This window comes from Cebus imitator, unplaced genomic scaffold (genome assembly GCF_001604975.1).
Source record: "Cebus imitator isolate Cc_AM_T3 unplaced genomic scaffold, Cebus_imitator-1.0 Scaffold124, whole genome shotgun sequence".
Classification (NCBI taxonomy): Eukaryota; Metazoa; Chordata; class Mammalia; order Primates; family Cebidae; genus Cebus; species Cebus imitator.
Genome location: NW_016107439.1, coordinates 3,856,000 through 4,000,178, shown reverse-complemented (window position 1 = coordinate 4,000,178; position 144,179 = coordinate 3,856,000). Strand labels below are relative to the sequence as shown.

Sequence of the window (144,179 nt, the reverse complement as noted above, 5' to 3'; positions counted from 1 at the left end):
CTCCACCTGCATCTCTTCCTTTTCTTCTTTCCCCATGTACCGTAATGCAGGGCCTATATCTTCGTCTCAGATGCAGACACCTTTTCCAGCCACCTTTTTGACCTTATTTCTTCCCTTTACTCTCTGAGTTCGGTGTCAGCAGTTCTGTGGAAATTCTACCTGCCCTTGATCTTGTGAGATTCCCTGATTAGATGGAGCCCAATCCCACTCACTCACTTGCTGGCTCACTTGGTCACTAACAGTTTGCCTGGCTGGTTGGTTGGCTTGTTGGGATTCACTCGGAGTGACTGGCAAAATATTAGGGAAATATTAGGGAAAGCTAGAAGATTATGGTCTCAAACCTTTTGGAAGGCTGAAAGTTTGGTTTTAATGGAACGGGCTGAAGGCAGCCAGTTCATTACATTAGATTTTTAAGTCATAGGGTAAAAGGAATGATAAAGCTTCCCCAGTTAATTGACTTAATTCTTCAAATGAGTCACTGCTGGATGGCCCTGTCAGGAGGAGGTCGAAGGGGAATTATCCGTTAATGGTGTTAACTCTGGGCCCCGGAACCAAAAGCTTTTGTCATTCATAAAACCACTCTTTTAACCATGTTAATTATCCACAAGCATGTTGACTTAGTACCTCTGTTATTAAATCTATACTGAATAAATGTGAGGAGGTACAAGGAGTCCTGGTCATTAGCGGCAATCACCCTCTGAAAGCAGTTGACGACCATCCCTAGCCCACTTGACACTGTATTCTGTGTGTCTGTGTGTGTGAGTGCATTCATTCATCCTATCAGTCAGGGTCTGCAGGACAGACCTCTGCAGGTGGTGATCAAGGTCTCATTGGCTATTAGAGTTCATCCCCCTCCCACTTTCCCTCCCTCCTTCATTCCTCCAATTTCATTTCCTTCTCTTTGTTTTTGGTCCCAGTCATGGTATCATTCCCTTTATAAAGAAGCAGGATCTTGCCTTTGCTGAAAGCTAGAAGGACAGAGGCTCAAGATCCCGCTTGTGGCTAAGCTCCTTCTACCCACAACTCAGTTCTCTCTTTGAAGTCAAGATCTGCCTCCGCCCTTGCTCCAGGTGCAGTGACTTATTTGAATAATTAAGTCAATGGTTTCCACACATTTTGATGTGTGCAGCCCTATTCATGTAAAAAAAGGTATATACTCTCATATAACTCTCTTATAGCTGACACACAAGTACTATTATAAATCCATGTGTATTAAATATAAGTAAAGCTTAATTTCTCTCCAACGTTTTTTTGATAAAAAGAAATACAACTAGAAGTTGTAATAGTTTCCCTTTGCACTTACTCCCACCCCGGGCACTCCCCAAAATTGCTGATTTAGTCGGTGGATTCTTTGGGAGCTACACACAGGATACGGCTAGGTTTAGTAATAGGTTACTGGCGGTAACCTATTAGTTATAGTTGCTGGCAGTTTTGAGCACCTAGAGTGTGCCAGGTATGGTGCCAATCCTTTCCACACGATGTTCTGTTGAATTTTCACAGGAGCTCTGTGTGGTAGGCGCTATTGATTTTCATTCTATTGTTGAAGAAGTCAAGGCTTAGAGATGCTGACCTTTGCCCACTCCTGCTGCTAGCAAGAGGCAGAGCAGAATTAAGGTTAGGGCTCTCCGATTTGAAGCATGTCTTAGTCACTGTGCTGTGCTGCTTCAGGGTTCAACAGCAAACCTTGAGTGCTTCCTTGTTAAGCTTGAGGTATACTCACAGAACAAGACAGGTGGAGCCTCTGCCCTCTTCAAGCTGCCATTCTACTGGGCTCATCAGTTGTCAATCTTGGATGTCAATCCTGAGGGCTCCCTAGAGTTGACTGAAAAGGGATTGAATGAGTTCAATATATTTTATGAGACTTAAAAAAAATAGATGCATGAAATTGGTTGTGGGATTTTTTTAACCTCAAAATGTGATATTATGCAATATGACAGCACATTTGGAATTGCATTAGCTTTGTGTCTTCGAATCTTATCACTTAGAGCATTATTTCAATGGGAAAATGCATTTTAAGTTTCAAGCACTCAACTTAAAGGTTAGCTTTTGAAATAAAGTGTTGTTAAGAGTTTGCATTTCCTGAACTCTTTACTAAGGCGAGAAAATAACACATTTTGGAAAGATTTTTTAACAAGAAGCACTGATGAGATTTTCAGATAATCAGAATACCCATTCTCTGAATATTCTTTTTTTTTTTTAAATTGCATTTTAGGTTTTGGGGTATATGTGAAGAACATGCAAGATTGTTGCATAGGTACACACATGGCAGTGTGATTTGCTGCCTTCCTCCCGTTCCTCTGAATATTCTTAATGGAGATTATTTCTTCAAAATACTCTAAAGTGAATACAGTAATAGAAAAGAAAAAAATTATTGTTCCAAATTCCTAAGCCAAGTAAATAACTTAGTCGTATGATATATTTTTTACTCAGCTGGAGTTTGCCTTAGTATTCCTTATACACAAAGCCCTTACACTCATGAAAGTCAACAAAAGGTTGAATGTATTTCTCTTCATCTCCACCACTGTTACCTGATGGCAATTGAACTTTTATTTGTTTGTTTTTAGAGACAGGGTCTCTCTATGTTTCAGACTGGAGTGCAGTGGCTATTCTCAGTGATCATAGCTCACTGTAGTCTCAAATTCTTGGCTTCAAGTTATCCTTCTGCCTCAGCCTCCTCAGTAGCTGGAACTACAGGCATGCACCACTGTGTGTGGCTTCCCTTTGCATCCCTGAACCATACTAAAAACAGATGCCACAGACATTAATAGTTGTAAACTCCTGTGTTCAGTGACTACATTTATTCTTTTGTTTAATATTGATATTGCATGTTGCATTGCAGTCTACAAAGTCCTCTTCCATATTCAATTTCCTTTTGATCTTCACAGTCATCTTTCTAGCTAATGTACAGGTTATCTATTGTTGCATAACAAACTCTGTGTCACAATTCTGTGTGTCAGGAATTTGGGTAGAACCTAGTTAGACAAACCTTCTGCTCTGCATGGCATTGAGAGGGGTCACTTGTTGGCACTTGCATGGTGGCTGGGCTGGACTGGAGGGTCCAAGCTGATTCATTTACATGACTGTGCTGTGATGAGGAAGGCTGGAAGACTGGATACCACTGGGGCCCTCAGTTGCTTTCTTTATGTAGTTGGACTTTATATGTAGTGGCTCAGGGCTCCCAAAGCAAGTATTCCAGAGGATAGAAAGTTAAAGCTTCCAGAATGGTAAGGGCTGCTCTCAAAAACTGGAGCAATGTTCACTTGTGCTATATCCTATTCATGAAAGTAATCGCTAAATTCTAGGAGAGGGGACCAGGATCTCATATCTGGATAGAAGAGGTGTCAAAAAGTGTGTAGCCATCTTTAACCTGCCACAGCTGGATGTCAGATGGTAGTATTTGCATTTTCTACATGAGGGAACTAAGACTACGGAGGCTATTGAGCGACTAGTGCAGAAAAATACATCTAGCAAGGGGGGAAGGTGAGACACTACTATTTCAAGGCCAGTGAATTTTTCACCCCACAGTTGGGCATATATCACTGGAAATCTTGTTGGGCTCAAATGAATGCTTTCCGAAGAACATAATATGCTGATACTTCTTTTGCTCTTCCTCTTCTTCTTTTTTTTTTGAGATGGAATCTCGCTCTGTAGCCCAGGCTGGAGTGCAGTGGCGTGATCTCTGCTCACTGCAACCTCTGCCTCCTGGGTCCTGGTTCAAGCAATTCTCCTACCTCAGTGTCCCAAGTAGCTGGGATTACAGGCACGAGCCACCATGCCCAGCTAATTTTTGTATTTTTTAGTAGAGGCGGGGTTTCATCATGTTGGCCAGTCTGGTCTTGAACTCCTGACCTCATGATCTGCCTGCCTCGGCCTCCCAAAATACTGGGATTACAGGTGTGAGCCACTGTACCTGGCCTTGCTCTTCTTCTTTTAAAAGTTATTGGGGGAGTCTAGGACATGAGGGCCCAGATGGACTCTTCTGTGCCCGCGTTCCTGTTGCTATATGTCCCCAGTGACCCATTCCCTTTCTTTCTTTTTCCTTTTTCTTTTTTTAGACTGAGTTTTGCTCTGTCACCAGGCTGGAGTGCAGTGGCGTGATCTCAGCTCACTGCAACATCTGCCTCCTGGCTTCAAGAGATTCTCCTGTCTCACTCTCCCAAGTGGCTGGGATTACAGGTGCCTGCCACCATGCCCAGCTAATTTTGTCTTTTTAGTAGAGACAGGGTTTCACCATGTTGGCCAGGCTGGTCTTTAACTCCTGACCTCAAAGATCCCCCTGCCTCTGCCCCCCAAAGTGTTGGGATTACAAGTGTGAGTCACCACTCCAGGCCCCATTCCCTTTCTGAGGTGGGAATGAAATGAAGGGTAAGAGGGGAAAGGTTAAAGGCCTTTCTCTAAGAGCTGGGGGTCCGGACAATTGCAGCAGTTCCAGCTCCTGTCTTCAGTGCATGCTGCTGGGTTACTATTACCTTGAGTTCTGAGCAAGCAACCCATGAAAGAAGCCCTATTTATATGAGATTAATGGGAGTGGGAAACTAGTCAGGAAATAAATAGCCTAGGGCATGAAGAAGTAAGTATGAACCATTTTTTGATCAAAACAAATCTGTCTTTTGGAATCTGGTTTTAAACTGAGACATTATCCAACAAAAGCGACAGCATGTTTCACAGCAGTTTTCCTGTACACTACAAATAGCTTTTGAAAAGCACTTTTCATTAGCTCTATTGCTCAGATTTGGTCGCAGGAAATCCCGGGGTTATCTCTGGCAGAAGGTACTTTGTCTTTACTAATAAGCTTTTTTTTCAGTTTCCTTTATCTCAAAATTTCAAAAATGCTTTCTTTCTCTTCCCCCAAAACAATGGCTAATGCTAAGCCTTTCCTTTTTTCTTATCACAGTGGAGACCATTGCTATCGTATCCTTTAGATTTAAATTTGTGCTCTAAGTCTTTGCAAACACCTTCTCTCTCCTCTTTCAAAGTGCTGGGATTCGTTTTATTTACTGCATATAAACCTGCCTCATATTTCATGAAATGGCAAAAGCACTGAAGAATACCTTGGAAATCTACATCCTATGCAATCAGAGGGAAAATTCTTTTCCAGGTGCTTTTGAATGAGAGTGTGCTGAACAGCATATCGCTTGTGTGGAGCCAGGACTTCAAAGTCACAGCAAAATTAAAGTTCAATCAAAGAATCCTTCACCTGGAATATTTTTGCTTTGTGGATATCAAGTACCCTATGTACTTGCAGTGGCTAGAATTTCCATAACAGGAACAACGGGAGTGTTAGATTGCATTACTTAAAAGTGATGGTAGCTGTTAGCACAAAGAAAAAAATATAAAGGCAGAGGAAAGATGATAGGAGCAGAGTTAGCTGAAAATGAAAGGCAGAGGGCCTGAACACTATGGGGGAATATTAGTGGGACCATGAGCTGTGCCCATCTGATGTGTTCTTCTATTATATCCTTTACTGGCAATGTCTGAGGTTTGGGGAATTTCTCTGGTTCTGAAATGCCACCAGCTTGCCTCTTTGGCAAGGAAAGCCAGTATGGCTCAGTTTAATGCAGTGGATTCCAAAATGGGTCATTTATTTCTAGGTCAGCATAAGACAATTCTCTGGCATACATAAAAATATTAACTAGAACTACTCTTTTATTCCATTGTATTTTAGTATTTTAAATTTCTATTTCTGGGTTATGTTTATAGCAATTTTATTCAAAGATCGATTACAGACAGCATCAACATCACCTAGGGACCTGTTAGAAATGCAAATTACTGGGTCCCATCTCAAACCTACTGAATGTCTAAAACTCCGATGTGGGCTGATGATCTATGCTCTCTAGGTGATTCTGATACACCCTAAAGTCTGAAGAGCAAAGTGGTTTCCAATGTATGCAATATATCTAGATACACATCTATATACACAATAAATACACATCTATAAGAGATGCTTTCAAGAGGTTTTATTGATGAGATGCTCAAACAGAAAAGTTTGAAGATAAAGCTGTAGTAGAAACTTGGTGACTCAAGAGCCACAAATTCCCTTCTTCCTTTTTTCTATCAGTTTACTAAGTAATCCTGGGATGGGCAAAATCATTTAGCCTCTTTTACTTTCCGAATGAGCTTAAAAATGAGAATGAAATGAGATATCACTATCTCATAGGACTATTGTGAAAGTTAAGTGAGCTCGTGTACACCCAAAGCATGTAAAGAAACTTTAGCACCAAAGAGATGCTCGATTCTCCTTTTCCTATCTAGCTATGGGCCCCATAGCATCAACAATTTAAAGCTTTTGCCTGCTAGGGTTGATATATTAGTCTCCACACACATCAATGTGTTATATGCATGGAAGTAAAAAACATCTCTTAAGGTCCATAGATTACAACCTGGTATCTTACATATTGTGTAGCCTTCATAATAAAGTCACATAGGGCAGTGAATAGATTGTTCAACATATATTTATCCTTTGCAAGACCTGCATACAGTTTTCCATTGAAATTCCAAGCTGCAGGAAATAGAGGTAGACCATGACACTGTAATTTGTAGCAGTTCAACATCACATTGTGAGGAACAGATAGCAAAGCCACATTCCTGACTATCTGGATAGAGCAAGTATTTAGAGTTGTGCCTTAGGCTGTGGATGTTTCAGCCTAGCAGCTTGACATAGTTGAGTTAGTTAATGAGAGATGATGAAAGTGTTGGCCAAAGCTTTTCACTAAGAGGCTTCTAAATTTTGGCATTCATAAGAATTACCTAGGGGAACTTATGAGACTGGCATATTTCTGGGCATCCCTCCCTCAAGAGATTTGGACTCAATAGGTATGAAGTAGCCCTAGGAATATGTGTTGTTCACAAGCTTCCCAGGTGATTTTATTGCAAATGGTTAACACAGAAGAGAATCATAGATGCTTCAGAGCTGATAAGCACATTAGTGCTCATATGCTGTAAGATTTCTTAAATTTTTCTATTCATAAGAGCCAAGATGACTGCCATTAAGATACTTTCTCAGTAATATATTCAAATTTGACAAAACCACAAATGGTATAAAGAACTAAAAAATGCCACAATATGAACAGTAGTAATTCACTGCAGATTGAAGCACAGGTAGGATAGTCAATGTGTCTTACACAATTTACTACTGTTGAATTTAACACTACTTCTCAGTAAAAATTATCACATTCAAGGGAGAGAGAATAAGTGTTAACACAGGAATAACCTTGAACCTAGTCATGTTTTTCAAACAGTTTATTAGTAATACTGAACACTTTATTATTAGGGTGGTGCAAAAGCAGTTGTGATTTCTGCCATTAAAAGTAATTTTGTCCTGTGTAAGAATCTTCAAATTTTAGCTGGACACATGGACACTCAGAAGAAAAACTACATTTCCTTGCATCTCTTGCAGCTAGGCATGGTCATGAGACCAAGTTCTTGCCTAGAGGATATGAGAGGAAGTAATATGTGTGACTTCTAGGCATTGTGGTTAAAGGCAGACATGACTTCTTCTACTTTCTGTGGCTGGGATGTGGAGGTAAAGCTGAGGCAGCCATCTTCCCCTGTGAAGGGAAAACTGTGTGTGGAGGGTGGCTGAGGAAAGAACCAGGTAGAGCCTGGGTACCTGAAGATGTTGGAGCTGTCACGGGGGCCTTGGACTGCCTACATTTGTGTTTGAGAGATACTACATTTTCTCTTGCTGCAGCCACTGCTATTTCCGGCTTTTCATCATATATTGCAATCCCAAGGTTAGAGCCTCTAACCTAGCCAGCCCACCCTCTCATGTTGTAGATGAGAACACAGAAATCTGGGAAGGTAAATGACTTGACAAAATTTACAGAGCTAATAAGGCACAGAACTAGACGTAGAATTCAGGTCTCTTGACTTCCGGGTCAGTGTTTTTTGTTGTTGTTGTTGTTGTTGTTTGTTTGTTTTCTTACCACCTTAGGCTTTCTCAAGGTCACTGTGAAAAGCCATGCCTAGAACTGAAATCATTGTCTCACTATTAAATCAAGATGGTACCTACCTGTCCAAAGTCCTATTGAAAAGGCAGAGAAAACTGGAAAATAGTAAACCCATAATTATGTGGGAATATAAGAAAAGCTAATAGCAGCAGATCAGAGATTTTGAGTATTCCTGGGAATATTACTGAGAAATCCATAAAAGGCAGAACATAGATGGGATTGGATTGATGGATGTGGCAGATGGCTACCACATATCCCCTTTGTCCACCTGTAATTCTGATACCATTCAAGTGCATGCTGCATATCTGTACACTTTTCTGCCTCTGAGTTTTCTCAGAAACAGTGGGAGCTTGCTCAGTCCTCCTGAAGGCATTTTCTGGAGATGTAGGAGCAATGACACTCCTGGAGACCCTTTTCCAACTAAGACAGGAGCCAGTGCGTAAGTGCTTCAGCCTCATGTCTTTTGGTCCCAGCAAAGTTAAACTTCTGTTGTCCAAGGTAACCTAGGTATTACCCTTTATGGGCTTTTCCACTTGGCTTGTACCATTTTTGTCTGCTGCTTCTTTCCTGCTTCCTGGGGTTGCCTCCAGAATAAACTACTGACCTCCAAATCCTTGTCTCAGGCTCTGAGGAAACTCAAAATAAAACAACAGAGAATCAAGGGCAGAGAAAACCCCAGCCTGAAACACATGTAGGAGAAAATTACTAAAGAGCTCAGCAGGTTTCCCGGGGTACTACAAGCTTGAAGTCAACAGCTACAAAGAAAAAAAAGAAAGCCTTGTAGAATTTATCAGGGTAATTGATTAAATTTCTTTTTTTATTCAAAATGGATGGGTTGATTTGGATTCTTCCTTATATTGAATTTCTAGTGGTAGTGACTTTCTCCCAGACCAAAGACCCCTCAAACTACTTTCTAAACAAAGTGAATGTCTGCCTGAGGTAAGCTCCTGGGATGGGTACTAGGGGCAGGGAAAGAGAAGCAGGACAGAGCAAAAGCAAAGTCGATGCATCATAAAAGGGCAACAGAGAAGAACAAATGGAAAGGGAGCAACTGACTTGGTCAGCTGGGTCCAAGATAGCTCAGTTTTCAAAAATCCTGGAGTGCCCTTATTCTATCAGGTGGAATTCTACTTACTCCCTGAAGCTCAGAATCTTGCTATCATCAGGAGGTGAGGGTAGCATCCATGCCACAAGAACAGATGGAGACCACAGATACCAAGCATGGCAGGAATAGGGTGGGACAGCAAGCGGCACTGGCATTGTGGGAGTCCACCATGGGGAAACGTATGCTGGACAGGGCTCCTTGAAGGGGAAGCCGCTTTGACCACCAGGCTGCAGAGGGGTAGAATAAAAATCCAGGGAGAGAGACTGATTCGTCCTCACATATATGTGACAAGGCTGTGATAGGCAAGGAGTTAGAGCAAAGAGCTGTAAGGCAGAGAAAAGAAGGTGGAACGAGGAGAATTGACATAGCTGGTTAGTTCTCCTCCACTATTGTTTGCGGTTCTAAGAAATCCAGCCATTGGCCTTGAGACTTATCTCAGAGTGTAGTATTGAAAAAGGGACAAGGTCCAGGTGTCGGCAAAATGACTATGATCTGCAATGATGCTTTAAGTGTGATTTGGGATGAAATCAGTAAGGAATCTTTACCTTCTTAGTTAGCTTGGGCTGCTATAACAAAAGACCATAGTCTGAGCGGCTTAAACAACTATCGTTTATTTCTCACAATTATGGAGCCTGGGAAATCCAAGATCAAGGTACCAGCAGTTTTGGCATCTGGTTCATAGATAGCACCTTACCACTGTGTGTCGTCATATGATGGGGAAGGTAAGGGAGTGTTCAGGGTCTGCTTTTATAAGGACACTAATCCCATTCATGAGCAGGGGGAGGGTGATCCAATCATCTACCAAAGGCCCCACCTTCTAATACCATCACACTGGGGTTAGGATCTCAACATACGAATTTGGGAGGGACACGCTTAGCAGGGCTTGAACATATGAATTTTTGGTGGACACAAACATTCAGTGCATAACAAGTACCCATGCCAGAACTTGACTCAGGGAAATTTGAGATGATATTATATTCATAAAACAAGGTAAGAAAAATCCTCAAAAGTAGGCTATTAAATAAGCACCCAGCTGAAGGCTGAATTACTGAGTGGGAAGAGCAAACTAACAGATTTGTCCAGAACTCAATGGAAAAAGTCAAAGACAATCAATTAGGAAAAAAAAAAAAAGTTAAGACACATGGTGGACAGATCTAGAAGTTTATACATTTGTGCAGAAGTAAATGCTAAGGAGAATGGGTGGGGGGAAGAAATAATCAGAGAACTAATAGAAGAAAAAATTTCAGGGCTCAAGAAAGATAGGAATCTTCTTATTAAACAGAACTTCCAAACCCTGAACATGATGGAGACTGAATTCATGTCAAGAGACGCCCTGACAACATTTCAGCAATCACAGCACTTGTCACCACAGGATCCCGAAAGCTTTCAAGACCGTGGGGTTGTGAGTTATTGCTTCAGTACCTTAGCTGCTGAAATAGCTGCTCCAGCACTTTGTTCTCAAGATATAGAACACGTAGCCAATGGAATGAGTATTGACTAAAGTACCTCAAGAGGAAAATGTCCACGAATATGATAAATTTAGATTCTAGGCATAGCATCACATATAATAAAATACAAAATGTCAGTAAGGGAGATGATTCATAGAAGAAAATAGTTATATTACATCTGTGCCTGCTGTTGAAGCGCCATAGAAAGTACACCAGAAAAACCTGTTGACTACGTAAGCTGAGTTTGTTAAATTTGCTGAGCAAACAAAAACATGACCTTGACAGTATTGCTGTAGCTAGGGAAGAGTACTTAAAGGATTTGAAGAACTGGAGTCAACTGTAGAGTGGTTTTAGAGCAGGGTTGACAGAACTTGCAAATCTAGCAATTTGCTGAAATGTTTCATGGTTTTTGAAACACATCAATCCATGTGGAATTACTGTTACTATGGTCATCGCTTGGAATATAGGGGTCTGAGAGAGCTGGTGTTAAAATAATTTGAGTTTAGGGGGAAAGTAAATTAGTACAGCCGCTACGGAAAACAGTATGAAATTTCCTCAGAAAACTAAAAATAGAGGCCAAGGCAGGAGGATCACTAGAGGCCAGAAGTTTGAGACCAGCCTGGGCAACACAGCAACTACAGTTAATAATAATTTGTATAGTTCAAAATAGCTGAAGGAGAGGAATTGGAATGTTTCCAACATAGAAGAGGGGTGAATGTTTGAAGTTATGGATATCCTAATTGCCGTGGTTTGATCATTATACATTGTATGCATAAAAATATCACATGCACCCCCAAAATGTGTACGACTATTATGTATCAATAAAAAATAATAGTTTAGATAGTGTAGGTTACACACAACTTATGTTGCACATACATAAGTTGCACATACAGTTTGTTTTGCAAATCACAGTTCTCATTGTAATATTTAGCACAGTACCTGTGTGGACAATAAATGTTCGTTTGAATGAATGACTCAGTTAATTATTAAGGGAGACTAAAAGACAAAGTTAATGGTCTCAAATATCTACAAATGAAAGCATATGGCAATGGTACTTAAGAAATGCAGATTCCTGAGGTCACCTTCCAGATAATTTGATTTAGTAGGTATGTATTTGGGGCTAGATGATTCTGATGCAGTTAGCCTACAGATTTCACTTTTGAGAAACACTTCTGAGATAAACAAAATGGGCTTGAGATGTTAAAGACATGGAAGAAAGACCTTATGGATATCTTTGAGACTTGATGAAATAGGATTGATAATTGAACTAAGACAATTGAAAGTGATATCCCTTTCAAAATAAGACAGTTGACAGGAGACAGGATGAATTGTGTATCTAAAAATCACACACATAACAATCCAGGCATTGGTATGTGAAACACAGTGGTGGGCACTTAGTTAAGAATTAAAGGAAAGAGAAACAAGCAATATTTTCATGGGAGGACACTTACAATGTCTTGACACAGTTTGATACAGATTAGTAGGTTGTTTATATCAAAAATGCCTAAATTTGAATGCTTTATGTTTTTATTGAGGTGAAATTCACATAACATCAAATTAACCATTTTAAAGTAAACAATTCAGTGGCCTTTAGTACATTCACAATGTTTTGCAATCATCACCTCTACCTAGTTTCAAAATATTTTCATGACCCTACAATAAAACCCTGTAACTGGTAAGCAGTTAATCCCCACCCCTCCTGGCAACTACAAGTCTACTCTCTGTCTCTATGGATTTACCCATTTTGAATGTATTATTTAAATGGAATCATACAATATGTGACCATTTGTGTCTGGTTTCTTTCACTTAGCAAAACGTTTCCAAGGTTCATCCAGATTGTAGCATGACTTCATTCCTTTTCATAGCTGATAATATTCCACTGCATGTATATATCACAATTTGTTTATTCATTCATCCATCCATGGACATTTGGGTTGTTTCTACCTTTTGGTGATTGTGAAAGTGCTGCTGTTCATGTAAAAGTAATTGCTTGAATGCCAGTTTTTAATTCTTTTGGGTATGTACCTAGGAGTGAAATTGCTGGGTCAAACGGTGATTCTATGTTTAACTTTTTAAAGAAATGCCAAACTATTTCCCACAGTGGCTGAACCATTTTACATTCCCACCAGGAACAGATGAGGGTTTAAATTTCTTTACATCCTTACCAACACTTGTTATTTTCTGTTTTTTGTTTTGCTTTAATTATAACCATCCAAGTGGGTATAGAGTGGTATCTCTTTGTGGTTTTGATTTGCCTCTACCTAATAACTAATGATGTTGGGCATCTTTTCACTTGCTTGTTGGTTATTTGTATATCTTCCTTAGATAAATGTCTATTCAAGTCCTTTGTCCATTATAAAATCTGGTTGTTTGCTTTTTGTTGATGAATTGTAAGAATTCTTTATGTATTCTGGATAATAGATCCTTATCAGATATTATTTACAAAATACTTTCTCTCATTATGTGAATTGTATTTTTTTCTAAATAAATTAGGTAGATTCAAAATTATCTTTATGTTAACATCAATTTCACTCCCTTGTGTTCTCATATTTTTGAGTGGATATTTGGTTAGGGTCCTGTATACATAAAAACATGTACTATATATATTACAACACTCTTAATAAGTCTTTAGGAACAATTTGCTCATGAGAACATAATTTTTTTAGGTGTATTGTGACAGAAAAATGATTGAGAACCACTTTTTTAGATCAACTGTCTAGCTTCAAGAATAGGATTATGTCTTCCTTATTCCTGGGTACCAAAACTGGAACAGAGGTTTGAAATAATAGCTATGATGGATATCAACTAACCTAACATGAATAGGAAGTCTCCTGTAATAAAAAAATATTGTATCTGAATACCTTTCAACACATCCTGCTGACATTTCTATCAGAAGTTAAAAGTATTAAGGGAAACTACTTCTGTAAACATAATGGCTTAAACTGCATTGTTTAAGACTATTATTATTACATTAAAACTCTTAAATCCCAACCTAATGTGCTAAGTTCTCAATTATTTCATTTGGACACAGTTTCCTTATCTCTATATCTTGGCTCTGCCCTCTGCTGGATTGACTCTCTTCTTAGGTTTCCTTTCCTAACTGCAAGATGGCTCAGGTAACTCTTCCAGGTTTAATACAGAAGGAGACAGGAAGACTCCATTACCTCAAACACATGCTGGCTCTGACTGACTTGACTTTAGTCATGTGCCTGTCACTGAACCAATCACAATGGCCAAGGAAATACAATGAGCTCATTGACTTAGGCCCAGGTCTAATGCAACACCCATGGAGGATGGGAGCTCTCCATCCTCTCCAGCATTTGGTATTGTCAGATGTAAATTTTTTGCTTTTTATTTTAGTCATTCCGATAGGCGTGAAGTGATAGCTCATTCAGGTTTTGGTTTGCATTTCCCTAATAACTAATGATGTTGAACATCTTTTCATGTGCTCAGTCATCATTTGTACATCTTTGGAAGGAAGTCTATTCAAAGGCTTTGCCCAGATTTTCATTGGGTTGTTCATATTTTTATAGTTGAATTGCAAGAGTTCTTTATATATTCTGGAAACCAGACTCTTATCAAGTACATGATTTGCAAATATTTTCTCCCATTCTGTGGATAGTATCTTCACTTTCTTGGTAGTGTCTTTGATGTGCAAAAATCTTAATTTTGATGAAGTCCAAGTTATCTATTTCCTTCTGGTTTTTTGTGTTTTTCATGTCATGTGTCAGAGTGTCTATTTCCTGACCAGGGTCCTGATGTTGGCCGGATGCACTTGCCTTGGTTGAGAGTTTAATCTTCTGTGAATCTCTGTCACTGTTATAATTAAGTCCTGATTCTTCTCCTCAGCTTTCTCTGAACTCCAGTTGCAGGATATGCAAGCCTCTTTATGTGTTACCAAGGAGGCCCTCTGACATTCACATTGGGCTTTTAATTACTAATTAATCATACTTGGCCCTTCTTTATCCTTTTCAAAGTGTCAATTAGCCACCTGGTCCCCTTCTTTATAGTTTCTTTCTTCTTCCCACCCTATATTTCCCAAATGCCTGCTATGTATCTCACCAGCTAGTATTTTCCTTTCCACCAATATGTCTTCTGGTTCACCAGTATATAAGTTTTAACTTTTGTGCAAGCTGCTACCTGTGTTTCATCTAGCACAAGTGAGGGGGTCCTCTTTGCCAGCTTGGTAGTGAGCCCTTCAGCTCCAAAGCCCAAGCTCTGTCTGTTTTCTCATACTACCCTTGTTACCAACTGTCTTGAGTTGGGTTCTCCAGGAAGCAGATTCTGAGAGGGAGATTGGTGTGCACAGGTTTATAAAGGAGTGCTCATGAGATTTATACCAGGAGAAGGGAGAGGAGGAAGCAGGGCGAAGGAAAGGGAGAAGTTAAGCTACTTGCAGTTTGATGAAGGTCTTGGCTCTGAAATTGTAATGACCCTTCAGAATTGTCCCCCATAGGAAGGAGGGACTTGGCATTTATTGACAAGTCATTCACTGTGGGCTACCTTGGAACATTGACTTTGGGCAAGGCAGCTCTCCTTAGCCACAGCGATCCTTAAAGGCAGCTGACAGCTGAGGGCTATCTGCCACACTAGGGCTCATATCAGGTGGGGAAATAGTCCTATACCTCCGAAGGAGGATCTAGATGATGCATCACAGTGTTCACCGTAACAACAACAACATCACTCATTATCATTATCTGTAAAATTCAATTATCATGTATCTTTTGAGGAACCCTTTATATAACAGCTTTTAAATGGAATTTTATCTCCCCCACTAAACCACTTGCCTTGGCCTCACAAAGTGCTAGGATTACAGGTGTAAGCCACTGTGTGCCTGGCCAAAAAACCCTATTGCTATTAGCCATCACTTCTCTCCATCCTCGGAGGCAATGAGTAATCTACTTTCTTTCTCTGTAGCTTTGCCTATTATGGGCATTTCATAAAGTCTGAATTATAGAATATGTGGTCTTTTATGACTGGCTCCTTTTAGCATAATCTTCTCAAGGTCCATGTTGTAGCAAGTATCAACACTTCATTTTTTTTTTTTTTACTATTAACATTTCATTATGTGGATAGATCACATTTTATTTATTTATTCATCAATTAATGGATATGAATAATGTTGCCATGAACATTCATGAAAGTTTTTATGTAGACATATGTTTTCATATCTCTTGGATATAGACATAGAAGAGGAATTACGGGGCATATGATAACTATGTTTAACCTTTTGAAAACTGTTTTTTAAAATTTAACTTTTATTTAAGTTCAGAGGTACATGCGCAGGTTTGTTTTATAGGTAGGTAAACTTGTGTCATGGAGGTTTGCTGTATAGATTATTTCATCACCCTGGTATTAAGTCTAGTACCCATTAGCCATTTTTCCTAGTCCTTTCCCACCTCCTACCCTCTACCTTTTGATAGACCCCAATATGTGTCGCTCCCCTCTATGTGCCCATGTGTTCTCATCACTTGGCTTCTACTTATAAGTGGGAAGATGCGGTCCTGTATTTGGTTTTCTGTTCCTATGTTGGTTTGCTAAGGATAATGGCCTCCAGCTCCAACCATGTTCCTGCGAAGGACATGATCTCATTCTTCTTTTCATGGCTGCACGGTATTCCGTGTGTATATGTACCACATTTTCTTTATCCAGTCTATCATTGATGGGCATTTATGCTTGATTCCATGTCTTTGGTCTTGTGAATAGTGCTGCAATAACTGTACAAACACATGTGCCTTTATGATAAAACAATTTACATTCCTTTGGGTATATTCCCAGTAATGGGATTGCGGGGTTGAATGATATTTCTGTTTCTAGGTATTTGAGGAATCGCCACACTGTCTTCCGCAATGGTTGAACTAATTTACACTCCCACAAACAGTGTATTAGCACTCTTTTTTCTCCACAACCTTGCCAGAATCTGTTATTTTTTGACTTTTAGTAGTAACCATTCTGACTGGTGTGAGTTGGTTTCTCATCATGGTTTTGATTTGCCTTTCTCCAGTTGTAGGGTCCAGCCCTACAGTGTCCTGTGAGTCCCTCTCTGCTGGTGTGGAGATGAGAAACTGTGGAAATGAAAGACACAAGACACCAAGAAAGACAAAACAGAGCTTGGGCCCCGAGTGCCTGGATGCTCTTTTATTGAGTACAAAGCAGAGGGAAGGGCAGGTAGGATGAGGTCATGGTGGTTAGTGTTAGGGTCAGGTAAATCACGTGTCTTGGAGACAGGGGCCCAAGACTCTGAAGAAGCCAAGGTGAGGAGAAAACCTAAGGCATCAGCACTTTTTCCATACTTTTAAGAAATAACAAGATCACTAAGATTTATGTCACTATTACTAATTCTTATCTTCTAAGGAAAAGAGGAACCAGGTGCAGAAGCAGAACTTGAAAGTAGACATGGAGTGTGACCGCTGAAGCACAGCACCACATAGAGACAGTTAAGTCCCTGGATGTCGGTGGGCCTCCCTGACAGCTGCCAGGCCTACCACAAGAGCCTGGAAGAGCGGAGTTTTCGCCTCACTCCCCCGAGGAGGGAAACATCTCGGCCATCTTGGACATCTCCTTCCCTAGTTGGCTAAACAGCAGGCGCTTTTATAGCGCTGACACTGTCGCACAGCCAAGGCGTCCCCCAGCAGCCCTTCTGTGGGCGTGACAGAGAACTTAAGAGTATCTTGCCTTAGGGTCACCTCTTTTTCAATGCCACTTCAGTCCCATACTTCTTGATCTGAGACTTATTAGTAAGATTAAAGATTATATGATTATATGTGTATATATTTATGATGACATTTGAATAGCTATGTGATTATTTATGATTATATATACAAGAATAACTATGTAACTATATCTGTAATTCTTTTCTAATTCTATGTTTATATGAGAACATGCTGAGGCTTCAGACCCTTGCCTTGGCTCTTACTGTGTTCCCCCCCGCCACATCCAATGATCAGTGATGTTGAGCTTTTTTTCATATTATTATTGGCTTTTTTTCATATTATGTATGCCTCCTTTCAAAGTGTCTATGTCCTCTGCCCCCTTTTAATGAGGTTGTTTGATTTTTCTTGTAAATTTAAGTTCCTCATAGATGCTGGATATTAGACCTTTGTCAGATGCATAGTTTGCAAATGTTTTATCCAATTCTGTAGGTTGTCTGTTCACTCTGTTGATCATTTTCTTTGCTGTGCAGAAGCTGTTTAGTTTAATTAGATCCCACTTGTCAATTTTTGTTTTGTTCCAATTGCTTTTGTTGTCTTTGTCAAGAAATCTTTTCCCATTCCTAGGTCCAGAATAGTATTGCCTAGGTTATCTTCCAGGGTTTTTATAGCTTGGGTTTTACATTTAAGTCTTAAACCATCTTGAGTTAATTTTTGTACATGGTGTAGGGAAGGGGTCCAGTTTCAATCTTCTGCATATGGCTAGCTAGTTACCCCAGCACCATTTATTGAATAGAGAATCCTCCCCTCGTTGCTTATTGTTGAAGATCAGGTAGTTGTATGTGTGCAGCATTATTTCTGGGTTCTCTATTCTGTTCCATTGGTCTATGTGCCTGTTTTTGTACCAGTACCATGAAGTTTTGGTTGCTGTAGCCTTGCAGCATAGTTTGAGGTAAGGTAGCATGATATTTTCAACTTGGTTCTTTTTGTGTAGGATTGCCTTGGCTACTCAGGCTCTTCTTTTGGTTCCATATAAATTTTAAAATGTTATAGTTTTTTTTTTTTGTATTTCTGTGAAGAATGTCAATGGTAGCTTAATAGGAATAGTACTGAATCTATAAATTGCTTTGGGTAGTGTGTCTATTTTAATGATATTGATTCTTCCTATTCATGAGCATGGACTGTTTTTCTACTTGTTTATGTCATCTCTGATTTCTTTGAGTAGTATTTTATAATTCTCCTTGTAGAGATGTTTCACCTCTCTGGTTAGCTGTATTTCTAGGTATTTTACTTTTTGTGTAGCAATTGTGAATGGGACTGCATTTCAGATTTGGCTGTCAGCTTGACTATTGTTGGTGTATAGGAATGCTTGAGATTTTTGCACGTTGATTTTGTATGCTAGGACTTTGCTGAAGTTCTTTGTCAGCTTAAGGAACTTTTGGGCTGAAACTATGGAGTTTTCTAGATATATGATTATATCATTTGCAAACAAGGATAATCTGACCTCCTCTCTTTCTATTTAGATGCCATTTATTTCTTCCACTTGCCTGATTTCCCTGGCCAGGACTTCTGATACTGTGTTGAATAGGAATGGTGAGAGAGGGCATCCCTATCTTGTGCTGGGTTTCAAGAGGAGTGTTTCCAGCTTTTAGTCCATTCAGTATGATGTTGGCTGTGAGTTTGTCATAGATGGCTTTTATTATTATTTTGAGGTATGTTCCTTCAATACCTAGTTAATTGAGAGTTTTTAACCTGAAAGGGTGTTGGATTTTATTAAAAACCTTTTCTGCATCTATTGAGTTAATCATATGGTTTTGTCTTTAGTTCTATTTATGTGATGAATCACATTCACTAATTTGTGTATGTTGAACCAAACTTGCATCTTGGAGATGAAGCCTACTTGATCGTGGTGAATAAGTTTTATGATGTGCTGCTGGATTCAGCTTGCCAGTATTTTGTTGATAATTTTTGCATCAATGTTCATCAAGAATATTGGTCTGAAGTTTTCTTTTTTGTTGTGTTTCAGCCGGGTTTTGGTATCAGGATGATGCTGGCCTCATATAATGCATTAGGGAAGAGTCCTTCCTCTCAATTTTTTGGAATATGTTTAACAGGAATGATACCAGCTCTTCTTTGCAAATCTGGTAGAATTCAGCTGTGAATCTGTCTGGTTCTGGGCTTTTTTTTGGTTGGTAGGCTATTTATTACTGACTCAATTTCAGAGTTCATTACTGGTCTGTCCAGTGACTCATTTTTTTCCTGATTCAGTCTTGGGAGGGTCTATGTACCCAGGAATTTATCCATTTCTTCTAGATTTTCTAGTTTATATGCATAGAGGTGTTCATAATATTATCTAATGGTTGTTGGCATTTCTGTGGATTCAGTGGTAATATCCCTCTTGTTTCTGATTGGGTTTATTTTAATCTCCTCTCTTTTCTTCTTTATTAGTCTAACTAGTGGTTTACCTATTTCATTCATTTGTTTCAAAAAACCTGGATTCATTGATCTTTTGAATGTTTTCCCATTTCTCAATCTTCTTCAGTTCAGCTCTGATTTTGGTTCTTTCTTGTCTTCTGCTAGCTTTGGAATGTGTTTGCTCTTGATTATTTAGTTCTTTTAGTTGTGATGTTAGGCTTTTAGCTAGAGATCTTTCTAACTTTTTGATGTGGACATTTAGTGCTATAAATTTCTCTTGTAACACTGCCTTACCTGTGTCCCAGAGATTCTGGTATGTTGTAGCTTTGTTCTGATTAATTTCGAAGAACTTGATTTCTGCCTTAATTCCATTATTTGGAATTAAGGAGGAAGTTATTCAATTTCCATGTAATTGCATGGTTTTGAGTGAATTTCTTAGTCTTAATTTCTAATTTGATTACACCGTGATCTGAGAGAGTAGTTGTTATGATTTCGGCTCTTTTGTGCGTGCTGAGAAATGTTTTGCATCCAATTATGTGACTAATTTTCTAGCATGTGCCATGTGGCTGTGAAAAGAGTGTATATTCTGTTACTTTTGGGTGGAGAGTTCTGTTGATGTCTGTCAGGTCCATTTGATCCAGTGCTGAGTTCAGGTCCTGAATATCTTTGTTAATTTTCTGTCTTGATGAGTTGTCTAATAAGGTAAGGTTGTCAGTAAGGTATTAAAGTCTTTCACTACTGTTGTGTGGGAGCGCAAGTCTCTTTGTAGGTCTCTAAGAACTTGCTTTATGAATCTTGGTACTCCTGAGTTGGGTGAATATATATTTTGGATAGTTATATCTTCTTGTTGAATTGAACCCATTGTCATCATGTAATGCTCTTTTTTGATCTTTTGAAAAACTGTTTTCTAAAGCTGCTGTATCATTTTACATTTTCACTAGCAGTGTAAGGTTCTACTTTCTCCAAGATTTGTTGTTCTGTAACACTTTTGCTAAGACTTGTTATCATTTGTCTTTTTGATTAGAGCCATCCTAGTAAGTGTGAAAGGGTATCTTATTGAGGTTTTGAATTATATTTTCCTAATAAGTAAGATACTGGAAAACTTTTCATGTGCTTATTGGACATTTGTGTATTACTTGGAGAAGTGTTTATTCAGGTCTTTTGCCAATTTCGAAATTGAGTTATTTGTCTTTTTATAGTTGAGGTGCAAGAGTTCTTTATATAGTCATAATACCAGCACCTTGCAAGATATATGATTTGCAAATATTTTCTCTCGTTCTGTGAGTGGCCTTTTTACTTTCCTCATGATGTCCTTAGAAGCACAAAAGTTTTTAATTTTGATGAAGTCCTGGTTATCTAAATATTGTTTGTCACTTGCACTTTTGGTGTTTTATCTAAGAAACCATTGCCTATTCCAAGTTCACAAAAATATATGCCTATGTTTTCTTATAAGAATTTATTTACAGTTTTAGCTCTTATACTGAAGCCTATGATCCATTTTGAGTTAATTTTTGTATATGGTGTGAGGTAGCAGCCCAACTTTATCTTTTTGCCCATGGATATCCAGCTGTCCCAGCTCTATTTAATGAAAAGACTATTCTTTAGCTGATGAATTGTTTCAGTAGCCTCATCAAAAATCAATTAACCATAAATGCTTACACTTTTATTTCTGTGCTCTGCATCTTATTGATCTACATGTCTATTGTTATACAGTAACACACTCTCTTGATTACTGTACATTTGTCGTAAGATTTAAAATCTGAAAGTGTGAGCTTCCAACTTGGTTGTAATTTCCATAAATGATTTTTTAAAATCTGTTTTGCTAATTGCTGTATCCCTAGAGTCTAGCACAGTGCTTGCTACATAGCAAGGGCTCAAGAAGTATTGTTAGAACAAAATGAATGCATTGTCATAAAATGACAATAATAATTATACAGGAGACATCTTTAAAAACATTTCCTACTTAGCATTTCTTTCCTCTATTCTTCTGGAAACAGCCTCATGCTTTCTTTGGAGTACTGCCCCTTCCTTACTAACTTCACGTTGTTCCTTTGGAGCTCCCAATCATAGTATCTAATGACGCCAGAAGAGGTTATATGATTCAGGCCTGGCCAATTCTAGTCCATCCCCTGCTGTGGCTTAGATATAAGCACATTATTTAAGCCCTGCCAATCAAGATCCTGAGATGACTCATTTTAAAGAATAACCCTAAACTGCAAGATAATGTATCTTTACCAAAATCAGAAGTGTGTGAAGCCACACACACAAAAAACCCTCAAAACCATCACAACCAAAACAAGTCGACACATTCATAGAAGGAGAAACGAGACAATGAGAGGAGTCCCGTTGAGTTCTAGTTCCTGGATCCAGTTAATCCTGGAGCTAGATTATGTCAGCTGAACTTGGCAGCATTCTTGGTTGCACACAACAAAAGTGACTCTGGTTAACTTATAAAGATGAGTCATTTAGTGGGAGAGCATTGGAGAGCTTGTAGAATGCAAGGAAAGGCTGAAAAACCTAGCTCATGCAAGAACCAAGCACTTTAGAGCATAATTTAAATCCTGCCATAGAGACGGGCTGCTTAGGATGCTGCCACTGGCACCAGGCCAGTGCCCCAGGCACTTTCTGCACAAGGCTGGACTCTGCTACTTCTGAATTCTCTGCTTTGCTGTTAGACTCTCAACTTTGCTGCAGTCAAGTGACTATCTCTAATACACCGTGTGCCTTTGCATTGCGCTCTAAAGGCGCAGAGTCCTGGACAGAGTACCTGCTTTTTTTTTTTTTTTAAACACAGTCCCAGGCCAGCCACTGGGGTCCCTCTTTCAGTGTCAGGGCCAGTGCTCAATAAATAAATTTTCTTCTATTCATACATCTTCTTTGTCTTGTTTTGGTTACTCCTTTTTACCTAAGCTATACTGGTTGAACTTTTATCATTTATAACAAAAGTGATCTGACTAAAAAAAAACAAATAATAGTGAAAGCCACAACAATTTATGAAATGTTACCAGGTACCTGAATGAGTGTTTTACAAACCATATTAATTTCTTATGACTGCTATAACACAGTACCACAAATTTTAGTGCTTCAAAACAGCACATATTTATCGTCTTACAGTTCTTGAATTGGAAGTCCAAAATGGCTCTCATGGGACTAAACTCCAGGTGTTGACAGGGCTGTGCACCTTCTGGAGGCTCTAGGAGAAATCTGTTTCCTTGCCCTGTCCAGCTTCTAGAGGTCACCACATTCCTTGGCTCTTGGCTCCTTCCAGCAATCGCCTTGCTCTGACCTTATCACATCTTCTTCTCTGAGTCCTTCTTTCACTTCTAAGGACCCTTATGATTACATGAGGCCCACCGTGAGAATTCAGGATAACCTCCCCCTTTCAGGGTCCTTAACACGTCGACAAAGTCTCTTGCCATTCATTATTCTGTCTACCGTGTTCTGCATTGCCTGTTTCAGTCCTCACAGCGGGCCTGTGAGGTAGGTGGCGCTATTGTGCCATCTTAGAACTAGGAAATCTTGCCTGGAGAAGCCATGTAACAATGTCCTCTGTTGGGTGGAAGAGCCAAGTTCAAACCTTGGCTATTTCATTGCAAAATCTGTGTAGCATCTTTTTGCAATGTCACCACTTGGTTTCAACAGATTTGCTGGGGGAGAAAGTGTGAATAGAATCTAATGGATGCATTGTCTCCATGTGTATCCTTTTAATGGATGAATTGTGAAAAGAATGACAGAGTCTCTTGAAACTCTTAGATCCCAAGATGTAGGGAAGAATAGCAATCTAATTCTATGATTCTTATGTGCAGATGTTGGTTTATTCAGCAGCCTCTGTAGGACAGCCTGGGTCTCAATCAATAGAGTCTGGCTTATTAAAAAGGGACATGAGTCTCAAATACCAGCTCAAACACCAGCTTCTTTAACAAAACTAATAGCAAACAGAGGCGGCAGCAGTAGCAACAGCACGAGGTGAGGCATGAAACTGAAATTCTTCAGGCCCTGGAGTTAGTTGCAGGGGAAGGATATGCCCAGAAGAGTGATTGCCTTTAATTTGGGAATAATACAGAGACCAGTGGGAAAGCAGACTGTTCCCAGATGACAAAACCACAGAGGATTTCAAATTGCCTGACACCTCTAGACAGGGCCCTAGTGGATGTTAAGCACAGAGTGAAAGTCATCTTTAACGTTCAGCGATAGACTTTCAAATCTGGAAAGCACCTTAACTTAAAGGCAGCCCACTGGCACTCAACATGCTGAGACAGAATAAAAGCTGCGAAATCTTTTCCTTGTGAAATCAATCTCTCTGGCTCTCCATAGCCAACTTCTAGACAAATCAGAGTCATCTATTAACGTAAGTATAAGCCTGAGACTGCATGTGGAAATACTACCGGTAGAGAGCTCTGGATGAACTTGGAGAGTGGTGGGAGAAGAACAGAAAAGCCAGGCTAGCCCTCAATACTTCACCCCTCCATCTAGCCACGGTGGATGATATGACTGCTAGGAAAGAATCTGTCAACTCTTGATCTGTGAAATGTTTATTGAGTTTCTATTATCTGCTAGAGACAGTGCTAAATCATCAATGACAGAGCTCTTGCTCTGAAGGAGAGGGAGCCATACAGAGTAGACGTATCTTGCATGGAAGGGTGGGGTCTGGTAGAGATAATGGAGGCTCCCTGGTCTTGGGAGGAAGGAGGGCTGGACAAGCTTTGCTCTATGAGCTGGGACTTTCCTGGTTTCAAGGGACAGAAACCTAACTTGAACTACAGAGGGGGATGGGTTGCCATGAGACCAATGCCTTGGAAGGGCAGAGAATTGGTCTCAGGAGTGACTGAAACTAGGTACTAGAAAGTCATTATCAAGGCAAGGCCATAGAAAGTTATCATCAAGGCAAGGCCGTCGCACGGACTGTTTCCGGTGTCTGCAAAGCTCTTTCCTCCCTCTTAGTTTATGTGTTGCTCATTGTTCATGTGATCCCAGTCACCTCCTCCACGAAGGCTCTCCCTCCTACCACTCATCTCCCTGACTGGATCACACTCAGATTCCTGGCTGTTCCACTCATGGGTTTGGGGCAAATTAGAAAAAGGCGACCCCTTTGGGTAGACAGTGCCAGTATGTGAAAAACAGGGTGCCCGTTTTTCTGGGCAAACACAGCTTCTCACCAACGCTCTTGGCTTGACAAGCAGAGTATAAGTGAGATTTCAACACACCTGGCCTCTTGACTTGTGCTCTTTTGTGCAGTGCGCAAATTGCACAACTGTGTATAGCAGCTGAGCCAGATTCCTCAACTCTCAAAAAAAAAAAAATCTGTGTACTTTTTCATCTCACTACTTGTTAAAATGATAGTTTTACTTTGCTTACGTGATTATTTAAGGAATGTCTCCCCTGCAAGCTCATAAGCCCCATGAAGGCAGCAACTGGGTCCATTCTTGTTCAGTGTGTAATTCCTCGAGCCCAGTACAGTGTCTGACACTTTGAAGGCCCTGGATAAATAACGGTTGCTTCACGAATGAAATGAATACGTAAGGAAATGAGTGTTTCTGCCTATTTCTCTTAGACTGGCTTTTTCGCCATGAACCTGCCGCCAGAGAAGGCTGCTTCTCTTTAATTCTCATTTTTAAAATTCCAGAGAAGGATTTTTTTTTTTTTTTTTGAGATGGAGTCTCGCTCTGTCATCCAGACTGGAGTACAGTGGCTTGATCTCAGCTCACTACAACCTCTTCCTCCCAGGTTCAAGCCATTCTTCTGTCTCAGCATCCAGAGTAACTGGGACTACAGGCGCGCGTCACCACGACCGGCTAACATTTATTTATTTATTTATTTATTTATTTGTATTTTAGTAGAGATGGGGTTTCACTGTGTTGCCCAGGCTGGTCGTGAACTCCTGAGCTCAGGCAATCTGCCCACCTTGGCTTCCCAAAATGCTGTGATGACAGGCGTGAGCCACCACGCCTGGCCCAGGGAAGGATGCTTATTGGTCCAGCTGAGATCACATGATCTCTGGGAGTGGGTATCTCCCTGGCTGCCAACCCCTCTTAAAACTCTGTTGCATAAATGGTGGAGTAAACAGTTTTCCAATAGAAGAAGGAGTCCTTCCCAGCCAAAGACAGGAGGGCTAAACAGAAACAACTCCCGATGTCCCCCAAACAGCCCATTGATGTCCACAGGCTGGCCACTTCTGTGTCTTTATTTCTGCACCTGTGAAAGGAGGGAATGTGCTGAGCCCACTTCTGAGATCATCCAGCCCCAAGATTACATTCCCTTTGGTTCTGGTTCTGGTTCTCCCACAAAATTCTGTCCTAGTGCTGGAGGCAGTAAGTGGAAAAAGGCATGGCTGTGGGCAGCCTCAGTCAAGGAAGGCTTAATGGGGGTGAGCTTTAAGCTGTGGCATCAAGGTGGAGGAGGATTTGTATACCGAGAGGGGAAGGAGGGGAGATTTTGCAGGGTGGGAGACTGGACTGGGGAAGCATGTTAGGTTTTGGTGCTGAGCCATTTGTTTGTTAGGAGTCTTTTTATTTCTCTCTCTCTCTCTCTCTCTCTCTCTCTCTGTTTTCTTCTTTTTTTCCTTCCATCTTTCTTTCCTTCTTTCACCCTCCTTCCTGCCTTCCTTCCTTTCCTTCCTGCCTTCCTTCTTTTCCTCCCTCCCTCCTTCTTTTCTTTTCCTTCCCTCCTTCCCTCCCTCCCACCTTCCCTCTCTTCCTCCTTCCTTCCTTCCTGCCTGCCTGCCTGCCTTTTTTCTCTTTCTCTCCTCTCTTTCTTTCTTTATTCTTTCTTTCTCTTTCTTTCTTTCTTTCCTTCCTTCTTTCTCTTTTCTGTAAATCCATTTGTAAGGGGTAATATCTTAACTCATCTATATTTTTCCCCTAATCAAGAACAGCAAGCCAATCATCCACAAGGATCTGAAGGAATGAGACATTGGAACGATAAGTTTTGATAAGGGCAAATTAATCAAAATACATCCTAAATACAAACATCTCTAGGGTGTCTGAGTGAGGCTGATTCCCTTGGAGTCTATACTTCCTGTGTGTGCTGGGGATCTTAGGGGCTGGTAGTTTGTGCTGCAGTAGCACAGACTGACAGCACTTCAGGGAGGCAGAGAAGAAAGAAGCATCTCCATTTCATGATGCTAAAAGGACATGCGGCTCTTACACATCCAACTGGCCCTACATCCTTCCCTGGATCATTAAAATAGAATAACCTGAACACTCGGCTCTTCCTCTCCTGAGTCTTCAGGCTACTTCTCTGTGGCTTCTCGAGGATGTTGTTCAAGCTCTTTTTCTTGTTCAGCCTATTCACAAGGGAACAAGGAGTGAGGTTTGCCTTTACTCGCTGAGAACAGGCCTTGTCCTGAAAATGGGAGCAGTTTGTCCAGGAGGGCCACTCACCAGGAATCACGGTCGGGGCCCTGGGCACCTGGAACAGGAAGCTGGAAAGGGGAGCAGAGGCTCCCAAAGAGGATGTGGGAGAGTGGGAGCAAAGGGTGCACTTCTGACCCATGCACAATGGCAATCCTTTAAAGTCGCGTTGCCTGTAACTACACTCGGCTACTTAGGTACCTACTCTTACACATGCCAACTTGTGGTCCTGTTTCCAGATCCTCTAATCTGCTTATCAAGGAAGAGAATAAAGGCTCATGCCCTGAAACTGGGGAGACTGTGTTTCATGTTGCCCATAATGGTAGGCAGAGAAAACACAGGGGATTTGCCTTGTACTCCAAGGACTATGCTAGGTGGCTGCCGGTGCTAGAAAAACAGGCACAGCTTCTACATTAAAGTCTGTGTTGGGGATGCAGGTAGCAGTGGGCAAGCAGTCCTCTGTAAAATGTTATACAAAGAGGAAATGTAGCACAGTGAGTAAAAATACGGATCTGAAGCTGGTCTGCTAGGATTTCATTCTATGACTTCTACCATGTATTAGCTGTGTGTCTTTGAGAAAGTTACTTTACCTCTCTGTGCTTCAGTCTTTTCACCCATAAGGTGGGTTTTACAAAAGTATCCACCTCTTGGGATTGCTGGGAAGGTGAATGACTTAACATGAGTACTTGAAACAGTAGCTGGTACAAAGTAAGTGGTACTTAAAATGTTTGCCAATATTCTTATTCCCCAATCTATTATGTGTGGATTGGAAATGGTTCTCAAAGCTAAAGTTACAAAATGTGAATGGAGGTCCAGGGACCACTGAGGTTGTGGTGACGGTGCTTTGAAGCCAGAAAAAGTGCTTGTGAGATGGAAGGATAAAGAATAAGAGAGAAGCCATTGCGGGGTCCCAAGCCTGGACTTTTAGGCTAAGACTAGACTGTGGGGTGGGGACAGGGCAGTTGGGAGGCCTGGGACATTTCTGGGGCTCGAGGAGCTGCTCGGGGCCTGGGGCTGAGGGTGAAGGGATGCCACAATGAGATGAGAGAGATGGCGAAAGGAGACTGTGGGCAAGGGGGCCCAAGTCTGGGTGTGGGCAGCTGTATAAGAAGCAGTTCTAACTAGACCCCCGTTTGGAACTGGAAGCGAGCAACATTTGGAAAGAGATGAAATCTGTTCTTGGCATTTCCTCTCCAAGAACGCTTCTCCTCTTGCTTCATGTCCAGTACTTTCCCACCGCCAAAATGCTGGCCCCCCAGCCAAGCCTTCCCCCTCCCACTGCTCCACGGCCTGAAACTGTTCACTTCACCCCCCAGCCCCCTAACAGAATTCCCATCATTTGAGCGCAGGCTCAGATGTCAGCCAGACTCAGGAGGAAAGCTAACAGAGTGGAACTAATCTCTCACTAACAAAATTACTGATAGCCACCGACTGTTCCCTAAAGCCCCTGGCTTTTCAAAAGAAAATACTCGTTAACTCAAATGAATGTCTAATCTAGGAATTCTTAACTTAGGAGCTGGTGGGGTAGGCATGAGTGGGTTGCACGCTTTGATAATCACCATCTTGAGTGATTATTCAAAGGGGTCTATGACCCCTAAAATGTTAAGGGCATTTGCTTTAACCTGTCTTGGCTGAGGCAATGTAACAAAGTAAAATATAAGCATTCGGGTTAGTTGGAAATAAATATTTTTCAATGGGGTAAGCTAGTGGTTTGCATATGTTTGTGCGTGTGCGTGCCTGCAAATGAACATATGTGTCCGTCTCCAAATTCTTTTCTTTTTCAAATTTGGAACCATAGATTTTTCTTCAATGCTTTGATTCATTGCATTCCTCCCACCAACCCACCATCATAGCTCCTGAAGTAACTTCTAATTGGGGGTTCAGGTGTGAGTGTTGGGCAGAATGGGGTGGCTGAGGCAGCTGTAGGGTCTGGAATCTGCTTAGGCATGTGTTTTTGACATCCTGCATGCTCTTCCCCCCTAGGACAGGAAGTTCTTATTTCCATAACACATTATCATCACCAAGGAAGTGAGCACATATTTTCCACAGCTCCCATCCTCCTCTTCGCCCCCCACCCATTTCCTACTGATGTTTGACTTCCCCATCCACTCTCCCAGAATGCTTCACTTTGCCATAATGAGATGCTGGGCTGCCATACAGCCACCGATGTCTGGAGATGGATAGGGTCTCCTGTACTGCCCTGAGAGGGATGTTAGAAAGACACTGTATTCATGGCAGCAGGCTAGAGAGGGCAAGGAGAAATGAAGGGCCTGACAATACACAGAAGCCATTGTCCAAGTAAAACGATTATTCTTTCTGTCCCTCCCTGGCTAGCTAGAGTAACTGAAGGAATGCTATATTTATGGAAGTCACCATAAAGGTCATGCATTGTTTAGACTCAATTGGAAAATTATACCTTCCAAGATCAAATTTAATGCAGCATCATTAGGACTTGATTAGCTCAGTGCAGAATAAGGTGCAAATACTCAATTCAGAGAAGAACATGTGGTAATGAATGAATACATTTTTATTCAAATACTCTGTTAATTCCCTAGGCAGGTGTGATTTCCATAAAATAAAAGGCCCTGAGTAAAAAGGAAAAGAGTCAGTTTAAGCATTCTATGGCTGTACTGGAATAAAAGATTAGCAAAAAGACTCACTAATGCTACCCTGTTAGTGATGTGTTAAGAAACTTAGAAGTTAGAAATAATTTGACAAATAAATGATATTTTCTCTGTTATCTAGGAAAGGCAAAAAAATTCATTGCTAAATGAAATTAAAATTGAAACATAGATGTCAAATCTAAGTATAATTGGAAAATTCTTAGCTTTTCTGAGAGATTTCTAAGATGGCTGCTTCATAAAGAAACCAGGATTTTCTAGAAATCTTAAAAGCATAAGGCTCTTGCCTGTAACCCCAGCACTTTGAGAGGCTTGAGGCAGGTAGATCACTTGAGGTCTGGAGTTCGAGACCAGCCTGGCCAACATGGTGAAATCTTGTCTCCATTAAAAATACAGAATTAGCCAGGCATGGTGGCACACACCTGTAGTCCCAGCTGCAGGCTGAGCCACTTGAACCCAGGACGTGGGGATTGCAGTGAGCCGAGATTGCATCACTGCACTCCAGCCTAGGTAACAGGGTAAGAGTCTGTATTAAAAAAAAAATGGACTCATTTTCATTTGAAATTGTCCCTAAACATAAAAATTAGCCAACTCTACCTTACAGGATTACATTCAGCTCACAGGAAACATATGAAGATATCACATAATTGGTGCTCATGTTCATTCCTGCCTTCCTCTCCTACTTTTATAAATACCTCAACATATTTTATCTGGTCTAACCCTTATTCATCCTTGAAGATATTATCCCCATTTTTATAGATGAAGGATCTGAGGCCCAGACAAGTTTAATGCCTTATTCAAGGGTTGTAAGTGGTCGGGTCTGGGTCTTAACTCCAAAGCCAGAGAGGAAGGAAGCCAAGTCATAAAACACAGTGACTATAGAGTCAGGTACTAGCTTAGAGGAAAAGAAGCATTTGGCTGACAAGCTGGATGTGATGGGGAATGGTTTATTCGGGAATGTGTTGTTACTGCAAAGTGCCGTAATAATTACAACCACATTGTTTCTTGGGTATTACTATATGCCAGGTACTTTTAAGTGCATTGCTTATATATTCATTCACTTAATCCTCACAACATCCCTATGAGGTAGAGCCCATTATTTTCACTGTTTTGCAGATGAGGAAAACTGAGGCACAGAGAAGTGAAATAATTTCTTTGTAAATGGAGGAGTCAATGGGATTTTAACCCATGACATCTGGCTTCAGAGAGACTATGTCCTGCTTCTGAAAAAATGACAAAAGTGCTCCCAAGGCTAACATGCCCAGTGAAGAGTTGGTTCTCCAAGGATCTTGTCAATTCTATCTGTTATTCTGGGGGATATGTTTTAGCCCCAGTGGAGGCTGATTAAAAAATGGAAGTCCCTTTCATGCATAATAAGCCCGCGTAACAGGAGCATATCCGTTCTATAAAGTAACCTGTACTGGTTATAAAGAGATGACTTGCTAGTGTTTAAAATTCAGTTTTCTGACATTTAAGGTAAGATAGACAGGGGAAAGGAAGCTAATGGAAAAAAAAAAGGTATAGTAAAGGAAGCTAGATAGCAAACAATGGCATCGTTTTGGCGTGTCAGTCAATATCAAAGTGAGGAGAGGATGTCCTTCTTAGTACAATGAGGAAAATGTGTGCTGTGTGCTCTGCCCATTAACCTGATCATTGGGTCCTGACTATATGCAGGCGTCAAAAAATGAAACCCACATTTTTTCTGTCCTAGTAGGATCTGGCAAGTGGCTATTTGCAAAACCATTCTATGTATTTATGTGAAAAGCAAAATCTGTTACAGTGACACTTTTTGTCAGGAAAAGCTTAAGAGGTGAAAGTGGTTCCCAGTAACACAGGCCTCATTGGTTCAAAAGTTAATTCCAATAAGACTAAAGAAGCTTCCTGTTCTCAGTGATATATCAGAGAATTTATAACATTCAGCAGAGCTTCATTAGACACTCTGAATAAATCATCTCATTTTGCTGTGGGAATAAGGTCAAAAGGGTAAAATAGATAAGAATTATCTTAAGTAATTTAATTATCATTCAATAATTTCTTTACTGAAAGTAATCCTTCTGATCCATACTTTTTATTATATATATTTTCATTATATATATTATATATATTTCATTATACACATTATATACATCACATATATATTAATATATATACATTTATATATACATATATATGTGTGCGTGTATATATATATAAAGGGAGAAAGAGAGAGAGAGAGCACCTGAGTGGCTAGATGTTCATTTCTAGGAAAAGCCCTGGTTTCACTTTTTTTTTTTGAGTCAGGGTCTCATTCTGTCACCCTGGCTGGAATGCAGTGGTGTGATCTCAGCTCACTGCAGCTCCTGCCCCGAGGGCTCAAGGGATCCTCCCACCTCGGCTGCCTGAGTAGCTGGGATTACAGGCACCTGCCACCACACCTGGCTAATTTTGCATTTTTTGTAGAGACTGGGTTTCCCTGTGTTGCCCAGTCTGGTCTCGAACTCTTGGGCTCAAGAGATCAGCCCACCTCAGCCTCCCAAAGTGCTGGGATTACAGGGGAGAGCCACTGCGCCCAGCCTGGTTTCACTATCTTTTGAGAACACATTAACATCCACATTATGGATGCTTATAAATAATCTCTGAGGTATGTAGGGGCATTTATTAACCTGATTAAAAAGAGAAGGAACTGGCTAGGTGTGGTGGCTCACACCTGTAATCTCAGCACTTTGGGAGCTGAGGCGGGCAGATCACCTGAGGTCAAGAGTTTGAGACCAGCCTGGCTAACAGGGTGAAACCCTGTCTCTACTAAAAATACAAAAATTAGTCGAGTGTGGTGGCATGCACCTGTAATCCCACTACTCGGGAGGCTGAGGCAGGAGAATCACTTGAACCCAGGAGGCAGAGTTTTCAGTGAGCCGAGATCCCACCACTGCATTCCAGCCTGGGCAACAGAGACTGCGTCTCAAAAAATAAATGAAGAAAGAAATAAAGAGAGAAGAAACTGAAGACCAACATAAGAATATTAGAAACAGGGAGTCTGGCTACTTAGAGGCACTTTCATTTATTAGCTGGGTGGCAAGTTACTGAAGCTCTTGAATCCTCAGTTAGCTTACCTGTAAATTGGGGATACTCTTAGCTATTAGCAGTCCATTGGGTTACTAATGATTTAAGTAGGATGTTTTAAGGTTAAGTAGGATGATATACTAGTACAGCACTATTAGAGTAGTGTCTGTCACATAGGAAGCATTAAGAAAGAAGCTGTTATCACTTGGTACAGCAAATTCAGTTGGTTATATTTGGAGAAAGAAAATTATCCTGCCCTCTATGGATAAATTCTCCTTTTTGAGGGGGTTTATTTTCATTTCAAAATCCTAGAAACCCACTTAGGCTGACTTTTTATTACTAAAGGAGTTCCACCAGCTCTCTCACTGTAATCTAAGGCCAAATTAATTCCTCCCTGTCCTGTATTCTTTCTTATTCTGTCTAAATCTTACCAGGAACACATTTATTTGCCTGTGCTAGCTTGACTTATTTTCAGTCTTGAGGACTATGCTATTCTCCTACCCCCAATCCCAACACATGCAGGAAGATCATGCTACAGCAGGATTAATGGAATTTAGGGGAAAGCTTAACATTTGATTGAAGAGCTCTGCTGTTTTTTTCTCTTACTAGACTTTTCCATATCAAATTCAAATCTAGGAGTAGGGCATTTCAAAATATATCTGATTAAAATTAGTATTGTACAACTAATAAAATAGAACAATTCCAATTAAATTAGGTATCATTCACATGAAGCAACTTGCTTCAGTATTACCTTAAAGCAGTAACTGGGTGAAATGAAATGGCATAAAGACTGCATCCACAAATATCTCTACCTATCACAGTCCCAAGATACTCAATTATTAATTTTTTTCTCCAGAGATTCAAATATAGATGTACAGAAGTATGGCATTATTATCTCAGTAAACTTCTCCACAGGGATCATGCTTTTTGGGAATGCTACTGATGAGAAAAAAATTAAAGTGTTGAATTATATAGTGAAACAATTCCTGACTGAATTTCATAAAAAAAGAAGGCGACATTTCCACTCTGAGGCAGACTTTGTATTAGATTGGCATAGTAACTTTCAGATGGGAAGGGAGAGTAGTTTACCTATCTTTGGAATTCGAATCTTTGATATTAGACAGTGTGGTACAGGGGAAACCTGAATTTAAGTACTGCTTTGTTATCAACTAGCCGAGTGACTCAGATTAGACATTTAACTCCTTTGGACCTCAAGTCTCATGTTTTTATTTTATTCTTTTTCTAAATTTTTTTCTTCTTTTTGAGGTGGAGTCTCGCTCTGTCACCAGGCTAGAATGCAGTGGCATGATCAAGGTTCACTGCAACCTCTGCCTCCTGGGTTCAAGCAATTCTCCTGCCTCAGCCTCCCAAATAGCTGGGACTACAGGCGCATGCCACCATGCCCGGCTAATTTTTGTATTTTTAGTAGAGACGGGGTTCCACCATGTTGGCCAGGATGGTCTTGATCTCTTGACCTTGTGATCCACCTGCCATGGCCTCCCAGAGTGCTGGGATTACAGGTGTGTACCACCACACCTGGCCCACCTCATATTTTTAAAATGAGGAAGTTGGATTTGATAATCACCAAGGTTCCTTACAGAGTTAAAATTTCACATTATAGTAAACATTCATTTTAAGGAGTATGGTTAACCACTGCCTATTACAATATTTGAAAGCATTGTACTAGGTGCTATGTAAATAAAAAAATAAATGTAACAAGTTTCCTGATCTCAAAGGTTTATATGGTGTGGATTATTTAAATAACCAGGTAATATTTGCAGTGCGTTATGTAGTCATTTTATTATACGTTGTAAAACGTGGGACAGTGAGGCTCAGCCGACTAGGAATGAGCTTTGCCTCTCAATCCTTAGGTTGTAGCTGACTCTCTATAAAGGTCTGGGTAAATTACCTCTAAGTCTGTTTTTTACTTGAAAATAAGCATACTGACTCAAATGAAAGCAGTGTTGAGAAATAACATAAGATGTACATTCTACAAATTTTTATGGACACCATACAAATGGCAGGCCACTGTTGGGAGCTGGGGCAAAGCAGCTAATCCATCCTTCATTTAGCTTAACGCTTTTACACGTTAGTATAAAGCATGCTGCAAATAAATTAATAGAGCAAATGACTAGCTATAACTAAGCAATTGTGGGCTTATTTTAATTTTGAGGTGTCAAGAAGGAAGCCGGTTTCTGTGCAAAATCTTGTGTCTCAGCCTTTGAATACCACAGTAAACAGTTAAAAAAAAAACAAACCCACAAATACGACATGTACAAAAGATTTGAAACTTGTATAAAATGACATATAATTTATTATTTCCTAGTTGTAGATTAAGCTGCAACAGAAATGGCATAAAGAATGCAGGAGTGCCTTCCCTGCTCAGAGGAAGGGCAGATATTCTTACTAGTAGATTTGCCCAACAAAGAACCCCCTGTCTCAGAGTCCAGAGGTATCTACCCATCACTGTGGGGGCCGGCTGAGGTTCTGTCATGATAAAGGTGATCAATAGGGATAGTCTATGAGAGATTCTTGTCTTGAGAAGGAACCTGAAGTAAGTAATAAGTAACTTCAGGTATAGTTCTGAGATTCCATAAAGTGATTCATAAATGTTTGAATGATAAAAATATGATATAAATAAAATTATAAGGATGTAATTTATTAAAGAGAAATTAGACATTAAGAGGGAGGGAGCATATTACCATGGGAGCGCTGTGGAACATGGAAACTGGTTTGTCTGAGCCCCTTCCAAATATTTCGTTTTTGGCATAACGTTTATGTCCTGATTTGAAATCTAAATTTCAGAGCCCAGAAACCCAAAAGCCTTGGCCGTAGAACTCTAAAACCAAAAAGACTGCGAAGACGGTGCGTTCTGTCACCTGTGATTTGTGGTGTTACCTACTCTTTGAGGCTCCCAGAAAGGGCACGGCCTTGGGATAGGAGGATGCGTTGTATACGTGTTGTGGGGGTTGGTGGCGGGGATGGGGGTGGAGGTGAGATAGGGTTGTGGTGGGGGGAATCCTCCGTTAATGTCTCGAAATACTATTCTGTTACCATAATGTAGTGAGTGTGGTAAGTTTGTTTCAAGTATTGAAAAACCAGGGCAGAACTCATAAAAATGGTGCAAATTCTTGACTTAGGGTCAGAAGAATTCACTAAAATTAACGTCCCCGTCTGCCAAATAACAGCCAGTTTCTGTTTCTGGTCTACCTCTCCGCCTGAGTGACAGGTTTTCTTAGATGCCGCCGGGGGTCTTTCGCGGGCTGGTGGCTGCCCTCGGACTTGTCCCTGTGCCAGGCTGAGTCCGCAGCTCAGAGCGCGGCCCTATTATTTTCGTCTGCTGTCTGGGGAATACAGATGTGTATGACGGACAACGCCTGTGGCATTCGAAGCCTCTTTAACAGGCATTTGTGACCAGGGGAAAGAAGTATGCGGACTCTGGAAAAGAGGTGCATTTCGAAAGTGGGGAGAAGATGGATCTTCGTACGAGAAATAGGAATTTGCTCCCCACCAGAGATTTGCTGGAAATGAAGACGCGGCAATTCTTGATCCAGTTTCCTACAGTAGGAAACAGCTGGCAAGAGAGGTCCCAGTCCAAGTTCGGTGTGAACTGGGCTCCTGCAGGGAGGCATGGGACTAGTGATGGGAGACCCGGCCGCGTCGCGCTGGGCGCTAGGGACGGGCGCACTTCCACACTTCCAGCAGCCGGTACAAACAGCCCCAACTGCGCTGCCCTTCTGGATTCTTGGGGGAACACGCCGCGTGCTTTGTTTCAGACGCCGACCCAGCTTTCCCGATGGGTCTCCAGTTCCACCAATCCCGCCCGCCACTGGGCGGGGTTTCAGGGTCAAGGTGGACCAATTCCCCAGCTTCTGTCCTACACGCGCTCTCGGACCCCTGGGGGTGACTGACAGCAGCCGGGCCCAACCCTCTGCTTCGGAGCGTGGCCTCCGCCAGAGGCGTTACGGAGACAAGGCCCCAGGACCAATCGTATTGGCCCATGGGGGGCGGGGCCTCGTTGCCAGCTTCAGACCGGCGCTATCTGCACTCCTTTTGTCAAATGAGAAACGCGGCGGGGCGGCCCCTCAGCCGCGGTTCAGCCAATGGAGAAGACGAGATGGGCGGGCTGGGAGTGCCCGGCGGCGGGTCCTCAGCTCCTAGCTGAGGTGCAGTGAGCCGGTGGGGGGACCGCGAGGCGAGCGCGGGAGCCTGGGCGGCGAGCGCGGTGTGAGCTGCCTGAAAATGCACTCGGATGCCGCCGCTGTCAGTGAGTAGCGGAGAGCCAGCCAGCGGACCGGGGCTGGGCGACTGCTAGCACTCGCCACTCGGCTCCCGCAGCCCCCGCCCCACGCCTCCGGTCCTGAAACGTGCGGGGAGCCCCTGCCCGAGAGCCACCCCTTCCCCTCCCGGGGCCGGGGCGGGTGGTGACGCTGCGGGCGGCGTGGGGCGGGGGCAGGCGCGGGAGCGGGGGGAAGGGGCCGGCCTGAGGGGAGGGCGGAGGTGAGGGGGGTGGGGACTGGCTCTATTTCAGTGTTGGGGGAAGGGGGGGCGGGACGTGCGATGAAGGGCCGGGACCGGAGTGTCCGGGGTGAATGGAGGTGGAGGCGGCGTTGGGCTCTAGCGGGCTGGGCCGGGGGGTGGCACCGACGAAGAGAGGGAGGGAGCGCGCCAGCGGGGCGCAGGGGTGAAGATTTCCAAGGGGTTGAACGGTGCGGGCGGCTCTGTGAGAAAGGCGGGTGAGTGCGAGGGGGGCGCGGGGGCGGGGACAATGGGAAGAAGGGCTGGATGGCGGGGGTGGGGGGAACAATGGGGTGGGGAAATGGTGGCAGTGGCCGAGCGGGGCTGGAGGGCAGGCGAGGGGATGAGGGCTGATGTAACGGGAGAGCGAGGCGGTGGGAGGGATTGGGGTGTAATGGAGTAGTTGGGGAGTCCGGAGGGCTGGAGGGGCGTTGGAAGGGTGGTGGGTAACGGAGAGTGGTGGGAGAGGAAGCTGTTGGGGTAGTGGGATGGGGCAGGTGTGGGACGGTAGGGCGATTGGGAGGAAGAGAAAAAGGTAGGGAGGATTTGGGATGGCAGAGTGGGGGCAGGGGTAGAGAAAATGAAGTGGGGGTGAGGAGCTAGTTGGGAAGGAAGGGGAGGTGGGGTGGAGTTGAGCAGAAAGAGGACTGTCATGTTCAGATTCGGTCCGGCGCCAGGTTAAGTGGGTATCAGACTGTGCTTGGGGGAGGTGCGTCTTCTCCCTGTCTTGGCAGGGTCCCCTGAGGGGGGAGCTCAGGCTTCGGGGTGCGGGAGAGGAGGGGGGCGGGGCTGAGGTGGAGGGGACGGGGTAAGTGCCCCAAGGTTGGAACTGGCCCCGGTTCTCTCCGGGCAGCGGGAAGCGAGGTTAGCGCTGGCGCCGGCTCCGGCTGCGGGTCTAGGAGGCGGGGCAGGGGTGCGGGCTGCGGGTTTTCCGTGGCAGGAGCCGGATGGGTCGGGCCCTGAAGGCCGGGTGGGGGGCTTGGCGCAAGGGAGGTGTCGGGGTCCCCGGCAGTCTGTGGGTTTGGTAGTCTGTGACGCAGTTGCCTAATTTCTGGCCACCAGGTGTGGGGGTTGGTGCCATGGAACCCGCTTCCCTGGAGAGAGGGCCGGGCCCGAGGCCGCGCGCAACGCCCAGGGGGCGCGACTTTTCCCAGGCTTGCTGGGAGGGCGCTTGAGGGGTTTCCTTTAGGGTTTGTCTCCAGTCAACGGGTGTGAAGGGGAAAGGCGGTCCCGCGGAATTCTGGGACTTGTAGTTGCGTCCGCACCGGGCCGCGGTTGGGTTGAGTGCACGTGGGTAACTGTGGAAACGAGTCCCAGCATGCAGCGCGCCCTCGGAGCCTCCCTGCTTGGCCAACTCGTGCTTTATTCCCTGGCCAGACCCTGAGCGCTCTCAGGAGGCGCTCTAGTCCCATGGGACGGAGCGGTTCCCCAGACCTTCTCCCTTGGGAGAGGGAGAGCCAAGCCAGGTGCAGCGCTTTCACACTTGGGTTCTTGATCCTCAAGTGAATTTTCCTCCTATGTTTGGTGGCCTTACTTGTAGAATAAATGCTTGGTCTTGAACCATCATGCGCGCAGGTTGTGGGAAAACATTCAGGAAGCAATACAGTCTGAAGCAGCCTTTAGGATGGTGTATTTAATTGTGGAATCCAGTGTATGTAAGCACTGGGTTCAAACATGGTCTTACATAAATATGGGATCACTGGAGGCACATGTAACCCTTGTAAAGATAATATATGTGATGATATTTCTTGGGCTGTTTGAAAAAAATACCGGCTTGAAATGAATTGAGTGATGGAGGTGGCTTAATGGAGTTGAGGGTGAAAATGTGAAGGTGAGCAAAGGGAATTTGTGACATCCTCAATTTTCAAAGAAGCTTGGAAAGCAAATGAGAAAAGAGGAAGATAAACTATATAAAAAGTGGAGAACCTTAAGACTTTTGTTTGCCTGTTTTGTTTTTAGCCACAGACTGCAATTTCTTCTCTCCTTAATATTAGAAACCTTCTTCTCCATAAGTAGACTCCCTAAACATCACATCCTTCGCCAGTTCCTTTTACTGTTTACAGCGAAGGGACTAAAGAATCTGTAATGTAGAAGACTAAGATTAATGCAAAGATGATAGATTATTTTATGTGATGTATAAGGTATTATGAAACTATTGGTAACATAGTCACTAAAGAAGAGTATTGTAATTACTCTGATAATAAAAAAAATTACCAAGAAATCCTAAGATTTGGAAACCTTTTGGTGTGGTTACAAATATACTAAACTTGCATACTTGATTGATGGTTCTTTTCATGATGTATGAAAAATTGGGCAATGTGTGTGGTGTTCTTGTGTAAATCATTTATATCTGTCTGTCGTATTTTACTTAATCGTGTGGCGAAATATCCTGGAAACTCTTGGTAATATATAAATATGTACAAAAATATGCATTTAATTATGGAATTTTTTCTTGCAGAGGATAAAGTGATGAGGCTGAAAAACATGGAAGACCTATAATTGTCTTCAAGATGGCGTTTTTAAAGAAAATATGAAGCTAGTCATAGCTTTCCCTTTTTCTTTTGTTCTATTATACCCCAAAGGGCAGGTGCTTTTTATACCCATACAGCCCACTTCCCTCCATTCCCCAGAGCCCTAGGCTCCTACACAGTATCACCTTACGTTTTCTGCTTTGGTTTTTAGGTTCTTTTTTGATTTTTGGCCCTTGGGGAGGTCCTTTATTTTCTTGTGAACCTAGCTGTGCATTTAAACAGATGTTTCCTACACTTTACCCAGAATTTTTGAGTGTTTTATATTAGGAAGGAGTTTTAGGTAGTCTTCTCTGTAGCATTGCCAGAAAAGAAAGCCTGTCTCATTTTCTCTATCTTAGTGGACTTCTATTCATTCACTCTCTCCTTCCTCTGTTCTTAACCTCTGTGTACCCCTACTGCTGCTTGATTATATTTTTTCAAACTTCTTCGTGTTCTTTTCTGTTTTTATGTTAAGCTGCTCCCAGAAGCTCTTCTTAGCTTATTGCCTTCTTCCTGGCTACATGTTTGCATTATTATCTCAATCATCATCGTCTGCTAATTATAAGTAATAATTAACAGCCAATAATCCTGCTAACTCAGCAGTGTAAAAATCAACCTGTGAGAAACTGACCTCATGATGATCTCTATTATATCAGTTAGGATGCCTTTGCCAAGCTTCCGTGCTCAAAATAATGGCTTAAATAATAGGGCTTATTATTGTTCGGTAGCAAGAAACCTAGAAATGGTTCCAAAGCTGGCAGTGGCTTAATAATGTCATTAAGGATCTAGGCTCTTTGCGTCTTTTTCTTCTTCTATTCTTAGTATTTTAGCTTTTATTTGGCATGGTTGATTTGCCGCATGTTTGCAGTATGGTTGCTGTAGCACCAGACATCATGCCTGGGTTGGAAAGCAGGGAAGGAAGGAGCATATTTCCTTACAACTCCTTGTTAGCAGAGAGGTCTTTTGCAGAAACTCACTTCGAAGAGTTCCATTTCAGTGTCATTGGATCGAACTGATCTCACACCACTGCTCGTTGTAAGGAAGGCTGAGGCAGTGAACGTCTGGCATTTTCCAGCATCTCTTGTAGGATATGCCCTTTCCTAGTGTGGAAGAAGGGTGAGGAGATGCGCTGGGTTGGCAACTTGGAGGTTATATCCCTGAACCTGCTAGTTTGGCTAACTGTCTCTGGCTTGGTCTCAACCTTTATGTTGATTTATTTTCTGCCTTATTCTGAAAGAACTAGGGGTGACTTACTAAATATAAATAAAATCCTGTCAAGAGAAGGAAAATGTATATATAGACTTATAAGGTACACAGAAACACTTGCCATATGTTAGAAATATTTGGCTCTGAGCTTAATAGTCAAAACGAGGAGAACAAAACTAATAAATTTTACTCATTTGTTTAATGAAACTGCAGTAATTTTAATAACCCACACTGAAATCCTGGACATTTCTTATCCTCTTCTTCCCTGGTCAGTGGTAAGGAGAGATTACATCTCTTCTCATGCCCCGCCTCTCTTTCCCATACCCATTGCCATGGCCTTATGCCTTTCTTACACTGTTGTAATTACCAGCAATCCATTTTTTTCTCCTTTTTTTCTTTCTTTTTTTTTTTTTTTTTTTTTTTTTTTTTTTTTTTTTTTTTTTTTTTTTTTGAGGTGGGGTCTTGCTATGTTGCCTAGGCTGGACTCACACTCCTGGACTCCAGGGGTCCTTCCACCGCAGTCTTGAGTAGCTGGGACTATAGCTGCGCACCACTGCACCCAGCTCCAGCTGCCCTCAGTGCTGCTGTTGTAGAATTTTTCTTTACTGTGCTTCCTCTCTAGCAGAATCTCTCTGTCCATGGAATCTCTGAAGCAGTGCTTCCTTCTGTTACTCAGTTTTATGTTATATAACAATAGCTGCTTGTTTATTTCTGTTTCCCCTCCCCAATTAGTTTATTACCTTTTTGAGATCTGGGACCGTGTCTTACCTAGTATCCACTTTAGCATCTAGCATGATGTCTTGTGTGGGTCCCCAAACATATATTGAATTGAACTTAAATGGTCAACTATTGAATAATTTGTGTATTTTCTAGAAAAATTAATTCTTCCTGTTGCTGTCGTTTTTCGTTATCTTTAGATTTTTCTTCATCTTTAGATTTTTCTTCAAGGAACACAAGCTATCACCTATTCATTCTTTGCCTTTTTTAGACAAAGTCAGTTGTATGCAAACTAATATTTCTTTTTCAAATACATGCAGATAATCAGTTGTAGAGAAAGCAGCATGGAGAAATTCTCAAGGAGAGAGTAAAATGCTGGTGACGTGCTGAGGGAACAGGAGTGTTTGTGAGTGTGCACACGTCCATTGCTGGTCTCTCTCTCGTGTCAGCATCCTACCTGCAGAATGTTAAGGCAGCATTAATAGGCCTGATGTTAAGGGGCCTAGATTGTTTGTCCTTTTCCTTTCTTTTTGTTTTATATCCATAGTCTGGTCCTAAGAATTTATTTCTTAAGTTAACAATATAGTAAGATTGCTGAAAGTCTTTCTTCATTTAGAGTGTCAGTTGAAGTTAAAATTTACAGAGAGTAAAATTTTCTGTGATGAATCTGACATAAATGCTAGTAACTTTTTATAGTTGGACAACTTGAATTGATGTTAATTCATCTCATAGCTTGCTTTTTTTTTTGAAATTCACATTAGGAAAAGTACTTCTTGGGAAGTATTCTAAGCAGAACATACATTTAAAAATGTGTTTTAAGAAGGAAAACATTGAAATGCATTTTAAATAGAATTAGGTATTTTAACAATTTGCATGACAGGTTTAGAGGTAGCAAAGTATCTGCTACTTCAGGTTTGAATTGCTTTTAATCAGAAAATGCTGTTAATGAGTTATGTTCAATCTAGGAAGATAGGCTTGTCGTTTGTAACTAATGTACTGAATAAAACACTAGATATAAAAAAGGCCCTGCCCTCCTCCACTAGCATTACCTGTGGTATGATTTATTTTAATTCTGCCTTCGAAGATTTTTTTTTTTTCTTGTGAATGCTTTTTGTTGGCCGGTATCAGTAGGATTTGCAGAGATGGGGAGTAATCCATTTGTGTCTGTAATGGACATTGTCAGTCTTGTGGGGCCCTGACTCTTGGTCTGATTGGGGAATTCTTACCCTGGCAGGCAGATCTTCTCAGACACACTCACCTGACACCGTGAACCTGAGGCTGGAGGCAAAGGAAGAAGAGGAGCCTATGTGACCATTTTCTGGGGGATGCATGGTGGTGGCTGTCATGATGCTTCTAGAGGCGAAGTCTAGTTGTTGCTGCAATGTGGTGCAGTCTGCTGTGTGCCCTTACGCATTTACGGCCAGTGGGCCCAGTTCTCTGGAGATTCTGTGAACTGTCTAAAAGCACCCCCCGCCACCACTCTTTTGTTTAAATTAGCTAGAATTGGTTGCTGATGCTCTCAACTAAGAATTCTGATACTTCAGCATCCAGACGTGTCACTGTCACTGGTCGGATACGTGGTATAAGCCCTTGTGAAGGGCAGTGATGTATCTTTTTCATACTGGCTGCTTGTGCGCTCTATCAGAGGTGACCTAGAGGACTGGAGGAGGACACAGGCGATAGCCACTGTGGGTGGTGGGAGCTGTCTTTGCTGGTGGTCAGGCAGGGTTCAGAACCACACACTAGCCAGCCCACTGGGTCTCACGTGCCACCCTTTACTGCTGCTTTTTGCTGATTACTTCTTTGTCCCCCAAAAGTTGGGATGCCTAGGAGCAAATACGTAACTCCTTGTGCATTTGTTTTGGCCCTGATATGGGAATATTAGCTATGGAAGAGAGAGTGTGTGTGTGTGTGTGTGTGTGTGTGTGTGTGTGTTTTAGTGGAATGTTTATTTTGTTTAGCCAAAATTTTGATGTACCAAATACCTTTCTAGACAACTTCATTGAGGTATACTTTCACTTATTATAAAATTGTACATTTCAAGTGTTGTTTGGTGAATTTACCACTACTAAATTAAGATATAGAGCATTTTCATCATCCCAGAAGTTCCCTTGTGACCCCTTGTAGTCAGTGCTTCTCCCCCTGCCCCACCACCACAGTTGTTGGCTTTGAACATATATCGTCTTATGCCGCTCTATATTAGTTGATGATTTGTCACTTTGCTGTTCCTGAGGATATTACAGTATAATAAAAGCATGATAAATCTCTCTTTTTTACTGAACTATTAAATCCAAAGAAAAACTATCAGTGCTATATAAGTTACAAATCTGATAAATAATACTTTGCTACACAGAAGTGTTTTGAGTTAGATGACTTGTTCTGGTGAAAGTCGTTCCAGTGGATGGCTATTCTGGCTTCTCTGTGGCCTGCAGACATGCAGTGCTAGGGTTTTCTCTGTGGATGTCATGATGTCTTTTAACTGTTATCTGGGTCAGGTTGGGAGGCAGGAAAGCCAAAATGGCTGGATTCAAATCCTTGCTTTGTCATCTCCTGGTGGAGGGACTGGAGGGAAGTTACCCAGCTGCTCTGTGTGCACTTCAGAGCCCTCACTTGTAAAAATTACCTATTGCAGGCTGTGGAGTTGTTGAGTCACCAAATGTTTATTGGGCATCTACTGTGTGCCAGACCCTGCTCTTCATCTTTCATGAAGTTTTCATTCTAGCATAGGGAAGGGGGCAGATAATAACAAGTAAATTATGTAGTATGTCTGATGGTGAGAGAAAAACAGAATAGGGTAGGGGTGCATGCAGGCACTCCTGTGTGTGGGCATGGGGTGGGGTGGAGGGTATTAATAGGGGAGTCAGGAAAGGCTTCACTAAGGAGGTTTTTAAGCTAAGCCCTGTTGGAGGTGAGGGGCTGTTCCAGGCAGAGAGAACACAAATGCAGAGGCTCGGAGTGGGAGCAGGCCTGTATTTGAGGAACAGCAGAGGCTGGGGTGCTTGGAGTAGAGTTGCGGGAGTGGGTGGGGGCAAGAAAGTAGGAGGCGTGATCATAAATGGTCCCAAGGATTAAATGAGATGAAACACATAAAATGTTTTTGTTGCTTGTAATTACTGCGTGATGACAGTCTCTTAGGTAGGCTTTAAAAAAGAACCCTTGAGAGAAAAGAGGTTATAAAAACAGAAGCAAGTGAGGCATTCCCTCAGCCATTCAACAAACATTCAAGGGGTTTCTTGCTGCCAGGTGCCGCTGTCACAGACAGGACTGTGTGTTTGGGGGCGTGGCACCTGGGCTTCAGGAGCTTCCTTCAGTGGGTTCAGTGTGGAGACAGAAGGAATGTATGCATTGGACAATGCCTGCTAGGTTAGAATGGATGTGCCTAAGGGGCTTTGAGAACATGTGTGGAAGGGTTAGCAGTTGTCATGTTAGTAGCCTTTGAAGTTGGATCACATGAAGAACAGGATCTGTGTGCTTGTGCAGGTGGCACATGGGGTCAGGTGGAGGTGCTTTCCAAGCCCAGCGACAGCATGGTGGGGACAGAGAAATGTGACAGGAGAGTGGGTGTTTGTAGGCTAGAGTGGAGGGGAAAGTGAGGTGCAACGCTAGGCAGGAGCTGGTGGCAGGGGTGGGGTGGAGGTCGGTGGGAAGGCCTTAAAAGAGGCACCAGCGAGAGAGTATGAGTGGAAAGGAAACCAGAGAAGGAAAGAAAAGTCTGAGGTGGGGCATAGGGAGGGAGGAGGAGCAAAGGGGAATGGAGAGGGACTAACATGAATTCAGTGATGATCTTGGATTTGCTTCAACTGCTTTGCTGGCATTAACTCATTTAATCCTCACAGCAATCCTCAGTAGGTTAGGGACTGTTTTGGTCCCCATTTCATATATGAGGAAGCTGAGGTGTAGAAAAGTTAATTCACCTTCTCAAGACCACACAGCTTATAAGTAGTGAATTGAGATTCTAACTCAAGCATTCTGATTCCATGGTCTTGGTGACCCTCTACTGCCATTGAAATCATTCTTAACATTTTATTTGTGCTTTTCGTTGAACCCTGATTGGAACACTGAATGTATATTGGAATTATTATTTTTTTTTGTTCTTGTCACTGGCCTATGAATGATGATGACAAAGTCATTTGATGTGATTATCTCTTGGTTCTTCTTGGAATGAGTCCTGGCAGGATCAGGATCTGGGATTTCTGAATCCCTTCTTTCCTACTCTTCTTCATCACCTTTCATTTCTGCCTGTTTGCTACAATGAGAATAGGCATTTTAAAACTGATTTTAAGTGGGAAACTGAAGAATTGTGGTAAAGTATTTGCATCCTCTTTCTTAACTAATGAAATAGTCATTTTTAGTCTTCTTAGATTTTATTTAAATAGACTTGTTATTTTTAAATATAGGAGATCTCAACGACATTGCAGCAAAACTAGAAAACAACTTAGTGGAGCTACTAACATTTTTGCATAACATTTCTGAAATTATTTTTCTCCTTTTTTTCTGTAGATTAGGGTAAGTTTAATGTCTTGTTCTATATAGGCAATTCCCAAAATTAAAGCACAGATCACTTCTTAATGACTAAACAGGAAACTGGGGATAGTTGTTACTTTCAAGTCCAATGGCTAGTAAATTAGTAGTTTTAAACACCATCACCTTGTGATCTCTTTTGCTCTTTTTGCAGTTCTAGGCAATTCCCAAAATTAAAGCACAGATCACTTGTTAATGACTAATTAAACAGGAAACTGGTGATAGTTGTTACCATCAAGTCCAATGGCTAGTGAATTAGTAGTTTTAAACACCATCACCTTGTGATCTCTTTTGCCCTTTTTGCAGTTCTAGGTTCAGTCTGTCTCAGTCTTTTAGGTTCTAAGTATAACTGGGATAAAAATAATTAACCTTGATTGGTACATAATATGGACCAGCACTGTGCTAAGTGCTTGACATGCACCATCTCATTTAATAATCCTCACAATAGCCTGGCAAAGAGGGTTCTGTTATTTCTGTTTATGGATGAGGACACGGGCACAGTGAAGTTTGGAAGCATACACAGGATCACTCAGTTAGGACTCAGTTGGAGTTAAGACTCCAACCCAGGTCTTTCTGTTGTCAGAGCTGATTGACCAAAATCTGGGCTCGTTTAACATTAGTGAGATGAAAAGAGTTTTACTCTGAGACACCCAGTGATTCTGTGTTCTTCAGTGGATAGTACAGATTATTTGTGCTCACCTTCAATGGGTAGGTGGGGTGAAGAGAATGTATCTAGGGCCCTTTGTACCATATCATATTGGGAGTGCAGCCAGGCTGGGTATCCTGAAGTGACTGAGTCCCTTGGGATAGCACCAGCAGGCACAGGCAGTGTGGTGGGTGATGGGTGATGGGTGGATGCTGCCTCCCTTGGGAGCTGGTTTCTTCTCCCAGCCCCTTTTATGGGTCCTCTGAGAGGAAGAAAAAGCCAGCAGCAGCAGCATGCTTGGATGACTTTAACTTTGGATCTGTGTTCAATGAAAATGCTGAGTCACTTACAATGACCTGCTTCCTTATCAGTTTTCTCCCTTGGCTTTTGTGCCATGTAAATAGCAAATATTTATTGATGAGGAGAATGAAGTTAGTTAACACCTTCCTCACCTGTCAGTTCTCTTGGTTTTAACCCTGCTTTTCAGCTTTGTAGTCTTTTCCCTGGACCTCGGCCTTTTCTTCATGTGCTGATGGGGTATGGTAAATGAGTTAGATTCCTGTCTAGCGGTGCTGAGGTTGTTCCAGGAGTGGATTGGTTACTGGGAGGCCAGGATTGAATTGAGAGTGGGGGATAGAACCTACTTCTCTGGTTGCATGTTAGAATCACCTGGGCTGCTTGAGAAACGTGGTGCCCCACACCCATTTTTATTTAATTGATCTGGATTGGGGCCCTGGTATTGGTGTTTTTCAGACTTCTTAGGTGATTCCACTGTGCAGCCAATGGTTTCATTTAAATATTAATAGCTTAATTAGGAAGCTGGGTTTAGTTTGGGCTGTGGGGATGGGGCTCAGAAGATGCAGCGGCTCCCCCATGGGAGCAGTTGGGCAGATCTGCATTGGGCAGATCACACAGACCCTTCCTGCTTGCCTATGACATAATAGCCAACACCTGGTAGTGCTTCCTCTGTGCCATGCACTGTTTGAAGTACAGTACAGCTTTAACTCATTTAATCCTCACGATATCCTTATGAAGCAGGCACTGTGATTATCCATTTTGTAGAAAAAGAAATTCCTACTTGTAGCCATGAAGGACATGTAGTATGAAACTGACCCATAAACCTAGCTTTTGGTTTTTCCTAGGTTTACAGTATAGAACACATTTCACATCTTTGTGTTTTAATAATTTAGCCTCAAATGTGAATATGTTTGTTTTTACAAATGAAACTGAGACCTGTGCCATGTCATATAGCTAATGACTATCAGTATACAGAGTTGTAAATTGGTATAGTAAATCATTTAAAACACTGCTTTTTAATGGTTTTGACATAGATTTCACTTTATGGTGCATGCTGTATTTCGGGTTATTTCAGTTATAACTCATTTTTAATGTGATCTTTTTTACTTAAAATTACGTTTTGTACTTTTTAAAAACATGTGCTATGACCTTTGAGTGCATATTAGATCTTCACTGACTTGTGATGTGGCCTGCCTCTTCACATTCTGGCTACTGTAACCCTTCAGGATACTAAGCAAAACTAATAGCAGCATTTGAAGCATGCTCAAGTCCTGCCATCATAAAACCCAAAGTCAGCATTCCTTCAAAGCCACATGCATTTCTAGTCTCCCCTTTACTGCCAGCTTATTCAACAAGTTTTCTTTGCTTGACATAGTCTGTGTTTCTTCATCTCTTGTATGATCCTCGGCCCACTTTGTTCTGGTCTCAGTTCTATCACTGCAATCTTCTCTGAGGTCATGGAGTAACCTCCATGTTGATAAATTTAGTGACTATTTTTAAAAGCATTTATTCCCCTATTTATTGGTACCTGCCTTGTGCTAGGCTTGTGCTATTGTAGGTGCAGGTTAAATATCCTTTATCTGAAATTCTGAAACCCCAAATGCTTCAAAATCTGAAACTTTTTGAGTGCTGACATGACACTTAGAGGACATGTTCATTGTAACATTTCAGATTTTTGATTAGGGATTCTCAACTGGTAAGTGTAATACAAACAACACTACCTGAAGAAATCTGAAATCTGAAATGCTCTGGTCCCAAGCATTTCTGATAAGGGATACTCTAAAATGCGTTGGGATAGAGTGGTGAATAAAGCAAAAGGAAGTCCCCCTCCTCATTGAGCTTGGGCTCTAGGAAGAGTGACAAAGACATAAATACATTTATAATTTATAAATTTCAGGGTCATGAAAGGCCTCATATTGTATGACTCCACTGATGTAAAATGTCTAGAATAGGCAAATCTGTAGAGACAGAAAGTAGAATAGTGGTTGCCCAGTGCTGAAGAGGGGTGAAGGGAGAAATAGGGAATGACTGCTAATGAAAAGGTTTTATAATTAGACTGTGGGGATGTTTGCACAACCTTGAATATACTGAAACCATTGAATTGTACACTATAATGAGTGACTTGCATGCTATGTGAATTATATTTCAACAAACCTGTTAATAGTAGGAAGTGGTAAGTGCTATAAAAAAATCCAAATCCACTGGGAGATGTGGGTACTGTTTTAGATAAAGAGTACATCCAAAGAGACATCTCTGATGAGTGTCATTTAAATAGATATTTCAGGAAAGATAGCTGCTGGGCCTGTGAACATCAAGGGTCATAGAGGCCAAGGGTCATGGAGGCTGAGGACACATAAATGCAAAGGCCCTGAGGCAGAAATTCACTTGAATATTCACGAATTCAAGTTGGAATAGAGTGAGCAAAGATAATGGAATAGGATGACTTAGATCAGATCATGTAGAGTCTTGTGAGGACTATAATTTTTTTTCTTTTATCCTGCAGTAACAAATCCAGCATCTCAGTGGTTGAAGTAAAAGGTTGTTACATGTCCTTTGAGGGTTGGGAGTGGTCTCTGCTCCACATCGTTGACACTCTCATCCCCTATTCTATCTGAAACCCATGGGAAAGAGGGCATGTGTTTCTAGAAGGAAGGAAACAAGGCAAATCTAAACAGTGGCTCCCAACCACAGTGCACCCTTGGCTTTCACAATTTCTGTTTTCTTATATCACGTGGTAAAATTGACTTTTCAGGAGGCTGAGCCACGTGACCCATGGCTTGGAACACCCTTAGGCATACCCTGGTAAATCCCAGTTAGAGAGACAGATCCCTGTACTTCAGTCGTGTTCTTGTTCTGTCCCAGAGACATTTAGATGAGTGCTGAGGATAGATGGTAACCTTTAATTTTGCCCAATTTTATTTTGCTTTTTTGGCAATAACATGGTCATTATTTTGCCCTTTCCTTCTGCCACCTTTACAGGTTTATTTCATCATCTTTGTCATCAAAAAGTATTTATTAAGATCATAATATTATTTAAAACTTTTATGCTTGATCGAATTGCTTACTGATTGGCCAGCTGGAGTTTAATATTAAAATACTTTGATGACTCTTTAGTGACCAGAAGAGTGAATTGTGCTTAAAAATAGAAATTCAACACTGGCGTTAAATCTTTTCTGAACCATTATTTCCCTGGGGAGAAAAATGGCGAATTGTTTTAGATTCAGCCAGTTTTAAAGTATTTTTCTGTAATAGTAGATTATTTTAAGTTTGTGTGCTTGCTTATTGACAGCTTTGGGTTGGAAATGCTGCTGCTTTTTTCTCATTATGGAGTGTGAAGATAGATTGGAATTTTTGCTTTGATTGGAAATAAGCTAGAATAGAAGAAGTAGCTTTGGATTAAGAGTTAGAAGATACAAATTTTGCCCAGCTTGGCCATGACTAGCTCTCTGACTCTGCTCAAGCTAATAAAAAGAGAATGGACAAAAGAACATGAGCCATTGAACACCTTACTCACTCTCATCTCCCATGTGCAAGCCTATTAGTTTTTCCTTACACTGCAGTCACATTTTATATAGAAGTTGATTCTTAAGATTGCATAGTCTCTGATGCCCCAGTCGGAAATACAGATCCTTAGGAGATTAAACCTAAACTCTCAAGCAGGATTCACAAGTTCTACCCTATGTAAGGTGAAGATAATTGGTATTAAAAATACCATTGGAAACACTTGGGGAAGATTCCCCTTTGGAGGCTGTCTCAGAAGAATCCAGCACAGCCCATTCCTACCTCCAGCATTGGAACAGATTGCTGGCTCTCCATTTGAGCACCAGTTGAAGCATCTGGCTTGAATGTGGGGTCCATGTTTTATGAAAAATACATCTTTTTAAATACTATACCGTGTTGTGAGATGCACAAAATCTGATTGGTATGTGGAAACTGAGACCAACAGGTGACTATTCATGTGTCACGTCTCATGTTCATTAAGTAGAAGTGAGGGTGGGCAGTTACTGGGACAGCTGAGATTTCATTTTGTCTCTTGCTTCCTCCTTTTTTTTTTTTTTTTTTTTTTTGGATCAAATGAGAAAAGTTGAATTTGTGTGAGCTAAATGTCTATTTTCTGCAACTCCAGTGTACTCAGGATCTCTCCTCTCCACTTGTACAACTACTGTCTAACTTAGGGCCTTAGTCCTTTCCCACCTTGGTCACTTCTAGTCATCTCCATAAATGGCCACTGTAAATCCAGGTCACCTATCATCCTTGCTGCACACTTGTCCTAGACTGATCTTTCTAAATAACTCTCCTGATCAGAACACTTTCCTGGCACCAAGACTCTCACAGGAGTGCTTCTCAGACTTCCCACCAATGGTTTCCTATGCAGAGTTTGGTGGAATAAGTTGTCCCAGGGTCCTGGGAGCACAGCTTGGTGTGGTGAAATTTCTTTAAAGTCTTTTGTCATAATTATGTTTGTTTCCATGTAAGACTGTCATATTATTGTTGATTAGAATTGATGCTACAGGAATGTGCCATGCTTATCATTATGCTTGCATAGTCTGTGGTATCCCAATTGGAAATACAGATCCTTAGGAGATTAAATCTTAACTCTCAGTCAGGATTCACAAGTTCTTCATTTTCTGATCTTAGCCTTCCTGTTGCGTCTCCTCCTACCATGATGCTTCTCACATTTGAAGATCACTTGAAGTGCCCTGAATGCATTGAATTTAAGCCTTGGTGCCTTTGTATCTGCATCTATTCATTCGCTGAGTATTTATTGAGCACCTAATATGTGCCAGGTACTGTTCTAGGTATTAATATCAAAGGATACAGCAATGGGCAAGATTTAAGTCTTGGCGTTTGTGAAGCATACATTCTAATGCGAGAGGACAATGACAAATATGTAATGTCAGATGGTATTAATGCTGTAAAGAAAAGCAAAGCATGGTAAGATGATAGAGTGAAGAGGGGGCTCGGTTTGTTGGTCTGGCAAGGTTATGTAAGGAGGCAATTTTTAAGAATTATATTCTTAATTGACAAATAATTGTATATATGGAGTACAATGTGATGTTTTGATAATATGTATAATTGTGGAATGATCAAATCAGGCTAATCAACATATCCATCATAAGTGATATTTAAGTGGCAACCTGGTGAAGTATGAGAGCAACCATGTTATTATTAGGGGGAAGAGGGCTCACGGTAAAGAGAACAGCACAGTGCAAAGGCCCTGAGGTGGGAGGGTGCTTGGAGTGTTAATGGAACACTAGAAAGCTCACTGTGGCTGAGTAGAGTGAACAAGGGGAGTCCCGGTGCTGTGGCTCATGCCTGTAATCCCAGCATTTTGGGAGGCCGAGGTGGGCGGATCACTTGAGGTCAGGAGTTCGAGACTAGCCTGGCCAACATGGAGAAACCCCGACTCTACTAATAATACAAAAACTAGCCGGGCGTGGTGGCACATGCCTGTAATTCCAGCTACCCGGGAGGCTGAGGCACGAGGATCTCTTGAATTCGGGAGGTGGAGGTTGGGTTAGCTGAGATCATGCCATTACACTCCAGCCTGGGCAACAAGAGCAAAACTCCATCTCAAAAAAACAAAACAAAACAAAACAAAACAAAAAAACCACAAATGAACAAAGGGAAGATGGGTAGAAGATGAGATTGGAGAGATTAATAGATGCAGAGTGTGCAAGGCCCTGGGCCCGTAATAAGTTTTCTTTTGCTTTGAACAGCTTCCTGTTCCATCTGTAACTGTTGGGTGAGGTGGAATTAATTGTAATTTGTTCTACATGCTAACTAGTTACCCTTCTACTTACTGAATTATCTCTTCCCTATTGAGCTTGAAATGTTGTGTAGGTATATATGTGTGTGTGTGTGTGTGTGTGTATATATATATATATATATGTTTATTAACACTGTCATTGATTTTTCTTCTTGCACACATATTATGACATTTTAATTACTGTACCTGTATACCAGGTCTTGGCAAACTATGGCTCATGGGCCAAGTCCAGCCTACCACCTGGTTTTTATAAATAAAGCTTTATTAGAAAGCAGCCATACTTATGTATTGTTTATGGCTGCTCTTGAGCTATGATGGCAGTGTAGTTGCAACAGAGACTGTATGACCCGGAAATATTTACAATCTGGCCCTTTGCACAGAGTTTACCAGGCTGTGCTTTATACTGTGTATTGATACCTGACAGGGCAAGTTCATCCTTATTCTTCTTTTTCACCAATTTTTTGGCAAGCCTGACATGTTTATTTCTCCAGATGAACTTTAGAATCAATCTGCCAAGCTTGTCTGACTTCCTTTCTTTTCCCCACGTCTTTTACGGATTGGAGAACTGGGGAGCCAACAGAATAGGAATTTGATTGCATTAATTTGTGGTTTAGTGAAAGAAGGGATTGCTTTACAGTATTGCGTCTTTGTATTCCACAAATATCTCTCTACATGTATATCTTTCAGCAAACTTGTCCATTTTGAACAATAAAATCATACATATTAGAGTTTATTCCTATATGTATTATTGCTTTTTGTTGCCATTATATTGAGATTTTGTCCCAGTTACATTTTTCAAGTGACTATGGTATAAAGGGAAGTTTTTGCTTCCTATGTATTTAAATTCTGTTTCTAACCTTCTTATGAGAGGAAACTATTAGGACTGTTAATTTTTAATTTGTTTCTTTTGGTTGACAGTCATTGTCTGAACATACCAATAATTGTTTTATTCCTAATGTTTATGTCTCTGTCTATAATGTGGAGTTCTCTTATCTAAATAGTTTGGGGAAATGGACTTTGACCCCCTCGGTGGCATTTTTGTGTGTGTGTGTGTGTGTGTGTGTGTGTGTGTGTGTAGGTAACAGCAAATGATAGTTAAAACAAGTGCCCCCCCAAAAGAAACCAAAACCAAAACAGACAAGTTTATGTCCAGTCAGCAGTTGTTGGCAGTTTTAAGAAAATCCAGAAGATAATGTAGGCAAGCTATTTATCAAGCAGGCTGTGCCTTTGCAGAGCTGATTGTTGCTTTTAATGCAAAATATAGAGTTGCCATGTTACACAGGAAGAGTCAGACTCAGCACTACTTTACTATGGAGAGCCGTTTGATCATGGAATGTAGTTGACTTAACCTAGTATTTATCCTTTGGAATTGAAATATGAGCAGAAGGAGATTTTTATGAATCAGTGCTTTCCAGAATACGTTCTCGGTAAAGCATTTGATCTTTACCCTTAACATCTATGGCTTAAGGAGGTGAAATCTATTTTACATTTCAAGGTCTATTACTTGCCGTGAGCACTGAACAGATGAACCATAAATCCAGTGTGTGTTAACCTTTGTGAATTAATCTTTTAATGCCATTTTTGTCTTTTTTTCCTCCTGAATTTGGGTCTTCTCCTTAACTTCTCCTTATGTTGGTGAGATGAAAGAAAAATTATCCATGTTATTGGTTTCATTTCTTTGTTTTGCTTTTTCCTTTTTTTGGATGAAGTGATGATGGGGTGGTAGCAATAGGGATTGAATATAGAAATGGATAATTGCTGACATATACTGTGTATTTGTGAAATGACCTGTTTACTCTTATTGGCTTTAGTAAAGTAAAACTTCATATGTAGAACCTGATTTTAAACATAATATCTGTACTTTTATTCCTCTGTGTTATGATCATCTGCAGTCTTCATTATGAACATCAGTTGATGGTGTATGAGTTACTGTAAAGAAATAGCTGAGACTGGGTAATTTATAAAAGAAAAGAGGTTTAATTGATTCCCAGTTCTGCAGGTTTTATAGGAGCTTTATAGGAAGCATAGTGCTAGCATCTGCTTGGCTTCTAGAGAGGATTACAATCATGGAAGAAGGTGAATGGGAAGCAGGCACATCACATGGCAAAAGCAGGAGAGAGACAGACGAAACTGACTTTTAAATGACTAAATCTTGTGAGAACTCACTACCTCAAAGACAGTACTAAGCCTTGAGGGATCCGCCCCCATAATCCAAACATCTCTTACCAGTCCCCACCTCCAGCATTGAGAATTACAATTCAACGTAAGATTTGGGTGGGGACAAATATCTAAACGATATCACCATCATAGCTATAAAGATGTACCAGGACACCTGCCTCAATTGCAGAGGAAACTCTGACCTTGGGGTCATTGATGTGTGGCTAGAATTGGACCTAGGAAAGGTTAGAGACTATTTTAGACACCTGTGTGGTATGGAGAATGGTATAAATAAAAACAGTGGGTATTCGTATCTTTTATTGAGCACTTACTATATTCCAGGCATGTAATGGGAGCCTGACATGTCTAGGCATTGTAATAGGTGTCAACCATACAACAACATTATGAAGGAGAATTTCTTATTCTCATTTTACAGATGAGAAAATTGGGAGTTAGGTTAAATAACTGGTAGACCTGAGATTTGAAGCTGCTGTTAGACTCCAGAATCATATTGTGAAGCAAAGTAGATTTTTGACAGGAATAGTATGTTTGTGTGTGTGTGTGAGCACATGCATACGCACACACATTTGGATTCTGTTGGGTATAGGGAGGTCAGTGGGAAGAATGTGGGGTTGGAAGGAAGAGTTTTGTGGAGTGGGGTGATGAAAGAAATTTGGAATATGAGTTGGGCCCAGCTCATGAAAGTCCTGGAATTCCAAATTGAGGATAACTTGTATTTCTTGTCTTTTCTACTGCCACATTTATATAAAGGAGAGAGAAAGATATAACAGTTTTGGTTTATTTAGATTCTCTTATGGGAATTTTGAGAGTTGAATTAATAGCAGGGTGGTGAAATGACAAAAGCGTAGCCTGGAGAGTTAGAAGAGACCTCATTGCTGGAATGGCTTTTGGCAAGCCCCTCTTTCTCTCCCCTCCCTTGCCTTCGGTGAAAAGAGAATCTAGAGCTTAAAGTTGTCTCAGTTTTTGATTTGTTTTTTTGGGGGGAGGAGGGCCAAAAGTTTGACTTTATATTTTAAGGTGATAATGAAATGTATAATTTGTCTTAGCATGTTTAATCTGAGAGAGTACAAAAAGGGGGCTCTGGCTTGGTAGTAGATGGGGCGGAGGTGCAAGAGTTGGATGTTCAAGCTCCTCAACACCTCTTGCTGGTCCTGAGAGGCCTCTTGCTGGTGAGAGGGCTGTTGCTTCCAGCTTCTACCCCTGTTCATGTTTAGTAAATATAAACATAAATAAATAAGTCATAATACACATACTTTTCTAAACCTCTGTGCAATCATATTAAGATGGAAAAATCCAGATTCTGAGCCACATTATGCCATCATTTATCTTAAGCATGGCTAGGCTGTTCAGATGCTAAACAATTCATGCATGTCTATATTGGAGGGCCATTTAGAGCTTGAGGCCCTGCCCTGGCTGTCTCTTAGCTCAAGATGCTGTTTTTTTGGACCATTCTAGATGGCTGGGACTGTGATGTGAGGTAGGCTGGAACAGTGCATGTGAATGTCAGGGGCTCTGCGTCTGTCAGCCCCTCCGCCCTGCAGACCTATTCAGAACTGGACTCCCAAGAAGCTTTAGAAGAGAAAGTAGAGCTTTCTAGCTGTGGACAGGGAAGCCAGCTTGCTTTCAAGGTTCAGAGTAGCAGCCCAGAGGGTCCAGCCCAAGCACAGATACTTGATACTGTAGCATCTGCTCTTTGGGTCTGTTCTTTGGATCTGATACGTGTCCCAAATAAAATGTTCTAGTAAAGGGTGCTTTTTTCTTTTCTTTCTTTTTATCGGAATGGTATAACTTGGAGAGTTACAGTATCTTTTCATGGTCATTTTCATACTAACGTTTACTAATAGGAAAGAAGGAACTAATGTAAATCCTGATATTTTATGAAAATACTTCCAGTGGTATTTATATATATAATTATTAATAAACTTTCAGCTTACATTTTTGTAGCCTAATATGTATACAAACATACTTTATAAAAACATTTGAAGTTGAGGCTGCGCGTGGTGGTTCACACCTTTAATCCTGACACTTTGGGAGGCTGAGGCAAGAGGATCTGTTGAACCCAGAAGTTTGAGACCAGCCTGGGCAACATAGGAAGACCCTGTCTCTACAAAAAAAAAAAAAAAAAAAAAAATTAGCTAGGCATGATGGTGCACACCAGTAGTCCCAGCTGGTCTGCAGGCTCAGGCAGGAAGATCACTTGAGCCTGGGAGGTTGAGGTTGCAATGAACCATGATTGCACCAGTGCACTTCAGCCTGGGCAACAGAATGAGATCCTGTCCTAAAGAAAAAGAAAATAGAAAAAAAGAAACACTGAATGTTGAGATGCTTTTCTATCATTTTCTTGCCATGAGCTTATCGTACCAGTGATTCTGGGGAAGAGAAGGAGAAAGTGAGCATTTCATTTGAGACTTATCTTCTGTTTTTATGATTTGTTTAATTTGCTAACATTATTGATAGCTTTTATTAAGTTCAAGTTCACTGCTGGCAGGATTTTATAGCTACTGAAGTATTTTTGTTTTACCTTAGAATTCACATGAAAATTTCATGAACTTAAACGTTTGGTTGGGAGTTTAACTTTATTGTCAGACTATTTCTAGGAGGTAGGTCAGTAATTGCATGTTTTAAAAAAATTTTATTAAGTATCAAATTAATTTAGATAGTATTTAATTATATCAAAACATTTGTTTATCATCTGAGTTTTTTTTTTTTTAATAGTCTTTTTGCAGCATTGGAAATAAATGACACTGAAATTTCTCCTTTTTCTTTTAAAGACTTTCAGCTGAACTCCCATCTCTCAACACTGGCAAATATTCATAAGATCTACCACACCCTTAATAAGCTAGTAAGTCATTCTTTTAAAGACAAAATTACCAACTGTTTGAAGTAGTCATTTTGAGAAAGTGTATTTGATAAAAATTTGTATTTTAGATATTAGGATATCAGTTGCTTATGAAAATAGTTAATGGTAAAACTTGCTATATGGTATGTGTTTTCTTGGTAATAACAAACATATTTCTTGCAGAACCTAACAGAAGACGTTGGCCAAGACGATCACCAAACAGGTATCTGTAAATGCTAATACTACTTAATTTTAAATAACTTCTTAATATATAAGTAAAGCTTTCTAGCTGTGGACAGGGAAGCCAGCTTGCTTTCAAGGTTCAGAGTAGCAGCCCAGAGGGTCCAGCCCAAGCACAGATACCTGATACTGTAGCATCTGCTATAGTAGGAAAGAGAAATACTAGCCATGAATGCTCTATGTTGTCATAATATACTCCAGTAACAAGTTGTTCCTTGGCTGAGGTTGTTTTTCAGGGAGTAACGAAGGCAGCCATGTTATAGCTTCTTTCCAGTAGAAAATCTCTTCTGGGGCTCTCATTTATAATAAAGCACTTTTTAATCTCTTTAAAGAGGCTGGGGATTCTTTTGAATAGTTTCAACAAACCATATTTTTTTCTCTACTGCAGTATTTTCATTTATACTAAAAAGGTGCTAAAGTAATGCAGTTTGAAAGGTATTCCACAAATGTTTGTGAAATTGAGCTGAAAAATGATTTAATATGGTGCATGTATGTGCATGCATGTGTGTATGTATATATGTTTATAATTCCTGAGGATTTAGGAATGGGAAAATTGAAACTTGATTATTATAAGTTATTTTCTAACCCTAAGGTTCTCAAAGTTTAGCTGGCATTACAATTACCTGGGGGGAGGCCTTGTTTAAAGTACAAATGCTGGGTTCCACTCCAGAGTTTCTGGTTCTGTAGACTGAGGCTGGGACCCCAGAGTTTGCTTCTACATGATGCTGATGCAGCTGATCTAGAGACCACACTTTGAGAACCACTTCTCTCAACTGTTAGTAATCATAAAGTTCAGAAACTTGCATTTGATCTAAGTTACTAAACTCCCAGCAAAAGTTATTAAAACACATTTTAAATTTTTTGAAAATGGCCATAGTAATAGATGAAATTTGTCTTAGTCTGGGCAACTATAACAGAATACCTTAGACTGGGTAGTTTATAAGCAAAGAACTTGATTGTTCATGGTTCTGGAGTCTGGGAAATTTCAGATCAAGGCACCAGCAGATCCCGTGTCTGGTGAGGGTCTGTTCCTCACTGATTGGTGCCTCATCCTTGCCACATCTTAACATGGCACAAAGGGCAGACAGTTCCCTTAGGCCTCTTTTTAAGGGCACTAATTCCAATTAGGAGGGCTCTACCTTCCTGACCTAATCACCTCCCACCCTCCCTCTTAATACCAACAGATTGGGGATTACATTTCAGCATGTGAATTATGGAGGCACACAAACATTCAGGCCATAGCGGTGCTTGTTGGGGGATTTTGAATAGCACAAAAGTAAATAGAGTGAAAAGTGACAGTTGTCTTTTTTTCTCCTAATCCTATCACTTTCTGCCAGCACGGTTTAACGTTGGTCCTTTCAGACTTTTTTTTTGTTTTCCAAAGCAAAAATTGTTTATTTTTAAGAAAAAGGTATGATTTCTCATTTTCTATTCTTAGCATAAGTTTTAATTATTTCCAATGTAACCCAAACCTCTTGAACCCTTTTCAGTGTCATCCAAAGCTTTAAACTTCTATTTCTGGGTAAGGAATTCATTGACAAATGAACTGCAATTCAATCATCTTTTTTGACTTCAGACTTTTCTTTGCCAAAATTAAACAGTACAGCACCAACATTTCCTCTGTAATCTTCCTCTATGACACCACCTCCTATATCTGTAAAGTGTTTTGCAGCCAAGCCAGTGTGGAGCTATTCTTCCACAACACCTGGTGGAAGTAGGAGCTATCTGAATGTCTGTTTTCACAAGAGATTTCTCCATAGGTGGTATTGTGTCATCATAGGCACTGTACAGGTCACAGCCTGTAGCCTCTGCAGACCCTCAGGTCGGGCTGTGGTGTGCTGGGAGAGCTGGGCAAGGCAGAGCTGCATGCTGACCTCTGCAGGCCAGACAGCTTGCTGGGGAGAATGGCGGGTACCTCTTTAGAGAAGAGCATGGCAGAACAAGAAGGTGAGCGAAGGAGAGAGATGAGGGAATGAGAGGGTGCAGGATCCTTTCTCACATTTTTATGCTTGCATATACATTTTTAGTAGTAGTTTTAAATTTAGTATCAGTGATATACTGTACATGTTATACTGCATTTTTCTTTTTTCATTTAATGGTGCATTCGGGGGGGCTGTTGAGACTTAGGATTCTTTCTACCTTCACCTCTAAATTGGTTCAGAATCAATTGAAAATTAGGTGTAAGGTGGAGATTGAAGTAACAGTGTTTTTGGAAAACACAAGTTAGATGTGCAAATACACAGGCCTTCCAGCGTTTCATCGGAATCACTGCCACAACTAGATAAGCACAGGCTGGCACACATGCTGACCCTTCACACCCTGCACTGTGACAGTGGAAGTGTTCATACTCTTTCTGCCTGCTCTACTGGCAGGCAGATCTGAAAGGGAGTTCAGAGGGGCAGGGCTCTCTGCTCAGTCTCTCAGCCCTTAGATCAGGCACTCCTTCCATTGGGGAAGTGAGACGGGGCAGAGACTGCACTAGGAGTGTTCTAGGAGTTCAGGGGCACCGAGGGTCCCTTCACTTGATCTTTCCTTATCAGCAAATATAGATCAACTCAAGGGAAGTCAAAAATAATTTATTTAGTAATTTTAAAACAGTATATCTGCATGGTTTTTAAAAATATATAAAACAAAAGTGAAGATTTCTGTCCTAGTTTATCACCCCTAGCTTCCATCTTCCACTAGTAGTCCACATTTGACTTTCCAGAGGTAACTTGTTTCTTCTGTTCGTTAACCAAATGATGATGATGATGATGATGATACATTTTTTCCTTAAATACAAGTGTATATTTGTATTTGCTTCTTTTTTAGTCAGTGTATCTTTGAGATCTTTTCATAGTAACACATTTATAAAGCATTTGCCTTTTTAATGACTGTGTAATTTTCTAATCTATGGATATTTTACAGTATGTTTCTTCAGCCTTCTGTTGATTTATGTACATTTGTGTATTTAACTGTTAGCCACCATTAATAATGTGGGAATATAACTTTTGGGCCGGTTTTAATGGTTACTTTTGAATTAGATAAGTATTGTTACTGTAGCAATTTCACAGATAAATATTTAACCAAAAGTGTGGCAGTTGAAAAACTAAGTTAAAATTCAGGAAAGCAAAAGAGGAAAGTATACTTGGCCTTATGTTTCCACTTTTGCCTTGATTACAGTGGATATGTCCAATACTGGGAGTACTTTTCATGGGATTCTTAGGGTGTCGTTTTGCCAGCTGGAAACTTTTGTGGCTGGTGGTGCCTTCTGCCTGAGTATTGCTTGCACCTGTTGGCCTCATTCCACCCACTTGGCCAGGCAGGCGGTGCTCAGCTCACGCTACCAGCCCAGATCCCACACCTGCCAAGTGCAGGTCAGGCACAGAGCAGCAAGGAGTATGTGGTCAAGTGAGCACCTGGTCCAATTACTGCCTACAGCCAGGCATGCTGGCTGCTGTGGTGGGACAGGTAGCTATAGGTGCCTGCTCTGTGCGAGCCTGCAGCTGGACCAGATGTACTGCATGTGGCTTCTGCTGTGGGCACCTGCACCTGGATGAGAGGAATGTGGTAGCATCTGGAATCTTGGAGACACCAGTAACCACAGAACCCCAAAGAAGGTATCACAGCCCTGGCTTGAGGGACTTCTAGGTCTGGACTCCCCAAAGGGCTGCAGCTCTTCTCTCCTCACCACCCACAATGTGGCGAGTGGCAGGGGGTGTGTTTCAGTCCTGTTTGTGTTACAGCTCTTTTAGTCATGTATTCAGAGCGTCCTGAGTTCTTGTCCCACGTCCAGGAAGAATGAGGTATGCAGACAACTGGAGGGTGAGTAAGGTGGAGAGGAGCTTCTTTGAGCCGCAGAACAGTTCCCAGGAGCCCTGAAGTAGGTAGCTCCTTTTTGCAGTCAGGTCCTCCTGACATCTTTGCAGCCCTCAGCAGAGAGGTGACCTGGAGTGAGTAGCTCCTATCTACAGGCAGGTTGTCCTGTTCTCTGCCCTGTCTGGGGTTTTTAATGGGCTTCAGAGGGGAAGAATTGCGTGCTGATTGGTCCATGGATGGCCACGAGCTGTCCTGGAAAAAGCTCCATAAGTTCTTACTCTAGTCCATGGAACTGGCAGCCCAGCCTGCAGGCATCAGGCCATTCCAGCCTTGAAGGTGCAGATTTACTAGGGACCCGCCCCTTTCTGCCCAGAAGCCTATCTGCTTCCTGCTGCCATCAACTTGCAATCAACCTGCCAACTATGGTGCCCACAGCACTCAGGCTGTTTGTCCCAACAGGCACTTGCAGGTCTGCACCAAGCTGCCCTTAGCTCCCCTCGGCCTTCCCCTGATGCTTGTCGGTGCCCAAAGTTTGGAGGGAGCTAAGGTGGCAGGGGGCTGGTATGTCAGTACTATCCCAAGTATGTGTACACCTGGCCAAGTTGTGACAGGGCCTGGGCTTGGCCTCAGCTTTACTCTAAAATCGGAGCAGGCAGCAGGAGCAGGGAGATGGGAGCAGGCACTTCTGAGGCTGTAGGAGTAAGGGGCCTTCCCATCCCTGAGAGTGCAGGGAAGCCTGGGTCTGCAGCCTTGGCTGGGCGGCTGCAGCTGTGCTTGGGAGGGCGAGGGTCCTGCCCCCACAGCTCAGAAGGGGGAGGGACTCCTGCTTGTTCCCGCTTGGTGGTGGAGTGCGCAGCGTTGCTGCTTCTCCCCCACTGCAGCCGGCCTCAGGGCAGCGATTGCTCCAGACGGGCTGCTGCTATCAGTATGACATGCTGGTTTATTGCCTGGTACCTTGTAAGTGCCCGGTCAATGTCAGTTAGTGTTAGTGATTTCTTGGAGTAGCCCATTTCATTAACATTTCCTATCTGGTTATAGCCTCACTTGTGATTCCTATATCCAACAGAGTATACTTTAAAAGCTGAGCAACACAAAATCTATGATGTTTAGACATCTGAAAAAGTTGAGTTGTTGTAGTACTTCTTTGAGTCTCTCAGCCTAACAGTAGTAGTCTGGGCAGTGCCTGTAACTCCTGTGTATTGAAGAGCCAAACCTCAGTTTCAGAGGTCAGGTATCTTCCTGCTCTGCCTCTTCTCACACCTTTCTTGTGTGCTCCCAATCTTCCTCCCACCAAAAGGAAAAAGAATGAATTAATAGTTAATCTTGGAGAAATAGCACAAAATAGAAGGAGTGAATTTTAAAAAGCCGATCAGAGAGGACCAAGAAAAAAAAAAAATAGGAAGATGATGATAGATGTCACAAGTATTTAGAGAGAAAGGAAAAAATTCTTTTGTCTTTAGTTAGGATGAAAATTGTACATTTAAGCACTGATAGTTTCACTCAAGCAAGCAAGTAGTTCAATGATCTGTTTAAAAAAATGAAATAAAAATATTAGTTACTGGTAAGATACCTTAAAAGGCAATCTATCAACTTAAATTACTGTATCTTTGTGACTGTTCAATGAAAAGTGAGGCAAAATAGCTGTATAAAAAGTACTGAAGTGGCAGGATGAACTCTGTAAAATGTTAGTAAGTGAAACAAGGCTGTGATGCAATCAGCTCACTAAAATGAAAAATGAGACAGTGAAAGTTTTGTATTGGAACATCTATTTGTATTAAGTTTGGAGAAATAAAAAATATTCTCTAGTTTTGTAGACCTCTTTGACTTTTTTTTACTTGAGGACCTCAAAGCAGAAAGATTAAAAAAAAAAAAAAAGGCAGTGAAGCACCTACTTAAGGACCATTTAGTAAGAATAATGTGCTACATAGTTAAATTACTATGAAAACAGCAAGCTTGATAGACATTAAAGGGCCATTAGTCTGAACCAGGTGAACTCAAGTTGCCCTTTAAAATGGACTTTCTGTCTGAAATACTAGGTTAGATCTGTTGAAAAAATGTTGACAATATTTCTGATTAATGTGGGAAGAAAAGCTATATTCATTGATAGTCTCATTTATTTGAAATCAGATAGTGTCAGTTAAAAAATATTTAATTTTGTTCTCTTGAAACACTGAACCCAAAAGAAACCTGAATTTAAGTAATAATCTTTGGGCAAAAATTGCACACAATTCTGATTGCTTTCGTAAGTGTCATATAAATACCACAGCATTAAGAAATTGCTTCTAGTGATAGGAGGATTAATTTCAGAGTCACTGAAGTGGAAATGTAGAAACATCTCCCAGATATGTGAACATAAATAACTTTGAAAGTACTTTGTAATTATTGTTAACAATATAATAAAACATCAGCCTTAATATCTTGCTTCTACCTCTAATGCCAGATGTTTGTACCTAAGTACTTTAAAATGGTTAAAATAGCTCATTCTCTGAAGCAGATAAATATTTCATAACATTCTTGTTTATATTATTTGCATTTTTTTGTAAAGATAAACTTTTAAAGTCGAATAATACAAGTGATAGAAGTTCTGAGTCCGGGAAGTCTAAATTTAATGATACAAATAAATGCAAATTTGTAGAAATTATTTATATTTAAGTATTTTTATCATAAAAATATATGACAAGTTATCTTAAAAAGCAAATATTTCTTGAATATGTCTTTAAAAAAAATCCTATCTGCCAGGAAACTTAAAGTCAACTTGTTCTAGTGACAAATGGGAAAAAAATCTGAAATGATGGTGTTTTATCTACTCATAGGTGTTTTAAGTCTCTGGAAATGTATTTTTTTTTTTTTTAGTAGAATCTGATTTATACATGTTTTAGGAATATGTACAAATTATACGTGTTATATAATGTTCCTAAAACATGTATAAATCAACAAATATTCAACAAATATTTACGGACAGTCCAGCATATGACTCAGTAATGGATGTATCTTATTATTACTGTAGTAAGACACTCTATTAGCTGCTGAGTATGTACAAGTGAACCAAACAGGACCCCGCAAAGCAGTATGTGCCAGTGTCTGTGCTCTTGAGAAATCCTAGTGGTTGTTCTTGCTTAGTTAGGATCCCTGCAGCCATTGGAGGAGCAGGTTTGGGGCAAATGGACTTGAATTGGGTGTTATCTGTTTTGTTGATTTAGTTCATTCTGGCAAATTATTATTTCAAATAAAGTTGTTTTCCTCAGCATTAAAATGTTGCTTTTTTGGTAGCCTGAGTGGATTCCAGGGTAACTCTGCCTTGACCAGCTGTGCCATGTAATCCTCAGTCACTTTCCTTCCCTTCCCTGGGTCCAAGTTTACCTCATCCTCCTTGTGAGGCAGCTGTGCAAGAGTCAGCGAGTCAGTGCCTGAACTAGGATGGCTGCCGGGGCAGGTGGATAGACACAGTTTCTTTGTGAAAAATGGCCCCTTAACTGTCACTTGCTTATACTGATTATTAGAGTGGAGAGATGCTTAAAAAAAAAAAAAAGGTCATGCCTCTTAGGAGATAAAAGTTTTAATAAATGACAGAATCATTTGCCAAATCTGGGATGATTTGGGTCTCAGAGATGAGTAAGTTTTCCACAGACATAAGAAAAAATTATTTGTGAAACTTTTAATAGAAAGCATTTATCAATAAGAAGAAAAATAAGAGAAAGTTGAAAATGTTAATTTATGATTATATATTTACCAAAAACATGCTCATGTTGTTGACAAGTAGGATTCAGTTGAAACCAAATGTTGTACCAGTGTGTCTAGGAAGAAGCAGGTGGTAGAGGAGCTAATAAGTGAACTTTTATTGGTGAATGAATGTTGGGGTAGACATTATTTTAAACAGTGTTCCTCTTCTTATGGATTGAGGAGGTAAGTGCATATTCCTCTATGTCTGCACATGTGGAAGGGGAGAGGTTACTGCCAGACCACAAGCTAAGAACCAAACCATGATTGTTGTTGGAAGAAAGAAAATGTCTTTTCTTCCTGCATATACATCTAAGGAGGGAGAAGCCAGCCTTGAGGATCAGGACAGACTCTTCATTTCTGGGCAGTATAACAGGCTTTACAGCTGAGCAAGGCATACCTTTTCATCCTGCAAGCCCCACCCCAGGGCATTAATAGGTATGAATAAATCTTTGTTTTTGTATATTGGCAGTCTGCAGAAGCTTGGGTCACTGCAATTATTTGGACCTTTTAGTGGTGTTTGTGAATGGGGCAGCATTTTACAGAGAAGATGAATGGGGTGTATGGGGTGGTGGACTGCACTCTCCCTCTTTCTCTTCCAGTTCTCATTGCAGTTGTGGGGAGAGAGATATGGGGTTGCCTAGTGTCTTTGAAGAGCTCTCTACTCTCATCCTTGGAAGGACAGAGCTTGGTTGTGCCCCCAGGAATGGTGGCTGAGGGTCATCTGTTTAGACTTGAACTGGTTTTGTGCTGAAGGAGCAGGCAGGATCCTTGAGCCTGTGCACTGTCCAAGACAGGTCTGGTAAGCACCCTCATCTGGGCTAAAGTCCCAATTTATAATAGAAAAGGTGCTTTGGACTGGTATGTTCCTGAAGCATGTCATCTCAGGAATTTAGCACAGTGATAGAAGCCCAGATATGAACTGGGATTTGGGTTTTGGCTCTGATCATCGCTCTTAGCAGAGTTGTGACTTTTGGCTATTGACAGCTTTCTCTGCCTTCAGAGCAGGTGTCTGGAAAGAGCTGTCCACATTAACTGTGTCCACTTCCTCACCTCTCTGCACTTCCACCGATCCGTGGACAGTGTACTTTATTGCTAAATCTCATATGTGCCTTCACTCCTTACCTGAGTTGACCTCTGTGCTTCAGTTGAACACTCCCTTCTCAAAGCATGCTCTCCTTCTTTGGCTTCCAGGACATTACACTCTCCTGGGTTTCCGCCCTGCCTGGGTTTTTACCTTCTTTTTCCCAGGCTCTTGACACTCTCCAGGGCTCTGTCCTTAGTTTTCTGCTTCTCAGTTTTCCGCTTTTATGGCCTTGTAGAGGTGGCAGCAAATGGAGCCTGAGAGCTTGGGCTTTGCTGCTGGGCTGCTTGGTTCATACCTTGGCTTTACGTGCTGCTTTCCAGCTGTCACTTAATCTCTGTCTGCTTTGGTTTCCCTGTTTGTTAAAATATGAGACATGCTGCAAAATTGTGTCCTGAGAGTTAAGTGAATGCTGAAGGCCGCCATGAGCATAGTGCACATGCCTCGTTCTGTGGTGCTGCTAGGAACCGATTTCTTTATATCAGCAACACCTGAACACAGCACTTGGTGCCTAAGCACTTATTGAATGGATATTGTTTTCCTTCATAAAAATTCAGATAAATAGCTGTATAACAATTCTCATTCTTCAAATGGTGAATGAGAGACCCCAAGTAGGTTAGCGACTGATAGAACCACATAGGTGAAGAACTGGAGCTTACTCATTGACTGCAGATTATTCATTCCCCAGCACGCCTGTACGCTCTCCTGTCCTCGTTGCTCCCTGAGAGCCCTGGGCTGTTAACCAAGGGTTAGTGCAAGGAGGAAAGACATGGGGTTCAGAGTTCACCACTTCTCATTCCTGAGACCTCAGGAGGTCACTCGAATGCTTAAGCCTTAGTTTTCCCTGTCTGTTAAATAGAAATAATTATCTTTGCCCTGCCTGTCATTCATGGTTATTGCAGGAACCAAATGACATAATATATTTGAGGGCACTTGTACCAAGATGGGGTATTTTCATCATCTTATAGTTGTCTTGTAATTTATAATGGTTTAAGATGGCCTGAAGCAAGACTGCCTGAGTGTGAATCCTGGCTTTGCCATCTGCCTAACCCCCCCTCTGCCTCAGTTTTCTTATCTGCATAAGGCAATAATAGTTTTTTCTTCATGGGTTTGCTGTGAACATAAATGAATTAGTACATGCAAGTGTTAAGAACAAGGACTGGCTCACAGTAAGACCTCAATAAGTGTTCAGTGGTTATTATTATCTGTTATTACATTTTAATATCAGACAATTACCAAATGAAACTTATGTTTCCTGACTGAAAACCTTGACTGAACGGGGCAAAATCTTTAAGTGGCAGAAACAAACAAAATTGTTGTGGACATTTTGCTCAAGGTAATGTCAGACATCTGCCAAAAAACCCCCAAATCCTGTTTTTCTTTTTCTTTTTCTTTTTTTTTTGAGACGGAGTTTCGCTCTTGTTACCCAGGCTGGAGTGCAATGGCGCAATCTCGGCTCACCGCAACCTCCACCTCCTGGGTTCAGGCAATTCTCCTGCCTCAGCCTCCTGAGTAGTTGGGATTACAGGCACGCACCACCACGCCCAGCTAATTTTTTGTATTTTTAGTAGAGACGGGGTTTCACCATGTTGACTAGGATGGTCTTGATCTCTTGACCTCGTGATCCACCCGCCCCGGCCTCCCAAAGTGCTGGGATTACAGGCGTGAGCCACCGCGTCCGGCCCTCCTGTTTTTCTTTTTTTGTAATCAGATATCTTTTGAAGCTTAAGAGTATTGGGACTGATGTGCTTACATGTATTTTAGAGTCAGGGTTACATGTTGAGCTGACCTTGTTTCATGAAGTATGTACATGAGATAGCACTGCAGTTCGTTTTGAGGGAACATTGACGTACGAGAACAGAAAGATTAGATGATTTAGTATTTTTGGAGAATAAATTGAAATGATGATAACTTCTATTTCTGGTATGATTTGGGTTGGTGAAGTATTAACTTATTTGTGTCATTGCTAGGTTTATTTTTTGACCATAACATGTTTTTTCAATAAGGAACTAAAAGCCCGTGTTTTCTTTACGTAGCATTTATAGATAACATCTAAATTCTTTACAGTACAAGCTGGAAGTGTTTAATTTAGCAGTACTGTTCTTTGGAAGTGTTAGGATTTAGCATACCTTAATTTTGTGTTCTTTGAATTTGTTTTGTAGGAAGTCTGCGGTCTTGCAGTTCTTCAGACTGCTTTAATAAAGTGATGCCACCAAGGAAAAAGAGAAGACCTGCCTCTGGAGATGATTTATCTGCCAAGAAAAGTAGACATGATAGGTACGTTGTAGAGACAGTAGCTCAGAATCAGTTTCACGTATGTCGAAGATGCACATTTCTGCCTGATTTAGTGTGGGTCTTCTATGTGTGCAAATGCCAAGTGGAATATTGTTTGGGCTTTGCCAGCTGATTTTTCAAAGTGTAATTATTTAATCATGTTTATTTTGTATTTTAGTTTAAAAACAAATTAGGTGATTTGAATTCTTAGAAGTTAAAGTTTTATCTTAATCCATTGATCCTCCAAAACTGGTGCAGAGTTCATTTCTTTTTTTTTTTTTAAGCTTTGCTGTCTGTGCCTGCTGAGGACCACAGAATTGGTCCCTTTTTCTTTAGGCGGGTCTCACTCATTCACTTCAACCACAGAGCTGGAGAGATCTGCCTGTACTTAATGGTCTGTGGCTGCCCAGAATATCAGCCAAGCTGAGGTTTATTCTCAGATGGGTGAGAATTTGATAGAACTGTGAAAAACAAGACTCTTTAAACCACTTCTCTTTCATACAAGTGCACTTGTTAATTTTGGTAACTCCAGAGGCCTGTTAGATTCATTCATTTCAAACATCTTTATTGTTTCACCCTGAGTTTAGTAAGTAGTTTTTTTCTTCCTTTGTTTTAGAAACAGTGAATGAACATCATTGTCGAGTTTTTTCTACCTTTCTCCATCTTTCCCCATTCTGGCTTTGTGGGTTACATCATTAATGGGCCTGAATTTCCACATCTCTTAATCCAGGGAATTTAAATGAGATTTTTCTGTTTTCTTCTTGTTGTGATTCTTTGTATACTACAGCTCAGAGGAATAAGAAAGAAAGACTCTGAAAATGTAAAAATAATGTCGCTGTTTATATCTCAAATTAATAGAAACTATTATGTAAAATAAGATGGTAGTGATTTAGAAGATAATCACCAGCAGCCTCTAGGCCAGTGATTTCTGAGCTTTACAAAGGCAGGTTTCTTTGATAGTTTTTTGGTGGTATGGATATTATTATCAGAGAATTGTTTACCAATCACACAACGTTTTGTGTCTTTACAGCACTTAGTATTTTCTCACCATACTCTAATAAAATATAGTATGATAAAGCCAGATTAAAAACTGGCAGTGTAGTTGGAGTTTCTGAGTTTCATTCTTGGCCTTTCTTTTTTAAACAACTATATTTACATACCATAAAGTTCATTCATTTTAAGTGTACAGTTCAGTGATTTTTATTAAGTTAACTGAATTGTGCACACCATCACTACAAACCAGTTATAGAACATTTACATCATCCCAATAAGATCCCTAATGCCCATTCAGTCACTCCTAGCCCCAGACAATCACTAATCTACTCTCTGCAGATTTCCCTTTTATGGATATGGCCTTTGTGTCTTGCTTCTTTCACTAAGCATGATGTTTTTGAGATTCTTGCATGAAATAGCATATATCAATATATCATTTGTTTTATTTGCTGAATGGTATTCCATCGTATGGTCTTGGTTCTTTTTTTATTATTTTTAAATAATTCAAATATTATAGTGTCTCCAAGTTATTGGCCAGTTATAGACTTTGTGCTGAGAAAGGAATGCCTGGGCCCAGAATTAGGATGTATTTATTTGAACCCTTGGCTTCCAGTATCCACTTTTGTTTTCTGGTGGTATGGCTACCTTTTATAGAAGAAATACAAAACTGCTGTTTTGCAGTTTCAGTAACCTGACACCCTATTATAACCATGTTCTTTTTTTTGGTGTTAAAACTCAGAATCTAATCAGCGGTATATACTGATAATCAGGTGAGTGTCTAGGTCATGAATCAGTGTTCAATAAAATAGAATTCTACAGTTGAACCTTGAACAATACAAGTTTAAACTGCCTGAGTGTACTTATGTGGATTTATTTATCCCAGCCAAACAGGGATCGAAAATACGCTTTTGAGGGATGTGAAACTCCACCTGTATGGAGCCCTAACTTTTTGTATACATGGGTCCTACAGGGCTGACTGGGGGACTTGAGTATGTGCAGATCTGGGTATAGGTGGAGGTTGTGGAGCCAATCCCCTGCATATATGGGGAATTACTGAATATAATTTTCATATTCTTATATACTATGTAAATTAAAACTATAAATGCGTATATACACAACTAGGTAATTTATGTATGAATAAGGGATACAAAAATATACATACAAATTATCATTTTAAAGCTATTGCCTCCCCTTCCCTCTCTGTGCAGGGAGTATCACCTTCCTCAGCTCCTGGTTATCATGAAGTAAGTCATTTTTGTGGAAGGTCACAATTGCAACAGGAGGCTGCTGTAGTTCCTGATTCAGTTCTCCAGCTTATGCTGGGCTATCTATAAGACTAGAATTAGAAGAAAAAGGCAGAAACTGGATTCTCTATATTCCTCTCTCCTGAGGTTTCTAAGGTTATACTAATAAAGAAACCACCCAAGGGATATTGTCTTTGTCAGCCTTACATCAAAGTTTATCTTTTTCCTGGAAGCTTGGACATGATTTGATGTTTCTTTTTATTTGCTTAGTGTTCTCTTGAGTTGTCTAATATTGAGAGATTCTTCCTTAGACTGTGTTGTGTTCCCAGCCTAACTTCTAAGACACAGAAATCAGACATGAGTGGTAGGCTCATTAATTGCAGAAAACACCTTAGACATTTCTTGCCATATCTCACCTTCATTTTGTAGTTACTTCTGGCTGGCAAGGTAGAAAGAAGTATATCAAATACCCATTCTGTTCAGTTCTTACTGATTATTGTAATCAGAGAAAAACGTATTATGTGCTCACCATTTACTTTTATATTAGGAGTGACAGTGTTTAAACACTGTAGTTATAAAGCTGAAGCCTGTACATGCGGGAAATAAAATGTTTAAAATATACTTAAAATACTGGGCCAGGCATGGTGGCTCACTGTAATCCCAGCACTTTGGGAGGCCAAGGTGGGCCGATCATGAGGTAAAGAGATTGAGACTATCCTGGGCAACATGGTGAAACCCCATCCCTACTACAAAATACAAAAATTGGCTGGGCATGGTGGTATACGCCTGTAGTCTCAGCTACTTGGGAGGCTGAGGCAGGAGAAAAGCTTGAACCAAGGAGGCAGAGGTTGCAGTGAGCTGAGATTGCACCACTGCAGCCTGGGCGACAGAGTGAAACTCCTTCTCAAAACAAACAAACAAACAAAATATATATATACGCACAACACACACTTAAAATATTGATTGAATAGATGTCTGTTTTGGGTAAAAGAATATAAATTATCTGCTACTTAAAAGAACTCAGTTATCTTTAAATAACTTAAAACTGCTTTTTCAATTTCTAGCATGTATAGAAAATATGATTCAACTAGAATAAAGACTGAAGAAGAAGCCTTTTCAAGTAAAAGGTGCTTAGAATGGTTCTATGAATATGCAGGTAGGTATTCATTTGTATCATCTAAGACTGATTCTCCTTATTATAAGGAGTACCTTAGAGGTCATTAAAGAATTTATAAATGTGTACATTTCAAATTTGGGGGGTGTGTGTGTCCATTAGAGGGAGAGAGGGACATAGTTATAACAACTCACCAAATGTCCTATTTATAGTCAGTAGCTAAGCCAAAGAATTCAGAACACTAGAAGGGAACTGAAAAGATGAAATGACTTGGGAGAAATACTTTGGATTGCTAGGAAACCTATTTAGAATGCTGATAATGGGTGATTATTTGGTTTAAGCAGAGATGCTAAAATAAGTTTTGCTGCTTTGAACTCTTACTAGTGCAATGAAATTTCTTTGTATTAAGTGTTTCTATTTGGAAAGAAAGATCATTTGGCAGAAAATGTTTGGTCCCTTAAAATGTCTTAAATTTAGTCTGTTTTTTTGCAACTTAATATAATTGGTTGGGTAATACAATGTTGCAATCTGAGGCTTATTTGTTATTGTGGCTTTGTGTGGTGTAAAAAAGAAAAAGAAAAAAATTTTAGACAAGCTCAGACTGAAGGCTCTTTTACCTTTCTTCTTTCTCACCTTATTTCAGGCTTTTTTTTTTATAATTTAACCAACTTGGCTATTCCAGCAACCCTCAAACCAGTTTTCCTGTCATCACTCTCTTCTTCAGACACCTGCTATGTGCCCTTGTCTTATTTTTTAAAAACAAAGCTGAGCAGATCATACGTGCATTCCTTAATAACCACAACCACTGCCCCCACCCCAACCCTATCTCCTGGCCAAAAAATCCCTGCTACCTGGAGAATAAAAGACAATTAACTCTCTGTCCCTTTGTCTGGAATGATTTTCTCCCCTTTTCCACCTGACATGCTCTGTATATCTTTAAACCCTTAAGTAGCCTTTTCTGTACTCCCACAGGACAGTGTTTATAACTTGTTTCGGTTCTCTTTTATTGGTATCAAAAGGAGGAACTCTCCCTGTAGCCTCATGTGGCTATTTTTCTCCTATTCCCACCCAGCCCTTTTTCTGATGAGAGTCTTGGACCCTGTTGGCCACAGAGATTGGTCTAGGTGGCTGGCAGGTAACGCAGGCCAGGCCAGTCAGACAAATCTTCCAGGGGTTTTCAGATTGAAACTGGGAGAAGCATGTCTTTCTCTTCTGATGGAGGACTTGAAAGGTTACAGTTCTGATTCCTGTAGTTCTTTGGACTTTTGTGAGCTACCCCAGCATCTTTCTAATGAATTCTCTGTCATTCCGTTAATGAGTTTGATCTGGATTTTGTTCACAGGGAATGGACACTAGTGCAAACACATAGATGCTGTTAGCATTTGTCTGTTTTCATATTTACAGACAAATTAAACATGAATTTGTTTTAATTCATTGAACCTGAATCTCTTGGAAACCTTTTGAATTTCTAGTAAAAGTGATTGACAGTCAGACATGGTGACTCACATTGTAGTGCCAGCACTTTGGGAGGCTGAGGTGGGCAGATTGCCTGAGCTCAGGAGTTCGAGACCAGCCTGGGCAACACAGTGAAACCCTCTCTCTACTAAAATGCAAAAAATTAGCCAGGTGTGGTGGCATGTGCCTGTAATCCCAGCCACTCAGAGGCTGAGGCAGGAGAATCTCTTGAACCTGGGAGGCAGAGGTTGCAGTGAGGCAAGATTGTGCCATTGCACTCCAGCGTGGGCGACAGAGTAAGACTTTGTCTCCAAAAAGCAAAAACAAAAAGCAATTGACACTTTACTAGATATTCCGTAAATGGGTGCTGAATGAAGAGCATTTTTGTATTATCACTTTGATCATGAAGATAGCTTGCTTTCCTATATTGATTCAAATTTATTGTTATGAAAATATTTCATAAGAAGGAAATTTTAAAGAAAGAGCACCCTTAATCCCATCACCATAGGAAAGTTATTCTGATTTTTTGGTATACCTCTCTTTATAAGCAAACACAGACTTTTTCATAATATAAGCTGAGAAAATAGCAAGGTATGATTTTTCTTGTTTGCCTTTCCCTAACTGCAGAAAGGTGACATTTTGGACACAAGGATTAAGCTACATTGTTTAGGTTCCTTGGAATCCCTGCAAAGTCATTCATTTTAACTCATCCTTTCAAGGAATTTGTGTGGAGGTGACTATTCCTATTTTTAGCCTGCTGCCCTTTTTTCCCCTTGTGCTATACCTTATCCATTGGGAAAATACCTGGCATTAGGAATAACTGAAGGCCCCAATTGGCACATATTTTCATTTTGAATATCTCAACCATATGAACTGAAACTGTAGGTCAGTATTAGTCTAGAAAAATGAATCGTGAGAAGAACCAGTATGACTAACAGGTTGTGCTGTAGGATGAGTCTGTGGGAGCAGGCTGTGAGGCCACAGGCCCCCTGGATACCAGCACAAAGAGGACTTGTAAATGAATTTGAGATGTGTTCATTTTCCATAGAAGAGAGCAGGCTGGTTTGGGCTGAGGATAAATGCTGACTCCCTGCCTTTTAGTCTGGAGTAGAGTGGAGTGGAGGGGCAGCAGGGGCCTGGTGGTATAATTATTTTAGATGTATAGACCTTCAGTTCTTTCTAGAATTCTCAATTCCACTTTGCATCTTGCCCTCTGCCTTCCATGGCTCCTGAGGCCTGAGCCCAGCTCCTCCAAGTTTCTGTCTGGCCAGTTAACCCCAGTCCTTCTCTGCACATTCTAGGACACAGCTTTTCACTTTCTATAATCTCCAGCAGCTCAATTTCTGATTTCCAGCAATGTAATAAATAAACCCCCCTTCACTGGTGCTTTTCCTCCTGCTCTTTGTGGTTGTAGGATTACTCCCTTTTGCACTTTGGTACTTTAGCTCTCTGTGGCTTTAGAAAGGATCAGCCGGAAGGTTCAGGGAAAGTGTTTATTTAGACCTTGATCTGAACCAGGAGTCCCATTCTGTTTCATTAGAATGAAGACAACCAGTTTACATAATTTATCGAATAATTCCCACTTTTTGAAATGTATCTAAGAATAAGGAATTAAGCCAAATACACAGGTGCCAACATTGGTTTTACAGTTACAGCAAAGCTGACATACATGGGTCATAATAGTTCTATAAGCCCTGACTGTAGGCCCTTAGTCTATTTTGGATTAAGTTCTATAGCAGAATTGTTTTTTTGGTTTGCCAAAAAATAAGTCAGGCATGGACAGTTGCAAAAAATAATAAACTGATCTGATAGTGAAGAAAGAGACGTTAAAGAGACCATGTGGGCCCCATCTGCCTCCGTGATGTAGCATGCTATAATAATGGGGCCATCATGAAAAGGTCAAGTATCTTTAGTTAGGTACTCCTGCTTAAGATGGCGGGGAAAATGGAAGGACCAGTTCTTTTTGGATTATTGTCAGTATATCAGCCTTACCAGAGGTACCTCCAGTATCTTGTCACCTAAGGCATTTTATACCTTATTATTTTAGATTATAAGTTAAAAAAAAATTTTCTCAGACTTCACTTGTAACGCACTTTGTGTTAGCCAGTGGCGTATTTGTTAGTTTGCTTGACAGAGGTAATTACCTTAATTATACAGGTAAATTTAGTGTAAAATACAACTAGATTCCCAACAAGTCATGTGATTACAACTAGATTTAAATGTGCACATGGGAAAGATGAGAAGAAAAGTGTTAGGGCTGGGCACAGTGGCTCACACCTGTTATCCCAGCACTTTGGGAGGCTGAGGTAGGACCACTTGAGCTAAGGAATTTGAGACCAGCCTAGGCAATATAAGTGAGACCCCATCTCAAAAAAAAATAAAAATAAAAAATAAAAAATAAAGTGTTAGATGGCAGGGATATTGGTAGCATTTAAATAATGTTGATTGGCAAACTATATTTTAACGTATTTTGGATAAGGTATTACTTTTGACAGTCACGCCATTGCAAATTATACTCTAAAATCTTGCTTTTCTAAAGCACACAGACACATGTATATATAAGTAGTACAGCAACACTGTATAAAATTGGAAGAAAAAGAAAAGGCATGAATAACTTACATAACCACTGCAAAGTATATCTCAGCAGACCTTTGTTGAGGTCTGGGGTGCAGTCAGCAGAAGCGCTGTGCTCCTTTTCCCATGTGGCAAACAGGCAAACAAGTAGAGAAACATCATCTTTGTAGTGAAATAATATTGACAGAGAAGGCAGTAGCCAGGTTGGAGAATGCATAGCTAGGAGAGGAAGCCGGGGAACACCCAAGCCTCATGTGCAGAAGCATGGCAAATGCAGGCGGCTTGCTAGACTCAAGAATAAGTTGCACAGAAAGAGCTTTTTTAAATCAGGAAGAATAAAAAACAAGGAGAGAGGAATTTTAAAAGAATTGCGAAGTAGCTCTCCCCCCAGCTCTGTGCAACTACTTCTCAGCAAGTCATATCAGTAGATAGCAAAAAAAGTATCTGTTCCTAAAAACAACACCTCTTCACAAAATAGGAATAGGTGGATATTTTCTTATTAGAATAATTATTCTTTAATCTCACAGCCCAAATACTTGGCAGTAGTAGAATGATGAAAAGAACTTTGATTCATATAAACACACATACGTATACTTACAATGGAGTAACATAAAATGTATTAATATTAACTAACAAGAATGAAGTAGATGCATGGATACTATCACAAGAAAGATTACCAGACACAGTCAGTGAAAAAGGCAAGGTGTGCAATTACAGGCACCTCACAAACTCGTGTGCATAGACGAACAAATTTGAAAACTGCATTTTACTATGTATTTACCCATACATAGCAGAAAGGTCCAGGAGGATACATGTCTATCTGGTAAAGAAAGGGAGAAGGCAGCTTTCTTTTTTAACTGTTTATTTTACTCTGTATCTTCTCTACTTGAATATTCCATCATGTGAATGTATTGAGGGGTAGTGTGTCTAATACACACAAACCAAAGAGAGCTGGTAATATATTGTATGATAAAATGCTAAGTCAAGAATGAGATAAGAATGTCCACTCACTACTCTTATTTGCCATTGTTTGGAAGCTACTACCCACTGCTATTAGACAAGAGAAAGAGACAAGGAATGTAGATATTGGAAAGGAGGAGACGAAAACGATCATTGCAGATGAAATGGTTATTATTTTATACTTGGAAGGCCAAATAGAATTGCCTGGGCAAACTTAGAAACACTAAATAAATATGTATATATTCCATGCATATACAGCTCTATAGATGGCTTATTTGGGGTGGTGTTCTTAAAGAAGCTCTTTAATAAATAGTTGTCTCTGCAGATTAGGGAGGGTTTAGATGGGGAAAACTTTGCTTTTGGAACTTTTTAATTTTCAAATGAAACTTTGTATCATATTTATGTATTAATGTACCAAACTGAAACTTTTATTTGGTTTTCTTATAATCAAGATAAGAAATCAAGATGATAAAACTAGGAATATATAAATATATGTATTTATGTATATTTATATATAAAACTATATGTACATTTTTATGTAAATACAATAAATATATAACAATTTACATAAAAAGGGGATAAAATCCCAGAAAAAAAGGTACAGATTTGAATATATAAAGCAAAATATTGTATAACAAAGTAGGACATTTGTGATTGAAAGGAAAATAATGGCAAGGAGAAAAAAGTATTTGCTTTGGCCAGATTATGAGGAAGGGCCTGAATTTGAACTTTACGGGGAGCCAAGGATTCGAAGCAGAGAAGTGACATAAGACTTTCCAGCAGGAGCTCCAGGTGACTTTAACGTTCCTCCTTTGTTAAGAATAGCCACCTCATACTTTGACTCTGTAGGTGAAAGTCTTGTTACTTTGTATTGAAGTTACTCCTGTGCTTTGTCTCCCTTCATGGAGGGCAGGGACCATACCTTACTCATCTTTGCAACCCAGACAACTGCTGCAGTGCATAGCTCCACGATGTGTCTAATAAATGTTATTGGAGTGAAATGGATATGTACTAAGATGGTGTATTCTGCTGGACTTGGTGACTTGCTAGATTTAGAGGGTATGGGAGGATTGTAGAGCGATTCCTATATTCTGGTATTTAGCCATTCATTTATTCCTTCATTCAATATTTATTGGACCAACTACTCCATGCCAGATGGTATGCTGAGCTTGTAAGAATAAAAGAACTCTGGTTCTTGAGTTTGGAGCGAAAGATATGAGCTAGAACTTTGAATGGAGTGTGCTAAATATGTGAGAACCATTCCTAGCATTGTGAGGGGTCACAGGATTGCCTGACCCAGCCTCTGCAGGTGGGGAGATTGGGAGGACTGCCCCTTTGCTCTTAGTCTTAAAGTTTGAGTGAGTTAGCCATGGAACCTGGGGGAGGGTACAAGAAGGGGATGAGAGGAAGATAGGCAGAGACACAAATAGCAGTATGGTGCTGGATGTGTGGTAAGAGGTGGTACAGAGTGGAGCCACAGGTAAGTAGGTGTTTCTGGACCTTAATTTTCATTCATCCAGCAATACTAATTGATTCATTTATTTCTGAGAAACTTGTTTTGCAGTTAGAGAGATATGGGACTGAAGCGGGAAGAAAGGCACTAGATCATAGAGAACCTTTTTTGATAAGCCAAACACTTTGGATTTTATCTTTAGGCTCTGGGGAGCCATTGAAGGATTTTAAGGCATCGTGGGATTGTGTTTGATGCGGTCCCCTTCAGTGACTATGTGGAGGATGGGTCTGGGAAAACGACTCTGGAATTAGGAGATCATGAGGAGACTGCTGTAGTTGTCGAGAATAAAGCCTTGAAAGAGTGGGGTGCGGGAGAGGCGCAATTAAGGAATAATTAGAAGGTAAAATTGGTAGTACACTTGATAATTGATTGGATGTGGGAGAAAGGAGGAATATAAGATGATTCCCAGGTTTCTATTTCTGGGTGTGCCACCAGCTGGGACAGCATACAGGAGGCTAAGCAGGCTTGATATGAGGAGATGTCGGGCTCTGTTTTAGTAAGGTGGTGTTTGAAAATGTGAAATGCAGGAGGAGTAGATTTGAAGCAGAAGATGAGTGTAATTATGGCAGTTAAACAGGAGGTGGAGCAGCTAGTGATGAAGTGGCAGATAGTTCAAAAGTAAGGGGAAAGTGGTCTAGAAAGAGATTTGTGTTGGACCTGAGACCTTGAGTATTGCTGAAGTTTTCCAGGAAGAATGTATATAGCAGGCACTAGAAGAGGTTTAAGGATGAATCTTTGCACATCAAATTTAGCCATCTGGGAAAAGCAGAAGAATCCACAAAGAAGCCAAAAGAGGAGAGGAAGGAGGAAAGCCAGATGAGAGAGCGTGCTTCCAGAAGCCATGGGAAGAGACGGCTTTGTGAACAAAGAACTGCTTCAGATTTTCAGATATCACACAACTGTCAGATAAAACAAAGACTGAAATTGTCTGTTAGGTTTGACATTTGGGTGATTGTTGGAGACCTTGGCAAAAAGAATTTCAGTGGAGAGCTAGGAGAAGAAGAAGTCAAATTGCAATGCTTGCAAAGTGAAGGGGAGATAAATTAGAGATGGAATGTGTGGACACTTCCTTCGGGAAGAAACAGCTAATGTTAGACTGAAAAAGGAGGCCTTACTGACTTTATCAAGAACAGAGTAATTACTTGATTTTTTTTCTATGTAAAAGAAACATTTATGTTTTTTCTCATTTAATTTTATAGAGACTATTATGTGGTTCTTTGCTATGTTTCCAAAAATAATTTTATGTATTGAAATTATTACCCAAATAAGAGTAGAACATTAAGCTATTTTAAAGAGTAGGAATTGAACTCAGCCTTAACTTTAGACAAATAGTATATACCATATTCTAACCATTGAAAGACATGGTGATAAGTTGATTTAAATGATTGTACAAAGTAGAGTCCTTTAAAGATACAACTGAAATTCCAGAATATTTTTCAACTTATACTTGATTTTTTTTTTCCAAAAGGAGTTATGGCCTTTAAGTCTTACTTGATGACAGTGTAATTCTACTACAGTGGTAATAGTATAGTGTGCATGGTCAGATTTAATTTACATAAGATTGTATTTCGCAGGCACTGATGATGTTGTAGGCCCTGAAGGCATGGAGAAATTTTGTGAAGACATTGGTGTTGAACCAGAAAATGTGAGTCTAACTTACTGAGTTGAGTGAATCAGTTGGTTATTTTTCTTACTTAAATCTTCTTTAGTAAATAAAGAAATAATTAAGAAGTAATGGTATGTTTGTTTTTATGAGGCAATCTAAGAAATAAGTTCCAATTCTAGTTTGATTTATAAGCAGATTTTCCTTTCTTGTAAGTGATATGGTGTAACTACAGTTATTTTTTCTCTCAGTTAATTTCTTGTGTGTAAAAAGTACAGTAATTAAGCTAGACGCTTCAAAACTGATGTGGGCACATGTGCCTACAATGGTGGATCAGCTGGGGGCCACATGGTACTACTCTGTGTACCTTCGTGCCCCTCCGTGGTTGTCAGCCTAATGTAGAGTCAGTCTAGGACTTATAAGTATTTATCATGATTTTGAGTAGATCGTAGTAATCAAGACGTTTTCACAGATCTTTTACTTCCAGTTGAATTTAGCTCAGAAAGTGATTGCTTTTTATAATATAAAAGCCCTAAGTATTTTTTAAAATTAAAGGGATTTTCATAGCCTGATTATCTTTGCCTAATTCTTAGCATGTTATTGTTGAATATTTTTTCTGTTCCCACATCACCTCTCGTATACTAAAATGAAAAATTATGCTTATATACTTGCCCTGCCTCATTAGCTATGCAGTTTAATATTACATTAGCTTCAGTTTAACAAATATGTCCAAGATCCTAAATGAATTTATGATCTGGAAGAGCTCTCAAGAGATCATTCCCTTCATTCAAGCTGTTTCCAAGACATCTAGTGCCCAGGCATGTATGTCATGCTTTTATTTTATTTTTATTTTTATTTTTTTTTTGAGACGGAGTTTCGCTCTTATTACCCAGGCTGGAGTGCAATGGCGCGATCTCGGCTCACCGCAACCTCCGCCTCCTGGGTTCAGGCAATTCTCCTGCCTCAGCCTCCTGAGTCGCTGGGATTACAGGCACGCACCACCATGCCCAGCTAATTTTTTGTAGTTTTTTTAGTAGAGACGGGGTTTCACCATGTTGACCAGGACGGTCTCGATCTCTTGACCTCGTGATCCACCCGCCTCGGCCTCCCAAAGTGCTGGGATTACAGGCTTGAGCCACCGCGCCCGGCCCCTTATATGTCATGCTTTTAAAGAAAACTAGCAAGATTCATATCATTAAAGGTTTTTTTTTTTTTTGCCCTTACCATTTCTGTGTTTCTATCATCTACCTCGTCCCCAGCAATGCTTTAAATTTTCTAAAGAGTCTTTCGAATGTCTTTCACTTATTACATGGATATATATATATCTTTTAATGTATTCCAGTTCAGGTATTTCAATAAATTACTCAACTTGAAGGTTTGGGAAACACCTAGGTCAATAGTATTTTGCCATAGACTAGGCCATAGACACAAAAAAAAGCCATTTCATTGACTTTAAGAAGGAAGTTTTCTATGGGAGCCAGGCCAAGCTTGACGGTGTGTTTTCTGAACAGTGTAGTGAGAGGGCTGAGAGAGAGCTGGGCTTGAGAGGGGCTCTGGAGGTTCCACACAGAGTATGGTAGTCTGCATATGACAGAGGAGTGTCAGGAGGGCCCGGGCTTGCAGTTAGAGGCTGAGAAGATTGGGAGACAAAGGGCTTGCTGGTATGTGAGGGATTACCTGAGCATTTAGTCTCAGAGGCAGAAAAGCCTGTCCAGGATGGGAGAGCACTGATGTTGATTCTAACTGAAAAGAAAGGGAGGCACAGCTCTTTAAGTTTCCTCACCCCTCAATACCAGTACTCAATAAAAGATAGCTATTATTGTCATTCCTTTTTGGCAGTTATGAGTCCTTTAGAACTGTATTTCTGGCCGGGCATAGTGGCTCATGCCTGTAATCCCAGCACTTTGGGAGGCAGAGGCAGGCAGATCACCTGAGGTCAGGAGTTGGAGACCAGCCTGGCCCCTATGGCAAAACTCCGTCTCTACTAAAAATACAAAAATTAGCCAAGTGTAGCCACTCAAGAGGCTGAGGCAGGAGAATTGCTTGAACCCAGGAGGTGGAGGTTGCAATGAGCTGAGCCAAGATCGTGCCACTGCACTCCAGCCTGGGTGATAGAGCAAGACTGTCTCCAAAAAAAAAACAGAACTCCATTTCTGTAGGAATAGAAGTAGCCTCAAAATTTAGAATCATACTGAAGACTAAAAGACCAAATCAGAATATTATCCAAGTATTTAGGCTGGAGGTGGTGGGTCACACTTATAATCCCAGCACTTTGGGAGGCCGAGGCAGGTGGGTGGATCACATGAGGTCAGGAGTTCAAGACCAGCCTGGCCAACATGGTGAAATCACATCTCTACTAAAAATACAAAAATTAGCTGGGCATGGTGATGTGTGCCTGTTACACCAGCTACTGGGGAGGCTGAGGCAGAAGAATTGCTTGAACACAGGAGGCGGAGGTTGCAGTGAGCTGAGATTGCACTACTGCCTGGGCAACAGAGTAAGACACTGTCTCAAAAAAAAAAAAAAAAAAAAAAAAGAACATTATCCAAGTATTTATACTGCATGTACTTCAATTCTGAACTGCCACCATAGAAGTTGTATTGTTTTATATCATCACTAGGAAAGAAAAAATGTTGCTAAATGAACTGACATGCTATCAATTATGGATGCATTCCCATTTCAGAGACATTAACATTTGAAAAACAAGTGGTGAAATATGATGTTTTCAAGCCTTGTCTGCATTGATGGGCAAGCACCTTTAAAGTATTTTAAACTATCACTTTGCCTGATATTTATAGCTTATGAAATTAAGCAAGCTTATAAAATTCAAGTCTACTTTCATTTACCAAGATAACAGCAAAATTCTTTAAGTACTTAGCTTCCTTATTAGTTAACTTATGTGTCTCTTGTAAACTTTCCCATTATGAGTATCTGTTTTGGCTGTTTAGCCATATTTCATTCATACTTGTTTGTGTGTGTGTGTTTGTGTGTGTGTGTGTGTGTTCTTGCACCCTCACCATTTTTTTAAACTTAACAAGTGTTTATGTGGAATTTTAAAATATTTTTAGTAGAGAGTGGAATAGAGATGGTTTGAGAATATACCTAGTTTGCATTAGAAAATGTGAGTTAGTTCACCTAGGTAAATTGATATACAAGAGTCAGAATTCCAAGAAACCTGAAGGATGGGGAGAAAATCCACTAATGTGTGAATAATTTGAGTAATTGTAACCCCATGTTTTTGAGAAATTCTTAGTAGCCCCTTGGTCTCTTAAGTCACTGCTTTCTAACCTATTTAACAATCATATTTTAGCCTTTAAGCAGTAGTTACTAATCAATCCTAGTAATCTACCTAGTAATCTAAATTTTTTTAATCTAAAAAAACCTGATGACTTTCAAAAATTGATAGGTACTAATTTATTTGGTGAAAGATCCTAAAAATTTAGTAGATTCTCAGTGATACTAATTTCCAATGAGGAAAACCATAAAGTTAGCATCAAGAGAAAGCTTTTCCTTACTCCTCTGAATGTAAATTAGATAAAGTTCTAGAGATTTTTAGCCTACAAACTAGCTTATTGGCAGACAGATTAAAAAGAAGAGCTTCTGAATCTCCTAACTACTCTTGTTCTGGAGTGTTTAATGTACATGCTGGCTCTCGGGGGCTTAGAAATCATTAAAAATGATTTCTTGCCTCATGTTTTATGTTTTTAGATCATCCTAGTTCCTTTCACCACAGCCATTATGTGACCCAGTTGGGCACAGGGATGGTGGTTTAATGGTTTTGGATGGTTCTTTCAGTAGCTGAAATGAAGCCTTAGGTTCTATGTAAAGAAATCAAGGTAACTGGAGAAATCCTAGTCCCTGGAGAAACATGTATCTCTCTACCCTTTGCCTTTTTCTGTTTCAACAGAGAGAGAGAGAGCCCATCAACAGTGTATACCTGGTACCCAGTTTAGGACTTGGGTGTTCTTTACCTATGAATGACTCTCCAGAGATAACCAGCTCCGTGGAGTGGCAGGCAGGATGATCCTAAGAAGGCCCTGTCCCTCTTCTTTACCTTTTTAGGAATGACATTCTTTTTTAGTTACTTCTCACTCTTAGGATCTTCGAGGTAGATGAGAAGGAAGACTTCCTCCTCTTGTCCCAATCTTGCATGGCCTCAGCCCTGTAGCGTTCCAGATAGCTTAAAAAGCTGGGTGCACTTTTGACATGTCATTTTGTCTTCACAGCTTCAGGTATTTATTAAAACTCACCATCAGTTCTCTGTGCTATATTTTCTCTAAAATAGCTAAGTGAAAAAGTGGTAAGCAGTGGCATAAACCAGAGTTGTCACAGTTTCTGAAGGCTGCATAGTTTCAGAAGTTTCCCAAAAGCACAGGTGGCACTGGGGGCCTGTCCCTCCTTTACAAGTGATGGGACCATGCCATGGACCCTACGCCCATTCCAGGCATAGTGCTGTCTTAAAGTGGAATGTGGCGCTACTTTAAAATAATTTTCTTCCATTGTATATAGTGAATTCACAAATATTAATTTATGTGTGCTACAACTCCACTGCATGTCTCCTCTTGTACACCTTGTTCTGCTTTAATACACTGTTCTACACCTTGCTGTTTCATTTAATACATCTTGGAGATTATTCTATATTTGTCCAGCTAATTCTACTTTATTCATCTTAGTGGTATAGTATTCCTTTATATAGAATGTATTTAGCAAAGAAGTATTTAACCAGTTCCTTATTAATGGACATGTGTGGTTGTTTTCAGTCTTTAACTGCAACAAATTGTACTGCAGTAAATACTGTTGAATATTCATTTTTGTGTCATTTACAGGTAGAGCTATAAGATAACTTTCCATAGGTGGAACTGCCGAGTCAATAACTGATTTTACATTTGATATTGTCCTCTGGAGAGGGTGATCACCCTATACCTCTAGTATCATGCATCAGGAGAGTACATACTTTTCCAAACTCTTGTCAGGAGACTTTATTGTCAAACTTTTTAAATGTTTGCCAAACTAGAACTCATTTTTGAAGTTAACTCTGCTCATATTTCAGTGACTATGAACAGAAGCATTTGAGAAAACATTAATGTATTAATGACTGAGATTGATTTGTCTATTCTTTTAAAATTTGTCTATTTTTAAATTGTCTATTTTTTTTTAACAGGTAGTTATGCTTGTCCTGGCTTGGAAATTGGATGCACAAAACATGGGCTATTTTACTCTACAGGAGTGGTTAAAGGGAATGACTTCTCTCCAGTAAGTCGTAGGCTGTACTAGTGGGGTCCCTGCCCTTCCCAGGTGGTTACCTCCTTCCTGGGATTTCAGGTGGTCTGGCCAAGCTTCCTCAGTGGCCAAAGATGTAAAGACTAAGACCCATTTTGAGGACTATTCTGGGCGAGTTTTTAAAGTGTCTATATGTGTATGTGGAGAGAGAAAGAGTGTTGCTATTCTTGTAGAGCACCTCTCTCCAGGATAAATGGATCAATGTTTTCTCATAGAAGCAAGCCACCTGTGTAATTTAAGATTTTTTAAATAGCCACGTGTAAAAGTAGAAACAGGTAAAATCAGTTTTAATCTATTGTATTAACCTCAAATAATCCAGTATATTTTCATTTCAACACGTAATCAGTGTTTTTAAGAAATCGATGAGATATTTTAACGTTCTTTTTTCTCATGGTAAGTCGCCAAAATCTGGGGTGTATTTTATGGTCTGTCTCCATTTGTATTAGCCACATTTCAAGCACTGAGTAGTCACATGTGCCCAGTGGCTATTGAGTTGGACAGTGCAGGTTTAGAGCTTAAAAGGCAAAGACTTACTGACACCTCGTTTACAGTTAGTGAGAAAAAGTTGAGTAACGTGTTACTTGCAAGTTAAAATATTTGATATCTATGTATTCTGATTTTAACTTTGGGCAAAATTAAAACTTCATTATTCCAGTGATTTAAAAAATTAATAAATATTTGATTTGCGTAACCTGGCCCAGGATAAGAAAAATCAATGGTTGTATGTATTTGCTTTGCGCATGCGATATGTGTGTGCATGCCTGTGCCTGCGTGTTGTTTGCTGAGTTTCATTCAAGAAAACAAATTGTTATTCTATATTATGCCTTGAAAGATGCAGTTGAAGTGTATGACTAAATGTTTCAAATGGCATTGAAGATGCTAATTCTTGACAGTAATTTTAATCTAAAGTAATTGGGATGGCTTATCTTTTTCTTTTCACTTTAGAAATAATAGATCTTGATTTTTGCTGGATTAAAATTGGAGTTGAAATGGTTTATTTAAATAATTTGGAATTTGTCCACTTTTAATATCACTGTCCATTTGTTATTGTTAAGAATGCTTTAATTGCATTGTGCTTTAGTAGTTTATGAAGACTTTCACTGTTCTCCCATTTGAATGCCTCACAGCTACTTTGTGAGGAAGAAAGATCAGACTTTATCCTGAACATTTTACAAATGAGGAAACTGAGGCATAGAGGGGATCGGTGATGTGTGAATGTGGCGGAGATGGGAAGAACACTTAAGACTTGTGATTCTTAAATCACATTCTTCCTTCTAACAATATTATCTGATGACAAACGAGTTTTAGGTAAAAGCCAAACCATCCTTTTACAAATGTACTTTTCTGTCAGTGTGCTCAAAATTTTAGAGTTAAATTCTCTGAAATCTCTTAAAACGTGTTTGTCCTTTTGGGGGAACATCTTATGATTTTAATCTTGTTTGACTCTTTGTTATTTTTCTCACTTTTCTTCATTGCTTTCTTTTTCTTTTTTGAGACAGAGTATCCCTCAGTTGCCCAGGCTGGAGTGCAGTGGCGTGATCTTGGCTCACTGCAACCTTTGCCTCCCGGGTTCAAGTGATTCTTGTGCCTCAGCCTCCCAAGTAGCTGGGATTACAGGTGGACACCACCACACCTGGCTGATTTTTGCATTTTTAGTAGAGATGGGGTTTCACCATGTTGGCTAGGCTCGAACTCCTGGCCTCAAGTGATCTGCCTATCTCAGCTCCCAAAGTGTTGGAATTACAGGTGTAAGCCACCATGCCTGGTCTTCATTGCTGACTAGAGCATCTGATGGCTGCTTTTTAAAGTGTCCTTGTGATGATGAATGCATGGCCATATCAGGATTTTATTTCAAGCCTTCAGAGGAGGTACCATTAACATTTTCAGACTTATTTTTATTTGTCTTAAGAAGGTATGAGACCCATTTTTGTATAGTACTAAGATATTTACAAAAGAATGTCCTTCTACAAAAGAATATTACCTGATACCAGACCTTGCCCATGTATTTTGAGAGCCGTATCTCCTGGGAAGTGAGAAGCAGTTTCCTGGAAGAGGTCTGCATCCACGTTCTGAATCCAGAGTACTCCTTCAGGCTCTTTGTTGGGAACCTTGCTTGCCACTTTGTATGATGCAGGTGGTGGCAGGTGGGGTTCTCAAGGTGATTGCCACTTATCTTTGCAATTCAGGGTTTAGTGACAAGCCTGATCCACTGTAAAGGCATGGAGGAACCTGCTTGCTTTTCGTGATATGAAACTCTTGAGGTTGGTATCCTCATCAGTGAGGTGGAGAGAATTATTCAGAATAACTTTTAAGGTTCTTTGTAGTTCAAAAATAGTCCAACTTCAAATTTAAGAACCTCTGCCTGCCCTCCCATCCTGACTTTCCGATTAGTCATTTGTTCAGCAACAGTTTGAATGACAGTGATGTGCCACATGTAGTATTCCAGGCCCTGGGGAATCTAAAACCATGAATAAGATAAAGTCCATTAAGAGCAGGGGCGTATAAACAATATTCAGGCAAAAGAGCCCAAAAAAGTGAGGTCACTTCTCTTTATGCAAGTAAATTAACTAAATAAGCGTTGTATTTGTGAGGTGTGTGCACCTAGTGCGTAAGAAAACCCAGAGAGTAATCATTTATATGCTCTAAAGGCAGAAAGTAGTCTATCTTTTAAACTATTTTGTCTTCTATTTTGGATTTCTTTTGCTCATTTTAATTTTATTAAACCTATCTAATGAAATAGTTTGATCTCAAACTGGAATTAACAAATGTAGAACAAAATCTGTAGTGATATATATTCATATATATCTTAGGCCATTTAGGCAGCTATAACAGAATGCTTTAGACTGGGTGGCTTTTAAACAACAGAATTTTATTTCTCTGGAGGCCGAGAAGTTCAAGACTAAGGTGCCATAAATTTGGTGCCTGGTGAGAGCCTGCTTTTTGGTCCATAGATGGTACCTTCTAGCTGGGTCCTCACATGTTGGAAAGGATGAACAAACTCCCTTGGGCCTCTTAACTAATCTCATTCATGAGGATTCTGCCCCCAGGATGTAATAATCTGACAAAAGCACCTCTTTCTGATACCATCACCTTGGGGGTGAGGATTTCAAGGATTTCAACCTACAAATTTAGGGGGGATATAACATTCAGACCATTCATTATAGTCGATTAAATATTTGGTTAAAATGCTGTAAAAAAAAAAAAAGTTACTGTACAGTGGGAGTGTGGTAGAAAGCCCATGGACTGTGGAATCAGAGTTTTTAATCATCTCTGTCATTTCCTAGGTGTCTGTGGTAGCATCCTCAAACTAGAGTGGCGCAGTATGGCTTATGGCTTATGCTTGGGCTCTCAAAAATTAGTCTCCCTGATGCTCTCCAGAGGAATTGTGTGCTCTGCTTCCCTAGGGCATGTGAGCCTGGAACAGGAGTTGGGTAGTATGAGAGTTTGGACTTAGGCCATCAGCTGGTAGACAACATTAATCCTTGCACTCTCGAGATCCTTGCACTCCCCTGCCAGAGGACACAGCTCCTGTTTTGAGCTGATGAATTAAGCTAATCATGGTTCTTAAACTTAAAAAAAAAAAAAAAGTGAGAATTATAATTAACTACATACAATTGCTGATAGACTGGAAAAATACCTTTGGGATGACCAAGTGAAGGAGCAGAGGGCTTTTCCTGAGTAATAGGGGAAAGCTACCTCTGATTTTATAGCCATTGATGATTCTTGTATTGATTTCTGTCACTTATGAATCTGTTACAGCAGCAAACTCAAAAAGAAATGATCTTACATTGTGTGTATTTTTTTGTTTTGGGAATGGTGTTCCTTAGAAGTGTGGCACTGTCACTGTGACTTCTACAAGTTTTATTGTGCATGGTAAACAAAAACATATGGGAAAACTTGAGTTGAAGATGTGGCTGCTTTCTAAAGTGTCTCAGGTTGTTGGCTTACATATCCCAAGCCAGGCTCTGTTAGAACCGAGTTCTCTAAGATGTGCTTGTTGAGTGGCCACTAGATGGCAACCTGTGGTTCTGGACAGGGTGACTCAGCGGCCTGTTTCACTAGTAGGGACTAGTCCAGAGGCTTTGTGGGGTCAAGAACCCCTTTAAAACAGATTAAACTCTATATTGGCAATATTAGCTCCAACCCCAGGTTCTTAATGGGTATGTAAGTTAGAAACATTCCTTGTGCAATTTATGTTTAAAGCACGAGAACTGTTCATTTCCTGCATTTCAGACAGGATCTCTGAGCATCTTTGAAACATAGCGACATCTTTTTGCCAGGGTGTTGGGCTGGCTCCCAGGCATGCCGCAGAACTTCACGTTTCTTCTGGTGCTCTGCCTGGAGACTCACAGCTACTTTATTTTCTTTTAGCTATGGGGTAGTTATCTAAATGAGTGCTTTCTGCCCTTGAATCTGTTAAAACAAACAACTGCTCTTCTTCTTGGACAGGACTAAACTGCCAGCCAAATCTGTGGCTTTGGTCCTTGATCCTCTTTCCAGTGAAGAGCAGGGACCTGGATCTTATGTTTTTGGGTCACCTAGTTTCCCTCCTCTTTGACCCTCCTCCATTATTATTATTAATATTATATTATTATATATATGCCATTAAAAAAAATCTAACCCTGTAGTAGAGCACCCAGTATAAAGTTAGCCCTGCCTCCCAGACTTCTGTTGACTGCTTTCTTGTGTATCTTTCTAGTCTCTGTAATCCGTTCGCTGGGGTTCTGGCACTAGATCTCTAACTGGTTCTTAGTATCTCTTTTCCTTCCTCAAATTCTTCTCCATGGAGAGCAAGAGTGAGCTTCTCAAGATGTAGACCTGATCATGGTCTTTCTCATAGTGGCAGGTGGCCTCCATTGTTCCTAGGATATAATTTTAAAAACCCTCACTGTGGACCACAAAAGGCCTTTATGAGCCCGTCCCTGTGTCTGTCTCAGCATCATCTTATACCTCTTTCCCTCTTCCTCTGTCCACTCCAGCCACAGTGGCTTTCTTTTAGTCTGTTGGACTTGATACTCCCATCTGCTTCTGGACCTTTGCATATGCTGTTCCTAATATACAGAGAGCCTTTCCCACCTCTCCAAAATATCTAGTTCCTGCTTATCTTTCAGTTCTCAGCTTATGTGTTACACTCTTAAAGAGGTCTTTTCCAACTTCTAAAATAGTCTAATTTTAATCTTTTGTATTTTCCACATTAGGAAGAAATAAAGGTCATTCTAAGTTGTTCTGTTTCATAGAAATTAAACATTTAGTCCAATTATGGGCTTTTAGATAGTTTATCAACAAAGAGATCATAAGGACTTACTTGTAGTTAGGTACAAAGAAGGAGCTTTTACAGGCGTGTTGCCACAAAATAGATTAGTGTGGTCTATTATGAACCATTTTAGTTCATACAGTATACAAAATAATATATTGATAATTCTTGGCATGTATATTACCTGTACTTAATAGGTTAAAGCTCTGTAGAGAAACACAATACATGTTCAGCACTGAAAATCTTTAATATTGCTGGTGAAAATGGTGATTTGATTATCATTTTTAAGGGTTAGATATTGCAAACAGAAAATGAGTTTGTAAAAATAACCAGTAAGCCTGCTTCCCTCTGAAAAGCAAACACTGTATCACTTACCGGTAAAAATAGGTTATTATCACCAAGACTCCCTGGAGAAATGGTTGATTTCAAGTCTGGCATAGGACAAGAACAGGGTGAGCTGGAACATCTTGTGCCAGAACTCAAGGAAGTGCTCAGAAACTGGTAGGGATATGTCAGAAGGAAACTAGAGCCAGCTTTAGGGGCTACTGCCCAAATGGGGAAAGTTTGTACAATCAAAAAGAATAATGACAGTAACAGATTATAACACACCAAATTAAAAGCAAAAAAATCTTAAGTCAAGAAAGTAAGAAGATCATTTGTGGAGCGCTTCTTTATAGAAGAATTACCGCCAATAAATATAGAAGGAATGATAGGATTAGAAAATCACCATCTTGGATCTTCAGATGTTACTGACTCAGGCTGATACCACTAGTGGATGCTATAACCATTGTGTGTTGTCAGGAGCATGTCCTCCTAGTGGGGTCTTTCAAGATCATTCCCTCGTGGCCACAGAACTTACACTGGGAGAGGCATAGAAAATGAAAAGATTTATTTTATTCTCAGGTCCCAGAGAGGGAGGCATGGCATGCCACACAGGTTGTTAAATGGGAGAAGCTCCCAGGGAGTGGGTTCTGCTAAGCAGGCGGGGAACTGAGAGAGAGTGAGGATCCATTGGGCATGTGCCTTCCCTGAATGTCAGATTGGTGTGTGTGGATGTCACTCAGTCATACTCAAGGGAGGGCAAGAAGGGGACCTTGTGGCAGGAGCCAGCGTTACTGCAGGTGAACCTGGTCTCCTGGTAGGATGTTCATTGCCTGTTTGTGGGGATATTGAGGCAGGAGGAAAATAGGAAGTTTCAAAAATGTACAATACACATTTGAGTGAAAGTAAGTATCTCAAGGTATTATCCCATGGATATTTACTATTTAAAAGAGGAGGAATTGGTTTAAATGGAAAAAATGGTGGACACCACCATAACCATAGGAATCCACTTAATATCACCAATATTAACAGATAGACATGATGAACCTCCTCCTGGGGTGTGCTGGGAAGGACACACATCTTGTCAGAGTGTTGAATCTAAATATAATAATGGGGAAATTATCTGACAGATTGACATTCTGAAAAAACAAGTGGTCTAGTCTCCAAAAATGACATTGTCAAGAAAGAAAAAGTCAGGGCAATCTTCTAGAGACTAAGGAGATAAGACAGCTAAACAGTGCATGATCCTTGATTGGATCCTGACTGAAAGCAGCTGTAAAGGAAATTGGGGAATAATTGGGAAATCTGCATGTGGATTGTATATTAGCTAAGAATACAGTAGTAAGACTGATGATAGTGTTGAAGTGTTTAGGGATGAAGTTTCATTATGTTTACAACTTTTAAGTGGTATAGAAAAAAAGTATATGTTACAAGGGAGAGTGAAAAAATATTAAAAAAATGTTCATTGCTGGGTCAAGGGGATGGTATGTGGGTGCTTATTTACCATTTGAACTTTTCTGTATATTTAAACTTTTTTTTAAGTGTAGAAAAAATAGGTTATGGATATGTTGCAACTTCAGGGTTTTGTTCTTTCCTTTGGTATTGTGTTTATTAATCACTGCCCCAATTAAAAGAAAAAAAAAAGCTCAGGTCATAATTTGCCTTTATTCTGTTTTTCTAGATGTGATACAACAGAAAAACTCAGAAATACTTTGGATTACTTAAGATCATTATTAAATGATTCTACAAACTTTAAACTTATTTACAGATATGCATTTGACTTTGCACGGGTGAGTTCTCTGGAGCCTATCCAGATGTTTCCCTCTCTTCCCTCCCCTGTTTAAATTGCCTTTTGAGGTTTGTTTTTACATGCCACAGCAAAAAACTTGAGTAAGTTACTCCCAGGATGCTAGTTAGTATTTCTTTCTACATGTATGCTTTTTAAAACTAAGTTTGATTCTGAATGAACATTTTATATGTCAGCAAAAATCTCTAGTAGCAGACGTTTACCAGCTCTTGCAATTGGCCTAGAAGTAACATGGGCATGCAATAGACACTGTCATTTAAATCTCTTAGATAAGGTTGGGAAAACTTTCCTTCTCACAGAAAACAAACCTTCTCCTGTTGAGTTTATTAGAATAAGCTAATCATATCTAATTCAGATTCACTCTGGGTGCTTTTATTGTATTTGGAAATCATGTGAATTTCAGACCCAAGCTAATTTCAGTGAACATTACTCAGATGTATTTTTCTAGTCATCGTTTTGAAAAGCAGTTAGCCTATTTGTCTATTATATAGTGAGTGAGTCAAGTTGGAGTATGTGAAAGTGGTTCTACTGGAGTGAAATAAAAGTTTTACTTTTCAGCCTAGTCACCATAGGCAGTGAATATTGAAGCACCAGCTGGCATCATACTTAATTCAAACAAAATCTATATCCCATACAATTATAGTTTATTCTGAAATGATGTTTTCTGTTAGGTCTCTGTGTTTAGAGGATTCAGGTGAATCCACTAGGCTTTCTTGATCTATTACTTTTTTTAAATGATTTTTTTTTTAAAGCAGAGAACTCAGTGACAAATGATTCTTTTTCCTTACCACCATATAGATTTTTTTTCACTTTTTACTCTCTGGCTCTGCCAGTTCTGCACCAAAGGTTTATTTGATGGTGAATTTTGATGCATCTGCAATAACGCTCTCTGTGGTGCCCTAATTCATGTATTTTCCCATTATTACAACCTTCTAGTAAAATCACAACATGCATGGAAATTTGATGTTAGAAATGACAAGGTGAAATTCAGATACAGTGTTTGATAAAATGACGTTTGTGTAATAATGTATAAAAATTCCATGCCAGGCCAGACACAGTGGCTCATACTTGTAACTCCAGGGCTTTAGGAGGCCAAGGCAGGAATATCACTTAAAGCCAGGAGTTTGAAACCAGCCTGGGTAACATACTGAGACCCTGTCTCTATAAAAAAAAAAAAAAAAAAAAAATTTTTAAAATTAGCCAGATATGGTGCCTGAAATTCTAGCTACTCGGGAGGCTGAGGTAAGAGGATTGCTTAAGAACAGGAGTTTGAAGTTAAAAAAAGAAAAGGGAAGTTATTTGCCAGGTGCTTTTAGAATAGATGATTGGTTTCTAGGATTAAATAGTTTATTACCTGAGATTTTTTTTTTTCTGCCCAAAGTCAGCTATATTTTATAGTATGGGTAGAAATTCATTTAGAAGCATCATACCTTCTCTACCTAAATCAGCTCTGTTTTCTAACTTCCTTGATTGGGGGGTCACAGTTCTCCCACATATCCACTGTGCATTAGATCCAGGTACTGCTTTACTCCTCCCTGGCTTCTGTCCCGTTCTGGGGCAGTCACCCTGGCCTATCTCATGAATACTCCTTTGGCCACCTTTTTCTTGGTGCCTCCACTGCAGCCTCACTGGTGGAGGCCTTGCTTCTCCTTACCAGCACTCTTCCAGTAGCCTCATGCCCACATTCTTTCACTTCTTACCCAGCGCTTGCATCACTAGGGTGTCATTCCTCTTCCTTCAGCCCCTGGGTCGCTCAGCCACCTTCCTGCTTCCCACAGCCTCTAGTACCTCCCTACTGTCTTTATATTGACCCAGCACTTCCCTATGTATACGACACAGTTGTTTTCATGGCAGCTCTGAGGGACAGCCGGGAGTGGTTTCAGTCCACTTCTCAGAGGAAAGTGTGCTTCAGCAAAGGGGAGAAATGGCCACGTTGTTCATAGTAGACCCAGGACTCAAAGTGAGGCCTTCTGTCTCCAAGTCTAGGATGTGGGTTACTCCAGACCCTCGCAACTAAGTCCCAAGCTTCCCCACGCAACACCTGGGTTGTGGTGGTGAAATTGCACTAATGGCTGCTCACTGGCCCTGCTTCCCGGCCTCTCTGCCTTTGGTCGTGCTGGGCCCTTGCCTAGAGCCCTGTTTGGACTGCACAGTTGTATCCATCCAGGCCCTGGACCCGAGCCATGTGCTTCTGCTTCCATGCAGCCTCCCAGTCACTGTCGGGGATCAGCCTGTCAGAGCAGGATTGTTCTGCCTTCAGCTGTGTAGCGCTGGTGTCTCCTCTGCTTGGCTTTGGAGTTTGGATACCGGCCTTAATTTTTCCTGGTAGATTGAGGGACTCTATACTTTCTTGCTTTGTACACCCTTTGTTTTAAACGAGAGTCTCAATTAATATTGGTGAGTTAAGTCCTTTAACAGAACAATAAATAAAAGCAACCATATTTAATCATCGCTTAATTACCAGATTCAGTTCAGCTAAAATAGGCTCTAAGATAAATTTTTTAATGGATTCTGTTCTTTTTTGCTTTGTTTTGTTGAGCTGTATATACACAAGTTTTGAGATGTGATATTTTCATTATCATTCAGTTAAAAAATATTTTCCAGTTCTCCTTATGAATTCTTCTTTGGCCTATTGATTATTTAGAAGTATGTTATTTTCCAGGTATTTAGGATTTTCCAGATAATCTTTCTATTATTGATACTCAGTTTAATTCTGTTGTGGTCAGAAAACATACACTGTATAATTTTAATCTGTTTGATTTATGGTCCAGAATATGGTCTACTGTGGTGAATGTTTTATGTGTACTTGAGAAGGATGAATGTTCTGTTGTTGTCAGTGGAGTGCTCTATAAATGTCAGTTAGGTCAAGTTGGTTGATAGCGTTGTTCAGGTCTTCTGTATTCTTCCTGATTTCTGTCTACTTGTTCATCAATTACTGAAAGAGGAATGTTGAACTCTCCATCTGTATTTCTTCTGTCACCTCTATCACTTTTGAAGCACTGATACTAGGTTTAGACATACTTAGTATTGTTATCCTCTTGATGAATTGACCCTTTACATTATGAAATGTCTCTCTTTATCTCTGGTAGTATTCCTTATTCTGAAGTCTACTTTGTCCATCTTACTTTTGATTAAAGTCTGCATGATATGTCTTTTTTAATCCTTTTGCTTTTAACTTGTTTATTCCTTTATGTTTAAAGTGGGCTTCTTATGGATAGCATACGGTTGGGTCTGACAATGTGTGTTTTAATTGGGATGCTGAAACAATTAGATTTAATGTAATTATTGGTATGGGTAAAATTTATGTCTCCTATCTTGCTGTTTTTTCTCTATGTGTTCCACCTATTTTTTGCTCCTTTTCTGCCTTCTTTTTAGATTTTTAAAAAATTGTTCCATTTTATTTTCACTATTACCTTACTATATTTTTCCTAGTAATTGCTCTAGGCATTCCTATATATATCTTTAAATTTCACAGCCTACCTTCATATAATGTTATGCCATTTCATGTATATAATTCAATAATCTCCACCACAGTATACTTTCATTTTGCTCTCTATACTTTATGCTGTTTTTATTTATTTATTTATTTATTTATTTTTATAAAGACGGGGTTTCACCATGTTGGTCAGGCTGGCCTTGAACTCCCGACCTCAGGTGATCCGCCCACCTTGGCCTCCAAAATGCTTGATTACAGGCGTGAGCCACCACACCCGGCCTACTTTATTCTGTTTTTGTCATACATTTTACTTAGGCTCTAAATCTCACAATGCTGCTATAATTTTTGCCTTAAATAGGCAAAAATGCCTTTTATTGTTACATATACCAAATATACATTTCTATGCTCTTTATTTCTTTTATGTAGATCCACGTTTCTATCTGGTATCATTTTCCTTCTGCCTAAAAAACTTTTCTTGGCCAGGCAAGGTGGCTCACGCCTGTAATCCTAGCACTTTGGGAGGGCTAAGCAGGCAGATCACAAGGTCAAGAGATTGAGACTATCCTGGCCAACATGGTGAAACCCCATCTCCACTAAAAATAGAAAAATTAGCTGGGCGTGGTAGTGCACCCAGCTACTCGGGAAACTGAGGCAGGAGAATCGCTTGAACCCAAAAGGTGGAGGTTGCAGTGAGCCAAGATCACGCCACTGCACTCCAGCCTGGCGACAGAGCGAGACTCCATCTCAAAACACACACACACACACACATACACACACCCCACTTTCTTTAACATTTCTCATAGGACAGAGCTGCTGGTGATTAATTCTGTAAGCTTTTATTTTGTCTTCAACTTAGAGACTTCTTGGGGTAAAAAAAATTCTAGGTTGACAGTTTATTCTTTGCTTCAGTAATATCTCTGTATTGTCTTTAATCATGTGTAATTTTAAGTCTGGTGTCATTCTTATCTTTATTCCTTTAAACATGTCTTTTGTTTTCTGACTTTCCTCTTTCCATTGGTTTTTAGCAAGTTTATTATGATATTCCTTGGAATAATTTTCATTATTTTGGTTGGGGTTTGATGAGATTTTTGGATCTGTGGGTTTATACTTTTTATTAAATTGGGAAATCTTTCTGCTGTTATTTCTCCAAATTTTTTTGGTTCTGTCTCTGCTCTTCTGGGGCTACCGTTATACCTATGTTAGGTTGCTTGATTGTGTCCCACAAGCCACTGATGCTGTGTTCCGTATTATTTTTTGTTTTTTCCGTTTCATTTTTAATAATTTTTATTACTGTCTTCCAATATTAATCTTTTCTTTTGCAGTGTCTAATCTGTTAATCTCAACCAACATATTTTTCATTTCAGATACTATGTTTTTCATCTTTTAAAATTCCATTTAAAAGATGCTTTTGTCTTCAGTTTCTCTCCCTATCATGATAATATTTTCTGTTTCCTCCTATTTCTAGAACATGTTTATAGTAGGTATTTTTATAACCTTGTCTTCTGGTTCCATCATCTGTTATTTCTGCATATCTTTCTGTTGGTTTATTTTTTTCTTGGTTATGTGAGTCACTTGCCCAAATTGTTTGCTTATATATATATATATTTTCAATTGGAGCTGGATATTGTGAATTTTATGTTTTGGTTGCTGTGGGTTTTGTTGTATTGCCTTAGATAGTGTTGGAATTTGTTTGTTTTTTAAGTGTATAAATTACTTGGAATCAGCTTGGTCCTTTAGAAGGGCTGGTCCAAAGCAGTCTTGAAAGGGATGATTTTGGCCCACTGCTAAGGCAATATTTTTTTGAGGATTCTATCTAATGTCTTGTATACTATGAGATCTTCCCATGCTAACTGGTGGGATTACAAACTGCCCCCAGCCCTGAATAAACCCTGGGGACTTCTGCTCACTCATTTGCCATGGTTCTTTTCAGACTCAGGTCATTTCCTCTCACATGTTTATATGGCCAAAGACTGAAGACCACTCTGGAGACCTTCACATCTCTTTGTGTAGTTTCCACCTCACTAGTATTTGGCTGCATAAATTATAGTTATCTTTGCTACCTTGAACTCCAAGCTCTGTCTTCTCCAACTCAGCAAGATTGCTCAGCTCAGTTTTGGGTTCCCCTTCCTTTGCCATGGCCTGGAAACCACCTCCACAGAGTAAGCTGGTATCAACCTAGGGCTTACCTTATTTGTTTTCTTTTTCCTGGGGATCGCAGTCGTGTGTTGCCCGTTTTTCATCATGTGAAGCCATCATTTCATCTTTTTGTCTAGTTTTCTGGTTGTTTTTAAGTAGAAAGGGAAGTCTTGTCTGTTATTCTATCTTGGTTGGAAACAGAACTCAAACCTTCTTTTTTTCCCCGCCAAATCTTTTTGTTCCTACTAGAAAAATGGACTCCTGGAGGTAAAAACTCATAATTAACACAGCAGTGGACCTTTTAAAAATCACACTTTAATGAAAATTGAGCTTTATGATATAATTTTAATACCCTAAATATTATATTGCAACTAACAGTGGTGGTATAATATATTAAATATTCTGAATTCTGCTTAAATATGCCAGGAAAGAAACTACAGTACAACACCAGAAAATAATAAAATAGCCCCTTTAACAGCTTTCTACCAAAATTGCAGCCCCAAGGGGCTGATCATTTCTTTGAACCTTGTAGCCAATTTAAAGTAGTACTTGGCTATAAAGTTGTGTTATTTTTCTCCTAATTTGTCTTTGACTTGAACTTATTTATAGTTTTATGGATGTCTTAGAATCATGACGCTTGAAAGCTGAAAGGATCCTCAGAAGTCATCTGGTCCAGGCCTATCAATGTAGGATGATGAGACTGAGAGCCAGCGAGGAGGGGCAGCAGCAGGGCCCGCGCTCTGCCCTTGACGTCCAGGCCAGTGTCCTTCACAGAGCCACATTGCCTTTTCCTCCACAAAGCTCTCCTCCTCCTGTGGAATCTTGCTAGAGGAAGACGGTGGGATATGCACAAGGGCCAACATGATCGCTTCTCTTCTACAATTGGAATTTTGCCTCAGTATTTTTATGCATAGGGTTTTTTGCCCTCAATGTAAATTTTATTTATTATATAAACAAGTATTGTTATATGGATTCTTTTAAATAAAACAGCCGTTTTTCCTTGCTTCCTTTTAAAAAAGGACCTAGTGAGAACAAGATTTGATAAAGAGAGTAGACTAAAAGACTATGTATAGAATTTTTCATTGATTTGAGACTAGTTAAAAATAACAGTTCATTGGATGTTTTACCTTCTCTGTAGTGGAGGCAAGCTGCTGGTTCAAGGGTTGTGCAGACACTCATGGCATTTGGAGGAGGATGCATGTGGGGTTGAGTGGGGCACTGATTGGCAGCATTGAGATCCGGGTGAGAGCAGAGACCACGGATTTGCACTGCTGTTCTCCACAGAGTAGGATGTGTTTCTAGCATTGCAGTCCTGCCTTGATGCAGGAAGGGACAGATTTAGAGTGAGAAGTTTGAGAGGAGCCCTGGTGGAGTGATTTGAGGTGAACCAGACAGAATCAGGAAGGAAGCACAGTTAGAAGCTGCTAGAGAGGGAGAGAAAGGGAGGCCATTTAGAAGAGGAACTAGTGAAAGGGAAGGTGGGAGGAGGGCACTGGAGAGGTGACTGTTTCACTTCTTGAAATAAAACCTTAAAGAAGTTGAATGGAGAGTCTTGTGGAGGCAGAACACTCCAGTGGGATTGGCTTTTACTGAGAGGTAATCTTGTGGGAGGTTAATTATGAGAGCAAGCCTGTCAGCCCTTCCGTGTACTTGCTTTCATGACAGAAGGTGCCAGCTGGTCTTCTCCAGTGTTGGAGGCTGTGTTTCTGGAAGCTGTAAGCAGCCACACAGATTCAGGCTGGTACACTGTCCTCCTCTCAGTACCACAACAGCCAGACTAGAAATTATTATGGATGTTACTCATATAATTCACCAAAGATAATTTTGCTAGGTCTTGTGCTCAACAACCCCTGTTATCAGAGAAATCCTCTTGAAGCCTAACCTATCCCGTGCGGTCATTTGGATTCACTTCCTCTTATGATTTGAGTCAGCCTTTTATTCATTAGTTGATGTATTCATCCAGTTTCCTTCTCCACACAACCCCCCCACACACACACATATACACATGTCCACATGCACATTCACACACTCTCCTCGCTACTTTCCTTCATACTTTATTGTTAATTACAAAGAAAACAGAAGGTAGGCCTGGGTGACAGTAAGAATAAGAATATGATGGAGTCATCTAAGCCCAGGTCTGTTACACTGAAAATCTTCTTAGTTTTATCCTTAAGATTCCTCTTTAGTTGTTGCAGAGCCATGCAGATTTGCTCAGCAGTTATTGGTAAAGCTCATTGGCGGCCTATATGTTTCTTTATATCGAAATCTGTCTTCCCTCCTTACTTCTCAGGGAAGCAGCCTGGTAGGCAGTGTAGAGCTCCAGCTTGGAATCAACTTCTTAGCTCAAGTTCCAGCTCTACCATTTATTGACTGTACTTAACTCCCTATGCCTCAGTTTTCTTATTTATAAATTGGGGATTATAGTAGTCCCTATTTACTAACAGAGGTGAAATGAGTTAAGTGTAAGGCACTTAGAACAGTTTCTAGCTTGAAGTAAGTTTTTTGAGAGTAGTGCTTATGATAGTAGAATCTGATTGTACCAAATAAAATAATAAAGAAAGCCTGTGCCAGTTGGCAGATGTTTTCCTTTTGTTTTAAAGGAAGTGTCAAAATTGAGCTTAATTGGTGGTCTTGCAACATTGTTATCTCTAAACTAATGTTGGTTAAGTTCTAAGAGCATAATTAAACTCTAGTTAAAAAAAGTTGATTTGCCTTATTTTTGTTTTTATAAACTGAGCCACAGTATTTAAGATATGAGCTCTTTACAGCCCTCTTTTTTTATCTTTTGTTTACTTAGGTAGCTGGGTTAAGGAGCACTGCATTTTTTCTATATCTATTTCTCTTGTGGCCTCAATTGGAAACCATGACACACGTAATAGGTTTTCACCTAAGGCCTTTTGATTTCATGTACCAATTTCTGACTTGGTCTTCACCGTTTATGTTTGGAATTGTGATTTCTTGATTCCAGCTAGTCTATCTTGAAAATCTTCTGTGTTTTTATTTTTCCTGTTGAATTTTTTTCTTTGTAATTTTAATAATTCAATATTCTTCTTTTCATAGGTAAGTCTTAAGCTGTAAAGTTTGGTATATGTTGGAAATAGATCTTTTGAAATAGGGGCCTTTGATTTAGCAGATCTGGATACTTAGATGTTTAAAGGTTCATTTTTGTGATACATTTACATGTTTTACAGTTAACTGTTTTGTTTCAGTTGTTAAGTCATTTGTGCCACCTAAGAAGAAAAATGCTTAATTGTCCCCTCTTACAGAAGGACATTTACTGGAACAGTATTATGTAAACAAAGGCACTGTTGCTTTTTTTCGTACTAGAACTCTAAATCAGATTTTAATAAAATTTCACTATCTCTACATTAGCTGTTATTAATCTTTCACTTACGGAGTATATTTATGCCATATGTAAAACATAATGTAGGATATTTAGAGTAGGATCCTCTGGTTTTGCAGCTTTAGTATATCATTCTATAATTTCTATTTTTAATCTACATTAAGGAAGACCACAAAGTAGAATCTAGTTGTATATTGTGGGAGATTGGTATATCTTTCGTGTATAGAGCCTGTTCAGTTCCTATTATTATTTGAAAAATGACAAAATTCTTTTCCTTTTTATCTTAATAAAGTTTATGAAATACATGCATATACATTTTGGGTCGAGAGGTGGGTAGGGAGAGAGATTTTCATTTCCTTCTCCTTTAACCTTGATGGGCCTTCTGGGGATGCTGGTTGGCTCTTGGCAGGCTCTCAAGGTGCCTTCTGTCTGATTCTGACCTTGGGATGCAGAAATCTATTGGTCTGCCTCCTTGCTCCTCGGTGTTCCATGAGCAGAGGGTCACAGGATTGTTGTTGACAGCGTACAATTTTAATTTCTTACAAAGAGCTTTTGGATGTCTTTACTCCTTAAATTTGTTACGGTGATTATTTTTTTAAAATGCCTATAATGTTGATGGCTGTCTGATAGCATCCTGGGAGATTCATTTCACTTTTAATTGGGAACCCCTTTGCAGAGAATGTCATCAGGATCATTGTTGTCAGAGAACCCGCTGCGAGTGTCTTCACCTTTGATGTTTAGTAGATGTTTGCTGTGGGAGCTCTCGACTGTGTTGTTCCAGGGAATTTTGAGTGTTTCTAGTCATGGTCATTTGCACATGGCCACAAGTTCACTCACAGGCAATGTTGGTTATCAGTGAGATGCCATTGTTCAGATTGTGAGTGCATCCATAATATCTTTCTCTTATTTGCTAGGCCGAAGATGGTGTTAGTGATTGCGAGCTGCTGGCTGGCACCCTTGCAGAGCAGGAGTAAGTGAGTGCTGTTCAGCTTTCCAGTCGTGTGAGTCTAATGCCTTTCCTCCATGTTTTGGCATCACTGCCAAACATATGCATTGAAATCCTTCATGATCATCATTTTGTCAGATGATTATTGTTGCAAAGAGTCTGTCCAGGTCTTTTGTATCTTTTTTTCTTTTTTGTCACCTTAGTGTATGTCCATTGTGATGGGGACATAGGCATTGATGATGATGGAAGAAGGCACAATATATATCACAGCAAGACTAGAGATTTTGGGTTTAGTGAATGATTACAAACTCTGCAAAGGGAAAACTTTTCCAGAGCGCCAGTGTCGTCAGCCCAGTGCTGCATGAGCTGTTGTTCAACAAATGGACTTTGGCCCGGTCCTGTGGTGCCGCGTGTGTTTCTCAACAGTTTACTCGTTTATCTTGTGGATTGCTTCATAGTATGGTGTGCTAGTGCCGTCTGCCACACCTATGTTACAGGGTAAGAGGAAGTTTTCCATTTGCTTGCACAGTGCTCACAGGAGTGTAAGTCCTTGAAACACAACAAACCAATGCAGTTTGACTGGCAAAAGGCAAGCAGTCTCTAGAACACCTCTTCTCCTTTCCTCTTCTCCATTGGGAGTGTGTACTGCAGCCCTGAGCAGGACAATATGTATGGCCAAGGGACAGGCAGAGAACCCTGTGGAAAGGAGGTCCTACCTGTTTGCATAGAACTGTGGAATTGAGATACACCTGCCCTCATCAGACTTACGTGACCTCTAAAAGAAGGGTGATGTGGAGCCATCTGACCTGGTCTATTCATGGACAGTCATTACACTTCACAACTGGGACCAAAAGGCAGATCTACTACACATCTTCCTTAGGCAACAAGTTTCCTTATCTTCGTCTACCTTGATTGTTGTTGTTAAGTGAGACCCTTACATTTGCTATACTAAGTCCCAACTCAGGTCATGGCTAGAAATGGTTTGTGTACTAAAGAGTACCTCACTGTTAAGAATCCTTGCAGTGATGATTTATTTTATCAGGAAGTATATATGGCTGCATATGTGGCTTAGGGTGGTGGTCATAGCATCATCCCTTAATTTGAACATTTAGATTCCACTCCACTGGGCTAGCCAGGCACTTTCTCCCTTTGTAGAAAAGTACTTCTACAAATTTCCATTGCAGTTAAGTTACCACATGGAGGCTAGCTTCGGATATCTAATGTACGCTTATGGTCCCAGGCCCTGTCTTCCTTTCCATGGAAACTGTCCACTTGTAGTTCTGGAATGGAAGCATATAAGAAGGAAGGGAATGAGAAATTAGGATCCTTAATTGCAAATGTATGTGGAATGAGCTTACCCTGCCTATATTTAGGTTTATGCTCTTATCTTTTTTCTGGTGTCCTTATGAAATATTGTCTTTCACTTGGTTACTAGTTAGGAGTATTCTACTAGGAAATGTACTAAGAATCTATCTATCTGTCTATTGAAGGACTGTATTGATACACTTCCTGCTTTTTACCAGAGTGGGTAGATGAATATATCCTCTGATTTAGAGAGACACTCCAGAGCCCCAGCATTTATATGAGCTGAAGTTAATTCCAGCATGTTTAGGTTCAAGAAAAATATTTATCAATGAAATCAGATTGTTGGAAAAACCATTTTTCTTAAGGAAACCTGATTCCTTAGCATAGCCATCAAAACCTTTAAGCTCCATTGAGTTATGTTATAGGCTTTATGGTCAACAATTAGGATTTGATAATTATCATAAATGTCAAACAAGCTTTGAGTTGTTTGAGTTACAAGTTTTTATTAATTCCATGAAATGACTGTAGAAACTGCTACTACATAACTAATTGATTTTGCATTAGGGTGATCAGTTGACATGAATCTTTCTCACAGTAAATTTATTTAATATTGCAATGCCCACGCCTTCCATTGTGTTTGACTGCCTCCCCTCCCCAACCTTAGTCTGGATGCAAGGTCTTTAAGGTGTATGATAAATGAGCTGTTTACTAATTTCCTGTTGAAGTGAATACACAATTGCAATTATTGGAATTTATTGTTTGGGGGCATCTGGCTCATCCTTGTTTTTGTTTGTTAAACAGGAAAAGGACCAGCGCAGCCTAGACATAAACACTGCCAAGTGCATGTTGGGACTGTTATTAGGAAAAATCTGGCCCCTTTTTCCAGTTTTTCACCAATTCTTAGAGGTACCAAATTGTTGTTTTATGAAATGTATGTTTGCTTGCTTAGAACTACCAAATAATTTTATTTACCCATTTTATGTAATTTTTTGTTTGTTGTACTTTTCTGCCTACATAGGAATTATGGTGACATAATTGCTGTCAGTCAGCAACTACCTATCTTCTTGGAGTGCATCTGTATGCGTTTGATGTTGCGTTGCTTCATTCCACATTAAAAATGCATACAAAACAGCCACAGCTCTGTCCTTTTCACTCTTTTCTTGTCCCCATTGCAAAGCTTCACTATTGTTTAGAATTCCTGTTCTTTATCACAATAGAAAAAGAAGATTTACTTTCTTTTGACTTTAGGTGAACTTCCACTTTTATTAAGCAAGGGTTTAAAATACAGCCATCTGCCTTCTTACCAAAATTAGTTTGTAGTCTGTTCTTATCTACTCTTTATCTCCAAGTAACTTGAGGACCTTAGATCAATCGAACTATTAGGCAAACTGACAATATCTCCTTCCGTTTATCTTCAGATCAGTATCAAAACAGTCCAGCACTTCACTCCATCATTGTTTGTGTGCCTTAAGTATTGATGATCAGAAATTCTGAGATACTGGTTTTGTTGAAGTGTCATTCTGTGGGACCTGGAAGTATCTGGGATACAAGTTTGAGTTACTTGGGTTGTCATATATGGCATCCTCCTTTCCCTCCTGCCCCAAGCCCTTTTAAAAAATGTCCTTTGCTTACAAGGATGAGGGTGTTGGGTCTTGGAGAAAATCCTGGGCCATATGATGACTCCGGCTTCACTCTTAAATAATCTTTCTCACAAGTTACTTTATGTAATGGTCCAGAAAATTTTAATATCTGATTCTTTGAGGACTGTTATTAAAAATTTCTTTTAACATTACCAACTGGGACTTCTCAAATTTTTAAAAACGGGTTTTACATAAGCATTTGTTTACCCAGTAGTCCATGTTGACATATGATCTGTTCTAATTTCTCTGACATTCCCTTAAGATAAGTTAGCATTATTTAGAAAATAAATAGATATAGTTGTTTGTTCTCAGAAAGTTTAGCTGGATTTGCACCTGAGTGTAAAGAGTCTTAAGCTGGAAGACCTGGCCAGGAGGAAATCAGACTTTGTGCAATTCCAGGTGTATCATCAACTGTTTCAGGACTGGTTTTTACTTTACTTGCTTAGAAAGTTAAACTTGTAGTCTGTGCTTTGTTCTCTCTCTTATATTAGTTTGCAGTTTTCTTTAAAAATGATAGTATTTCTCTCATTTCAGCTTTTCTTGTGTTTGCATCCTCAAAACCATTGGCTCAACTCTCTTTGCTTTTTATGTACTTGCATTGTTTTACTGTGTTTCTGATTTTAGTGGTGAGCATTTAAAAATCATTGGTCTGGATTTGATTTATGAATCTTTATACAGGGATACTATATTTTTAAATAGATAAATGGCAAATTTCTTGTCTAAGAGAATAGAAAAATTATTTCACAGCTATTCTAGTCTTTTATGATCAGATTTGAGTTTTGAATTATTAGAACAGTATTTTTTTTTTCCATGACAATTAGTTTTGAGACCACTTGCAGCACTTACCAAATCTCATCAAGTGACCTGCTGCTGTATGTGCTTTAAGCTGAAGGCTTGGCCATGGGCAGTGTTGATTATGGCAGGGGTTATATTAATGGGAGCTACTCTTTATTTAGCACTTACTTTGTGCCAAGCAGTGAATGAAGTGCTTCACATAAATTACATAAATGGTCTCTTTTAATTCTTACAACATCTTTATGAAGTAGATATCATTCTCATTTTATATAAAAAGTTTTTTGCAGTTTAGAAGTTTCACTTCTAGGGATATAAAAATCATGTTTCTTTGATGTGGCTGCCATTTTGTGTTTAGCCCCCATAATATTTTTGTAATGCAAATTGTCATCTTAAATTCTACTCTTGCTGTCCCTCAGTCCTCCTAGATTGGTGCTTAACAAACCTCAAATGGAAAGAGTTAACCTTACATGAACCTTATTAAGTTGATTCGTAGAGTAATTGAAACCATCCCATTTGTTCACTTTAAGTGTCAGTAACTCATATTACTTTTCCCTCCATCAGCAATCAAAATATAAAGTTATTAATAAAGACCAGTGGTGCAATGTCCTAGAGTTTAGCAGAACAATTAATCTTGACCTCAGCAACTATGATGAAGATGGAGCATGTAAGTACTGCCTCTGCCCTTCTGCCATTCATGTATATTTGTACATCATCCTCATTGGGAAAAGCCTCAGCTACGTAATTATTATATTACTACTACTACTGTTTCTCTCTTTCTCTCCAGGGCCAGTTTTGTTGGACGAGTTTGTGGAGTGGTATAAAGACAAACAGATGTCCTAGGACTTTATGCATAGCAGCGAGAGAGTCACTGTTACCACAGTTATGTCACCCATTAGCCATAAATTGCTGTTTGTATCAAAGCGCATGCTGCTTTTCTTGCACTGTTTCCCTTTTGCAGGGACGTATTGGTGTTTGCTATTGAATGGGCCAGCTCTGCTTGCTGTGTGGCATTGTTCTCTTGGAAGGCTGCTTTGCAGTTTGTATTTACACTACAGATTGGTGAATTTGCCAACGTCCTCACTGTGATCATGTGTATATTGCTGTTTAAATTTTGTATATGTGTATAAAAGGAAAAAGCTTCACCTAGAGATTATTTCTGAAAAGTGTAAAAATAATTTTGTGGCATATTTCTAGTCCCTTTGTTTGAATGAACCAATTATACTTTATTTGGTCTCTTATGTAGCATTTCAGAAAACAAGACAAAACTGTTACCATGAACAAACATTGCCAGAATTAACCTTACTGTTTAAGAGGCCAACTTCTGGAAGGAGATAGGAGTCATAACTTTTTAGTGGCATATGCCAAATATCATTTGGTTTACTTAACAATATTAGTGTTTTAAAATGATGAAAGTTATAATTATTTGAACATATAGACATGTAACATGCCACAAATCATTTCCACCATGCAAAGTATATCAGTTGTTTATTTTTTAGTGTTAAAACTATAGTAGCTTGAATATAGGTACAAATGAACAAATTCAAATTGCACCTTTTTTTTTTTAAAGAATGGGATTTAAACTTTTGTAAACATTCTTTAACTTTTTGTTTGCTTGCTTATTTTCTTTTTTTTTTTCTTTTCCTTTTGCATTCTTCTAGCCAGTGATTGGTCTGCTAATGCTTTGCCACTTTAAGTAAAATTTATTTTGCCTCCTCAATGAAAACCTCATGGTTTTGCTGGTAATTTTTAACTGCATAGCACTTCTAGTTGTGGCTTGATTTTTTTAGTTAAGCTTTCATGGTGTCTAATTTTCCAGCTTTTTGAGAAAACAAGCATACTACAAGTGAGAGGTGTTTTGTTTTCCTTGTTTGTTTGTTTCATGCTAGGCTTTTCCTGGCAGCATGTCCATTGCAGGCAGTGGACAAGAAACCACCAGCATTGAGCTAACCCAGTACATGCTAGGACCTGTCCTAGAGGGGCCACGTGTCGTTACCTGAGTTATTTGTACAGAGGGGTGATAGCCATTATTTTTGTGGGTGAGGAAACAAGAATAAACAGGATGGTATTTTTAGGTTTGTATTTTATGTCTTTTTGTTTTTTTTTTTTTGCCTTTGTTGAGGAAATATAGAGATGACATGTTTTCACCCCAACTATCTGGTGCTATTGAATGACTAACTCAGTCCTTAAAGTTCTGTGAAAAGACAAAAGTCTAATGATTTGAGCAAGTAAAAGGTAATGGTGCATTTGAACAAGTAAATGCTATCGTGGTCAACAAGATCCATGATTTGAGCATGTGATGATTGGAAAATCAGTTTGGGTTATTTGGAAATCTGGCTAAAAATTCTTTTAGGTGACATGTGAACCTTTAAATGGCATTAAGTGAATAAAGCACACAGACAATGCTACTCTTGACCACTATTTTACCATTTCTTTGCAAACAGTGTTCACATTTTCATATTTTTTCCCTTACTAAACCACCAAAGACAGAAATTTTGTATGTATATACAGTGTGTGTGTGTATACAAAATCATGATATGGTAGAATGCAACTACTTTTTCTACCAAATGAAAGGTTTTATTTGCTGTGAAATAAACCAGAAGTTTAAAAAAAAAAAAAAAAAACCCTGTAGTGATTAAGCATACTTAACCACTCCTTGTTTGTAGACTCACTTTTAACCTTAAAAATTATTACCAGTTTGCATAAACCAGTATCTGAAAATGATAGAAAATGTTGATAGTAGGCAATAGCTATTAAGACTGATGTGATGGATGCGTTTGTTTTGCAGTGGTGGCTGGCCTAGGCAGGTTTGGATCTGTGAAGAATTGATTCATTTTTAAAATTACTCCTTAAAGTTAAAAAATTACACTGTAAAGGCAACAGTTCATACAGTTCTTTAAATTTGATCAATTGTAGCTTTATTTAAAGCCAATATAAATCATAGATGAAATTATTTTAAACATTGTTAGAATCTAGAGAACTTTAAAATGCTAACAAGCACAGTTAATTCTAAAATGAGAGTATTGTTACAGAAGGGTGATGTAACAGTTAATCCACAATCAACATTTTGATGGTAGGGAAAAAACCATGTAGAAACGATTTTATGATGTATGATAAGCAAGTAAGTATTCCAAAGGGATAATCTTGCATATATAGAAAACTCCAAATAATCTTTTAACTGCCTTGAAAAATAAATCTCTGTGACTGCTGAGTGGCAGAGTGCTTACCCTTGGTTTTCTTGATTTTATACAGTTATTTCTAAGGGGAGAGAAATGGGGCAGAGTAATAAGATACACTTTCTTAAAAACCTCTCTAAGTTACACAAAATTGAACAATCATTGATCACTTATTTACTGGCTAATGTTGAATAAATTAGGGTGCCTTCGTCTGGTTTTTTTTTTAGTACCTAGGTCTACAATCCTTTCTCTTTTTCTGTTGTGTTTTGAACTCCACAATACCCTGTTGTCATGGGATACAACCTTTAGATGTTTACTGCTGAAGTAGGTCAGAAATTTTATGATTTGATTTGCCAGAAACATCCACTGTCATGTTCCATGCACCTTTTTTGAAGCATGAACTCTGATTTACATTTTTTTTTTTATAATTCTGACTAGGCAAACCTCTAGATTCTGGTTTCATAATAGATTTTCTTTTGTCTCCATTTTAACAGTGCTTTTGAAGTTTATACAGAAAGCTTTAAAAGTTAGTTTGTGCCCTTGATTTTTATTCTTACAACTGCTAAAATACCTCTGTAAGCCTTATCCTTTATTCTTTCATATGTTGTATAATGTATAGATTTCATTGACCAACTAAAATGTTGGGTGTCTGTAATTGAGACCAAAACGTGGGTTGCTTTTTTCATAAAATAATTTCTATTGGGGGTTACTGTTAAATGACAGCAGCTAACCCATAACTGTGAATGCTTCGTGTCGTCAGTATTTGCATTACATTCATAAAAGTGTGCAAGTCCTGTGACTCCCAGCTTAACTGAAATACTGTTATGCCACCTAACTTGAGTACAGCAAACTGGTTTTAGGTTTCAATGAAATTGATGTAAAATGATATCCCATAAATAAAGAGTATTTGTGTTTGGTTTCAGAACTGATGTGTAAATTTTTTCTTCTCTCTTCTGGCTTTCTCTACAATAAACCATTTTAAGGTAGTCTCTGAAGCATTTTTCATCTTTTTTGTTTGCTTTTTCCACTGAAAATTTCCACAGCTACAATAATACAATGAACACTTGTGCACCTATCACTTAGATTTTCCAGTTGTGAACATTTCCTGCCTTACTCTTGAGCTGTATGTATGTGTACTTCTCGCTTTCTGTTCTGAGAGTAAATTACATTATGACACTTCACGCCTGATATTTTGGAATAAGGGCATTCTCCGATAACCATGATACAGTGATCACACTCAAGAAGTTCACTGGTGGTACACTGCTATCATATACAGTGCAGATTTAAATATCCCCATTTGTACCAATTGTGGTCTTGATAGCTATTTTCTTTTTAATCCAGGGATAAGCATTGTATTTAGTTGTTATGCCTCTTTAGTCTCTTTTAATCTAGAACACTTTCAGACACAGTATTTTAAATGTTTTGATTAAAGATAGTGCAGTCACTCCTCAGCCAAATAGTGAGTTTTTAAAAACCCACTGTGTTTTGTGTATTTCTACACATTGAGCTTAGAAGAATTACATCCATACTGTGGGCCACAAGCCAGTCAGGAATGACCACTTCTAACCTCAAGGCTGCCACTCAATTAGTCTATAAGTATGTATTAGCCCTGGTTACCCCCTTCTAAAATTGTCTTACACTGTACTAGAATGTAAGCTTTCTGAGGGCAGGATCTCTGGAACATAATGGATAGCCAGAAAGTGTATGTGGAAGGAAGTAGGTAACAGAATTCCCTCTTTGGGCAAAGAATTGTCAGGACCTAAGAAACATGTAAAGATTAGAAAATCCAAGAATAAATCGAGGAAGACTTGATTTTTAGAAGCTTGAAAGCAAGAGAGAGGAAGTAGAAAAAGATTTCTTAGAATCCAGGTGCAGTCTGTTTAAACTGTCAGTGTAGATGATTAAACCATGATTTAGGCCAAAAGCTGAGCATCACACCAAGAAAATAACTGTTTCTAGACAACCAAAAAGAGAGATGGAGATAAAGGAAAAAGCTTAATCCCAAATTGATAGAAAGGAGCGAGAGGTGACAAACCTGGGAATGGGAATTCACAACCTGTGGCAGAGCAAACAGTAGAAACTCATGAGGCACATTATCCAGTAACAGAAAATGGGAACATGAGATGTATTCCACTGGACAGTACTAGGACTCTATATATAAATTTGTGGGAATTGAAATAAAGTTCTCCAATATAATCGGAACAAGATAGACTAAGGAGAGAATAAATCACATATGCTGGCTCAAGACAGCCCAGCAGAGGTGCATTGCAGACATACCCATGAAGGAAAAAAGTTACACAGGGTCACTCTAAAGGAAGGACGTCGTTAAGCCTTTTGAAGTAATGGGGTGGAGAGGAAGGTGAATTTAAAAAAAATGAAAAATACCCACAGAAAGAAACTGAAGACCATTGGGTCAACCACAGGACTACAGACAGAAGTGAGGAGGAAAGTTGGCTATTTCCAGAGAGCGACTTTCTTGATTTGTTGAACATACATATAGGAAGTACATGGTTTTTCCATGGTTGCTGGAATGTATTGCATCAAATAGAAATGACTCATTGGAGTGTTACCTCCAAATCCTTGCGTGAAGAGTAACTTTAAGCAAAAGATGAAAGCTTTTATGATTCCTTTAGAAAAGAATTGCCTTTGGGACTTTATTATAGCTAGAAAAAACCAAACAACTTTCACGTGAGGAAATAACACATCAAGCTTTCTGGCCCTATAAGGCAGAAGATAATTGAAAATAGGCATGTTCACCGCTTTTGGCACATTCAGCAGAAAAATGTTTAGTTTTTCCCCTGCCAGAATTTGTTTCTAGTATTTCCAGTTGCCGTAACGAAAAATAAAATCACCCCGTGTATACAAGTACTTGCTTAGAAATCATGGTGAGTTAGTACTTAGGCTATGCTGGGAATAATATTTGGAAACTGAAAAACAAAGATTGACTATAGTAATTAAATGGAAACTTTAAAAACCATTTAAAATGTAAATCTCTTCTTGAATAAATGTATTCGGTCCTTTGAAAGAAATTTCTTTGCAATCACTCTCTGAAGAATATACGTTGTAAAGAATCCTGGCTGTGGGAAAGGAAATGAAAAGGACTTGTTTTACCTCTCACACCTCCCAGCAGAGACATCTCAGAATTGCCTGTGTGAATATCTAAAATTACAAACTAGTGTTCTCTAGAAATCTTAGGATACATGTGTGATGATAAAGAGAGCGACAGCTGTACTCATTACCAGGGAAATAACTAATGAAAAAATTTTGGGTCAACTTTCGATAGTATGTTGAAAGCCACTGCATTTTCTTTGTCTCTACTTGCTTATTGTTCATTTTTGCTTCATTATCCACGGTGGCTTCTGTGCATCCCTTTGTGAGAGTAGGGCTTGGGCAAGTTTGTAATCCTATCACACTTCCAAAACCATTGGGTAAAATAATAGATGCCATCTAGCAACCTGTTCTGTGTGTCTCAAAGTGTTCATAAATCCTTCAAGTCCTTATTTTGCCTATATTGCAGTTGATTTTTAGATTCTCAATATAATCATTGGATCAACAAACTTTAATTGTGCGTTAGGTGAATTCCTATGTGAAATTGGTAACACAGGCATTAAAGTTTACCAGAGTGAATAGAGGAGGCTGGAGTAATAGAAAACAGGTGAAGAATTAGGAAAGACCTATGAATGGGAGGCCTTATGCCCACTAGGTGTCAGTGCCTTCAGCCACTTGAAAATGGTAGACCAGAAACAGACCAACTGGGTTAGAGCTGAGGGTTCCTTTTGGAGAGTATGGTATGATTGATAGGGAGAGATCAGGAATGGGTGTAGGTCTCTCCTTATATGCCACGTGCATACTCATGGATCTGGTTTTGAGAGTTGAGTCAGCAAGCTCTAATGGATTTGAGAGATGTAGTCACGAAAGCCAGTTGGTTGCTTATTGACATCGTTTAGCTCCTTTGAGAAAAGTGTCCAGCCAATGTGCTTTATAATGATCCCCTTGAACACCTTTCAACACTCATGTGAAGTATGTGGAGGAACCTGAAATTGAGAGAATGTAAGTAACTGGTCTAAAGTCACAGAGCTGGAAAGTTGGGAAGCTGAGGTCGAAGCTTAGGTCTGTCTCCACCCCAGCACCTTGGGGAGCCCCAAGAGATAAAAGTCTGACAACAGCTAGGAAGGTTGAGGTAAGTGTGTATGCTGTCTGGCTCATAAGCTAATTCCTTAATAACCCCACCCCCTACCTACATATGGTACACACACATGTACCCTACCTGGTGCCCTGTGCAGGAAATCCCCTCTCTCCACCCCAAAGCCCTGGCATCCACTGAGTTTTTTTTGTTTTTGTTTTTGTTTTTTGTTTGCTGGGCTATGTAAATGGAATCCTATGTTATATAACCTTTTGTTTTTGCTTCTTTCACTTACAATACTTTTCAGATTTAGCCATGCACCATTGTTTCATTACTTTTTATTTCTCAGCAGTGTTCCATTGAATGGCTGTGCTATGAGATGTAGATGGACATTTGTATTATTTCCAGTTCAGGACAATCATGAATATTTTTGTGGACGTATGCTTTTATTTCTCTTGGGCATTTTGGGATGGAGTAGGATTACTGGGTCATACGGTTAAGTGTATGTTCAATTTTGTAAGAAATTGCCAAGCCATTTTCCAAAGTCATAACCATTTGGCATTTCTATCAGTAATGTATAAGAGTTCTAGTGGCTCCCCGTATCCTCATCAGCATTTAGTATTTTCAGTTTTTAAACTTTTAGCCATTCTCATAGGTATTACTGGATGCTTTCTGACTTGCAATGTATAGCAAATATATAATGGTGGGTAATTAGCCCAGGGCTGGTAAGTTCATTTATGGTTTGAGCAAATTCAGTTTTCTATAACAAACATACTCTGCAGATGAACTGAATAAACACAGTATCCTCTAATATGTTTTACAAGGGCTGTGGTAACATTTTCCCAGCTAATGGTTACAGACAGTCTGTTACTTCAGAGGAGTAGTTGAGTATTTTGGAATGCTTCTTGCTCCTTTATAATACTGTGGAGAAGAGCTATAATTTGATAACTAGAGATTGTCCATATAGATTTCAATGAACATAAGATTTTATATTCACTTATCTTGGTCTGCTTGCTCACTGTGTCCCTCTAACCTTGTCTTCCTCATTGGTCCACTCATATATATTTGGAATTCAAAGGCTGCCACTAAAATTCTTTCTAATTTTGGATAACTTACTTCTAACAAAGGATAAATCCATTTTGAGAGGCTTATATTTCGCAGTTGACAAAGTGCTTTTTACGTAGGCTTTCATTTTAGTCACACAACCATCCCATGAAGTAGGGTTTATCATTTTCATTTAGCACATGGAAATAAAAAACAAAGGGGTTACAGAGTTCCAGTGACTTATTGAAATTCACACTTAGTAATTGAAAGGAGTATGCCTAGAACCTACATCTTCTAGTTCTGAATCCTATGTGCTTTCTTCCATGCCATCCTGCCCTGTACTTTAGCAGCTCTCCTCTGTGATTAGTGCTAAAAGCCACAGGCCAAGTCAAATTTTGAAAGCCAGTTGAGGATGGCTGGATCTAGCCCTGACATCCTGAAGGATGCTTTTGGCTCCACGAGGCCCTACCTTGTAAGAGCCTGGAGGATCCCATTGCTGCTCTGAGGAGATGAAGGGGAACAACACTCAAAGGAGCAAAGGAAATGCACAAGGCAGCCTCCAGTGTAGTTTGGCCGATACCATCTGGGAGCCAGCGCAGAAATCTTGACAGCCAAGCACTCAGCAGGCAGGAAAGCAGAAGGTGAGCCCTGGAGGGACTTACTATGTGCCAGCTGCAGGTTAAGGCTAGGAATAATACCTGGCCTACACTCTTAAGCTTAGACCTGTAGAGGAGCTTTGTGAATGATGTACCCTGTTAAGTCAAGCTTAGGCAGAGGATTCAAAGGGTGCTATGAGGCAAGATGGGAAGTTGGGTGGATTATATTAGAATTCTGCAGCGCAATAGAACCAGTAGGGTGCGTGTATGTGTACCATATGTAGGTAGGGGGTGGGGTTATTAAGGAATTAGCTTATGCAGTCATGGAGGCCAAGAAGTCCCCAAATCTGCAGCCACCAGGAAAGTTAATGGAGTAAGTTCCAGTTTGAGTCTGAAAGCCAGAGAACTGGATGTAGTTCCAGTCCAAAAGCCATCAGTCTCAAGACCCAAGAAGAGCCAATATTTTAGTCTAAGTTTGATTACTGAAAAAGATTCACGTTCCAGCTCAAGCAGTCAGGCAGGAAGAGTTTCCCCTTACTCTGCTTTTCTGTTCAAGCCTTCAATTGAATGGATGAGACCCACCCATATCAGAGAGTAAAATCTACCAAAATCTGCTGATTCAAATGTTAATTGTCATTCAGAAACATCCTCACAGACAAACCCAGAATAATGTTTGGGAAAATGTTTGGGCACCCTGTGGCCCAGTCAAGTTGACACACAAAATTAACCATCACAAGTCTACCGCTTGTCAACCTGGAACCCATACACATCTCCTTAAACCATAAACTTCAAATAAAGACAATAACAAGGTCATAATTTCACCTAATGATAACTACCCTGCATACAACTGAAAACACACCAGTTCCTTCCCCAGAAGAGAAGGTGAAGTATTTGAGTGATACTTACTCTTCTTCATAATATCCCATTACTTAAATAATATAAAATTAATACTTAAATTCTATTATATCAGTACATCTATTATAAGAGTAAGAGAACGAAGAAAACAAACATAGAGTATGTTAGGGCTGAATGTTTATGACTCCCCAAAATTCATATGTTGAAATCTTAATCCCCAATGTGATGGTATAAGGGTATTTGGAAGGCATGTCATGAGGGTGGGGTCTGCAGGAATGTGATTAGTGCCCTTACAGAAAGAGACCCCAGAGAGCTCTTCACCTCTTTCTGCTATGTGAGTATATAAGAACAAGTCAGCAGTCTGCAACGTGGAAGAGGACCCTCACCAGAATCCAACCACACTGGTATGATCTCAAACTTTCAGCCTCCAGATCTGAGAGAAATAAATTTCTGTTGTTTATGAGGCACCCAGTCTATGGTACTCTGTTATAGCAGCCTGCACTAAGACTAAAACTGACACAAAGATCCATGACAAAATGAGGAGGAAATACTCATGAGAATTACAGTCGTCATTCCTGTTACTAGGCATATGGTCATAGGTGGTATTTGTGACTACTTCTTTCCACTACCAATGCTTTATTCCCTTTTCCTTAAGCAAGCACCTTAGCTGGTCATGGTTCCTTACCTGGCAGGAGTACCCAGTCTATTTCTGAAGGGTCTCAGCCAAGTTGTCTTTCTTGGATTGGGTTGTTGTATTTTTCCATTGATTTAATCACAGGACATGGTAATATTAAGAGCTGCTTTAGGGGATCTCCTGTATTTCAGACATACTCTTCCTTGCCTCCATCATGAAAGAGAAGTCTGATTTCCCCTTGGTAGTCAGGATCAGTCACCCTAGCTGGCATTGCAACTCCCTTCGCTGCCTGTTGATTTGGAGACATCGGGAATCTAAAATGGTTCAGTGGCAGCTTAACTTTCAGTTCAGTGGAATCATTGTTTTGTCTCCTGGTGGAAGCATTCCTCCCTTTGGCACAAAGATCTCTAATCCAGCAGAGCAAAGGGCACAGGAACAAGAAGCAAAATTTCTGCTAGTGGATCACTAGGTGGTAGTGATTTGTGCCACTCGCATTTCCACCCCTTGATTCCTAGGCCAGTGAATCCTTGTTAATGGGAGAAACGGCATCATATATAGGATGCCGATTCTGAAGATATAACCCTTCTGAAGAACCTTGCCCCAGCCCTGCAAGGTTCTGCCCCACTTCGGATCTTCAAAAGCCTACTCCACAATACTATCGAGACAGTTGCTTCAGAGTGAATTCCATGAGCATGGGCCCATTACTGCACATCCTTTCCTATTAAATGAGTTCCTTGATCAGAAGCAATGCTGTGTGGAATATCATAACAGTGGGTGAAGCAATCTGTAAGTCCACGGTTGATAGTTTTGGTAGAAGCATGCAGGGAAGGACAATATATATGCAAAGTATCTATTCCAATAAGAACAAAATGCTGTCATTTTCTTGATGGAAGTGGTCCAATGTAATCAACCCATCCCAGATAGTTGGCTGACCACCCTGGGAATGGTGCCATATCAGGGACCCTCAGTGTTAGCCTTTGCTGCTGGCAGAGTGGGCACTCAGCAGTGACCATAGCCAGGTCAGCCTTGGTGAGTGGAAGTTCATGTTGCTGGGCCCATGCACAGCCTCCATTCATGCCACCATGGCCACTTCATTCATGAGCCCATTGACAATGATGGGTAGCTGAGGGAAGAGGCTGATCAGTCTCAGAACAGTCATCTATCCACTTATTCATGTCCTCCTCTGCCGAGGCCATCTTTTGGTAATAGCATACAACTTCATGTTTTTCCCCATTCAGAGAGGTCTAACCACATCCTTCTTCCCCGTATTTCCAGGGGCAATATATTTGTGGCCAGTTTTCCAATCATGTTCCTTCCAAGTCCCTGACCAGTGAAGCCATTGGCCACAGTCTATGATTCAGTATATCATTGGCTATTTCTCCTTCCAAGTAAAGTGAAAAATCCAGCACCCTGGGTGATGTTCTGCCCACTGGGAGGACTTCTCGCCACCATTGTCCTTCAGGAATGTCCCAGAGAGGGGCCGTATTGCTGCAGCTGTCCATTTTCATGTGGTGCCTGCATGTTGTGTGGAATCATCTGTAAACCAGGCCTGAATCTTCCTGGGTCAACTGATCATAGGGTACTCCCTGTGAGGCCTTAGGTGGAGGCTGAAGAGAGAAGGCAGTATAGCAGGAGTAGGAACCATGGGCACTTGTTTTGCATGACAACTGCCTCAGGAAAGATCACTGTAGTTTCCTCAGTTATTTCAGGGCTAATCTCCCTGGTTGGAGGTGAAAAGTCCAGTGCAACTGGGGGTGGGGAGACTGCCTCTGCTAGAGATGAAGAGAACTCTTCAACTGGCAGAGAAAACTTATCAGAATTTTGATGAGTCTTCAAACTCACTGATGAAACTCAGTGTTCCCAACTTCATCAGGGTTTTCCCACAGGTCCTCATTCCAATTTAGAGGATCTCATTGTTTCCCAATCCCAATCTACTTTGGCAGCAGACACTCTGCAAGGCTGGGAGTTCAGCTTCAATTGTAATTTAGCCAGTTGCAGGATGAGATTCTGTATGTGATTTAATATTTCAGCCATCTCGGCCTTGTGGCTACATGTATTTCCTTCAGGGAACACACAAAGCCTTCGGGTCATTAAATGGCACTTGAGCTGGAATACAAATCCCTTAGCTTTTTTTTTTCCACCACTTTTTCCAGAGCCATTAGGAGCAATGAGCCAATCTTATCGTATTCATTAATTTTTAAAAAATGTTGGAGAGTATCATATACACAATCACCCAGCTTCTTGCTTCTTATAAGCCATGGATTGCGAGTATCCAATGCAGGTATTTTGCATATCTCTATTGCCAGATTACAGCATGGACACTCAGTGCCTTCTTTACTACTAGAAATATATTCATTAGCATTTTAAAATCTAACCACATTAGAGAGCCAATTCTAGAAACTCCAGAACCAATTCAGAAAACATTCTTAAAATTCTATTCCTGTAGACCCACTCCTGGTGTCAAAATCTGTACTACTCAGGATTCTCCAGAAAAACAGAGCCAATAGGTGACTATATATATATATACACACATATAGTCTAACATTACATACATATATATAGTCTAACATTCCAGCCTCCCATATATATACATATATGCATATATATGTCATCTTCCACATACGTGTGTGTGTATATATATGTATGTGTACACACACATGATCCCTGTATGGGTGAAAAAAACTACAAGTACATATGTATATGTGTATGTCTCTCTCTCTCTCTCTCTTTCTCTCTCTCTCTCTCTCTTTCTCTCTCTCTCTCTCTCTCTCTCTCTCTCTATATATATATATATATATATATATATAATTTCAAGAGATTTACTTTAAGGTATTGGCTTCTGTGATTATTGAGGCTGAGAAGTCTCACAATCTGCTGTCTGTAAGCTAGTGACCCAGGAAAGCTGGTGGTATAGTTTGAAAGCCTGAGTGCCGAAGAGCCAATGGTGTAAATTTTACTCTAGGTCTGAAGACCTGAGATCCAGGAGTGCTGAAGGTAGGAGAAGATCCATGTCCCAGTTCAACTTGTCAGGCAGAAAGAGCAATCCTTCTTCCTCCACCTTTTTCGTCTATTCAAGGCCTCAGTGGATTGCATCATGCTTTCCCACATTGGGGAAGGAAATCTGCTTTACTCAGTCTGCCCATTCAAATCTACACCAGTAGTATTCTAGAATCACCAGGTACTTTCAGAAATAATCTTCTACCAGCCACCTGGGCAACCTGTAGCTCAGTCAACTTGACACATAAAATTTACTATCACAGGTGCCCACCTTTATGACTTCATTTAACCTTAAACCTCCCCAAAGGTCCTGTCTCAAAATACAGTCATATTAGGAGTCTGGGCTTCAATATATGAATTTTGAGTGGACATATTTCGGTCTATAATGGAGGGAGAAAGGAGAAGAGGGTAGAAAGTTCAAGGAGAGAGGTGAAAGTTTGGAAGTGCCCCTGAAGAGGGTAAAAAAAGATAATTAAGGAATAAATCTCATTGCCCACCCAGAAATAAAATGGAGAATTTAGACTAGGTATGTAACTGTGGTACAGAATGAACTTATGAATTCAGAACCTGGGCATTAGGTCCAGGTGACATGAGCTGATAGGCTCTAGCCCCAAACCTAAATTGGATTAAAGGCAGCAGGCTTTGGGCTTTGAACTCCTCTGATTTGGAAAATTTCTCCCTCTGTACAAACTGCTGAGACCACCCAAATTTCAACATGCCTTCTGAGAAAAGAAGGGAGTCACAGTGAAACAATGTTCACCGGCTTAAAGCATCATGTATGTATCCTTGAATACTTGCATATATTTTGCATTGTTTACTAGGTGAAGGGATGGTAAACAAAGTGGAAGTTTTCTTACTTGAATTGAGTTCCTCTTCCTACCAGTCTTCAAACTCATACCAGCCTGGTGTCCAGCACAGTCCGTGTGGAATGGTCAGCAGGCTTGGGCAGAACAACCTCATTTGTAACAGCAGGGAAAGGCTGAGGTCAGTATGAAAAACTTTCTAAGTTACTGGAGTTGTATAGTCTAGTTGGTAACCTGCCACTGCTTTTGAACTGCAGGCCCAGTGGAAGAGGGGCATCTGGGATAACTCTGGGACACTAGAGGGGATAACCTGGTGGATTAAGGAGGAAGAGTAGGACATGGGTCATGCTGCATCTTAGCACTGCAATACTAGGATACAAAACTTCTTACTAAAACCCACCTAGTGGTACCAGGGCTGGATTCTCACTTGGCAATTAGGGGATCTTGAAGGGTAGGATCTGGAGGATAGAAGTACAGGAAACCAAGAGTCTAACCAGGTAGAAGACAACCACTCCTACGGGGAGCCATCTAGAAATGGAACTGATAGAGTTGGGGGAAACTGAAGGATGGGTCCAGTGACTTTTTCCCAGGACTATGACATCAGCATAGGCATGGTAATGTATTTAAGAAAGAAGCAAAGGTTGACCTCTCCCATCATCCAAACCCATACTCCTCCAGACCTTGGAGACTAGCTGGATGGATTCCACAGACCCAGGTTATTCTAACATTAGGAACATCGGAAGATGGGAGGCTGTACATTAAGGTATTATATTAATAAAGGGGGTGGGTGGGAAAGTGTGTTCTAAGGGCTTTCTAGATGTGAGAAGTCAGAAAGTCAGTGACCCTTGTTACTTTCTTCCTTCCTTCCTTTTTTTTTTTTTTTTGAGGCGGAGTTTTGCTCTTGCCCAGGCTGGAGTACAATGGCATGATCTTGGCTCACTGCAACCCCCACCCCTGGGTTCAAGTCATTCTCCTGCCTCAGCCTCCCAAGTAGCTGGGATTATAGGCTTGCACCACCACACCCAGCTAATTTTGTATTTTTAGTAGAGATGGAGTTTCACTCTGTTGGTCAGGCTGGTCTCAAACTCCTGACCTCAGGTGATCCATCTGCTTCAGCCTCCTAAAGTGCTGGGATTACAGGCGTGAGCCACCATGCCTGGTTGACCCTTGTTATTTTGCAGAATGATCTCCTGTTTGGTGAGACATCTCAAAGGACATTTCAGAATACTCAGAGTGTCTATGAGAAGCACAATCACTATCTGATGATTATGACTGTGGGAGACAGACCAGCCAGAATGCACTGTGGGTTGGGTATATAAGGAAACAGCAGGAAGGGCAAGAGTGTTTATTTTTTCCCTTCTTTTCTTTTTAGGTACTTTGTTGCCCAGGCTAGAGTGCAGTGGCATGATCATAGTTCACTGCAGCTTCCAACTTGAGGGCTCAAGATCTCCTGCCTCTGCCTCTAAAATAGCTAGGACTACAGGTATGTACAACCACACCCAGCTAATTCTTTTCTGTAGAGATGGGATCTCTCTTGCTCAGGCTGGTCTCTAACTCCTGGCCTCATGGTGATCCTCCTGCCTCAGCCTCCCAAAGTGCTGTTATTACAGGTATGAGCCATTACGCTGGCTGAGAGTTTCTTAGGTAGAGACCCACACCATGGTGGTGGATAGAGTCCACCCAAAACTTCTCAGTTTGCTCCAGCAATCCCATTAGTTTAACATTTGTTATTGCCCTTACCTCAGGCAGACTGGATGAAGTCGCAGCTGTTATTAAAGATAAAATCAGTGGTTGTGGTGGAGGAAGATGTGTATATCACACCACACAACCCTTTCTCACAATCATGAGCTGCTCAGGCTTTACCTGATTTATGGCAAGAGCAGACAATAAGCCACATTGACCTATGTTTTCAGTAAGCTCTTGAGAAGGACTATCAGATACAATGGTTAATGTAAAAGTTATAAGATCTTCCATAATACGGAGGAACAAATGACCTGGGAAAGAAGACTAATTCTCATTCTAAAATGGTAACATTCTTGGGAATTATGTGGATAACTTCTAGGGATTTACTTCCAAAAGTGGCTACCTTCTCTTGAACAGCCTCCTGATAAGAATAACAAAAAAAGTTAAGCAAAATATTTTAAACGATCTGTTTGAAGGTGTGGAGGCCAAAGCAACTCCATCTTGGATGCTAATCTGCCATTTTGACTTCTGATTAACTCCTTTCTGGGAAGTCCCCTAAGATTTTCAGTTTATCTGTTTTTCCTTATAAGAGCACATGCACTGTAAATCCTGCCCTTACGTCAAAACAACCTTGATGTTATTGTACTTCAATCGTTCTACACACCCCTTCTGAGTTACCTCTCCTCTATAGTATGTAAGCCCTGGGTCTGGGATTAATGGTACAGGGATCCACCATCTTATCTCGTTGCCGCCCAAGACATAGACATGACTTCTATTCATAAGTCCCCCATTAAATGCTTCTAAGAAACTGGATTTGTCAGCCTTTATCTTCTTTCAGTTTCCTCAGACTTTTGGGAGTAGGTTTGCATAATTCTGCCCACTGCAAAACAGAAAGAATCGAAAATCTACTAAGGAAGTAAAAATTTGTTGGATAAAGATCAGGAAGAAGAAAGAATCCAAGAGAGATGAGCCTAGCATTTGAGACCAGTTTCCCCACTTCATGCAGTTGTCAATTCTGAAAGTGAAAGCAGAGGCTGAGGAGCTCAGAAGAACTTCAGAAAGTTTCACCGGAACAGAGTGACAAAACCCAGAGTTCAGAGTCTTCAAAAAAAGGATGGGACCTGGTAAACCCCCAGACATATGGTCAGGGCCCTGAAAAGCTAGTGGGGTCTAGGTTTAAGGATGAAGGAGAAATATTCCAATACTCACAGGGAAAAAACTCAGTTCTAAACCAACTCAGTCCTTGCTGGGATTAGGATGATTGCCTGTAGCCCAACTGTCTACCAGAAACAGAAGTAACTTGTTTCTGGAAAAACATATCACCCATGAGTGATACATATGTGAAGTAAAATTCTGCCTCACTTGTGAAAAATGAATTCAAATTTAAAACAACGAGATTCCATTTACTTTCAGTAAAGCTAACAGTTGAGGGAAATAACAAAATCTAGTGATGCTGACATGAATTTTCTCATACTATATGATTACGTTTGGTTTCTGACAAAAGTGACTTCTAAGCTTGATCTTGCTGCCTTGTTTTGGACAAGTGACCCTCATACCTTATCAGCTATGGACGATTGGACCAGGAGCACCCACCTGTTCCTGAGCCTTTCGTGATCTATTTCTATTTCTCAGGATTCGAATTAAGACACATTGAGTGAGTCAGAAGATAGAAGGTAGGCGTGAGATGCCATGAAGGTTTGGGGTAGACTGACATTTTACCTTGTTTATACGTCAGTAAGTCAGAAGCAAAAGCTGATCAGCAAAGACCAGCGGTATGAGATGTTGCACAGTTCTCTGAGCAATGAATGGGACAGCTTTAGGTGCCAAAGTTCCAGGTCCAGAATCCATTTTCCCAGCTGTTTTTGTCCTGCTTTTTGATATCAGTTTTTGGATATCTATAAGATGGACAGTTGAAGCCTTAAAATAAAACTTCTTTTACTAAATATGTCTCATCCAGAACTTCACATTATATCTACATTTTTTTTTGATTTGTTTTTTGAGGCAGGGTCTTGCTGTGTTGCCCACACTGAGTGCAGTGGCAAGATCACAGCCCATTGCAGTCTCTGCCTCCCTGGGTCAGGCAGTGTTCCCACTTCAGCCTCCCAAGTAGCTGGGACTACAGGTGTGCAACATTACACCCACTTAATATTTGTATTTTTTGTAAAGATGGCATTTCCATTGGTCTCAAACTCCTGGGCTCAAGCAATCTGCCGGCCTCAGACGCCCAAAGTGCTGGAATTACAGGCATGAGCCACCACCCCCAGCCCATGTCGACATTTTCTTGTACATTATGTTAGCAATTAATAAAAAATAATCAGGCCTTCCTAAAAAAGGAAAATAACTTTTTTAAAAGGGGAAAATCAATATTAAAATGACTCCTAGGAGATTCAGATATTAGGGTTGATATGGAATTTAAATTACTATAAATTAATATGAATAAGAATTTATACATCAGAGAATTTCAGCAAAGAAATGGAAAGTATTAAGAAAGAATCAAATGAAAATTCTGGAACTGAAAATTCAGCATATGAAATTCATAACTCAGTAGGTTATATTTAACAGAAGATTAGACACAATATAGATAGAATTAGTGAAAATAAAATAGGATAGAAAAAAATCTAGACTAAAGCACAGAAAGTCTAAGAAAGTAGAAAATATGGAGAAGAGCCAAGAGATTTATGATACTGTGTAAAGATCTAAAATATGTGAAATTAAAGTCCCGCAAAGAGAGGAGTGAATGAGAAAGTGGCAGAAGCAATATTTAAGAGATCATGTTCAAGAATTTTCCAAAACCAATTAAAGACAACAAGCTGCAATTCAAGATTGCTACAAAGCTCCCAACAGGACAAATATAAAGAAATCAAACCTAATCAGATACAAATAAAGCTTCTGAAAAACAAATACAAAAATCCTGAAAAGCTGTCACACTCAGAGATAGAAACTATATAGATAAATTAAAAGCAATCTCTTATGATTTATTTTTCTATTGATTTTCCCCTTTTAAAAAGGTTTTTTTTTTTTTTTTTTTTTTTTTTTTTTTTTTTTTTTTTTTTTTTTTTTTTTTTTTTTTTTTTTTNAATTTAAATTCCATATCAACCCTAATATCTGAATCTCCTAGGAGTCATTTTAATATTGATTTTCCCCTTTTAAAAAAGTTATTTTTTTTTTTAAGGAAGGCCTGATTATTTTTTATTACCTGAAGGGACTGGAGCATAAATAAAGACAGCCAGATGCAAGCAAGCAGGAAGCTGACACTTGGATCAAGAGAATGGCACCAGTGAGTTCCCCATTTTTTTTTTTTTTTAAAGATGGGGTTTCACCATATTGGTCAGGCTGGTCTTGAACTCCTGACCTCAGGTGATCCGCCCACCTCAGCCTCCCAAAGTGCTGGGATTACAGGCGTGAGGCACCGTGCCCAGTGAGTTCCCCATTTTTTACAGTTTATAGCCTAGGTCATGCCACAGTCATCACCATATGCATGACTAAAACTTTTACAGAAATTTCACAGTATTTCAAAGAACCAAAGGACAAATTTCAAGAGAGCTACAGCCTCTAGAAAGTGAGAAGAGAATCCCAGAAACGGCCAGAGAGAATTTCCAAATTCTGTGTATAAACTCTGCCCAAATCTTCAGCTGATTTCTGAACCACACATGTGCAGAGTGAGTTGCAGGCAGCCCAGCTAATGATACAACTACTAAAATAAATTTTTAATTGCCACTCAACAGACAGAGTTTGCAATTTGAATTGAAGCAAATTAATCAACATTCTTTGGGGGAATTTAAAATAATCCAGAGTTTCCACAACAAGACAATCACACTCTTCAGGATAAAATTCAGAATTATTTAATTTTTGAAGAACCATGAAATTATAACCCAATCTCCAAAGAGAAGACTATCAGCAGACTGGTCCTGAGGTGATCCAGATGTTAGAATTTGTAGAAAAGAATTTTAAAGCAGCATTATTACTTGCTCAATAATATAAAGAAAAATGTGGTCATAATAAGTGATGTGATAGGAAATCTCAGCAGAGAAATAGTAACAAGAAAATACAACTATAAGTGGGAATTCTGGCACTCAGGAGACATGGTACCTCAAATAAAAAACTTACAGGGGAAAGATTTCATAGGAATGAAGATAGATCAATGAATGAATCTAATATGAAGAACAGAAAAAACAATTTAAAAAACGACTTAAGAATCTACGGAATAATATCAAAGATTTAACATATATAATTGGAGTTTCAGAAGGAAACAAAAAGAAGGATGAGAAAAAAATAGAATTAAAGGGTAGGATTTCCCCAAATTTGGTGAAATACATATATTTAAACATTTAAGAAGCTCAGAAAACCCAAAGAAGGGTAAATATGAATAAAACCATGCCTAGGCATATCATGTCAAACTGCTGAGAATAAAAGATAAAAATAACAAAAACCAGGATTTTAAAATAACGCATACATACAGGGGAGAAAGAATTTCAGTGGCACTGCCTTCTCATCAAACACAATGAAGGTCAGAAGACATTGGACCGATAACCATAATGTGCTAAAATTAAAAATAAGCTTGTCAACTCAGAATTTCTATGTCCAGTGAAACTATCCTTCAAGAATAAAGGTGAAATTAAGCAATTTCAAACAACTAAAAAGCAAGACAATATGTTCCTAGCAGTCTTGCCATACAAGAAATGCAAAAGAAATTCTTCAGGCTGAAGTAAAATCTTATCAAATATAAATGGTAAGAATATATGTTAATAGAAGGGCAGTAATGTAGTAATGAAAAGTAATCAAACAAAATGAGAATAAAGAAGGAGATGAAGATGAATGTGAACATATGATACAAGTAGAAAGATGGTAGATTTAAGCTAAAATATATAAGTAATCACATTAATTACAAATGGATGATTTATTCTATTAAAAAGACAAAGACCTTCAGAACAACAAAAATAACACCCTGACTATATGTTGCCTTCAAGAGACAAATCTTTTTTTATTTTTATACTTGAAGTTCTGGGTTACATGTGCAGATTGTGCAGGTTTGTTACATATTATACACGTGCCATAGTGGTGGTTTGCTGTATCCATTACTCTGTCATCTACATTAGGAATTTCTCCTAATACTATCCCTCCACAATCCCCCACCCCTTGCTATTCCTCCCGTATCCCCCCCAACCCCCAGACAGGGCCCAGTGTGTGATGTTCCCCTCCCCGTGTCCATGTGTTCTCATTGTGCAACACCCACTTATGAGTGAGAACATGCAGTGTTTGGTTTCCTGTTCTTGTGTCAGTTTGCTGAGAATGATGGTTTGTAGTTTCATCCATATCCCTGCAAAGGACATGAACTCATCCTTTTTTATGGATGCCTAGTATTCCATGGTGTATATGTGCCACATTTTCTTTATCCAGTCTATCAATGATGGGCATTTGGGTTGGTTCCAAGTCTTTGCTGTTGTAAACAGTGCCACAATAAACATACATGTGCATGTGTCTTTATAATAGAATGATTCGTAATCCTTTGGGTATATACCCAGTAATGGGATTGCTGGGTCAAATGGCATTTCTATTTCTAGATCTTTGAGGAATCACCACACTGTCTTCCACAATGGTTGAATTAATTTACACTCCCACCAACAGTGTAGAAGTGTTCCTATTTCTCCACATCCTCTCCAGCATCTGTTGTTTCCTGATTTGTTAATGATCACCATTCTAACTGGTGTGAGATGGTATCTCAATGTGGTTTTGATTTGCATTTCTCTAATGACCAGTGATGATGAACTTTTTTTCATGTTTGTTGGCTGCATAAATGTCTTCTTTTGAAAAGTATCTGTTCATATCCTTTGCCCAGTTTTTGATGGGGTTGTTTTTTTCTTGTAAATTTAAGTTCTCCATATATTCTGGATATTAGCCCTTTGTCAGATGGATAGGTTGCAACATTTTTTCCCATTCTGTTGTTTGCCAGTTCACTCTATCGACAGTTTCTTTTGCTGTGCAGAAACTCTTAAGTTTAATTAGATCCTATTTGTCTATTTTGGCTTTTGTTGCCATTGCTTTTGGTGTTTTAGTCATGAAATCCTTGCCCATGCCTATGTCCTGAATGGTATTGCCTAGGTTTTCTTCTAGAGTTTTTATTGTGCGAGGCCTGATGTTTAAACCATTAATCCATCTAGAGTTAATTTTTGTGTAAAGTATAAGGAAGGGATCCAGTTTCAGCTTTCTGCATATGGCTAGCCAGTTTTCCCAAAACCATTTATAAATAGAGAATCCTTTCCTTATTGCTTGTTTTTGTCAGGTTTGTCAAAGATCAGATGATTGTAGCTGTGTGGTGTTCTTTCTCAGGCCTCTGTTCTGTTCCATTGCTCTATATCTCTGTTTTGGTACCAGTTCCATGCTGTTTTGATTACAGTAGCCTTGTAATATAGTTTGAAGTCAGGTAGTGTGATGCCTCCAGCTTTGTTTTTTTTTTCACCCATTTTCACGATATTGTTTCTTCCTAACCATGAGCATGAAATGTTTTTCCATCTGTTTGTGTCCTCTCTTATTTCCTTGAGCAGTGGTTTGTAGTTCTCCTTGAAGAGGTCCTTTACATCCCTTGTTAGTTGTATTCTTAGGTATTTTATTCTCTTTGTTGCAATTGTGAATGGAAGTTCACTCATGATTTGGCTCTCTGTTTATCTATTGTTGGTGTATAGTAATGCTTGCAATTTTTGCACATTGGTTTTATATCCTGAGACTTTGCTGAAGTTGCTTATCAGCTTAAGGAGATTTGGGGCTGAGATGATGGGATCTTCTAAATATACAGTCATGTTATCTGCAATTTGATGTCCTCTATTCCTAGTCAAATACCCTTTATTTCTTTCTCTTGCCTGATGGCCATAGCCAGAACTTCCAGTACTATGTTGAATAGGAGTGGTGAGAGAGGGCATCCTTGTCTTGTGCCAGTTTTCAAAGGGAAGCTTCTAGATTTTGCCCATTCAGTATAATATTGGCTGCTGGTTTGTCATAAATAGCTCTTATTATTTTGAGATACAATCTATCGACACCTAGTTTATTGAGAGTTTTTAGCATAAAAGGCTGTTGAATTTTGTCGAAGGCCTTCTCTGCATCTATTGAGATAATCATGTGGTTTTTGTCTTTGGTTCTCTTTATGTGATGGATTATGTTTATAGGTTTGTGGATGTTGAACCAGACTTGCATCCCTGGGATGAAGCCAGCTTGATTGTGATGGATAAGCTTTTTGATGTGCTGTTGGATTTGGTTTGCCAGTATTTCATTGACGATTTTTGTATCAATGTTCATCATGGATATTGACCTGAAATTTTCTTTTTTAGTTGCGCCTTTGCCAGGTTTTGGTATCAGGATGATGTTTGTCTCACAAAATGAGTTAGGGAGGATTCCCTCTTTTTATATTGTTTGGAATAGTTTCAAAAGGAATAGTACCAGCTCCTATTTGTAACTCTGGTAGAATTTGGCTGTGGACCTGTCTGGTCCTGGACTTTTTTTGGTTGGTAGGCTTTTAATTGCTCCCTCAACTTCAGACCTCGTTATTGGACTATTCAGGAGTTCAGCTTCTTCCTGGTTTATTCTTAGGAGGGTGTAAGTGTCCAGGAATTTATACATTTCTTCTAGATTTACTGCTTTATTTGCATAGAGGTGTTTGTGGTAACCTCTGATGGTAGTTCGTATTTCTGTGGGATTGGTGGTGATATCCCCTTTATCAGTTTTTATTGCATATGAGTGAATCTCTCTTTTCTTTTTTATTACTCTGGCTAGTGGTCTATCTATTTGTTACTCTTTTCAAACAATCAGTTCCTGGACTTATTGATTTTTTGAAGGTATTTTTTATATCTCTATCTCCTTCAGTTATGCTTTGATCTTAATTATTTCTTGCCTTCTGCTAGCTTTTGAATTTGTTTGATCTTGTTCCTCTAGTTCTTTTAATTGTGACATTAGAGTGTTGATTTTCTATCTTTCCTTGCTTCTCTGGTGGGCATTTAGTGCTATAAATTTCCCTCTAGACACTGCTTTAAATGTGTCCCAGAGATTCTGGTACATTGTGTCTTCATTCTCATTGGTTTCAAAGAACATCTTTATTTCTGCCTTCATTTCATTATTTATCCAGTACAGGTTGTTCAGTTTCCATGTAGTTGTGTAGTTTAGTTGTTGTAGTTTTGAGTGAGTTTGTTAATCCTGAGTTCTAATTTGATTGCACGGTGGTTTGAGATATTGGTTGTTATGATTTCCATCCTTTTACATTTGCTGAGGAGTGTTTTACTTCCTAATGATGTGGTCAATTTTAGAGTAAGTACGATGTGGTGCTGAGAAGAAGGTATATTTTGTGGTTTTGCGGTGGAGAGTTCTGTAGATATCTATCAGGGCCACTTGGTCTAGATCTGAGTTCAAGTCCTGAATATCCTTGCCAATTTTCTGTCTAGTATTGATGTGGGGTGTTAAAGTCTCCCACTATTATTGTGTGGAAGTCTAAGTCTCTTTGTAGGTCATTAAGAACTTGCTTTAAGTATCTGGGTACTTCTGTATTGGGTGCATATACATTTAGGATAGTTAGCTCTTCTTGTTGTTTTAATCCCTTTACTGTTATGTAACAATGCCCTTCTTTGAGAGACAAATCTCAAATACCAAAATAATGAAATAAAAGAGTAGATAAAGATAGATCATTGCAAATGTTAACAAAGAGAAGGCTGGTAAAGCAATTCTAATATAATAGTAGATTTTAAGGCAACTGACATTTCTAAACATAACTGGCATTATTAACTATAAGGATGGACATTTCATAATGGTAAAATGTTCAATCCATGGCTTCAAAATATAGGAAGCAAAAAGTTGTTCAAGCAAAGGACAAATAGACAGGTCTGGAATCACAGTTGAAGATATGAACACATCTCTCTCAATGTCTGATAGAACAAATAGACAATATGGATATTCAACATTTAAATGACACACTTATAAAACTTGACCTAATTGACTTATACAGCACATTAATTTCAACAACTTCAGATTAAGCAATTTGTTCAAGTATACACAAAACAATATCACAACTAACCACATGCTGAGTCAAAAAGCAAGTCCCAAGAGATTTCCAATAAAGTACCAAACAGCAAATTGAAATCATGGTCTTAGATGTTGGGACAGTGATTCCCTTTGGGAAGGGATGCAATGATTGGAAGAGGGCAAGAAATAGGTATCTGATCCAGCCAAACTAAGCTTCATAAATGAAGGAGAAATAAAATCCTTTATGAACAAGCAATTACTCAGAGATTTCATCACCACCAGGCCTGCTTTACAAGAGCTCCTGAAAGAAGCACTAGAGAGAAAGGAACAACCAGTACCAGCCACTCCAAAAATAAATTCAACAGTCCTTTATGCTAAAAACCCTTAATAAACTAGGTATTGATGGAATGCATCTCAAAATAATAAAAGCTATTTATGACAAACCAACAGCCAATATCATACTGAATGGGCAAAAACTGGAAGCATTCCCTTTGAAATCTGGCACTAGACAAGGATGCCCTCTCTCACCACTCCTATTCAATATAGTATTGGAAGTTCTAGCCAGAGCAGGCAAGAAAAAGAAATAAAGGATATTCAATTAGGAAAGGAGGAAGTCAAATTGTCTCTATTTGCAGACGACATGATTGTATATTTAGAAGACCTCATCGTCTCAACCCAAAATCTCCTGAAACTGATAAGCAACTTGAGTAAAGTCTCAGGACACAAAATCACTGTGCAAAAATCACAAGCATTCCTGTACACCAATAACACACTTAAAGAGAGCCAAATCAAGAATGAACTGCCATTCACAATTGCTACAAAGAGAATAAAATACCTAGGAATACAACTAACAAAGAACATAAAGGACCTTTTCAAGGAGAACTATAAACCACCACTCAAGGAAATAAGAGAGGACACAAACGGATGGAGAAATATTCCACGCTCATGGTTAGGAAGAATCAATATCGTGAAAATGGCCATACTACCCAAAGTAATTTACAGATTCAACGCTATCCCCTTCAAGCTACCAATGACCTTCTTCACAGAACTGGAAAAAAACACCTTAAACTTCATATGGAGCCAAAAGAGAGACCACATAGCCAAGTCAATTTTAAGCAAAAAGAATAAAGCTGGAGGCATCACACTACCTGACTTCAAGCTATACTACAAGGCTACAGTAATCAAAACAGCATGGTACTGGTACCAAAACAGAGATATAGACCAATGGAACAGAACAGAGTTCTCGGAAAAAAATTTTTTTTTTATTTATTAAAAAAAAAAAAAAAAAAAAAAAAAAATTTTTTTTTTTTTTATAAAAAAAAAAAAAAAAAAAAAAAGAAATAGGTATCTGAGATTATAATAATATTCTGTTTCTTGTGCAGGGTACTGATCACATGACTGCATTAGGTTTGTGAAAATGTATTGCACCATATAAGTTAGTTTATATGCACTTTTATGTGTGTAAATTTTAGGTGTATAAATTTATGTGCACTTTTCTGCATGTTCTGCTTAAGAAGCAGTTAATAACAGCAAAATCTTCCTAACAAACAAACGAAGCAAAACTTCAAGCCCAGGTGGCTTCACCAATGAATTCTTCCAAACATTTAAGGAAGACATAACAGTACCTTTGGAAACTTGTTTTATAACATCAGTGAACACTAAGAACGTCACAAAAAATGTTGTGGGCCAATTTCTTTTGTAAACATAGGTGCAAAAATCTTAAGCAAAATATGATCAAACTGAGCTGAGCAAAAATATAAACATCATCAAGTTGGGTTTATTCTAGGAATGAAAACTTGGCTAATTTTTGAAAACCGATTAATGTAGTCTACTGTACTTACAAAATAAAGGGAAAAAAAGTCACATAATAATCTCAGCAGACACAGTAAAAAAGATGTTGCATGATTAGGCAGTCAGTCATCTGAGAAATGCAAATGAGTACTCCCAGAGAAACACTTTTACTCTAATCCTAGAATGGCTACAATTAAAAATAAAATGACTGACAATATCCAGTTCTGGTGAGGCCGTGGAGCCACTGGAACTCTTATACATGGCCGACATGAGTGTACTTTGATAGAATTTCTATGCAGAATTGTTTGGGATTATCTACTAAATTTGAATATACATACATCCTATGACTCATTCCCCCCAGGTATATACATACTCATCAGAAACGCTTATTTGAGTGCACCAAATGACATTAAAATGAATGTTCATAGAAAGCTACCCCTACATGCAACAGCATAGATGATTATCACAATTCCAATATCAAATTTAAAAAACCAGACACAATTCATTCCCTATGATTCCATTTATATAAGGTTCAAAAATAGGAAAACCAACTTCTGGTGTTAGAACTCAGGACAGTGGTTTACTCTGAGATGGGGTGAGGAAACAGTAATAGGTGGAAGGTGGATTTCTAAGGTTCTGGTAGTGATTTGTCTTAGGGTGATGGTTGTACAGGTTTCTTCACTTTGTGACAGTTCCTCAATCTGTATATTTAATATTTGTGCCATGTTCTGGTATATGCATTCTACTTCCATAAAAGAGTTTATATTAACATGACAGCATATGAAGTTGTCAATTTTATTAAAGTTCTAAAACCTTTGAATCACTATATAAACACTGGTCATACTTCTTGTTCTATAAGGCAGCAACAAGTTATCCTGCAACTGTATAAACCCTAAAGTAACTCAAGAATCGGGCCAATGAGTACAACATAGAGCTTTAGATGTGGTGTGGGAAGCATCCAGATAGATCCCTGGGCTGTGACAATGGAATCACAGAGCTACCAGGGATCTCAAAGACAGGGGAGAACAATTTTGGAAAATCCATTATGGGGTAGGGGCTTTGATGATGGCTTGGTTCACAAACACCCTACAGAACTCCCTGATGTCCCTCTCCTGATGACTCCAAGAGGGCACCTCCTAGATCACAGGCAATTGAGAGGAAAAGTTTGACACCAAAATAATCATAGGTAACATCTGCTGAGTGCTTTCTATGAGCCAGGCCCTGTTCTAAGCTCTTTGCAGGCAATAACTTGCTTAGTCCTCACTACACTGTGAGGAGGATATTTAGATATTATTATTCTTACACAACAATGTAGACCTTATTAGTCTCATTACACAGATGAAAAAATCAGAGGCACGGACTGGTTAAGCAATTTCCCCAGGATCACACATTAAATAATAAGAGGCGGCAAGATTTGAACCCAGGCAATTGGCACCTTCACAAACTGCTCTTGCATACACACTCAGTAAGGGTATCAAATACAATTTTTTATGCAGTGGAAGAATGTTCTTTCTACCCAAAGAAAACACTTTTTTTTCCCTCCGCTGGTTGTGGTTAGAAACTCATCTGTGGAAAGCCTTCGCTTTGGCAGCTTTGCAATAGCAAACCCTTCCTGCAGCCTAGTCACGGAGGAAATGTGGAATCAAGGGAGGCTGCTGACCAACTAGAAGCTTCTGACTTGAAAGGACCTTGGGCGTGACAATAAGTAACTCTCCCCATCATGGCAGTGGTAGGATCCTTCTCTTGGCAAACTCCGTTTCTGCTCAAGAGTTGGTCCGGTGTCAAACCCTAAGTCCCTTGGGAGAAGGGAGGTCATAGACTGCATGTCGTTAGTAACATCAAACTTTTCTCGCCAAGATCCTGTAAGTTCTAAGCAACTAAATAGAAGGTGTCCAAGGAGTGTACTAACAGTTAAGACGTTACCATTTCATACCATTTGGACCCATTTCTTTCTGTAAATATGTATTTCTGGAAATGCTGGGGGTTTTTTTTGTCTCATCTTTTCCATTTTTCTTTCTTTTTTATTGTACTTTGAGTTCTGGGGTACATGTGCAGAACATGCAGGTTTGTTACACAGGTATACACATGACTTTGTGGTTTGCTGCATCCATTCCCCAGTCATCTACCCTAGGCATTTTTCCTAATACTATCCCTCCACAATCCTCCCACCCCCTACTATCCCTCCCCTATCCCCCTAACCCCCAGACAGGGCCCAGTGTGTGATGTTCCCCTCCCCGTGTCCATGTGTTCAACACCCACTTATGAGTGAGAACAGGCAGTGTTTGGTTTTCTGTTCTTGTGTCAGTTTGCTGAGAATGATAGTTTGCAATTTTATCTATGTCCTTGCAAAGGACATAAACTCATCCTTTTTTATGGCTGCCTAGTATTCCATGGTGTATATGTGCCACATTTTCTTTATCCATTCTATCAATGATGGGCATTTGGGTTGAGTCCAAGTTTTTGCTATTGTAAACGGTGCCACAATCAACATATCTGTGCATGTGTCTTTATAACAGAATGATTTATAGTCCTTTGGGTATATACCCAGTAATGGGATTGCTGGGTCAAACGGTATTTCTATTTCTAGATCCTTGAGGAATCACCACACCATCTTCCACAATGGTTGAATTAATTTACACTCCCACCAACAGTGTAGAAGTGTTCCTATTTCTCCATATCCTCTCCAGCATCTGCTGTCTCCTGATTTGTTAATGATCGCCATTCTAACTGGTGTGAGATGGTATCTCAATGTGGTTTTGATTTGCATTTCTCTAATGACCAGTGATGATGAGCTTTTTTCATATGTTTGTTGGCTACATAAATGTCATTTTTTGAAAAGTGTCTGGTCATATCCTTCGCTCACTTTTTGATGGGGTTGTTTGCTTTTTCTCGTAAATTTGTTTAAGTTATTTGTAGATTCTGGTTATTAGCCCTTTGTCAGATGGGCAGCTTGCAAAATTTTTTTCCCCATTCTGTTGGTTGCTGGTTCACTCTAATGATAAGAGCTTCTGCACAGCAGAATAAACTAAGTTTAATTAGATCCCATTTGTCTATTTTGGCTTTTGTTGCCATGGCTTTTGGTGTTTTAGTCATGAACTGGACAAGACAAGGATGTCCTCTCTCACCACTCTTATTCAACATAGTATTGGAAGTTCTGGCCAGGGCAATCAGGCAAGAAAAAGAAATAAAGATTATTCACTTAGGAAAAGAGGAAGTCAAATTGTCTCTATTTGCAGAAGACATTATTGTATATTGAGAAGACCCCATTGTCTCAGCCTAAAATTTCCTTAAGCTGATAAGCAACTTTAGCAAAGTCTGAGGAAATAAAATCAATGTGCAAAAATCACAAGCATTTCTATACACCAATAACAGACAGAGCCAAATCGTGAGTGAACTCCCATTCACAACGGCTACAAAGAGAATAAAATATCTAGGAATGCAACTAACAAAGGATGTGAAAGACCTATTCAATGAGAACTAGAAACCACTGCTCAAGGAAATAAGAGAGGACACAAACAGATGGAAAAACATTTCATGCTCATGGTTAGGAAGAATCAATAACATGAAAATGGCCATACCACCCAAAGTAATTTGTAGATTCCAATGCTATCCCCATCAAGCTACCATTGACTTTCTTCACAGAACTGGAAAAAACAACCTTAAACTTCATATGGAACCAAAAGAGGGCCTGCACAGCCAAGACAATTCTAAGCAAAAGAAAACAAAAACAAAAAAACAAAAAACAAAGCTGGAGGCATCATGCTACCTGACTTCAGACTATACTACAAGCCTACTGTAATTAAAACAGCATGGCACTCATATCAAAACAGTTATAAAGACCAATAGAACAGAACAGAGGCCTCAGAAGTAACACCATACGTCTACAGCCATCTGATCCTTGACACACCTGACAAAAATAAGCAATGGGGAAAGAATTCCCTATTTAATAAATGGTTTTGGGAAAACTGGCTAGTCATAGGCAGAAAGCTGAAACTGGATCACATCCTCACACTTTATACAAAAATTAACATCAGATGGATTAAAGATTTAAACATAAGACCTAGCACCATAAAAACCCTAGTGGAAATGCTGGTTTAAAGAAAGTAAGAGAAGACACATAGAACCCTGATCTGGCTCAGACTGTCCACAGGTGCCAGTCTGTCTGTGTACACTATGGTACAGCTCAGGTAACAGTTGGGTGTTAGCAGATGGCAAAGTGTTTGTTGGCTAGAATGATGGGTAAATGAAGCCATTATGAATTTTTGTAACCACTAAAGTGTTTCTGCTTGCCTGGGCAGTGATCTCAACCTGTGAGACCTGATAATTATGGCTCATCTCATGCAACTTAATTATATGAAGACAAATTTTAAGGATACTCAGAGATATCGACTTACTTGGTCCTGCAAACAACTCGAAATTTTTCAATCATCAAATAAAGAAGATTCATAAAAATAACTCTTTTTACAATAAGTCGTCACTTCTTGACTTAATAATTTCTGTTTCTTAGAGGACAGCTGTTTCAGATTCCCTCAATGGGACAGATTTGGGTTCTGTTGTTTTGATTCTATGTCCCCCAAATGCAGTGGCAACAAACAACATATGACTGAGATACTTTGCCTACTGTTCATGACTTAGTGATCAATAAGATTCTGTGTTCTTTCCATAACTTTAAAATATGTTTCATGCTGGGCATGGTGGCTCACATCTATTAATCATAGCACTCTGTGAAGCTGATGTGGGAGAATCACTTGAACCTAGGAGTTTGAGACCATGCTAGCAACATAGTGAGACCTCATCTCTACAAAACCAAATTAATTTAGCAAAATAGTGGGGCATGGTGGCATGCACCTGTAGTCCTAGCTACTCAGGAGGCTGAGGCAGGAGGATTCCTTGAGCCCAGTAGTTTGAAGCTGCAGTGAACTATGATCATGCCCCTGTACTTCAGCCTGTATAACAGAGACCCTGTCTCTAAATCAATCAATCAATCAATCAATCAATCTATCTATCTATCTAAAATATTGGCTGGGCACGGTGGCTCATACCTGCAATCCCAGAACTTTGGGAGGCTGAAGGGGACAGATCACTTGGGGCCAGGAATTGAAGACCAGTCTGGCCAACAGGGTGAAACCCCATCTCTACTAAAAAAACCCCATATATATATATATATATAATAAACATATATATATAAAATAAACATATATATATAATATAAACATATATATATATATAATATAAACATATATATATATAATATAAACATATATATATATATATATATATAGCCAGGTGTGGTGGTGGGCACCTGCAATCTCAGCTACTTGAGAAGCTGAGGCATGAGAATTACTTGAACCCTGGAGGTGGAGGCTGCAGTGAGCCGAGATCCTGCCACTGCACTCTAGCCTGGGCAGCAGAGTGAGACCCTGTCTCCATTAAAAAACAAAACAAAACAAACTATATATACATCAAAATAACAGATGACCGTAGTTATATGAATTGTGTGATTCAGAAGGGCTTCTAACAAAACCCAAGTCATCTGTAGCACTCATTCCCACCCCTACCATATTTTTAATATTCAGTCACTTTCTCATGTTACTTGATGGTTTATTCTCCAATTACCTCTGTTTACTACTGAAACATTTTATTCATTTAGTTTGCCGTGGTCTTGTTCTTGAACGTTTTGGGCTTTATTTAAATGAAAAGTGAACTGTCAGAAAACCTGCAAATTAACTCCTGTTCTTGAGCCTCTTGGGGAGCAGGGATTGCAGGAAAAGCAACTAACTTGAAATCTAAAAATCAACAGTCACATCCAAGGAGGAGGGGCCATGAGCACTCCCTTGCTCAGGGTAGATGCTTCCAGATGCCATGCATATTGGCAAGAAGAATTCAACTAAGATGTTTAATTAGCTGTGAAAGGCAGAGTGTGAGCTAGGGTAGTAACAGAGAAAACTCAGAAGGTACAGGATTTGAACCCATTTGCAAGCTCTTCACTAAACCTGACCAGGTGCTCACAAGAAACGTTAGGGCAGGGTGAAGATGTTTGGTATCATGTCCAAGGAGCACTGAGCTTAGGGAGTCGACTTCTTTCACAGCAAGGCTGCTCTCTGTCTGGGGGAAGATTTTTCCTTATCCCTTAGGCTGCTCCCTGCAAACATAAACCCGAGGAGTGGCCGGGACAGGTGTGAGAGCCTCACATTCTTAGCACACCCAGCAAGAACTCACAGGGACTCACACAGCAGCTCCTCTCCCAGCATGTCCAGAACCAGTCTCAGAGGACTCAGCATGAGGAGTTTCTTCTACAAATAGGGAAGGTCACTTTAAAACAGGGAAGATCGCTTTTCTGTCTGTGAGGCCTGGGCCACAGGCTTGCTGCTGAGAATAGGAGGATATGAAATAACGGGAGAGAAAGGTTGGAACCTGCCCCTTCTGGCCTTGAGGGATTGTGGGAAGTGGTAAGGGAGGAAGTAAGATGGCCTTTCTCAATACAGAGGTAGGCATGTGGGTTAGGACAGACCAGGAAAACGCTGACAGCATCAGGACTCTGGGAGGACGACCACCTCAGATACCCACCACTCAGCAACATGGGGCCACCAAAGCCAAGGAAACACAGTGGTGCAGTGCAGGGAAGGAGAGGGGGGCTGGAAGGCAGCTGTCCAGAGCTGCTCTCTGCTCCACTGTGGTGTGGCTTTGACCCAGATCATTGTCATCCCACAATGACCCAGGATGAGGGTGGACGGGGCCTCATTTCTGTGCCTCCACAGGTTCCCCTGGCCACAGGCTCCTGAGCCTACTCATGAGGCTGCTGTCAGCCACGGGAAATCCTTCCCATTTCTTCCCCTCATTTCTCATTCTAGGTACCCTGGGCTAGTAAGGGTGGCAGTTTGGCCAGCTTGGTCTAGAGGGGCATAACTTACCCCAGATGATGCTATTGACCTTACCTCCTAACAGCCTGCTGTGTGCCCAATGGGAGCTATTGCTTCTGAAGCCAGAGCTCCACCATGTTCAAGGTCAGATGCAACATGGTTCGACTTCCTTCAGTGCTGCCTGGCGGGGCTGGGAGCACAGACGAGTGAGCGGAAGAGTTTTGATCACCTTGTGTGTGCCTTCCCTTGGCGCCTACTTTAGTCACCATTTCCTTTCACTCTGGCTCTCTCAGGAGGGACCCCCTGCCCCGCAATACCCTGGCTTTTAGGTTTTACTGCAGACTCTTTTTCCAGGCAGCCCAGCCTCAAGTGGCACGTGCGGAGGTTAGTTAAGGGTTTGCCTGGGGACCTTGTCAAAGAGGATCTCCACGAAGAGGGCCAGGTGGCTTTAGGGATGGGAATGGAAGAAAGTGAGAGTCAGACCTCAGGGGTCGCAATGCTTGTGGGAGCCTGGGTGGAGGCAGGTCAGTCAGGGGAGGTCGCCAGGCCCTGGCAAAGCCAGAACAAGTGACAGCTGCTTTCAGCCAGAGACTGACAATAAGACGAGCAGCCACCGGGCAGTCCAGGGACACCTCCTGCAAAGCTATGTCTGAGAAGCCCTGTGCCTCAAAGCCTCAGAAACAGAGTATGCCCTCATATACCCAGACGCCAGCCCCAGAAAAGATGGAAGCAGAGACAAAAGTCAGAGTGGTGAGTCATTCCAGGGAGGCTGCCTTGACCAGCCCTGAGGCAGAGTTCAATGAATTTTTAACAGATTAAAATTGGAAATAGAGAGGAAACCATTTAGATTGGAAGAGATAGAAATATGTTTCACTGACAAGTCTAAGTTGTCTCTGCTCTCCAGGGTGGCGGGGGGCCCAGGAAGACGATCAGTTATAGATGAAAGAAAGAAATTGCATTTACTCTGCAAATCTGTGTGCCTTGCGAGTAAGGTTGTGACCCTGCTATAATTCACTGGAGTCTTACAGGAGAGCCTTTGCTGCTGGCCAAGATTACAGACATGAGGGGCACCCAGAATGGAACGAGACGGGCAGCCAGTAGACATGAGCGTGGCTGTTCTCCGAAGTTTGTGACTGGAAGTGAATTCATTCTTTCTTTTTAAACATGACTGTTTGACCAGATCCGTGATTCTGAAGTAGGGGCTGCAAACTGCAGTGCCCACAGGGGGCAGGCAGATAAGGATGAAGTGGACCAGACGGGAAATGGGTGAACTGGAGCCCTTTTGCCCCCAGGCACACAGGGCCAATGCTGCTTGACTCCTGCAGGAATAAAGTTTGGTTTTCCCGGATAATAGGTTACATTTACTAAGAGTTTAGTATGTGTTAAACCAGTGATCTCATTTTAAGCTCACAATAACCCTATTTAGGAGGGACTATTATTATCTCTTGTTTTTCAGATGAGGAAAATAACTGGAGTTGCTTCCAGTCCTGAGGTACAGAGAGGTTAAATAACTTGATGAAGGTCAAAAAAGTACAAAGTGGTGGAACTGGGATTCAGACCCAGGCCGTCCGGCTGCAGAGCATGCTTGATCACAACAGCACAGTTGTCCTGATTTTTCATGATTAGTGAGACACTGAGATTTTTTTAAAAATTAAAAGCTTGGAGCCGGGTGCGTTGGCTCACGCCTATAATCCCAGCCCTTTGGGAGGCCGAGGAGGGTGGATCACTAGGTCAAGAGATTGAGACCATTCTGGTCAACAGGGTGAAACTCTGTCTCTACTAAAAATACAAAAATTAGCTGGGCGTGGTGGCGCAGCCTGTACTCTCAGCTACTCGGGAGGCCGAGGTAGGAGAATCGCTTGAACCCAGGAGGTGGAGGTTGGGGTGAGCTGAGATCACGCCATTGCACTCCAGCCTGGATAATAAGAGCGAAACTCCGTCTCAAAAAAAAAAAAAAAAAAAAAAAATTAAAAGCTTGTGATTGAAAAATGCAAAGTTAAAAAAAAAGAAAAACTCAGTGAGCTTCAGAAGACCAAAGTATGGGCCAGATACGGCCTGCGGTTTTCCAGCTTGTGTTTGGCATCCCAAGACAATGAGTCATGAGGTATCCTTGGAAAGCAATGATTTTGTGGGTTTTCTTTTTCCCCCAGATATTCATACCAGAGTTTAAACCTGTAGATTTTTCCTTCAGGGTAGTCAAGTCGGGCACCTACACACTGTTTCAGATAATGCTTCTATGGCTCAAAATATTTTTGAAATTCCACTTTTGGAATTGCCTTCAGAAAGGTTCACACATTAGTTATGTTTATGATTTTGTAGTCATATCTCATTTTTTTGAGAAAGCTTGCATTTCTGTGCATGGTTCCAATCATCTTCACCAGACGTGGCCCTGAATCGCTTTTAGTTATTTTCAGAAATCACATCTATTCTGAATGTATGGCTATATACTGCCTGGGGAATCATAAAAATGAATGCGGTTCCAAAAGCATTAAAATATGTTTATATCTTTCAAGATAACAACATTTGAAGAGACATACTAATTCATCTTTCCAAGTTCTTATTGGTTCAAAGACAAGCCACTAATAGAAGGCTTCATCTCGTTAATTTTTCCTGGGTTGGATATTCTGAGCAGTGCTGTGATATTATCTCTTGTAAATTTTGCCATATGAAATAAATATCTTTTTTGTTTTGGTGCTAAGAATTATGAGCAAGGTACAGAAACATGAATGGTTGTAGGCCAATAATAGAAAAAATCTGAAACATCATCTGAAATCTTCAAAAACAGATCAGTATGCATTAAATTATTTTTTAGATTTTTTGCTATGTATAAAATGGCTGTGTGGAATGTCATATTTCTTTCTTTTTTTTTTGAGACGGAGTCTCACTCTGTTGCCCAGGCTAGGCTGGAGTACGGTGGCGTGATCTCAGCTCACTGCAACCTCTGCTTCCTGGGTTCAAGGGATTCTCCTGCTTCAGCCTCCCAAGTAGCTGGGATTACAGCCATCTGCCACCATGCCTAGCAAATTTTTCGAGTTTTTTTTTTTTAGAGAGATGGGGTTTCACCTTGTGGGCCAGGCTGGTCTCAAACACCTACAGGCATGAGACACCGTGCCCGCCTATAAAATCACTTTTCTAAATGTACCTGTTATGTGTAGTTTTCCCTTAAATTTTGTTATTTGACACAAATTCCAGTGTAGAATTCTTTAGATTTTTTCCTATTTAAATAATTTCTAGGAAACTGTATTCTTTACATGGCTATTAACTACACTGGAATTTGTATCTAGCCATGTAAAGAATACAGTTTCCTAGAAATTATTTAAATAGGAAAAAATCTAAAGAAGACTATAAAATAGGGCCATTTGAACAAATCATTCTAACCTCAACTCAGCCTCACGAGGAATAAGGTGTGTGAGGCTGTGTGCTACTCGAAGGCCTCTGAAATTTATTCACTATCCAGGCTAGAGTAGACTTGGTGGAATTGGCTTTGAACTAGGCAATCTATTTTTCTGTTTCTAGTTCACCTGTGATAGAATCATTCCCTTTCTTTGTGTTTTATACACAGACTCTCTTCTTACCCCACACAGATGTCGGTGCATTAACTGCTCTTTCCTGCTCAGTAGGTTTCTAGATTTGGATTTTTATGACCTGAAACTGTTCTTTTCCTTTCAAGGACTGAGTCAACTTTTAATTTTTTCATGTAAGAATATTTTTTAAATGCCATCATTTGATGAAAGGAGGAAATTTCAACTTAAAAAAAGTAACAAAAGACACAATCTTAGAAGAAAAGACAGTGGAACAATGAAATAACTTCAACTTTTCAAAACATATGTTACAGGATCACACTCACTATGATGTCTACTATTAAAAACCCAGAGAATAACAAGCATTAGTGAGGAAGTGGATATACAGGGACTCTTGTGCCCTGTTGGTGAGAAGGTAAAATGGTGCAGTCATCATGGAAGACAATATGAAGTTTCCTCAGACAAGTAAAAATAGAATTATCTTTTGATTCA

General features: G+C 40.0%; 1 protein-coding gene and 1 pseudogene across 1 annotated transcript; one reads left to right on the top strand and one right to left on the bottom strand.

The window, feature by feature from the left end:
• Positions 1–37,168: 37,168 nt before the first annotated feature.
• On the top strand, positions 37,169–110,708 carry DCUN1D4 (defective in cullin neddylation 1 domain containing 4). Its single transcript, XM_017540285.2, is given in 12 exon segments — positions 37,169–37,244; positions 37,247–37,312; positions 57,711–57,781; positions 57,962–58,001; positions 68,780–68,894; positions 72,193–72,284; positions 80,319–80,389; positions 85,509–85,600; positions 92,884–92,992; positions 104,977–105,081; positions 107,172–107,274; positions 107,395–110,708. Coding segments are annotated over 12 exon segments (996 nt in total). The 3' UTR covers positions 107,451–110,708.
• LOC108312381 lies at positions 58,647–59,951 on the bottom strand (annotated as a pseudogene).
• Positions 110,709–144,179: the final 33,471 nt, after the last annotated feature.